This window comes from Falco biarmicus, chromosome 2 (assembly GCF_023638135.1).
Source record: "Falco biarmicus isolate bFalBia1 chromosome 2, bFalBia1.pri, whole genome shotgun sequence".
Classification (NCBI taxonomy): Eukaryota; Metazoa; Chordata; class Aves; order Falconiformes; family Falconidae; genus Falco; species Falco biarmicus.
In genome coordinates, this window is record NC_079289.1 from 65,401,597 (window position 1) to 65,538,174 (window position 136,578).

The 136,578-nt window shown below is 43.2% G+C and overlaps 2 protein-coding genes across 3 annotated transcripts; one reads left to right on the forward strand and one right to left on the reverse strand.

Annotated features, from left to right (window-relative positions):
- The first annotated feature begins 1,350 nt into the window (after nt 1-1,350).
- Nucleotides 1,351-77,571, forward strand: TMEM255B (transmembrane protein 255B). Of its 2 annotated transcripts, XM_056329931.1 has the most exons (9): nt 1,351-1,519; nt 9,042-9,184; nt 13,994-14,056; nt 32,067-32,156; nt 57,829-57,909; nt 61,823-61,908; nt 64,902-65,061; nt 70,503-70,646; nt 75,786-77,559. In XM_056329931.1, the coding sequence occupies exons 1-9, from the start codon at nt 1,459-1,461 to the stop codon at nt 75,951-75,953; spliced, it is 996 nt and encodes a 331-aa protein (XP_056185906.1). In that variant the 5' UTR covers nt 1,351-1,458; the 3' UTR covers nt 75,954-77,559. The 2 variants fall into 2 exon arrangements, with proteins under 2 accessions (XP_056185906.1, XP_056185907.1); XM_056329932.1 differs by lacking the exon at nt 32,067-32,156 and having other exon boundaries at nt 75,786-77,571.
- A 1,912-nt stretch (nt 77,572-79,483) lies between these two features.
- GAS6 (growth arrest specific 6) lies at nt 79,484-120,902 on the reverse strand. The gene is made up of 15 exons (XM_056328968.1): nt 120,614-120,902; nt 120,050-120,216; nt 106,152-106,176; nt 105,277-105,339; nt 100,043-100,165; nt 98,361-98,480; nt 96,199-96,324; nt 94,946-95,067; nt 94,036-94,154; nt 93,456-93,645; nt 87,826-87,990; nt 86,119-86,287; nt 84,232-84,404; nt 83,469-83,697; nt 79,484-80,076 (listed from the first exon to the last, which is right to left on the reverse strand). The coding sequence occupies exons 1-15, from the start codon at nt 120,681-120,683 to the stop codon at nt 79,925-79,927; spliced, it is 2,013 nt and encodes a 670-aa protein (XP_056184943.1). The 5' UTR covers nt 120,684-120,902; the 3' UTR covers nt 79,484-79,924.
- Nucleotides 120,903-136,578: the final 15,676 nt, after the last annotated feature.

Here is a 136,578-nt window from a genome sequence, read left to right on the forward strand (position 1 = left end):
GACATTGCCTGTCCTACACCTACCTTAATCTATGCATCTGAGGTGCCTGGGTTTGTTATTAATTTTATTAATATTTCTGGTCACTATAATATTTTTTTCTGCTTGATTTTTTTTTTAAAGGAAGAGGAAAGCTGAAAGGCAAGCTTGATAATTCTGATCTCCACCAGGTGACAAACTGGTCCCCTGCCATAGGCCAAGAACAAATCAAGCAGTGAAGCCAAGCCTGGAACACAGGTAGAACATATAACGAATTAAGTCACTGAGCACCGCACAGATGGTGACCTAGCCCATGCCACTCACTCCCCCTGCCAGGCTCAGGGGTCAGCCTGGAAATGAGCTGCTCATGGTGCGCAGGGGCAGTCGGGAAGAGCCACAACACAAGGAGAGCTGTGACTTGTAAAGGAGAATCAGAAGGCAGGGAGGGAACAGACCTGCACCCCGAGCTGACCTCTGGGACTTTGTGCCACATCTTTATGCACCTCTCACGTGAAGCCAGGCTGAGAGAGTTGGGGTTGTTCAGCCTGGGGAAGAGAAGGCTCCGGGGAGACCTTACAGCAGCCTGCCAGTACCTAAAGGAGCTTATGAGAAACATGGGGACAAACCTTGTAGCAGGGCCTGTTGTGATAGGATAAGGGGTAATAGTTGTAAACCAAAAGAAGGTAGATATAGATTAGATATTAAGAAGAAATTCTTTACTGTGAGGGTGGTGAGGGCCTGGCACAGGTTGCCCGGAGAAGCTGCGGATGCCCCATCCCCGGCAGTGTCCAAGGCCAGGCTGGATGGGGCTTTGAGCAGCCTGGTCTAGTGGAAGGTGTCCCTGCCCATGGTGGGGGGTTGGAACTACATGGTCTTGAAGGTCCCTTCCCGCCCAAACCATTCTGTGAATTGTGATACTTTGACCATACGTTTTGCCCAGTGTGGGTGAATTTTTACCCAAGGAAGGTGAAGTGTGCAGCAGCGGAGGGTCCTTGAGACACCTGGTGACCCCCTCCTGCCCTCAGGGGTCACAAGGCAGCTCCCCCTCTTCCAGGCCCCGGGACAGGAGGTACAGGCCCGCCCTGCTCTGTTCGACACGGGCCGTCGGGCGGCCGTTGGACGAGCCTCCGGCGCCCGCCCTGCCCGCTGCGGCTGCCCCGGGGGGCTGTGGGCAGGCGAGGCCGGGGGGGACGCACGGTGCCCGCCGGGCCGCCGCTGTGCCCGGACGACGCGGGACCAGTTCCCCCTGCCAGGCCGCGGGCACCGCCGCCGTTCCCCGCAGGGCGGGGCGGGGGCCGCGCCGGCTCGGCCTCGGGAAAGGACGGTCGCCGGGGGCAGCACCTCGCCCCGCCCCCGCCCCCCGCCGCACTCCCCCGCGGGGCGGGCCCACCGGGCCGCCCGCACCCCGCGGCCAGCACCGGCCGCATCGCATCGCATCGCATCGCGGCGAGGCGCGGAGCGGAGGGGAGGCGGCCGCGGAAGATGGTGCCGCCGCCGCCCGCCCCCGCGGTGTCCGGTCCGCTGGCCCTGCTGGACCCCGCAGGTGAGCCCCGGCACCTGCCCCGCCGCAACTTTCCCGCCCCGCCGAGTGCGTGAGCCGCGGGGAGGCGGCGGCGGCGCGGCGCGTTGCCCACCCCGGCGGCAGAGCGGGCGCCGGCAGGGGGGCCGGACGGCCGGGCGAGGCTGGGGGCGGCGGCGGGCTGCCCCGGGGGGGTCGGTGCGTCTGCCTCCGCGCGTCAGTCAGCGGCCCGGGAAGGCGCAAGCGGGGAGCCCCGCGGAGCGGGGGCACCGGGGCTTCGGGCTTCGGTGGCCGGGTGGGCGCTCACGCTGTCTCTTGCTCTCGCTCACTGGGGTGTTCACAAATACCAGTTCTTGTGAGCCTGCCGCCGTGCTTACCGAACCGCTGGTGGTTTGGCGTAGGAACGCATGGCGTTGTACGAGGCGCTGAGGTTAACGTGAGACCCCTTGCGCGCCCGGCGGTACGGGCGGGAGCGGGGCGGGCCGGGGCAGCGCCGCAGGAGCCAGGCGGCAGCGGGTTTCCCTCCTCCTGGGTCCGCTGTGTCGGTGGTTCTTTGCTGGAGTGGTGTGCTGCTTGTGCTTATTACCGCGTACGGCCCGAGAAATAAAGACGTGCAGAAAATAGGAAAATGGAGAAACAGGTCATTATTCCAGCGATACTCGTTAAAGTCGAGAAAACACAGAACTTAGTGCTAGGAGTTGCTCCGTGTAGTGTTTGAAAGGGTAAGCGGAGGCTTTGCTGTGTGCCCAAGGATCTTAACAGACAGTTTGAAAATGTATTAGATCTTAATTATTGTCTTGAACTTGGAAGAAGAATGATGATATCGGTGTTGAAAAGGTAGCGGTGGAAGATATGCTGTAACTTAGAAATATTTTCAGGTAATCACTGGAAAACGAAGAATCTGTATACTAGCTTTAAACTAGTGATTAGCTCCTCATTCAATTATTTATTAGTGAAACACTTGCTGCCAAAGCAATGAAGTCATAGTGATGCTGCATGGTATCACTTACTATAGCTACACTATATAGCATAGCAGGGTTTGTGTGTGTGTTTTTTGTTTTTCTTTGTGTGTGTGTGTGTAATAGAATTGTGAAAGAGCACAGCAGTGTTTCCTATGGTCTTGAATATGTAACACACTCATGGATTCTTCCTCAACAAATTCAAAATAAAGATAAGAAATGGGCCTGATAAAAGCTGCTATCTTGTGGCTTGAAATGAATGCTGTTGCATTTGGTTTAATTACTTCAGCACTCTGGACAAGTCAAGCATTTAATCAGAAGAGGGAAAGTAATCACCAGCAGCAGGTGTGAATATCTGATTTAAACATCTCAGTCCATCACATTTAATTTTGGGAGGCAATGTAGGATTAATTCAATTTGACTGGCATAAACCAGTTTTGAAAATAAACAATGAAAATTGTAGCCAAGAGAGAGATGGCACTGAAGTGAGAACTGCAGTAATTAAAAATTATTAATTTAGCTCCGAAGATCTTCCCTTAAATATTTTCTCGACAGCAGCAAAGCAGTGGATACCTTTGATACTATAATCCTCTGTCTATGGCAAATTTCTGGTTAAATTATCTTATTATATATGGTTGATGCCATTCTCTGAAACATGTCACGATTTCTAGTAGTATCCACTGGGTAATAAAAATGCACCATTCTTTTCTGCTGCAAAACTTTCCTCCCTTATCTTTTCTCATTTAGGCTGCTAATATACATTGGACTGGGGCATTACTTGAAATAAATGTTTCCACCTATCACCAGTGTTATCATAGATCACCTTAACTAGATCAAAAAGGAAAGTATGAAATGGTGTGGTGCTAATATTCAGCAAATGTTATTGTGATCCCGGAAAATTGCTACATCACGCACAATTCTTCCCTTCCAAAATTCATTCCACACTTTTTAATAGACTTTATGATGTCTGAAGCTGGATTGTAAAAGGGGTGGTGAAATTAGCAAAGTATAGTTACCTCGGTCTAAATGTAGACTTCTTTTTGAGTTAAATTGCAGATCGTATGCAAATTTTCCAAGGTTGAGAGATGCTATTGCATTTTATTCTTTCTTTCCCTTGACCATTGGACGCATTCCGTACTGTGGACAGGTTTCATTATTGATTTCTTCATTCTTCTTTTAAATTCACCTTTTGCTTCGTTCGAATCCAAACCCTGCCATTCATCATTAGACCCACCACTTTGCATTCTACCAGCAATCTGATCTATGTGTGTCCATCCCCCAACTATTAATTTTCTATAGTCTTCCTACAAATTGAATGTATCCCTCAGCCATCATGAACAGAGCACTGTAAACATAATTTTGTTTTCTGCAGCTGGTCAATGAACTAAAGATTTTGCTGAGTCCAGCAGAGCTTGGTCTTCAGCAGGCACTTTTTCTTTTTTACTTTCTGGAGGGTGATATCAAATTCTGTCCTCACGGGCCTTTCTCTGTCCGCAGCCCGGTGTCTCTCCTGCTTGTCCTGACAGCCTTCTCTTTCCTTCCATTGAAGCAGCAGCACGAGTGGTTCAAGCAGGTACTTTGCCTGACAGACATTTAGCAAACAAAGCAGGGAGTGTTTCTGGGACTGCTCCTTTTTGTGCACAATTTCAATCTATGCCAGGCAAAGCACAAGCCAGTGATGCGGAAGCAGCATTACCTCTCTAATTTATCACCCAGTTGTTACCGTAGTGCTCATTGCTGCAGTATCAAAACTCAGTTAATACTTTGCTGGCCAAAACTGCTGAGGAATATTGCTAATAGAAGGTAATAACATGTTTGCACCCTCTATTGACCCCATAGCCTCAAGCTAACGCTAATAAGGATATGACAAGAAGATTTTTTTCTACACGCTTGATTTTTGGTATGCTAGAGGTAAAAATTTGAAGCTATAACTAGCTTGGATTAAGGTCCAGACTAAGAGTTTATAATGTCCGTACTGGATCATTGTTAGAGAACTTAAAGAGGATAAATGTCAAAATTACTTTGAGAGTCACTTCAATATTAAAAAATTGGAAAGTCAATAGCTACATTAACTGCTTCCTGCACTATAGGAACGTTGGTGTTGGAAGAAAATTCAGCCTAACTATACTGACAGCAACATTTCCTCTGCTCTTAGTTTAACTGCTGTGCTTGTGTATGGTCGGCCTTCGGTCCAAGCCCTGCCACAGAGAGCATCAGGGAAGAAGGCTGGGCCAGCCCCGCTGTCTGTGCTGTAGACAGGGCTCCTGAGGGAACAGTTTGGCGTTGGGTTTTGGCTGGTAGGGACATTATACACAGATCCAAAAAACTGCATGGCAACTGCTACAAACAGCAGTAAACAAAGACTCGAACAATCCTGGGAGCCAACATGACTGAAATAGCAAAAGGGAACTAATAGTAGGAACCCTTTGCAGCTGTAGCCTTTTTAATCTGAAGATGTTATACTGCTCTACAAATATTACTTAGGCCTCACAATATGCTGGTAACTTTTGTACATGGAATTATACACCTTTTGATAGATACAGTGAAGATTTTTATTGATGTAACTAAGGAAAGCCAGACAGCCAGAGCAGAAACCAATTTAGACCTGATTTCTACCCATCATCTCTGAGTACATGGCAGTTTTTGAGAACAGGGTCTTGTGTGTGTGGTCTCTGCTCCAGAAGGGGCCTTTCTGTGCTCCTGTCTGTAAGTCATCTCTACTGAGGGCGGAGTTTGTAGCTAACTGCATGTAGTTACAAGAGTTTCCGAACTGGAGTATGAAAAAGAAGAGATATGATTGGATCTTTGCCTCTGATTTGAGATGCAGGTGGTAAAGATCAATGAATGTGAGGGCTGAAGGGTATCATGTATGCAAATGGCTTCTGGCATGTGTACATTTCAAAATGTAGTTCAGTCCAAAAATGAGCCTGCAGATAACGACATCCTTTTCTGTTTTATCTCACTAAATCCACATCCAATTTACTCCAATTACAAATAAGAGCATGCTTTTCCTAAGACATTTTCCAGCAAACTCAGTCTGGGCCATCAAACTGATCTCTTTCTTTTTTGCACATTGTTATTGACAACCAAAACTCTGGAGGGCAGGTTGTACCCTTCGTTTAACTCCATGTGATCTGGTTAACCTTTGCCAGTACAGGTGTTTTGGAAAAATGTGAAGGCTTGGCTCCTCAGGCATTCTTTATAAAGGCATTCAATAGTTTTAGAAGCACTTGGCTAAAGAGCATCTCTCCCACAGGGTTTCAGAGGTTTTGTGCTCCTGTGTCCCTTTAGAGTATGTCTACATTGCAGCTGCAGTTTTGTAACAGTGGATATGAGCACACATATTCAAGCCACCTTTAGTCTAGCTGTCTCAACTACCATAAAATCACAGAATAATTCAGGTGAGAAGGTACCTGGGGAAGTTTCTAGTCTAACCTCCTGCTCAAAGCAGGGTCAATTGTGAGGTCAGACCAGGTTACTCAATGCTTTTTCTGGTTAAATCTTGAAAACTTGCAAGGATGGAGACAGCATAACCTCTTTAAGCAACCTGTTCCAATGCTTGACTGTCCTAATGTTGAATTTTTTTCTCCTTATACCCAGACTGAAACAGTTCTTGTATTTCGGTTTAAGTCCACTATCTTTTGTCTTCCTGCTGTGCACCACTATGAAAAGCCTGAGTCTGTCCTACTGACAACCACCTCAGGCACTGGAAGACTTCTGCTAGCCCTGCCAAAAGCCAAAAGCAAGCCTTGTTCCCTCAGCCTCTTCTCACACAGTGAGTTTGCCAGCTCCTGACCTTCTTTCCCTGTTGAATCACTGCAGTTAATTTTATAAATTAATACAGTATTATAAATAAATACAGTATTTCCTGTACTGGAGCCTCAAAACTGGGTGTAATACTATATGTGATCTGAAAAGTGATGACTAGGGGGGCATAGTTACTGATCTACTAATGGTGCCTCTGTTAATACAGTCCAGGATGCTGTTCCCAGGGCACGCTGCTGGTTCATGTTCAGCTCGTCCTTTTCAGTGGAGCTGCTCCCCAGTCTGGCACTCCCTTACCTGTACCACTGCAAGGCATTGTTCCTTCCTTTGTTCAGGACTTTGCATCTGGCTGCTTGATTCTGCAAGGTTTCTGCTGGCCCGTTTTTCCAGCCTGCCTAGATCCCTCTGAATGGCAACCTTGCCCCCCAGGTTATTGACTGCCTGCCCCCAGTTTTGTGTTGTCTGACAGCTTGATGAGAGGGCATGCTACCACTTTTTCTAGGTCATTGATGAATACATTACATGGGACAGGTCCCAGGACAGAGGCCCACTATGGTACTCCACTTGTTACTGGCCTCCAGGTAGAGTACAATCCATTAACCACTCCCTCTGAACCCAACAATCCAGCTAATTTTTTAACCATCTGCTTGTCCACTCATCCAGGCCACAACATCCCAACTGAGTTATGAGAATGTTGCGGGATACCATGTTAAAAGCCTTGCTAGATTTAATGTAAAAGACATCCACTGCTCCACACACCCAGTCATTTTCTCATAGCAGGCAGCTGGGTTGGTCAGACATGATTTGGTTCTGGTAAATCCATGCTGACTGTTGCCAGTCACCTTTTCCTTATGTGCCCGGAAATGTCTTGCAAGAGGATTTGCTCCATATTTTTGGTCCTAGCCTCCCAGGAACGCAAGTGAGGTTGATTGGCTTGTAATTCCCTGAATCATCATTTTGGCCTTTTTTAAAGCTAGGTGGAGCATTTGCCTTTCTTCAGTTATTGGGGATTCCTCCATCTCCACAACTTTTCAAAGATGATAGCCTGCAGTAAGGTCGTCAGGTATTATTTAAAATCTGGTCAATATTTTGAATGAATCAGTTCAGTTTATGGGAAGAGCAACTGATTTGTGGAGTTACAAGTCTGAAGTCCTCTTTCCCCTCTTGGCCATGTGAGCTGGCCTCATTGAAAGAACTGCCTTTAACCCCATACAGCTGGTGAAGAACTTGTTGATAATGAAGAAGCTCTCCGTTTCCATGTCCCCAGTGACCCTCCATGGATTAACAGGGAATTGCAGAGGCAGACAGCTGGGGCACAGGCTGGAAGTGGAGATGTCAGGAGGGTCTTGTGAGTTATTTATTGATCTTTAGCAGGAAGACTTTGTACATGCAGGTGAAAGAGCCTTGCATAAGCTCAACAGAAGATGTTTGTCTTCAGTGAAGTTGCTTGCATTTCATACTAAAAGACTGGACTAATTTTGGCTGGTTGTTCTACTGGTGAAATGTCAGCAAACATACAGATTTTATTATAAATGCATTTATTCATTGAAATTATTTGACTTAGTTTGCAAACATCACTAATCTAGCCTGGCTTTTGAACTGTAAACATTTAACAGAGCTACCTGACTTTAAATTGGCCATGTCACTCAAGTGACTCATTGCAAATAGCTTCTGCTTGCTGTTTGACTTTCCCGCATTAGCCCTGTTTCTGCTTACAGCAGCACCCTCAGAACATGAGCCACACCAGGCTGCCTTCCCCTCTCACCTACCCCTCCCTGGCGCCAGTATCCAGTGCAACGCTACAGTCTCTGCCACGAGGCTGTGGAGGGGAGAGACACGGCCCCGTGCTGGGGACAGGTTGTGCTCTCGCTGGAGCTCCATGCTGCCCAGCTCCAGCCTAGGGTAGCATGGGGGGTAGCGTGAAATCGCATGGCCCAGGGTTTCAGGGCTAATCCTGCACACTCTTGCCTTGCCTTTCAAAGCAAAAACGCCAGAAAGGGGGACCACAGGTTGATTCATTTGGGTGCCTTTTGTTAGTTAGGGTCATGTATCAGCTGCTGGTTTTAAAGTCTTAACCGAAGTTTGTGCCATGGGCTAGGGCTCTGGTGAATAACCTGTGGTTGCAGCTCAGATATGCCACCACAACAAGGTTAAGTGACTTCAAGCAGGCTGAAAGCAGTAGATGAGCCTGCTTTTTTTCTACTTCTGAGTATCTGGAACCTAATTCCCAGTGAGACTTAATGCAGTTCACTGAGCAGCTACTGTTTAAAAAGGTAGTCCCATGTATCGCTACCTGATCAACTATGTTACAGCTTTGCTGCAGAGGTACAGGTTGCTTTCCTTACCTGTAAATACAAAGAACACATTCATTTTCATGATAGCATGCAGAGCTTCTGCTAATCTTGCTTAAAACATGAATTTTTATGTTCTGTCCCAGTAGAGTCAAATTGGTATTTCACATAGGTAAGCGTTTGGTGCCTGCAGGATCTGACTTACGGATGTGAGCAACACTTAATTATAAACATTACTGAAGACAAGGCATAATTATCATTGTCAGTGACTTTCAGTTCAGCTTAATAAAACCTCATCTCATGCATGTACTCAATGCGTGTGCATTTAGCTATGCTGAGCTCTAGCTAACTGGTTTTAATTCCTTCTGTTGTCTGCCAGCAATTTTCCTTAGTGGGAGAACAGCAGTGGGTTAACAACAGCAAGGATTAACAAAGTCTTCCATCATTTTGTATTTGTTTTGCCATGACTGCAATGAAAAGCTCTCTCTTTTTTTTTTTTTTTTTTTTTTTTCTTGCTCCCCCTCCCTACAGGACAATTTGCAAAAAGGAAGAAGACTTCTCTTTGGTTCACAGTCTCTCTGCTGGTAGTGTCTGTTTTCATACTGACCATAGGTCTGGCAGCTACCACAAGGACGGAAAATGTTACCGTGGGAGGCTACTACCCAGGCATCGTTGTGAGTAAAGAAACCTATTTTAGATTATTTGGTACATCCAAATAAATTATTATCAGCTGGATATGGGAAGCTTTGATTGATTAAAAAAAAACAACAAACAAAACAGGCTTGTTGCATTTCGCAGGAGAGAGATGCTCCTCTGTTTTGGTCTAATTCTAGTGTGTGATAAGGTAGGGGGGGTAAACTCTGTTTTTCTGAAGTGCCCCAAAGGGGAGGCTGTTCGGGGGCAGGAGGAGGCCAAGGTTGCACTGCACAGCAGCGTGTGGGGCTCAGGGGCCAATGTGGGAACCTGTGCTTGACTTCTGACTGATCTCTATTAAATGTGGGTGTGTAAGTGACTGGACAGTAGGCATGGGATAGATTTAAACAGCCTTTTAGAGGTTTACTACTTTGATGGCAGAAAGAGCCACTGCGCTCTCGTGTACATGTGCCAGGAATTCTGCTGGGTCCATTGCAGGGAAAGCCGTGCAGGTGGGCGCGTGGAAGCTTCTCCCGGGAGCCTGCCTAATGTCCTCTTGTGCAGTCTTGATGCCAGTCCGCTCGTATGAGATCCCCTTAAAAAATCCTTTTTTTTTTGCTGGAGAAACAAGGAAAAAAACTTGGTTTTGCCTTGGCAACAGGCTGCTTAAACATGTTCCTGCACTGGGCACAAGGTTCAAGTTGCATCTGCATTGCCCTGCGGTGCCTGTGACTTTTGGGGAAGGGTAGCCCTGCCAAGCTCTGCCTGGTTCAACCCCTGTGGCCCTTTCTGATCTCAGAAGAAGGGATCGGCCATATTCAGAAATGTGGAAACCCCTGTAGGCAAAAAAAAATTTCAAATGCCTGGACTGAGTTTTAAAAAAGAGGAACATGGGCAGCAGGTAGAGAAAGGCCCGTCTGCCCTACTTGGTGTCCCCGAGCCAGCCAGGATGAAGCAGAGGGTACAAGGGGAAGAAAGAAACTCATGTACTTGGAGTCAGGCACCTGGTTAGGTACATAGATCCACCACTACCAAAACATGTTGTAAAGTACCGTTATTTCTTGTTCTCCATGGAATCAAAGGCCCGGAGGAGAAGGATATGTGTCTTTAATACTGTGCATACATTTTGCATTGCCATTAATAATTTGTGAGTTAGAACTGTTCCTCCTAAGCAAGTCCTCTTGCATCTTAGTGTCATGCTGAGAAGAGGTCTTTCGGAAAGATAATTTTGGGATAATGATCTATAAGGAGTGTTGTTTTAAAAATAGAACAAGAAGTAGTTCCAAGAATAAAACCTTAAAAGATGAATTTTCCTTTCATTAAGCTAAAATAGATAGATTAATACTGATAAAAGTCTCTTCTTCTTCCGCAATTTGAATTAAAATCTTTTAGAAGACCATATTATCTGCACTCATTACCTAGAAAGAAGTTTTGTTTTTAAACTGTAGTCTTTAGTGAGTGTAACAGGTAATAAATCCATGTGCACAAAACAACTTATTTCATCATTTAGCTTCTTTTAGGAATAACACAATGTCTGTTCACTCATCTGAAAAATATAATCTACTAAAATGATTTTTAAATAAATACCTTTATTTTATTTTAAATAAATTTTAAATTAAAAAGGTAAATAAAATATTAAAATATAAATTTTAAAATAAATTTAAACTAATATTCTAAATTAACTTAAAAAAAATCTTGGAGTCATTAATAACCAGGTAGTATAGCTAGAATTTATCAGAACAGTCTAAAACCAAAACCTTTTACTAATAATATTCCCCCTCAAAAGATTGTGTAGACCAAATAGTTTTCATAAAATTCAGAATTTTATGAAACTATGAAAATTTCTTGCACGTGTTGGATTATTAAAGTAACAGAAAGACTGATGTGTAATCATCAGCGCCAGCTTCATTAATACGCTAAATATCACACGCATTTAAGATGATTTAAAGGTGCTGCGCAACCCCTGCGTGATACCTTGCCAAAAGCCCAGCCAGAGGTGGGTGACAGCGCCCTGTGCTCCTGCCCCATTTCCAGAGGTCACTGGCTCCAGCTCAGCCTGGCAGAGGGGCTGTGCCATGGCCTGTCCACCTCGGCACAGTCAGCCACCTCGTCCAGGATGAGCTGAACCACCCTCAGAAGGTGCTTCTCCTCAGAAGGTGCTTCTCCTCAGAAGGTGCTTCTCCTCAGAAGGCGCTTCTCCTCAGAAGGCGCTCAGAAGGTGCTTCTCTTCCCTGCTGACAGTAGAGGGAGCTTAGAAAACCAACATAGCACTGATCCCAGACTTCTAGATAGCTAAAGCTAGGGGAGTTATTTCAACACTACCTAATTAACTATTGGGCTCAAAGAAAAGAGAGATTATGTGGACAGACAGTGTTAATTACAATTAAAAATGAGGTCTAGTAGAATTCAGTAGTAAAACAATAACTTCAGAGCTGGTAGGTGAGATCCAAATCTCCATCAACCTTAGGGAAGGGATTTTGGTCTTAAAAACCACGCAGAATTAGGCCCTACCTTGCAAACACCTACAAAGGTGAGTAAGACCGTCCACTTGCATGGATTTACTTGCACCTAGAAGCATTTTCAGAGCATGGCTTCGGGGCTAGATCCATAATATAATTTGGGCTTCAAGAAGAGTTAGGTGCCTTAATTTCTCTAGATGTGGTGATTTCTCATTTGTTTTGGAAAAAGCTTTTTTCTAAATACATCTTTATAGTGCTAGGTGTTGCCTGCATTTATACATCCAACTGTGTGTAGACAAGTTAGTATAATGTTCCACTTTGGAACATGCCTGTATTTAGTAGATTACTGCTTGGTCATCGGTTTGGGTTTAGGGCTGTTTTTGTGGAATGGGCTGCAAAGTCAGAGTTGGACTTCCTTATGGATAGTTTATACTTAAATATTTAATGTCACTTCACTATGACTACTGCTTGTATTATTTTCATTTGCTATTTTTATACTCTTTCAACCAGGAGTCTACAGGGCCAAATTATCCAAGTCACCATACTGACCTGGACTCCCAGAGTTCCCAACCCAAATAGCCTATTGTCTAAACAGACAAAAAAAAAGCAGCACATATGACCCTAAACCAGTCTCAGCATTGCCGTGGCTTACGTTGTGATCTCTGTGGTTCTGCTTCTTCTGATTTAATTGCTGTTGTTCTGTATTTGCTCATTTTTACTTCACGTGGCTATTACTCTGCTGTGTGTCCCCTGCATCAGCCATAAATGGGGCTTTATGGATTGTTCCCATTGGGATGAAAAATGGGGCTTGGAACCAGGTGTCATTTTGATGTAGTTATCTTAATTTACAAAGTTGCTGTTCCCTGAACAGAGTGTCCTTGCTCACATTTCCAAGTCTCTCTCCTATTCAGCTGTCAGCATGAATGCACTTGTGCACTCTTCCTTTTTCAAAGTCTTTGCTTTTAGTCCCTGTGCCTCCCTTTCACATGAATCTTCCCACAGCACTCAAGAGCAAATCTCCTTTCCTTACATTTGCTTTCTTGAAAGAGAGTGACAGATTCCTGTTGTGATACCGCACAAATAAAGTGCTTGCAGGAGATTTGCTTTCTCTGTAACTTCTGTGAGCAGTTGTGCACAATGGCAGGGAGTTCACGGGCACTGCTCAAGCCCTTGGCTGGGACACATGGTCCTTAAAAACTTAACTTGTGCCTGGAGGAGAGGCCCTGAACCAGGTTCAGAGACCACATTCCAGAAAGGGGCTTAGATTCTTTAGCAGAAACATCATGCCCCGTCCATGGGGTGGGTTGTGTGGGAGCTGAGGGGGTGACTGGGGAGGGTGTCTGGGCAGGGAGGAGTGTCAGCCCTGGTGAAGAGGGGGGGAAGGAGCGTCTAAGTGATGGGAAATTGAGGTGGCCACAGGGCAGTGTGCGAGGAGGGAGCTCTCTGGAAAGAGTCTCTTGACACCTGCACTCCTGCTGTGGCTGCTTCTGAGGCTGTGGCCAGCTATGTCTCAGGTGTGTGGCACCAAGGAGAGCCCTTTTCTCCAAGCCCACGTGAGCCCAGCGGGAGTCCTGACTCCAGGAAGATCTGATGAAAGGCTGGTCTCACCTGTTGTTGCTTTACCTCCTGTTAAGCACGAATCCAAGGAGTTGTTACCTCTCCAAACCTCCGTGAACCCGTCATAAGGAGGGGGCTTTTCCTGCCAGCCTAGTGTTGAAGCAGCACTGGTAGGAACAGTCAGGCCAGCTTATTCCAGTGTCCTCTTCTCCTCTCTCTCCTGTGGCTGTTGGTGCTACAGCTGTCCCATGTTGAAACTAACTGTACTGGACCTTTTGGCATTTTAGCAAGGACTTTCTCTGGGAAGTGTGGTGGTGTTTAGAAATTAAAATCAAACAAATCCAACCCGAAGAGTTTGAACTTGGGTAAGCTGGATGGCAGCCACACCTCTGTTTTTTTCAGGAAAACTGTTTGTCTACAGTTGCCTAAATTTGTAATTTTCCAAAAATAATGATGTATGGGCTAAATGTGAGTGTTCCTTTCTCCTGCTTTGCTTGATTTTTGCTTTACAGTGTGTAAAACTGTATGTGACTATGGTAACAGTAGGCAGGTTGTAGAAGTGTATGTCTGTACAGGCTTCTGTTTACTACATGACAAGTTCTGCTCTGAAATAGCAAAGAGCTGCATTCCCTATTATATTATACAATTATATATGGTCATTCCCTATTATATTATACAATTTAAGTCCAGCAGTAACTTCTACCCTTTCCCCTGACCCACCCCAGTTAGCCCATCTATACAATATATGAGCTCAGATACCACTATAATGAGTTGCTATGTTGACCAAATAAGCTGACGTCATGCATTTCTGTTGGTTTTTGTTCTTTGCCTCAGCTTGGCTTTGGATCTTTCCTAGGGATTGTTGGCATCCACCTGGTAGAGAACAGAAGACAAATAGTAAGTAACAATCCTTTTTATTTTATCTTCTCAGAATGTCTTAAATACATGAAAAGCAGGGTTTTCCAGATAACTTGAAAATGCTGCATCTGCCTCAAAATGTTAGCCATTTGTTTGACTATTTCTAAGAAGTTTCAGAGAAGCATGAATTTGCCAGTGACTCCATCTGTACCAGGCAAGGGATGGTTTCAGTTCTGACAGAAGCAGCCTGTTTTTTTTACTGAATTACTTTCCTGCTGGTTTAGTGAGTTGAATTAACCCAGGGAAGGATCAGATGAGGGCCACACCCTGGCCAGGACCATGTAGCTGGGAAAAGGATGGAAAGAGAGACAAAATGATGGATCATGCCAGTTTGGGCAGCAGTAACCCACACGACCGGCTCAACTGTAACAAGTGATCTTGTTCTGCACAAGAAGTTTAAGTCAGGAATGCTTTCCTGAAACTATATGTGCTAAAAAGAAGAAAAAACCCCAGAGCTCTTGCTATCAGGATTACCTGCTAGGTAGGTCAGACAAGATCTGATGACACTGTGTGGGTTTTTTTCAGACTTAGCTTTGGCTTTGCAAACCCCTTGCTTTTATTTATATAAGGAAGTCACAGAAAGTCCTTGGGACATCTGGGTAAAGGAAGGTGTATAGGAGTGGGTTTGTGGAAAGTCTTACACTTCCCTTGCTCTTGGCAAAATTTAGCAGTGTCTTGGTTGAATAACAGCATGTCCAATGTGCACTTCACAGTAGACTGATTATAGCCAAGCATCATGAAATATGATTAATTTCATAATGCAGAGCCTTCACTGCTATAAATCAAAAGTGGTGTTAAACTCGGAGGACAAAAAGATGGATTTACCTTGCATTTTACTAACAATGACCTGCTTTACTTACAAGTAGTCTATTGTGATTTCCTGTTTTCTTCTTTGTAAATGCAGTCTTGTTCTCACTATTTGTAGGCAAATGTCTTCCATAATATGGGGGCTTTTTCTGCATTGCCTTTAAGTCTCAGTGATGTATTTGCAAGTATTCCCCTGCTTTTAGCTTGTGTTTCTAGCTGGAATTCCCAAAGGAGTGAAATTTATAAAGCCATGATGTTTGTCTGTGTCTTTCTCTGTACTCTATTCCATTTTTTGAACTTGTTGACCAATTTCAGATGAATTCAACAGGGAGATAGAGACTTCAAAGGTGTGCAGTTCCTTCAAGTTTCATGAAAATTCACAGATGGGTAGAGTAGAGGATTGTGAGTTAGTTCCCCCATGGTGGTAAAGGCTGCAGTGTCAGCTCACCTTTTGTTAAACACTAGAGAATCCAAATGGGACATGACCTGTGAGACAAAAATCTGTGGCAGGCCAGACCTCGTTAATTTTGCTACTAACAAAACAGTTTATTTGTTTTTAAGAACTATTGCCCTGGATTTCTATGTCAGAGACCAGGAGGAACAGCAGGTTCCAAGCTGCAAACTCAGCAGTGGGCAAATGAAAATAGCTTTGTCTTCCACAGCATTCATGATACTTTACTAACAGTCATAACATTTTAGGGTTGTTTTATCTTTCAGTTTTCCTCTAATCTGCCTCTTAGTTTTCTATTGCTTCTGTCCTTAGCATAAAGTAAAATGGCTGAAAAAGACATAAGGCGGGTGAGCAGTGGTTAAACCATGTAATACCCAACGTGTTGTGTCATTTACACAAAGACCGTGGAGAAATAAGTGTCCAGTATGTTTGGTGTTAGTGCCTGCTTGCATTTCCCAGCATGGAACAAGGAAAACTGCTTTCTGCTAATAACATTTAGTGATGATCTGGCTGTTGAAAGTCTGGGTTTCTGGGGAACAGACCAAGAAAATAACTTAAAAGTTTGATTATGCTTTTTGCCTTGAGTACCATCCACAGCCTTTTAACACTGTCTTTGCTAAGGCTGAGCTGCTTGTTTTCAAGTGTTGCGGAAATGAGACTGAAAGGGTTTATGTCATACTATGACTGAGGGCAGTAATTATTCCCTGGGCTGTAACTGAGTATATTTGATTGAAAGGGTTTAGGGCAGCCTAAAAAAAAGTTGCATTGATTAATAAGATTGTAAGGACTTACATAAGCATAGAAATGTAACCAAAATGTCGTATTCCTGTAACTAAAAAATCTATGCATTGCAGGAGGACAGAAGGGGGTGGGAAGGGAAAGAAATGTACTGAAAAGAAACTGAAAAGTACTCAGTTGCTTCGATTTTAACTGGACTTCCTCTGAGCAGTTACTGCAGTATAATTTAACCCAGTGTAGCTCTGACAATTGTCTGGCCCTTGTAATGACTCAATACTTCATTTTTGTTTTGTTTTGTTTTTAATTGAAAATTAATTCTAAACGAAATGAATTAACTAGGAAAAAATATCTATTTCAAACTGACCTTTTCTGTGTGTCTATTTCTCTTTTTGTCTTGAAGTTCTGTTTCCTTGTGACCTATCCTCTGTAAGTCCAGATTTATTCATGGTCGATGAAATACTAAGTGCAACATGAAATATGTAATGATTAGCAGAACTATTTGAGAAAGGACAAAAGCACATTTAGGGTGAATGGACAACGTTTTGTTCTTAAAACACAACATTAATAACGTTGCACCTCTTTGACCTCGTTCTTGGCATCCCAGGGCCCACAGTGGGAGTTCAATGTGCTGACCAAGGTATAACCCTTAATTCAAAGGAACTGGTGCTTGCACAAGCAGACTCTGCCTCATTGACTAGCATGATTTCACTTCAGCTCTTAGCGTTCGTGCTTGGCTGTGCTATGCAAAACTTGGCACCAGCAGAACAAAATTTCCCTTTGACTAAAGATTTGCACTGATATGGGATGTTTCTAACTGGCAAACAGCAGAAATTGAAGAATAATGTGTTGCTGTCCCTGTTTGTCTCTCTTGCCCCCTGCAACACACGTCAGGGACTGAAGAGCGGAGTATAGCTGTACGTTGTTTTGTTCCAAAGGCACACTTAATTCAGCTGGGTGGGTGGAAAATACGATATTGCTCAGATCAAATGGATTTGATTGTAAGACATGAAGTGTCCTTGGTTGCTTGTTTGCCATCTCCTCACATTACAGTACAAAGTATTTCCAGTTAGAAAATGAGATGCTGAAATTACATACAAGGATGGGGAAGGCTGGGTGTGCAGGGGGTTCAGTGCTGAGAGCAGTGAGTAGTGCTGAAGGAGTACTGTAAAAGGTTTCTCCTCAGATAAGATGTGGAGGTGGCATGAGCTAGCACCCAGAAATAAATCTGTCTCTAAATGTGCAATGTCGATGTGACACCATACATGCAGTTTTAGCTAACCTGATGGATAAACCAAGCACTCGCTCACAGTTTCCACTCACACGTCTTTCCAATGCCAGTCTCATCAAGCCATGCTGTTCCCAAGACAGAAAATGAGCATGATGGAACTGCGGTGCCTGCAAGACTGAGTGGTTGATGCAAGGGCACCATAATAACTGTCAGGGTTTTGCATATTTGCAGTATCACAGTGCTGCCTGCAAGAGCTCTCCATAGGGTTGTGGGAGTCACCCTGACAGCAGTGCAGCTACAGTAGAGAGAGGCAAAGGCAGGAGGGGGGTGGGAGGAGGTACAGGAGCATAAAGGACACAGAGAGGACGGGGATGGTCAGAGAAGCAGGAGTGACCCCTCAGGAGGTGTGATTTAGTGCAAACTGCAGTACTGCTTAGGATGAATGCAGTTGTCTGCAGCAGGTCTGAGGCCTGAATAGACCTGAATACATCCATTGATGAGTCTTGCTTGTTTTTTCTTCATGCTAACACAGAGTTAATTTTCTTGCTGACATGTCTAGGACATACTCAGATATGAATCTAATGGTCAGCTGGCTCAACCTGGCTCAACCTGATCTTGACTTGTTCAGAGATGGTTGTAGTGATTTTAGCTGAGGAGGCATTGCTTCTGACAAAAACAGGATTTGAAAACATGAGGGAGGTTAAAACAAGGAGCTCTGCACACAAACAGAAAAGGCAAAGCTATTTCTTCAGACTTCTCAAGGGATGCTAAGTTTAGGTGCCTTAATATGCTTGCATCCCCATCTCTGTCAACAATAATTAGATTTCAAATTAAGTGCTGAAAAGCAACTATAGCAGCAGTTGGAGAAACAAAGCAATACATTTCTCTTCTGTTTTTAGTTGATAGACTTCCCTGATAATGCATGCATTCCTACCCTGCATTGAGATGTATGTGAGGTAGTATTTCAATATTACCTCTGATTATTTTCTTGCCATTAGACTTTGCATCTGTTTCAGAAGCAAAGCTTTTTTAAAGGACTTACATGTGTGAACCAGTTTTCAGAAGAAACAAACCTCTTTTGCTTTTGAAAACCAATCTTTATCTTGTAAATATGTTATGTCCATCAGAAAATTCCCACTGGACGCTTTGTGTAAAGGTGGTAGTTATTAATATGTACACCAAAAAAGATACTGATATGTATACTTTGCTCGGTTCAAACATACCATGCTGCATCTACTTTTTCATGCAAATCAAACATTCTGGAAGAAACTGGTTTAGTGCAGATTTTGATCAAAGATGCTAATTGCTGATAAATTCCATATCACATATTAAGCTAATTAAAGCAGCTTGTTTACATAAAGAGAAAAAAAGTTGAAATTCTGTAGATCTCTTGAGACTATCTTTGATATTCCTTCACAAATAAATGTAAGAAGTCTTTACTGTCCTTCAGGGGAAATGCAGATAAAGGCAATCTTTGACATTACCAAGGTGGTATTTCTCCCCTGAACTCAAGCTTCTGAGAAAGTCAACAGCACTTCTTTTTTTCATTGATTATTTTTTGCACCCTCGTAGTTCACATAGTTCAGGGAAAAATAATTAATGCTGATATAAAAATTATAATAATGGAACAAATTAGCAATCATCCTTGTCTTGTTTAGGACTTTTAAAGATTAGAACTGAAAAGTCTTACTACTATCTTTTCAGTCATAGATGTGCTCTAGATTTTGTGGTGTGATCTAACTGCACGTTTCAGAAACAGACAAGGAGATTATATAAAGATAATCAGTATAGATTGACACTGACACTTGTATGAGCTCAGGTATCTGCATTCTTTTCAAAATATACCAGCATTGTATTAGCTGGTAAGATCAAGCAGCTTATTCTTTGAGAGCATCATCCTGCTCTCTTATGCCTAGCTCTGTAACAAGGTGCCCTTTGGAGGTGTCTCATTCTCTCCTTAGGTTCTAGAAGGAGCTTTGAAGGGTGATTTAGACTAGACTCTGGAGTTTTAGGCAGCTAAAGTGTGGTAAGAAGAATCCTGTGTTAAGTGACAATTATATTTATCTTCTATTATATTGAGGATATTACAGAAGAGATACTAATAACTATGCCCAGTTTTGAGTTTAGAGCAGAGCAGCCTATGTATAGACTGTCCAGTCTCCATTTGTGCTATAAACATGGTGCAGCCTTGGGTATGACCTACCTTATTTGGCAGGAATCAGCTTTGTAACCCCTTTTTAATCCTTTTTGAGAAGGATTTTGAATGTGGTCTATCCATGGTAAGTCTAGGAAATCTATGTTATTCCTTGTAATGCAGATAATATTCAGCAAAGTCATGGGTAGAAGTGAGATGAATAATGAGATGTTTTGAAGGCTCAGTTATTTCAGCTGAAGAGGAGGAGAACAGGTGTATGTCTGGGTATGAAAGCACCATCCAAAGTGAAGGCAAGTGAAATTAAAAGAAGAAAGTTTTATGGGCAATAAAATTGTAAATTGTAAATAGTTGAAAAGTTGTTTGTAATTTATTTTAGTTAGTACAGTATTATGAGGGACATTTTGCTGTTATTAGCATTATATATTCCAGGAATGAAGGGCTGAGTAAATATTTTGGAATTTTTTTTAGACAGTTCTTTGACCTTGTGCATTTAAAGTGAGGATTTCTGATTTGTGATAAATATGATTATACACTGACACAGAGAGGTCTTCCTTTCTCCTCTTCCCTCTTTCCCTCCTTCTACCTTGCCGATTCCTTCTTCTCCTCTTCCTTGCCCCAGCCAAAAATAGTTTCCACTGGATTAGTGAGCTAAAAGGTTCATAGCCAAACGAGCATCAGACATAGCAAAAGTAACCGGTGAGGCTGCATGGCTGAGAGTAGAGAGGAGTCTGTGGGAAGAGGGAACAAGAACTGTCCCTTTTTCTGGGATTAAGTGTTATGTCAACTCACTATGCTGTGAAACCATCGTCTAAGCATGCTGTCAGTGAGTTAAATACCTGAAGTTAGATAGTATAAATTTCTGCACAATGTATCGAGAACTTTGAAGTTCAGGGACTCGAAGACAAAAATAGATGCTCTCGTTGTGTGAGTACCAAAGGAAGTGTGTGGGATGTTTCAGCTCTTCTCTGCCTAGTGCCTTATGGATCAATGTTCCATGTCACATATCTGCAGGTCTATGCTTTCAGGTTCTACCGGTGCATAATCACAGAGTCATTTAGGTTGGAAAATACCTTTAAGATCAAGTCCAACCATTAACCCAGGACTCCTCAGCTAGTCAAGCAAATGTTTATTTATATGTAAATATTATAATACATAAATGTACTACTGTATTTTAACCATATAATTTATAACTTGTAATATATGTTCACACACATATATATGTATTTGCAGCTGAAATGCTGGTGAAGACCTGGCGGAATGACAAAAGAGCCTATGCGCTATGTCTTTATTGTTCAAAGTGCTTTTTGCACTCTTTATAGATGCCTGCCAGGATGGCTTAGCTAGTAAAGCTCTAACGGGAAGTACAGTCAGGTCTCTAGGGACCTCTCTGTTCCATCATCAGGGCTGTGTCTGTCTGAGGTACCTAGAGAGATGCCACCCAGTGTGTCCAGCTGCAGCCTAGCACAGTGTTCTTTCCCTCTCATAAAACTCTCTGCTGGTCTGTTGGTTGTACCAGTCCCAGGCCTTACCCACCCAGGTTCTCCAGCTTGTGACCCAACACAGCAGTAGCTCAGTCTCAGATAAGAAACTACCATATTTTTACTGTTACTGTTTGTAGAAAGAAATGGAAAATTTATTAGAAAAGGGAAAATTCAGGAAAGAGAGACATTGGCTTCTATTTGGAGAGCTTTCTTGGCAACCCAAATGGCTTCAGTTTCCTTCTGGAAGCTTCAATTCTATAGAAACAGAAGGGAGATACATACGTAACACACATGTATATACATATGTATGAAAATATGCATGCACCAGCTCAGCTTATTTTTGACACTTTTGACAGGTATTTAAAGGCTGGCACTGTTCTTTCAAGTCAGAGACAGCTACCGATGCAGTTTAGGTCCTCCATCTTATTTAGTGGAAGTCTTTTGGGATGTGGTTCCTTTAAGATCTGTGCTTGGAAACAGCACACAGAATTAAGTGCATAATAGGACATTTTTTAACTGCCAGTTTGTTTTCTTGTGCTGTTTATGTAATGAAAGCATTACTGTCACACAGCTGAAAACAAAAGTAAACTTTATGACCCATGAAATGTGTTTGTGGAACAATAAAGAAATCAATTACTCTCCCTAGCAAGTAGGAGCAAGGGATAAAAAGTCTCAGTAAGGAATCTAGGATAAGTGCTCATGTCTGCAAGGTGGGGAAGGTAAGGTGGGGTGTGCCCTGTCAAAAGGACAGGTGGTTTCTGATCCTCTTGTTGAAGAATTAGATTAAATTAAACAGATGAATATCCTTGTTGGCCAGATAAAATCTTCCAGACTGCAGATAGAACTTCACTACGTGTAAGCTTGTGATTTTATTGTAATACATTTCTGGTAAAGAGTGTGTGTGTCTTGAGAAACCAATGCAATCACTGTAACATGAAAGTGGATCTGTAAAGACACTAACAGACTTTTGTGTAAAAAAAAAAAAAAAAAGTGCCTGCTGCTAAAACAGTCAGCTGTTGCAGTCTTGATCTGTGTCAATTCACCATTTTTTACTAGGAAGCATAAACTTTTATGACACATGGTATGCTACTTATTTCTGGTTTATTGTTCTTGTACTGCTCTGAGCAGCTCCTTCTGTTTAAGTGATGAAATGAGGGTGTTCCATTTTAATCAATAAAAGAGCATCCATGAAAGGAAGTATGTGATGGATTCCTATAATGTCAGCACTGCTGATCACTGAATGCGAATTTATGCTTCATTCTTTGTCCTCTTTCCTTTTAATACTGTATTTAGGTTTTGCTTCTCGACTGTATTTGCTGTTCTTAAATCTGCAATTGTTTTTAACCATTCTTAGGTAAGTGATTTTGTTGATGTCTGCAAGGGGGAGTTTTTACCAGTTTGAAGTGCCTACTGCATTAAGGTTTGCTCTGGCTGCTTCCAAATCCATTAGCACTTCTCCAGCTGTGAAATCCAGCTGATTTCTTTTTTCTTTTCTATATAACATCAGTTCATCTTCTCAAATCCCAGACATCCTTCTCTCCTTCAGCGTTACTTCCCTCCCTCCCTTGCAAGTCCCAGGCAAATGACTGTTGGAGTGTTCTGGAGTGGAGAAGAGAAAGCACAAATGAGAGCAGCCAGCATCAAAGGAATGAAAGAAGTATTGACAAGACGTTGATTTTGGCAGCACAGATGCTTCCTCTCTGCAGCCAGCGGAAAAAAGAGATAGCGTCAGAAAGCAATTCATTGCATTGTACAGTAGGTGTAGAAGGTATCTGGAAGTGTTGGGCTTTCTGTTCATTTCAGAGGAGCACAGACAACCACCTGAGACAAATACTTACGCTTTAAGTAGCTAGAGTTGTAATGAAATCTACCCCTTAGGAGAATTTTCTTAGCAACTTCACCACATACAGAACACCACAATTGGTACCACCCAGCAGCCTGAATAAAAAGTACTGCTTCGCTTTGGGTGGAGCACCGCAACATTCCCATTTCAGAAATACATGCTGAGGCTTCACATCCTGTACTTCTACTGAGCAGAGCCTAGCTGATTCCTAAATGCAGGCCCATCTGCTTTGTGAAGGCATGCTGTTCCCGTTTTTGGTATCCCCCAGTCTATACTTACATCTGCACAAATCAATCAAGTAATGAGGATATAATGCAAAATGCTCCAGTAATTTTGGTCTCCAAAGTCATCTGGAACCAGTTCATGTGATTTGTCATAGAATACAGCAACACACCTCTATGAAATGAAAAGCTAAAAACCATACAGATATAAAAAGATGAAAATGAATGAAAAAGTACATTCTGAAAAAACAGGTCTTGAAACAAAGTTGTAATTTGGGGGTGCCAAGTCTGATGCTGAAAGTGAATTCAGAATAGGGAAACGAGGACTTGCAAAACCAGGAGAAGATGAGCAGAGAGCAGCATTGCCTATAAAAGCCCGCACCGTCTGAACTGCCCTGGGAAGCCTCAGTGCCCCTCTACCTAGCAGTAACAAGCTGAAATGGGGGGGAGTTATCATATAGTCGGCACCGTATGTAACCGACTGAAAGAAAAGAGCGGCTATTTAAACAATTCTCTTTAAAAGCAGCTAAAACATGGGTGGAACAGAGCATGTATACTGCACCTGCTTGAACTAGAGAGGGTGAATCATTAGGGTGGTTTTTATCAGCTCAGACAGAGGAGAAAATACAGCAGTGCTGTTTGAATGAGCTGAATGAAGCTAAGCTGCGCTACCACTAGGAGGAAACTGGTAGCTGTGGTTACTGGAATATAAACCCAGGTTCTCAGATGCTGTGGGGGCTTAAAAGACCACCAATAAAAAACCTAACCCTTCCCCAGGAATTTTAAAATATTACATTTTTAGGTTGCCTTCTGTTTCTTGTCTTGGAAAATGTGAGCCAAGTACAGCTCAGTCTTTCTTCCAACATTGTTTTAGTCATGTCTGCTGGACTCCTGTGGCTGGAACTCTTAAGACTCTCCCAGACTCTCAGGAGACCTAATAGTACGTCATCAGTGGTGACATTTTTAACTGAGTCAAGACAAGCGTTTACTCATCAGTGAATGAATTATATTGAATTTAATATGTGTTCATTTACACATATATCAAATTCATTCTTTGCTTGCAATGTAATGGTGACTCCAGTTTTGAAGTCTAAGTGCACAGAAACTGCTTGGTGTGTGTTATTTCATTTGGTAGATTGGTCATTCTGGTAAAGATTTGCTTGTAAAACAATTTGAAATAATTTTCTGGCTGTTTTAGGTCTGGTTTTGTAGCTGATATTAGATTATGAGAGAAGGAAGATGGTATTAATCAGGTAATCCTTCTCAATAACTTTGTTTCATGTTTCGTAATGGCTATTGATTTAGTTCTCGCCATTCTTCCGTTGTTCAAAGATAAAAATACAGGAAAATTCATCTTTATTTCATATAGCATCTTTCTCAGAAACTATATCTTCAATGCTTTAGCAGGTTAGAAGAAAAGATAAATTACTGAAGGAGTACTGCAAAGTGGATTGGTATAAATTGAGGATTAATGGTCAAGAGAACTTTTCTAGAAGGTGAAATCAATCAATACACTTAGGCTAAGAACTATGAGAGTTAACATACAAGGTTTTTATTTGGACAGTACAATGTTAAGGCAGAATGTTTCCATGCCACTTTTCTAGGTGGCTGGAGTTGCAAAAGAGTTAAGCTCAACACCTGTAAGAACAACACAGCTGCTGCTGACGGGGTGTGGGGGAAGGAGGACGGGAGGGATGGTCTGTGCGTGAATGGCTGGTGAAGCCCCCTGAGCAGCTTAATAACAAGGATACTAAGGGGTAGTTTTGAACCATGGGCTTTCATACTCTAAAGAGAAATGGGAAGTAAAGATGGCTGTGTGAGCCATCTCCTGTCATGGGACCCATCACACAACCCTGAGCATGTGTTGATGTGATCAGATGCTGATTTCCCCCACCTCCATAACTAATTGTTGCAGCAAATGGTGCAAGTGAAGTCCCCAATAACTATGGAAGTCTGTTTATCTGACTAGTAAAGAAACAGTCACTGTCCTAAAGATCTCTGTGTGTGCCTGGAGGAGCTGGAATAAGCAGATTGAGAACTTGTGCTCCCTTTCTTCTCTTAACTGTGCTGCATAAGCCCTCTTGGGCTGGGGGAGAGCTGGGACCATTAAGTCACCCTGTTGCACATTTCCTGTCCATGGGCACTTTTACAGTCCCTTGCCCTTGTGAGTAGCCTAATTGATGAATTATCTGCAAAAGTTGAGCATCAACACTGCTGGAAGAGAAAAAGAGAAAGCAATATGCATTAACTATGCCTGCATATGATATAAATTAACTGTGGGTATCTAAGGCATGACAGAAGATACTGTGAATTCTGCCTTTCAATATTTTGCCCTTCAGGATGTGGGGCAAGAAAAAAAGATAAATTTTCTGAATGAAAATGCCACCTTTATTTTGAAAGTGGATTTTGATCTTGTTTTTTCTCCCTGATACCTCTCATGTGGTTTCTGTATTCTTTCCCAGCATTTGTTTATCTAATTAATTTTGCCTTTTTATCCATGTGAGGTTACTTAAATTTCTCATGGGACCTCTCCCCTGCCTGTGTTACACCAACTGGCCTTTTCACATTGCTATTTTTCCTAATTATCCCTGACATGATATTGGAAAACAGCAGACTTCTTTACAGGCAGTAAAAGAGAAGTCTCCTTGACCACAGACAGCAAAATAAGCCCAGTCCTTAACATTTATTCATTATGGCTAAAACCTAGCTTCTACTTTGATAATCTCTAGGAGTACAAGTAACATGAAGTGAGACACCCTGATGGTTGCTGCCAGCACTTCTACCTCCTTCCCTTCTGTCTTGGCCACATGGTCTCACCCTCTCATTTGCACCGGATCTAGTGCTCCTCTCTCCTTACAGTTATCTGATGTAACTCGTTTGGGGGAGCAAATAGTTTTCTGCATAGTGAGTAAATTGCACTGGCTTGCTGTGTTTTTGGGCAAGCACAGGAGCTGACATGCAGGGATGGACCTTTTTGGGAGAGAGCAGGAGAGAGGGCTGGACATCAGGGAACCAAACTAAGGGCGGCAGAGTGAGATGCCATTTCAGATGGCAGTGGGCAGTCACATAGGCTCAGCTTTGTGCCCTGAGGTGCTATTACCAACAGCGAGAGGGAAGAAAATCAGAATCAAAGATTTGTGTTGTTGCTGATAATACTCAGCAGCATTATGACTGGACTTCCTGAATTCAATAGTGATGATACTGCGGAAAGGCTGTAGGTTTCCAACTTGGTCACCTGGACTAGACACAAAACTTGATGTAAACACCTGACAACACCATGTGTGTGACACCTCTGTCTGGAGGCCTTCCTGGTAATAAAGGTATCTGCTGTTATTAGGTATATTACAGTCAGAAGCAAGTTACGTGTTTATGCATGGGATCCCAGCCCCAGCCATTGTCTTCCTGAGCTGTATCAAAACTGGTGCTCTTGAAATTAAGGGACATTTTGTGTTTCTTTTTCTTCCTTCCTTCATCTGGAAGCCAGTCTAGGACATAGTTCTGCAGGCATAGGTTGGGCAGTCATAGAAGTCTTTCATCACTACGAATTCATGTCATTGTAACTACTGCTGTAACTGGAATTGGCATTAATGAATAACGAACATGACATAATCCTGTCTCCTGTAGTGTGACAACCCTCCAGCAGAGCCTCAATTACAGCAGTGCTATTACTGAAGAACCAACCTTTGGAAAGAATAAGTTGGCAGGCCATAAATTGTAAAGCACATTACCTGGTGTAGTAAGAAACCTCCTAATTAGCCTAGTTGTGAAAACCAGTGTGGTAGGAGCCTTGCTTGAGTTTAATTTGCATCACAGCAGCAAAACGTCTGTGCCAAAGGGCAGGGGAAAAAAAGTGGCCATTGGGGGGGAGAAGGGGCCACACAGGAGATGACTTTCTAAATTAGAGAAAATTAACTCATAATTAAAGGTACTTTTATACTGCCCACCTCACAGGACAGGCAGCGTTTAGTTGATAGCAGCATCCAAAATGCAATGCAATGAGTTTAATTGCCTTAGTTTTGCGGACTATTAATCTACAGCCCTGCCGAGGTGCCATGGTAACAGATGCAGCTCCTGGTTGATGTTGCACCAGGGGTGGAAAGTCTTTCTCTGTTTTGGATTTGTGATACAATTTTTGTAATCTGCTCTTGCCTCTTCATCCCCAGTGTACTAAAAAAGTGCAGGAGATCTATTTAAGCCTGTATTAAGTTCTGAGCTTGGAGACATATGGAAATCAAACCAGTAAAAAGGCCCACAGAATGAAACTGTATTTTGGCAAATGTAATATTAGGGGCAGTCTACAACAAACTGCCCTATGTATTTCTTTTCCGAATACGTTTGCTTGAACTGTGTGGGGATAAAAAGGGCTTTACAAACCTGTGGCATAACATTTACACAGCCTTTTGCAAAGCCTTCACTTTCCACAGCAAAGTGTATTAGATGGCAGTGCTTCTCAATTTACATTGATGAGGGTAATTGTGATTCTTCCTCTGCCTGGGAAAAATCCCAGAGAGATTTGATGAACAGCAGAATGCTTGGAGACACTGGAGGCTGTGCAATGCAAAACTAGCCATTTAGCATGAGCGAAGTGAGTCTGTTAGATATAATGTAACTTGCATCCAATACCGAGGTGATTTCAAAAACATAAATCCGTGCAATTTCCAGGTTTCCAATTCTCACATCTACTTAGTTTAAATCAAGAGAATGAGGCATCTCACACAGCACCTGGGGCTAGAAATGACTGTCATTATCTGGGCAGTTGTGCCTTTTGACTGAGAACAGGTAAGGGCTAAATTAGAGCCACGAGGAAACCAGTTACATGCAAGAATGGAGACCTAGAGCCCAGTGAGCCTCACAGAGGTGTTTCACAGGGATGTTGGAAACAGCCAGCGATGCACCAGCCTGTAGCAAGCAGGTGCTTCTTCTGGGGAGTGATGTGATTTTCTGTGTGTCTGCTGGCAAATGTTGGCTGCATATCTCCACGTGTCACACAGCAGGGACACAGTGCCAGCAGCATGTGATTCAGCACACCAAGTGCCTGGGGACCTGAGGTGTGGTGCTTACACGAGAGTGTGGCTGCAGCCAGGGTGGCCGCATCAAAGTCCCTGCTGGATCTGGTCCATTGCCATCTCTGAACTCCAAAACCATGCCTGGGAATCATTGTGGGAAACTGTTGGTTGCCAAGTATCTGTGCCAGGTGCATTTCGGACAGCTGAACAGTGTCTGTGACCAGCTTCTGTGGCCACAGGGTGTCCCCTGGCTCTGTTGCCTTCACTAGGCTGACTTGCACAGTGCAGCCAGTGGCGCTCTGTGCCTGCTGAAGGACCAGAGGTTGTCTAAGACAGGTGAATTCTGCAATAAAATGCATGACACTCCTGAAAGAAGGCAGCATGTAAGAATTTAGCAATCCAGCCTTTCACTAGTTTTGCATTTTTGAGTGTTTCCATATTTCTGTGACACGACTGAAGTTAAGTAACAGCTCTTCAGTTAACACTGTGTCCTAAAGTTCCTCATTCCAAGTGCTGTTTTGCTCTCCCTTTTGCTAAAACACCTCTGTTAAACAACTGGCTTTTGGGTTTGATTGTTAGGCCCACACAGTATAGCTTTCAGTGTTTAGTAACTGGCTTCATGGTTGCCTTCCAAGTAACCAAATTATTGTATGCTGTACCAGAACCAGGAGTAAACACATTCTGACAGTAACAGCTGCAGAGAAGCCTGGTTGCCCAGCAATGGAACAGCAAGAGCAAAACTGTTTCTTGAATAACTGTTAAAATATGTTGTTATAAATAATAGTTTTCCTGACAAAACCTACTGCTGTTAAAAATGGAGATGACATGATGTGATGGGTCAGTGTTTATTTTTTTAAAAGTGCTATTTCTTTTACCTGTCAAAAAGAATTCTCTATGTTTAAGTGAACTGCACTGCTTTTCTTTCTGGACACTGTTAGGCTCATGAACTCACAACTCTGGCAATCACATACCACTCAGGAAAATTAGCTTTTCAATTTACAACAGCTCTTCATTTGGCTTTCTTGGCTGCGATTTTTAGAAGTAATTAATTTTTTACTTTGTTTATGTTTCTCACATTCTTAATAAGCATTGGGAGGTTTGAAAGAGAATATAAATGTGTAATTTTAATTCTGCCACTTTGGCGTTGTTATTAGTATGTCTTCAGTCAAGAAATGGTCCTTTTCTATTTCAGAGGGACTACTCACTGAAGTAATTGCTAGTAGGCATGGATAAGAACAGCAGACTGGCTGACCACCTTGAACTTGCATGCAGCTCCTTGAATGGGTAGAGATAATCACTAACATGACTGGGGAGCGCAGAGCCAACTCCATAGCTCCTGTCTGTACTACAGTTTACTGTCCACCTTTATATGCAGTCTCTGACAGCTTATATGGCAATGCTGAAAGGCCAGCATACTCATTAGGTGATTTAAGCGATCTGCACGAGTGGAAAACGTTGGTTTGGGGATTGTAGTTCATCAATAAGTTGCTCATGTGTGAAATGAAAAGCCACCTTGAGGTCAGCTTCCAGTAAATTCACGTGGAGCTCAGGCAATTTGGAAACACCTGGCTAAGCCCACTAATTATTTGATTGACTGCTATGACTTGAAAAACAAGATAGAGGTATCAGATGCTAATGACTTAATCTGAACTTTTAAACACTGCTGCTTTTTGAGATAAAGAGATCAGAGTCTGTAGCAAATGCAGCTGCCACAGGGCAGCACAGCCCACTGGTCTGCAGTGATAATAGCTCTCTACGAGAGCCCACAGCCTTCTTGATCTGATGAGTTGCATGCCAAGATCTCGACAGCCAGATTCATAAGACATGACCTGCCATACCGGAGAGCCAAGGGATGGCAGAGATCGGAGGGTGATGCAGCCAACAGTGCTTTCTTAGGGTTTCCACCTCCTTACAGCAGGATGGAGCTGGCTGCAAGGGGAACGCTGCAGGTTCCCATGATCAGCTAGTACCATCAGCCTCAGGCACTTCTGTGTGCCCAGTTCCTCCCCACGCTGAGGATTCCAATTACGAAGCAATCCCTGTGGCAGTGCTGGCTCACCTCTGATTACATGATCTAAGAGCCATGAGCTAAAGAAAGATTTAAAGGACTGTATCAGAAAGCATTTGAAAGCTGTGATTCTTTGCTTTTAAGTTGTACTTTTTGCTGATTCACTGAGAGCTCTTATTCCCATATGTTTCTCTGACTGTGTCTACAGTGCTATGGGCTTATATGGCTGTAATTTCTTACTTGCCCTATATAAACTTTTTTAAGGAAATCACCAGTGCTGTGTCCCCTGCTGACACTATTGACATTGTACTGTTCTTAGCCTAACATAAGCTAAAGCGTCCATTTTTCAAGTGGGTTTGTGGTGCCTTACAGATTTTACACATGTGAAAACAGTATTTAGGTGATGCAGGTATGTATTTTGTATAGGCAAAGGGCATATGTGAACTGTATGGATGTTAATTTTGGGACCAGGACATTTTGGTAATCTATACCTGGGCATTTCTGAAATACATGTTGTGAAGGAGTAGTTAATGACTAGTAAATAGCAAAGAAGTTCCAAATTCTTAGCTGAAACCGTGGTCCATGCGCTCTATCAATTAAGGACACTCAGTTTTCAAGGAATTTTTTTAAGCTGTTGCAGTTATTAACTATAACTTAATAGTGTTGTAAATTGAAATTAACCTATCATATAGGTTGCTTCAAAGGGTTCCTCTTGTGTCTTTGCATGAGAAATGCCAGAGACGTGAGAGATGTACATTAAATTATATTAAAAACATAGCCAGAGAGTGCAGATTGGGTTCACCTTATGTCCTGCAGGTACCTACTCATCCAGACTCAAGGTATAGAGTCCTCAAAGTCACAAAACCCTCTAATCTGAGAGGGAGTGACAGCATCTCTCCCTCAAGTGATGGCATTGGGGCTAATGAGCCCAAAGGGAGTGCCTTGCCAGGTGTACATGGGGTTTCTTTTTCAGAATTTACTTCATCTTACCTTGCTCACAGTGCTACATCCTTTAGATCTGCCCTCAGAATAAGCCAGTGTTGTCTCAAGAGTGTATGGTAACAGCATGCTGACTGGTCTCTGATGGAGGCGCACACCAGTGCTCGGCCTTTCTGAGTTCTGTTGCTTCCTTCAGAGTGAACTGGGCAGTAAGCCTGCTCTGTCTGGGGCTGTGCTATCCCTGCAGTTGCTGCTAGAGCTGCAGCTGTGGTCATCCTCGGAGATAAAGTGAGCATGGCTAGCCAGGGGCTCAGCATGCCCAACCTGCACAGCCCTTCCCCCCGAGCCCTCTGCACCACCACCATTTATGCTAAAGCAGTGCTCTAGTCTTGTGCCATCTATAGTCCTGTTGGTAAAGAATTAGCATTTAATAAATGAAGTAGCTTGGGAGGCGGACTGAGCCTGAAGCTGTGGCTGGTAGGCTAATAAAGGCAGTGCGCTCCCTGTGCTGTGGCTGGGACATCTACTGAGCTCTGCTATGCCCACCTGGGACTGAGGTGCAGGCTGGGAGCCCCAGCAAGGGCAGGGACCGGCGCACAGCCCTTCCAGAGGTACCAGTCCTGTGAGTCTCTGATTTTGTTCTGGCGTTAAGTTACCATAAGCTTTGGTTTGGGATGATAAAAGCTTTCTGAGAGTTCATGGGCTAGTTAACTTACTACAATGTCTTTATGTGCATGTGTGAACTACTGCTATGGCAATACAGCTCTAGAGATTTATGTGAGCTAACAGTGATGTGGCTTTTTGCTGTGCTCCCTATGGATGCCACTGCTGTTTTATTTAACAAGTTGATTTAGAAGAAATCACCATTGAATTTAATAACTCTCGCAGCTGACCTCATTTTCTCTAGAAAGATTTAAGCTTTTCTAGTAACCTTGATGGTATGTCAACTCAGCATCAAGAATTTCTGGCTTTTTTACTAGTCTGTGACTGACATCTTGCCACACTGATCTAAAGTCAACTATAGCATTTAAGAATACTAGAAAAATTAGTGTAATTATTTTACTTAAAGTTTTGTATTGAAAACATTACTCAATCTGTTTTTCTCTTCTCAGTTGGTAGCCTCCATTGTGTTTATCAGCTTTGGCGTGGTGGCAGCATTCTGTTGTGCAGTAGTTGATGGAGTGTTTGCAGCACGACACATAGTAAGTACAGTGATTTTCTGTCATCTTTCATTTTTTATTACTTATGTCATTTCTAGCAGGAAAGCATTTTGTTTTGGTTTATGTCTAGCAGTATATTAGGTTTTTTGATAGTTCTGCTTGCTGGAGAAATGTCTTTTGGCAAAAAATCAGCGGGAAAGCCTGTCATGCCAATATCCAGAAACAGTGGCGATTGCTTATTCATCTCTCAGGGAGTTCCAAATACATAGATGATGTAAAATGATGTGATGACAGATGTGCTAAAATGCATACCTGCTTAGGAAAGGGAAGGCACTTGAACCACCACCAGCATTTTTTTCCTTTTGCACAAAGGTTTTGTGGGCACAGGAAGGATATGGAATACACCAGATGGTGATGAGCACCAGAAGGCCCCAAGGGATTTTTAGAAGGAGGTGGATTGCAACAGCACAAAGGGAACATTCTGCTGGAGCAAAGACAGTGGAGAAAGCGGCAGGCTTTGGTTAGATGTAACATGAAGGGGGAACCTACTGAATGACAAACAACCCAAATTCACCATCTGCCTGCTATCAAAGGGGTGGATGGGTCATTTAACCAGAGCAACTGGTATTTCCAGTGTGTCTTCAAAACCCAATCCTCCTTCTTCCCCCAAACCTATTGCTATCTCTGTTTCAAAAGGACATTTGTAGGTGTTCACAGTACTACAGTTGCGGTAGTGTTGCTAGTAGTTTGTGACTGTTTATAAGTCCCTAGGAGTCTTTCTCATGACCTTCTTGTGTAAGCACTAGACAAACAGAACATTTTTTTTTTAATTATTTTGGCTCACAAAGTTCAAATTAAAATATTAGACAGAAAGGATCAATAGAAGAACAAGACAGACTAGGTTGTGGGGTCATTTGAATATGCCAGTTTACCTGTTAGATATGTGTTGTTTGCTGTTCTGTCTTTTGTGATAGAATACCCAAAAATCAATCTAAACCCAATCTTCTAATTGAGCTTTGATTTCCAAAAGCATCAGGAAATAATTAGTTATATGTTTTAATAGATGTCTGAACTCACATGTAGTGTGCTACATAATACAGCAAGTATGATGGTATATAACCCCCCACTGCTATGAAATACCATGGGCCTGTTCATCTTTCTGCTTATGTTCATTGAGGGGCAGCATAACTCTGCTGGCATCAGTATAACTATTTTCTGTTAGCAGATTCATCAGAATCATTAGGCTTTGGATCATTTGGCACATAAACCTGTAAAGTGATTTCTTTTCTACTGTTATTGAAGAGGACTTTAAACCAAATGTGGGCTTCACAACTTCACGTGCATTGCACAAGAGAGGAGACATCTACTGGTATAAACAACTGAGTTGTGCAATGTGAGCATGAATAAACACTCTGGATTGTAATCATGGTTTGTGCTATACAGACCCTGCATGATGCTGAAGTGTCATGCTTTTACTTGGACTTGCCCTGCTGTTGCTCTGGATGACACCTGGTATAACTTTGTCTCTGATTAGTGTAAGGCCAGGGAGCCTTTCCATGGGAGCTGCTTAAAAGAGGAGGGGAGCAGATTTCTATTTAGGTTTCCTGCTCCTGAAAATTAAGTGGTTGTGCCCCAGAAAACCATTGTCACTTATTCAAATACTGGACCCGTCTCTTAATTTCCCAGGAACCAGACTTATTTTTATCCTGCTCTGATGTGATAATTAGGAGGTGTTCAGATGGCACTTGTACAGTCACACCTTTTAACTTCAATGCAACCATGCAGCCACAGCCCCGCACTGCTGAGGTTAGACATGGTGTCGCCTCCTCTGAGGTGAGCTGCGGTGTTGAAGGACAGTGTGTGGCCTGTTGTCTTTCTAGGCATCTTCTTTGTAAGTTTACGCTCTTTTGGCTTTAAGTTTCTTTCACATGTTAGTTAGCTATTCTAGAAATGACACTACTGGCTAGTTAAACAGTATCATAGTAGAATATTATTGTACTCTTGTATCTGAAGAAGCAACATCTCATGCGTAGTACCTAGAGTTTGTATTCGCTGCCTCTTTATTGTAGCATAAACAGCTGCGTGGCATTGCTTGCTGGGAAAGCATGCCTGTGATCTGTTGTTACGGACTAAAAGTTTCAGCTTATTGCAGTGCTCTCTGGGGAGAAAGTGGGCCAGCGAGTTGTCGAAGGAGAGCACCGAGGCATAAAGTCATTGCACTCACCCAAGAAGAAAGCATCTTGCTGTCTTGGGTGCAGTTCTGTGCCTGGTTAAGTCAGTGACTGGGCATGACTGCACTACCTGTGCAGAGCTGGAGACTGGAAGGAGCTGGTCACCATCCAGCTATCCCTTAGAGTGCTGGAGATGTACAATGAGATAACATGAACCTGCTTCAGTCATGGCATGACGTGCTTCATGGAAATCCATTTCCCACTCTTTACGTTTGGGCCGAGTTTTGTTTATCGCATCTGTCTCTTCTGGTCTCCTTCCCATATTACAGAAGAAAGAAGTACTTAATAGTGACGTTTGTTGGAAAACTAATTTATGTGTCAATGTGATCACACTCACTTCATCTCATTCTCCTCTGTCTGATAAGGAGCCTAATAGGATCAGGTGAAATAAAGAGGTACATCACCTACTTTCTCTTGACTAACACACCTAGGGAAATCTGTAGGGGCGGTAGTGTAAGCGCGCTCCCAATTTGAAATGGTGGGGGCTTATCAAAAGGTGCGTCGGGCAGACTATGGTGTCATTGCCACTGCATTATGTCCACTTTGTGTCACAGCTAATTTCCTTCAGGGAGAGCAGTAACACTGCGTTCAATCCACTCCCCACAGGCCAGCACCAGCCATTTTCTGACCTGTGTCGTGCTGTCACTACTTTGGCCACTTCCTATGAGGATTAACTGCTGGAGGATCTGACTAAACTGTCCTTCGTCCAGGGAAAGGACAGACTCCTCACATGTCAGAGCAGGTGCCCAGGTCTACACTAAAGCTATAAACTTTTCATGAAGAGGAGCTGGGCAGCGTTCACTTTTCTGTCTCCAGTATCAGGGTACTGATGCCAAGGCTCCAGGTCCCTTTTCTCCTGGAGGGAGAAGTACTAGCTGAAGCCAGGCGGGCTTCAGACTGCCAACAAACACACCATCCTTCACATCAATTTGGGATAAGAAATGTCACCTGTTTTTCATTTTATTTTTAACTTCATTCAAGATGGGAGGGGTGTGAAGAGGACAAATCACGTTATTATAGCTTTTCCTTAGTGTGTGCCTGCTGTGGAACGGTGACTAGTACTGTCTCCAAAATGTTGCATGTTTTCTCCTGCTTTTGTAAAAAAATAGAACTATAAAATACTTTCTCTGTTTTATGTTCTTCCCAAGAAGGCATAAAATTGACAAAAATTCTTCCAGGGAAGGGATGTATTTCAGAAAAGAGGTATTTAAATTATTTAAGATTATTTTAAAACACTTTGCTTAATAGAAAGCTCTGGAGCACAGCACCTGTAAAATTAAGAACACTGAAGAAAAAGTAGCTTGATTTAAAATAGCAGTAGCTTACTTAAAATATAATGCAGATGTAATTTACTGTGTAAAGTTAATTTCACCATTGGTCCCTTCAGCTGCACTTTTCACCTTAAAAAAAAAGAAGAATCCAGAACCAAATGAAACAAATCAAAGGTGGAGTTAATGTGCAGTGATGTTATTTCAGAAAAAATATGGTGATCACAGGAATCCATTAGTTTGCTTGAGACATTTTGTTATTTAGCAGATGCAAATAGCTCAGTTGTACAACAGCTAATGGAGATCATTGAGCAGCCTCCTCTCACCACACAGGGAACCCCCACATCCCACCTCACATACACATTCTCTGCAGTACCTGCTACCCTCCTATCCATGACTGCAAGCACTGACCATTGCCACATGATTCTTAGCTTTGCAGTTATCCCCCAGGCAGGACCTAAAATAGCCAACAGCAAGAAATCCAGTTAGGAAGTGAGGAAATTACCTGCAAGGCCTTCCTAGGAATGTTAGGAAGGTGGCAGGTAGCGAAAACATGGGCAGATATTTTAAGCTATGGAGACAAAGACTTTGCATCATCTTTTTGTTTGCTCAGCTGGGAATCATGGAACATCAGTACTGACACATGGCCAGTTGCATTTTCCTGAAGTATGGGATAAACTTGGATATACCTGAAAGCTCTAAGAGAAAGCAAGGGCCAGGGAAGTGTTCTCTGTTTGACTCTAAGAACTGGTTTTTGATCTTGTTGAGTGCAATTCATGGACCGTATCCAGACAGATTTATTGGAGGGGATCCACTAATAAAAGGAAAAAAATAAAAAAAGGCAAAAAAGCAGAGCTTGCAGAGCTTGGAGATCATACCAATAGAACACTGGAACATAGAACAGTGACATTGCAACTTGGGACTGTTGCCATTATCCTTTCTCTACATATCTCTTTGGCTTTGTCTTCTCTATAACAATTCTTCAGGTAGTTCAGTACAGCAATAAATATACCCTTAAGCCTTCCTTTCCCCTCAACAAATGCAGTTCCTTCAACCCATCCTGGTATATCATGTCCTTCAGTCTTCTGATCATTTAGTGGGCCTCCACTGGTCATACTGTAATTTGTCAAGGTCTTTCTTATATTGGAGAAGTATTAAAATTGGATGCTGTACTGAGATGTGGCCTCATGAGCGTTCAGCAAAGAGGAATAATCAATTCCTTGAGCCTACTGGTGATGGTTTGCTAATGCAGCCCATTATGCACTTGGCCATCACTTTTGCAAATGCACCCATATATTCAACTCGTCCACAAACACATCCCTTTTTTTTTTTTCTTTGCCAAGCTGCTACCTAGTCAGCTTGAACTGTTGCCCGGAGTTATTCCAGATGCAAGATTTTACATTGATGCTGTACAAAACCTAAAAGAGTACAATTAAAGAATTCATATTCAAGTTCAACTATTTTTAAAGTTGCACTAGATTTCTTTTCTAAATGTGTATCACCAACAGAAAAGAAAAAAAAACGTTTGGATGCTTTATTACTTGCCCTTTAATTACCATTTTTGGCTTTCTTTAAAGCATGAACTGGGCTGAATTTTCTGTGTTAATAAAGCCTAAGACTTTGATAATGATCCTTATGTACCTTATCATTGATTACTGCTACATCCTCTTAGCTGAAGTTCTGTTTTAATGCAGTTTATGGTCAGGCATGAACTTGCTTTAAAAGGAAGTGGTTTTTAAGAGACTGATTTTATGTTGTGCAATGGAAGGATCAGAACTGCTGCACATGTGCATTGTCCTGTCTGTCTGTCCCCGTGTGCTTGGAGCTGGGTTCCTCTGGAGAACCACCTGTAAGATCCAGTGAAAAGCTTAGCTTATTTGGTCTAACTGAAGTATCTTAGAAGTGCTTCCAGGATGTTCCTCTGAAATAGTTCATATTTCAGGGGCCTCCTAAAAGCAGTCTCCATGTTTTTTATCTGGGTGGGTTGAATGGACTCATCTTTGAATGAATGCTTGGATAGTGTAATGGATGGTGACCCTTCGAAAGATTATAACCTGCTTACAACTTCTGATTGTGAATGGTGAAGTGACAAATGGGCAGAATAATCAGATGTACTTCAGGTTAGCTTTTATGGGTAGCCAGCAACATGACGTACTTCATTATCACTAGCAATTTGAAAAAACAGTATGATAAGGTACTGTATTAGGAACTGAAACCTGAAATGAACTGTGCTAAGGGAAATCATGTTATAAAAGCCAGAGGAGAAGAGCATCTTGCTCAGTTATTTTGCAATTTCAAACCGCTAGTTTTGTACATACAGACCCTAATCCATTCAAGATTTTTCTTAAGTGTCCACAAATAAGAAACTGAGAAAGTGGTGAAATGTGAAATGTTTGGAAAACTGGTCCAGAGAAAGGAAAAAATCCATTTATCTGTAAGATTATCCTGCCCAAGATTAGTGGCAGTTTGCTCATCTTCTGTAGAAAGCACAAACACAAATGGTTGCCTACAGACTGCCTTGGATCATAGTAGTGAAATGGTGAAGTGAAATAAGAGACCATCTGTAGGTTTTTCGTGATATAAGATAATTCTGCAAACAGTAGTTATTCTGAAGGAGACTAGGTCCCAACTGTAGCTCCTCTGGGGTAAAAATGTGTGGCTTTGAAAGAATATATTATATATAAACATGATAAGTGATCTTGTCTAGTGGAGGCATTTTAATGTGACTGCATATGAATAGAGGAGAGGCTTCTTGGTGCCCTAGGCATGACATCACTCACTTTGAGCAAAGGTTCAAATCCCATCCTGCCTAAAAGCAGAGACAACACATTATATTCTGATTTACAATAGCAGATTTTTGCAATCTATTTTCAGCTCTTCAGCTGTGCAAGAATTGGAACAGAAAAAGAGTCAGGCTCCAGTCCTGGGGTCCCATTTTGCACTCCTTCTGACCTTATGTGCCAGCTTGACATTGATGACTGAAGTTATCAAAACTCATGTAGATGTTAGATGGAAATGTGTGTAAGGGAAAGGAGGGTGCTGTGGAAAAGCAGAGTTGCTTGTCCATCATGAGATCTAAAATGCACATCAAACCAGGCAGTGTTAAGTTGTTCCTTGGATTCCTCTCCTCTTCTGCAAAGCCACTTCTGTGACACATTGATTTAACTTCATTTTCAGATAATCTAGTTTCTTCCTCTTAATAGAGGTGGCTTAAGTAATTAATTAAAATAGAACATATCATCAGGCAATAAGCCCTGAAATGAACCTGTAGCTGAACAGGACCCACGTGGTTTAAGTGCAACTTGTAGACTGCTGGGTAACTACCTATAGATTTGGGAGTTCAGTTTCTAAACTTGAGATATTTGTCTTCTCTTTATGTATGTTTATACTGTTTAATAAGACAGGCATTATGTAAACTTACCTTCAGGGAAGCATAGAGACATGGCAATGGGAAAATGGAGCTTTTCATCTGGAGGATGCTGATGCAAATTGAGTTGGTAGAGCTCAAAAGCTGCTGTACTAAGTAATACTGAGATGGCAGCCCCCATCCAATGAACAAATAACTATAAAACTGCAGTCCCAGCCAATCCCAGCAGAAAATAATGTGAGTGGGTGTGGGTATTGGTTCCTTCAGCTTGTCCAAAAGGATTTAGTTCTGGTCTTCTTTCTGTGTTGTGCCTTTCTGGGCTGCAGAAACCAGATCAGGGAGCTGAGTGCCGCTTTTTTTCTCACAGAGACCACATGTGAAATACTCTTAGTTATGTAGTATTCTATGCCTTTAGACTGAAAAGCTGCAAAATCACATTGGCCACACAGTGCTCCTGAGAAGGGAAGCTCCTGAAGAGAGCAGGGAAGCTCCATTAGCACCCTGAGGTTTATCAGCCTTGGCAAACGTCAGCGCTTGGTGTTTTCTGGGTTACAGAGTACAGGCCAGCTGTCTGCAGTAAAAAAAGAATAGATTGTGGGATTTTAAATGTGGGTCAAAAAGTGGCACCCTCCTTCTCCTGGTTTCACTATTCTGCCTCACCTCTTGCCCTAAGCCATGGGAGCCTGCCTGAGGCAGAGCGAAGGGAAAACTCACCCCTGTGCTTCATCCCCGCTAAGCTGGCTCCCATGGAGTGCCCCATCCAGTTCATCTCCGGCAGGCAGTCACCTGTGGGTGCCAGCCCCAGGCGAGCGGTGGGGAGGCATGGCTGGGAGCAGAGGGAAGGCAGGAGCAGGTCTTGGGGCTGCAGCGCTGGCTTGGCTCGGCTTAAAGCCAGTGTTGGGCTGGGTTAGAGGCGGTGAGCCCGATGATGGCTGAAACAATGAAACAGCACGAGGTACCTCCGCTCGGGGCATCAGTCAGTCAGAGCAGCACGGCGTGAAATGCCGTGAAGACCTGATGATTCTGCCGCCAGCGCAGTGCTGCAGGCTGGGATGCCTGCCCGACAGCCGGCTGCGGGTTCCCGGCAGTGTCCCCGCGCCGCGGGTGGCGGTGGCAGGTGCTGCCTGTGCGCGATGCTTGAGCACCTCCAGCACTGCCTGAGCATCGCACACGCAGTGCCTGGGGACATCACTCCCCTGCCCTCCTTCGAAGCTCCTTCTGCAGATTGCAGGCAGGCAAGAGTCGCAGCAGCCCAGGAGCTTCGCTGACAACCACTGCATTTTACTATAGGGTGACTCCATAAGCCCATGGCATGTAACACAAACTTTCTGTCATGCCCCAAAGCCTTGTGTGCTTCGGGCCAGATCTCCTAAAAAGCCATTTGAAAATGTTCTGAGCAAGCCTGTTGGCCTTTCCTTTGAAGAAGAAGCCAAATAGTCATATTCCATGTCTAACGAAGTTGTTACCTTGACGACTGGTGGTAGAAAACACAACTCAGTAAGTAATTTCTCATTGCAATTAAGTTAGCTAGCTTCTCTGGAGAACAGTAAATGCATTTTAATTTCTCCATGGTGCTACATGAGATGAAATTACAGCTAATTACTTTTAATTCCACTTTCATCCTGTATGACTCATTAATATAATAGCATGGCATAGAATATTCCATAAAGAGTTTTGTTGGGTTGGTTTTTTTAAGCAGAATGAGCACTAAACATTTATAACTAAAAACTAGCGCTACTTCAGTAGTGATTTTTATAATGACAGTCCACCGAGGTGAAAAATGTTTTCTTGACAAACTTCTTAAACACAAAGTGCTTAAGTTTGTAAGCAGTACGTTTTGAAGCCAACGGTCAGCTATCCCACAGTGTTAATAGTAGTATTAGACCTTGCATCTGACACTGAGATGGGAAGCACAGACAGCATTTCTACAGTACCAATTAATTACAAGGGGGAATGAATTACTTTTTATGAACTTAATTTAAGGGTTGGAGCAAAGGAGGACTCTTGCAACCAGCTTAAGGCAATCTGCCAAGATTTCTCTTTTGTAATGCAAGATGACCGCGTTCGCTTAACAGTTATGTTCATGCATCCGAATGCAGTTGAGTACACTTTAAATCAAAGGATGAAAACTCTTCTTTGAACATTGCAATCCAGATGGTAGAGGAGCTCCTCATGCTGGACAGGTCTCCAGCCTAACTGAGAGCCCTGGAATGAGTTACAGATACCTACAGATGTCTGCTGCTTCCAGCCACATCAGAACCTGGAAGCTCTGCATTGCTGTCTGCTCTGGCACACAATCAAAATCACCTGCTTTCAGGTAAAGGTCTCCCTGACAGTAACCACAGTTACATTGGTGCTGTTGTATGTAATTGTGCTTTTGCCAGAAGAACCTTCCTGGACCAAAGGAGGGGGTTTTGGATGCCTTTTTGTCATGCTAGTATTTTCATCTGATGCATAAGCAGAGTAGAGAAGAAGGACATTGTAGCTCTAGGATGGAGCCACTGTGTTTTGGAAAGCAGCAAGTCTAAGGAGGGATGAAACATCAATGTGGTAAAAAATTCTGAACGTAAAGGAATCTTCCAGGGAGATACTGTAGCTAAGTGAGCTAACATAAGCCATGAATAACTGGACAGTAGTGACTACTAGCAAGACCAAGCTGAGTTACCTATAATGACAGGTATTTGGTAACATGTTAGTGGCCATGTCTACTCTGCTGCTGTGGAATATAAACTCAAACATCAGACCTCTGTCTAATGGTTAACTGCCACGTCAGCTCAGTTTCAGAGCACCCCCAGAAGCTCTCTTGAACAAATCTGAACTAGAGGGATAATGCTAAACTGTGCAGGTGTGAGCAGTGTGGATGGGACCATGTGGCCTCAGGTCCAGAGACTGGTCTGTGGCCTTTATTTGGCAGTGTAGATATAGCCTGTGAGACCATTGCTGGATTACTGACTCCAGCTATGGTTGGTGTTTCTTTGTGCTTTGCAAAGGGCATTATCGACTGGAAGGAGTTCAGAGAATAAAAACCTGAAATGTGGAGTGGCACCTATTAGCAATAGTACTCACAAGTTTTATTTATTTTGTTTATCAAAGAAAAGCTTGAGAGGCAAATTGATCTTGGCCCCTCTAAGGTATCTACATAATCAAAGGTTATCTGATAACAGAGGGCTTTTAATCTCTCACACAAAAGCACAAGTGCAGTGGGTTGAAGTCAATGTTAAACAGATTCAGACCATGAGGCAGACAGTTGTGACAATAATGAATTACAGGAACAGCTTTGTCAGGGTTATTGATGGTTCTCTGTCACTGAAGTATTTAAATACCAAGCTTCTTTTAACATGATCTTATGAAGCTTATCCAGAAGTTACGAACCTGATGCAGGTGTCTTGGGATGAAATTATTTAGCCTATGTTTTTCAGAAGATCATTCTAGAGAAGGGTCTTTGAAGAAGGGTCCTGTGAACTATTTTTATGGTCAGGTGAAAACTCTATTGCCTCTTGTCAGCAGGTCTCTCTGTGTGGTGCCAGGACCTGTCCTGCTAGAAAATGTCTAGGGGTTCACAGATTGAAATTGGTTGAAAACCATTTATCAAGATTTCTGATCCAGGTTTGCTGGTCTTCAAATCTGCAAAGGAACTACAATCTTTAACATGAACATAACTGAAATAATATCTTTAATAAAACCACTGTTCCTCAGATACTGGGTGACACTTAGGACAACCCAATAATAAATATATTAGATGCATCGAAGGGCTTGTCAGAAAAACTATCATCTCACTGGTGTTTTCTGGGCTAGAACGCAGAGGCAAGGGAGGGCTTCAGGGTATTTGTTCCCATGAATCTGCAGTCTGATATTCCTCTGTTTCCAGACAGGTAAGTACTATGCATACAGCCTGAATATATTGACATTACAGAGGAGCTGGTAGGATGCTTTAGTTTGGTTGCCAGATATTTTCCAGTAAGAAAAATAATGTCAGGCCTTTTTTATGGAGAACCTCTTGAGATTCTCCCTCCAGTTTGCAGAGCCTCTCACACGGGCAGGGATAAAAGCCCTTTGGTTATACAGCTCCTCTTTCTGCTTTGGTTTTTTTGGTGTTTTTTTTTTACTGAAATTCCTTTCAGGTTTAGCCGAATTGCAGATTCTTTAAAATCCCTTTATTCTTCCCTGCTGTGACTTGTTTCCCTGAGGGAAAAGGGCTGGTATTGTGCCAACCAAACAGAAATGCCTAAACCATTAAGACAGAACACATTGTGTTTAGATGCCAAAGAGCTATTTGCTTGTTGATGGGAAGGAAAAGGAGATTCCCAGTTCCTTTCCCAGCAGCATCTCTCTACATCTATCACATGGTCTCCTAGTGCTGTTCCGCAGCCCCGGGGGTGGGGGCAGAGATAAGGCTGTGTCAGACCCTCCTGGCTCTTCATCTGCACCACTGTGTAGGACAAAAGCCTTCACTGCTGGCAAAACCAAGGACTGGTCCAGCTTCCTCTAGCCCCGTGACGTGAACATGGGTCCATTGGCTTCCCACGTGGAGATGTAATAGCCCACATTGAGATTCCTCATTCATGTTAGTATTTTGGTCATTCAAGCTGCAGTAATGCAACTTTGAGGTAAAAATTCCTTGAAGGTGCAGTAAGGGACATCTTACTACAATTGCTTGCAATAGTGAGGGAGGAAGACTACTCTTTTATTTTAAATTAGGAGTTTGCACTCTCAGAAAACATTAAGGGAATGACCCACACATTTGAGTATATGAAAGCTAATGGTTAAATGCCACTGCCATTTGATTGCATGATCCCGTCTCAAAGAGACTGCAATGTCAATGCACAGCAGGGTAGAGTATTTAGTGCATTTGGGTAATAGCAAATTTGCCACTTTCAATTGCTTTGGCTCTGAAAATGGAATAATTTTCTTTTAGCTTTCCTTCCAGTGTAAATAGGTGGGTGTGAACTCCACTGAGTATGTTGTAAATAAACTCCAGAGATATGGAGGGAAATTCTACACATTTTACTCACATTAATAGTCATATTATGAATGTGAGAAATAATATGAGAGGTGAGAAAGGAAGCAGGATTTGACCCATCTTTAAAATAACACTGGTATTCTAGTTTCCATAGTATATAGTCTTCTGCATTTGTATGTAGATTATAGCCTTCTGTAATCTGCATCTGTTTCTATAGATTGTAGTCTTCTGCATGTGTGGCTCCTATACATCCAAAAATGAGTTGGGGGGTGGATTTTTTTTAGCAATGTAGAATAGCAGCTTGAGTCAGGAGGGATTTACTGTCTACTTCCATCTTTAACCTTTACTGTTCAAAGCACTAGCCATGATAGAATTTATGCAAAGCATACAAAGCAAGTTAATTACTATTTAGTCCTAAGAAAGGTGGGTGACTGGGGCAAAGGGCTTGCAGTGTGCTCTGAATAGTATAATCTACTGCCCTCTGATGTGCTGCCAGCAGAAGATAATTTCCTTCACTGTTTCCTGTTCTCAGACATGTTCCTAGACTGTCAACAGATGTTTCTGTTCTATGAAAAAAATCAAAGCTTTTACACAGATACATAGAGGGGAGAGGGAGTAACCACCTGCAGACTTCAGACAACAGTGAAAATACTTGGCATTTTTCCCCATCATTTGTCAAAGGAAAAACAATTCTTTGAGTTACACTATGCAGAAACTAGTGGAGTGAAAAAAAGGAAAAGGCTATTTATTCACATGGTTCTAAATCGGCAAAGCATGTAAAAGTCCTTGAATTCTACTGGAGTAAACATTTAGGGTATTAAGTATGCTGTGTTTTGCCCTAGCAAAAGGTTTCAAAAAGCCAGAGGTTTTATGTTTCATCTTAAGAAGAAACCATTATTACTATGAATAATAATAGCATGTAGCAGGAATTTCTGTTTCTCTGGGTGGATGATTAATCAGTTGCAAATTATGTCCATGAAAGGTATGTTCCCAGGTTTTCAATAAAGTTTTTTTCATGATTATTTATGGTCCTATTAAGAGTTTATTAAAAATATGTGTTGCACCAGGATTGACCGATTATGAAAGTTCTCTCTTTTATTATAATTATTTAGCCTTGGATGAGAAATTCCAAGTTTGAAAAGTATATTTTTTACATATCATTGTTAATTATTTTTTTTACCAAACTTGCCTAGAATTTCCTTGTGTGTATGCCTCAGTGCAGTTCTCTGCACTCCCAGCCAGTGGTATATCCAGTGACTTTTTTGCCTCTGGAGCACTGAATACATGTATCTGAACATCTCTGATCTTCTGAAATGCATGTGAGCTTCAAAATGACAAGCCGGTGGAGATAAGGAAAAGCTTATTGCACCTGAGCAATCAGGGTATGCATGAATCGTTTCTCTAATTGTTTAGACCACCATAATTTTCTAACTGGTGTCTTTCCATTCCTCCTGGGGTTTCTCTCATGGCTTTTTACTCTGCTACAATTTGGGGTCTACTTCTGCATTCCCTTCCATTTGGACAAGCCCTGTCAGCCTGGCCTGTGATGTGTGTCAGTGGGGTTCTTCCTTTTACAGGGATGATGGGGAGCTTTGATGGCAAATTGATGGGCATAAACACTTGCTTTCTGTGTATTTTCTGTCAATACCTAACACAGAAAAATCATACATAAAGTTGTTATTACATTGCTTAGATTATAATGAGAATATTTAAAGGTCCCTTTCAGTGGTGTGCCATGCCCTGAAAATTAAAATCAACACTGCAACATCAATTAAACCTCCAGCATTTTATTTGTATTTGTAGATATTCAAGATATATATTGCTCAACTAGATGCGTTTAATGCAGGCTCTTTTCTTTCTCTTTAGTGTAAAATAAATCCAAAAGAGCATTATAAATGTAAACCGCCTACATTTCAGTTAGCAGGGTATACAGTATTTCAGATGAGTGAACGTTAATGTCTTGCAAAATGACATTTCTTGCAGCGGTATACTCAAAGAGTTACATATTTCTTACATATTCTGATAGCATTAAGGTGAAAGGGGGGAGCTGGCTTGTATATAGTCTATTTGAGTTACATTACCAGAAACAGAATAAACAATTCATGCATTTTTGTGGAGAAGTTAATTACTCACATGGCACAACATCATTATAATCAAGACAGAGCAATCAGTTTGTATAACAAACCCTATAATCAAGGTAATGTAATCAATGTAAGTAATCAACGATAATAAGCAATTAAATATCTAACTGCATCAAGCAATAACTAAAATAACAGCTTTGAATAATATCAGCTAATTGCATCATTAGAAACTTGTGTAAAAGCCAATGGTAAATCTGAGTTTTTAACTCGGCAAAATAGCTGTTACAGGTATCACAGGAAGGTCTACAGCCCCATCCTGAGAGACATTAGCTAGCAAAACTTGACTAAAGAAAAGCAGTCATATGCCAGCGCAACGCTTGGATTGGCAGAGGTCTGAGTTATTAAGGCAGGAGTAGGCTTCCTCGCTGGAGTTTTGTGTGGCCCCAGCTCCCCAGTTCAGCCAGAGCAGCTGCCTCTGATGCCATACTGGTTTGCAGCATAGCAGACAGGCCACGGTGTCGCTCAGCAGCTCTGCATACACCTCTTTTCTTTCTGCTACTACCTACATCTGCATCAGCTAAAAACACTGGGGCTGCTGAACCTCCATGGGGATGTGCAGGGGAGTCAGCTTGTCCCACTGTACTACATATGCTGGTGGAGGCTGATGGACCTCTCCTCCCACCTTCATGCCAGGGAGAGTGTGGCCAAGAGTTGCTGAAAGAGAAAAACACAACTATTTGAAAAGGATTCAACCTCTCCTAATAGAGCTATATCCATCTGAGAACAGGCCTATCTGTGCACATCATCTAGCAATGGGGCAGCTCCAGCATCTGGAGTCTTTTCATTTGATTGTAGGAGTACTACCAGCCCACAAATCTCTCCAGGATAAAGGAGAGTGAGACTGAGGCTACCGTTACAAAATATTTTAAATAGAAGAAAAATCAAGGAGGAAATACAAACTGAGACAGATCCATGTATGTGTATTTTTCAGCCATGACACTCTACAGGTACTCTGAGTACTTGCTGGTTTGAAAGACCTGAAATGAGTATCTGCTGCTCCCAAGCATTAAGAGAAGAGGATTCTGTAGGATCTAGTCCTTCGAATCAGATAGAAATCCTAAAAAGAGCCCCTGGAAAGCACAGTCTGAAGTAAATCTGGTTTGTGAGAGTAAAGAAGTGTTTAAGCCACACCAGCTGCTTTTCCTATTTTCAGTAGTAGGGTTATTTCAGCACAGCAGATGAGACAGGCAGGGTCCCTAGGCTGGAGCCCAACATTTCTGGAAGAAGATTAGCTCTTAAGTTCATGCAGGGCAGATGGAGGAGCACGAGGAAAGGTAATCGCTGACTGCAGTCTAGAGTGAAACTCTCAGCACTGCTGTCATGGCATGACCTCACCCAAAGCATGTAAACAAATACTGTCATACCTGCCTCCTAAGTATTTAAACAAAATTGGGAATGTATTATTTGCACCAGGGGATCACTAATGTGTCGTCGTTATAGTAGGAGCATGGCATGGACAGGAGCATCCCATCTCTCTGTCTCACTCTACATCCCTTTGAAAGGATTGTTCAACTGTGCATTTGTGAACCTTTGACTTTTAAGGCAGGGGTAATAAATATAGAAACTGAGTCAAGACACACTAGCCAAGTCTGCAGCTTAGGTCAAAAGAACACGTGAAAACCTGATTCTTGGGCCTGTAGTTTTTTAATATAGATTGCTAATTGTCAGCTGAACTTTGACAAAATTGCAAAAAGTTTGAAAAAATTCTGTTTCTGATGGTCCAGTCCATTGCAGCCCTTGGCAGTAGCATGACCTCAGGGCTAGGCTGCTGCACAGACATAGAACTCTGGGAATCCAGAAATGGCAAATGGCTTAGTCCTTATTTATTTATTTATTTATTTATCTATCTATCTATTTATTTATTTATTTTTAGCATTCACCCTTCTAAATCCCAGCCAGCAGTTACTGTGCACTCCCTGACAGCCCAGGCCTTATTATGTTGCTAGTCAAGGTGATGCTTTCAAGAGGAAAAAACACGGAACAAACAAAAAGTAGGAAAAAACCACTAGTATCACAGAGGAGGAAAATTGCTGAAATGCAGAAATGGATAGACTTGGCGGCCCACTTGATGAAGTAAAACCAAACTGACATTTGGATTCAAAAGCTGATGATGAGCTGGGTGGCAATGTGGCAATGAGATAAAAGCTGTTAATAACTCTAGAAGAGTCTGTCTTGGTGCATTGTCAAAACGTGAAGCAGGTAGGGATTATCATAGAATCATTTAGGTTAGAAAAGACCTTTAAGATCAAGTCCAGCTGTAAAGTTAAACTGCCAAGTCCACCAGTGCAGTTCATTTTCTTCCCATAACTGTATTTTCGCAACTTCCTTAATTTTGAATAAAATTCAAATTCTTTTTGACAAATCCTGTCTTTCAGGCACCTCTTGAACAAGGTTCAAGTACCAGCCCCTTTAGCATCCCTAGCACTGACTGAAATAGCACATCTGCTCAACCTGGTGCATCAAAGGCCAGGAGTTGATGCCCAGCACTCCCATAAGAGCAGTCCCTGACACTGAAGGGATAGAAAAGCAGCCCAGTGAACCCTGTGGTGGTGGTGGACAGCCCCAGGGCACTGGCCTGTCCAAGGGGGCAACTTTTCCTGCGGGAACACATGCTCCATACTGCCCAGAGGCTCCTGCAGTTGAGCAGTGACCCCTCTCTTCCCAGCAGCTCTTTGAAATGCAAAGGTTCTGAAAATAATGCCATTACTTACAGGAAGAGTAGTATTTTAATAACTATCTGTAAAATATATGTACAAAAATGTAACAGCTCATGAATTAAGGGTAAGGCATTCTGGTTGGTCTACCAGGAGAAGATACAGGTCTGTAAGAAACCAGCCAGTTTGAAATGGTTATTGTAAGTAGTTTATTTTCTTTTCCATCAGTTGATGTAGGTTCAGTATTTGGAAATCTGGAATTGTAGAGTTTGGGGGGTTATTATTTCTGCTCTTTTCTTAAAATAGTGAAATATGCAATATAAATTGTTTTCTGAAAGGCTCTTCTGCTGCAGAAATTGTAAACTGAAAACTGAATTGCATGTTTAGCTGCCAACAAGTAAAAGCCCAAAACAATTGTCAAAAAACCCCACCCTTGTTCCTGATTCCAGAAGGTATAATCATGTGCTTTATGTGGGAGTTGCCAGGCTGGGGAGCAAACAGAAATATAGGATGTTTTGTTTCTTAAAGCTGATAACCCCTCACCACTGTGTTGAGGATACTGATCTGTACCTTAGCCTCAGATGTTCCTTAATACCCCTCTTGTCACAGCCAATATAGAAGCTATTCATAACATTTTAAAAATGAACAACTTGTTTGTTTGTTTGTTTATGAGTGAAAGCACAAAGATGTTTGTATTAATCACTCCGATGCATCCCTGGGATCCCCTCGCAGTGGTCTTCCTCAGGAGACACCCATCTCATTGAGAATATTGTTGAAAAAGACGGAGAAAAAGCTCTTCGTCAGAGAGAGGCAGTGACAAAAGATCTGTAATATTTCCTCTCGTTATTTGTATAGGGTGGGATCCAGTCAGTTTTAGCTCAGGTCCACAGACAGTGATCCTGTCCCCCTGCTTTCCCAGACTCCTAATATGTTGGCACCTTCTCTCATGAGATTCTTCTGTCCTTGGTCTGAAAGCTCTCGGGTCGCTACGCTCCCATCTACCATGTGCTCTCAGATAGTCAGTGTGAGGCAGGCACGGATACCTATGCTCCATCTAGCTCTCCAGAAAAGCATAAAAGCTAGTTGCTAATAATGTCTATTTTTTTCATATTCACATGCCTGCCTTCAGAAAGTTAGCAGAGAGCTGCATCTTGAAGGAAGTGATAATCTCCAGAACACCCAGCTGTTGGCACAGGGCTGAGCTGGCACTGAAGGGTTACGTTTCGGTTTGCTTTTAGGATTAAACTTGAGAAATCTTGGCAGCTCCCTCTCCTATTCATTGCTAGCTGAGCTGTAGATGAAAAGACCTACAAAAATGTTGTAGGAAGAAAACAGAAAATGAGAAACTTCAAGTTAATGAGCCACTAAAAACGTTAGTCTGGTTTTAGACTCCTCAATTTTATCTATATTTGTCTTTCACTTGTGCCCAGGACCGTTCTGTGGTCCTCAGGCCAACTGGCATGATGAAGTCCGTGTCCTTAAAGCCTCATAGAGTCACAGGCAGCACGGCAATGTCCAGATTACTTACTGGGAATGGTTCTTGGCCCATGCTAGTTTTCAATCCATGCCCAGAAATTGTTTTGGAAGAGTGACAGTTTGCCTACGCCAAAGCCATCACAGGCACAGTTCTAACAATTTAATGGGCTAGATGATTGAGTTTCAGACCTGGGAACATTCCCTGGCCCTGACTGAACTACACTTCTATCAGTGCAGCCATGGAAGCTAAGACTAAATAAATAACGTAATTGGAAAAAATAGCCCTCACTGTATAATTATTTCAATAGATTATTAGCCATGTTTTGTGTCTGTGAAGTATTGCATAAATTTCAGTCAATACAGTTTATGCTATATCTCAGTTTTCTGAAAGTGGACTTCGACATAAGGGAGATGGAATTTTCCCTGTGTTGTCCGAAATATATGTGTTCTCCAAGGAGACAAAAACTGGAATAGAAAAATCTACTTTCCATAACCTCAGTCAAGATCCATACAACCTCCTCCCCACAGACATTGTATCAAATCCACTAAAGATACTGTTCAAAGAATACTTCCCTTACACAAATAATGTATTGCAATGCTCCCACCATCAAAGAGAATGTGGATTTTTTATTGTATGCACTTAAAAGAAAGCAAGCAACCAAACCAAACCCATCTATATTTGGACCAAATCTCCTCTTCCTTGGCATAACGCCTTCCCTCTCAGCCATCTGTTCGTCACTCCCAGGTTCTAATACACATGCAAGAAAAATATTGAAATAAAAACTGTTCAAGAGCAGGGAGAGCTACAATTTGCTCTGTAGGGTTCAAGACTGAGCAGTTCTGATGTGCCTGAAATTCAAGGGAATTACTGGGTGTCTGGACACTTTTGGACATCTCTGAAAATTTTCTAAACTTAGCCTGATGGCAATCTGACTATCTGCCCATTATATACAAACACACTTATACATAATTAGCTAAGAAATCATCTCTTCCGGTGCCCAGAAGGGTTGAATAAAACCCATCCTTTTTTCCTTTACATCAATAAATAAACCCAATCATGCAACTACATTTTTATACAGAATTTTTCCTCTTTTTTGCCAGCCTACCCATGTTTGTCCTCTGTGCATATCAGCAAAGCAGTAACCAACAGATCTTTCCCACCTGCCCATTTCCAGTTGAAGAGTTATTCAAAGCAGCAGAGAAGGGGAATACATTATTCATTATATATTAATACATTAATATTACACATTAGTGGGAGGTATTGCATAGCTCTGTTCCAATAACAGTGGTTGAGGAAGTTACTGCTGTCAAAGGATATCAAGTTAGTTAAACAGAATATTGTTGCTATATACTTTAAAGCAAGCGTTAATAGTTGAAATATATGCATGTACTTCCATATATAGTATATAAAAGTAGGTCTGTATCTACTAGTATTGCTATAAGCAGTAAAATCAAGTAGAATCAATGATTGGCAGGTATCCTATATTCATACACAGTCTGCCATGAACAATATGAAAACACAGAAGTATTTTATGAGCAGTCTGTCAGGAATAGTTTTATAACGTTGAAGTATGTCTCATTTGCCTTCGTTATTAGGGAGGCCTATAAAATCCAAGGGGTGCTAATGCGGTGTGATGTACGGTTGGATAATTTTTAAACACTTTTTAATGTTTGTGTGGGCCTTATTCATATAAACGCCTTAGTAGACAGAGAGACCACAGCACCTCTGGGGCATGACAATCTAATTTAAAAAAAAGAAAGCTTTGACCAATGCATCCTTTCAGCATCCCTAGTGTACCTCTACTTAAAAGCTGCTTGCTTTAGGTGTTGAGTTCTGTGGGTGTCTGGATGGAGTCAATGTTACCTAATCTTTGTTATTTTTATACACTCAATCATCACTCATTTATTTTGATTTGGAGTTGCCAGACTGATTGCGCATACAGATGCATTTAGAAGAGCAGACTGAATGCAGAAAGCTGCCTTCAGTAGTGCAGCGGGCTTGCTTTTCAAACCCAGGTGCATGAAGGAAAGCACCATGATTGTGCACGCAAATGCGTTAACTGTATTCACAGTGGCCACTTCCATGTCACAGCTCTCACCTTTTGCTGCACAGCAATATGAAACGTTAATCACAGATTAATCAGTCACCTCTCTCCCCAGGAAACAGTGCTCCTTCCAGTCACAAGCACGCTTGGATGAAAAGCATCTTTGTCTTCTCCCTCAAAGATCAAATCAATAAAAGGACCAAGCTCTTTTTTAAGAGGAAGGAGGCGTAAAGGGTAGGAAAGCTGTGTGAGCCCAGAGATCAGGGCCAAGGTGAGGGTCTTCCTGTACTTGGAAGCAGATTAGACAACGCTCTCACTGCCTTTAACAAGATGTTGAGGTGTCTGAGGGGAGGATCTTAGCATTCAGGGCCAGACACAGCCTCACAGTGTGATGCAGTGGCATCACTCACCAGCAACCTGTAGCAAGAGCATGCATGCCCAGAAGGTAAGGTCAGGGAGCATCTGGCTCCAGGTGCTAAGGTATATTTGCTAAATCCATGACCTATGATAGTCTACTCTTATCCTGAGGTAGGCTCTGACCCTCTTCGCAAAATCACAGAGTTGCTGAGGCTGAGCAGCACCTCTGAAGATTGTCTAATCCAACCTTCTCTGCTCAGAGCAGTGCCCACTAGGGCAGGTTTCTCAGAACTGTGTCCAGTTGGGCTTTGGGTATCTCCAAGGACGGAGACACCACAACCACTCAGGGAAACCCATTCCAGTGTTTAATCACCCACAGAGTGAAAAGTTTCTTCATATATTTAAATGGATTTTCCTGTATTTCAGTTTGTGTCTATTGCCTCTTTTCCTGGGCACCACTGAGAAGAGTCTGGCTCCATCTTCTTTACTTCCCCCATGAGGTGTTGATACACATTGATAAGGTACACCTGAGCCTTCTCCTGTGTAGGCTGAACAGTCCCATCTCTCTCAGCTGCTTCTCTTAAGACACATGTTCCAGTCTGTTAATTATCTTCATGGTCCTTTTCTGCACTCATCTAATACATCCACATCCCTCTTATACTGGGGAGCCCAGCAATGGACCCAGCACTCCAGTATGTCTCACCAGTGCTGAGTACAGAGGAAGGATCACCTCCCTGGACCTGCTGGTGATATTCTTCCTAATGCAGACAAGGATACTGCTGGCCTTTTTTGTCACAAGGGCACACTGCTGGCTCATGTGTAACCTGCCGCCCACCAGGACCCCCAGGTCCTTTTCTGTAAAGCTGCTTTCCAGCCCGTCAGCCCCCAGCCTTTCCTGGTGCATGGGATTATTTCCCCCTGGGTGTAGGATCTGGCATTTCACTGTGCTGAACTTCTTGAGGTTCCTGTGGGCCATTTCTCCATCCCAGCCCTGAACAATAGCACAGTGCTCTGGTCTTTCAGCCACTCCTCCCAGTTTTGTATCATCTACAAGCTTGTGGAGGGTGCACTCTACACATCATCCAGCTCAGTAGTTAAGATGTTACACAGTATTGTCCCTAGTATTGACCCTGGGCTAGACCACTATTGAGTGGCCTCCAGCCGGACTTTATGTCACTGATCACAACACCATGACCCCAGCAGTTCTTCTAGCTTTCAGTCCACCTCACTGTCCACTTATTTAGGCTGTACTTCATCAGCTTGTCTATTGAGAGTGTTATGAGAGACTGCCAAAGGCCTTACTGAAGTGAAGATAAACAACATCCAGAAGCAGATGAGTGAGAAGCTCCAGTCATCCACCAAGCCAGTCACATCCTTGCAGAAGACTAACAGGTTGGTCAGACGTGATTCCCCCATTGTAAATCCATGTTGACTACTCCCAGTCACCTTCCTGTCCTTGAGATGTTTGGAAATGGTTTCCAAGGTTATTTGCTCCATCACCTTCCCACCAGTGTGTAGTTCCCTTTATTATCTTTCCTGCCATTCTTGAAGATGGGAGTGACATTTGCTTTCTGCAAGTCCTCAGAAATCTTCCCTGAGCATCATGACCTTTCAAAGGTAACAGAGAGCAGCTTTGCATTGACATCATTGAGACTTTCTCAATGCTCATGGGTGCATCCCATCAGGTCCCGTGGACTTGTGTATCTCCAGTCTGTTTAAACATTCCCTAACCTGATCCTCCTCCAGCAAGGGTAAGTCTTCCTTCCCCCAGTTTTCCCACTGGCCTCCACTGAAGACCAAGGCAAAGAAGACATTGAGTACCTTGGCCTTTACCATGTGTTTCGTCACCAGGTTGCCTGCCTCATTCAGTAGTGTGCCCATATTTTTCCTCATCTCTCTTTTGTTGCTAATACACTCAAAGAAGCCCTTCTTGTTGCCCTTCGCAGCCCTTGCTGGATTGAATTCCAGGTGGGCTTTGGCTTTCCTAACCCCATCCCTGCACGCTCATATAATTGTTCCGCTTTTCCTCCCTGGTGTTTTGCTCCTGATTGCTCTTCTTGTAGGCTTCCTTTTTATGTCTGAGTTATATCGGGAACTCCTTGTTCATCCACGCAGGCATCCTGCTGCCTTTGCTTGACTTCCTACTAGTTAGGGTGAACTGTTCTTAAGTTTGGAGGAGGTGATCCTTGAATATCAACCAGCTCTCCTGAACCTCACTGCTTCCCAGGACTGCATCCCGTAGGATTCTACCAAGCAGATCACTGAATAGGCCAAAGTCTCCTTTCCTGAAGTCTGGGGTTGGGATCCTGCTTTTTTCCCTGCTCCCTCCTCTCCAGATTGTGAACTCCACCATCACATTATCAGAGGCAAGGCTGCCCCTGACCTCCACATCCATGACCAGTCCTTCCTTGTTTGTATGAGGTCCAGCAGAGCTGTTCTCCTTGTCAGCTCCTTGATCACCCACAATAGGAAGTGGTTGTTAATGCACTCCAGAACCCTCCTGGATTACTTGTGCCCTGCTGTGTTCCCTTACAGAAGGTACATTGAGCATCCCCCAGATATTGGGGTAAAGTCCTTTACTACTTTGAAGTAGTAAAGTAGTTAAAGTACTCTGCGAGCACTGGAGCCTATGAGTGTGAGGCTTCTTCCAGTTCTATAAGAAGCCTCATCTGCTTTTTCCTGATCAGACAGTCTATAGCAGACACCCACCACGTTACCTGTCTTAGTCTGGCCTCTAATACTGACATATAAGCTCTCAGCTGGCTCCTCATCTGTTCCTAGGCAGAGCTCCATGAATTCTTGCTGCTTTCACTCATAGAGATCAATTCCCCTTTCCACCATCCTACATGTCCTTCCTGAAAAGCCTGTATCCATCCGTGGCAGCATTCCAGTCCTGTGAGCTATCTTACCATGTCTCTGTGATCCCAGTGAGATCCTTGCCTTGATCTGCACGCAAACCTCAAACTGTTCTCCAGGCTGTGTGTGTTAGTGTAGAGACACTTCAATGAGTGGTAAGCATCCCAAAAAACAGATGAAAGTTTCCCTTGTGCTGTCCGTTTAGCCCTGTTAAGTTGATGATGAGATTTGTCTTGTCCACATCACCTTGTTCAATTCACTTATTCATCCACTATTTCCTCACTTGATTGTTCCTCATGTCCCTCTCCTGTTGTCCCTAATTTAAAGCTGTCATCACCAGTTGACTACTGCAGCCAAAACTCTTATTTTCCCTAATTAGTCAGATGGATCCAATCTCTTTCAAGAAGTCCTCGATCATGAAAGATTCTCTTGTGGTCATAAAGGTCATAAAAGCCAAATTCCTGTTGCTGACACCGGATGCACAACCAGTTCTTAATCTGCTGGATCTGTCCAGCCCTCTTCAAGCCATTTCTCCTGACCAACAGGATTGAGAACATCACTTTGACTCTATGCACTTGACCATAACCGCCTTCCAGGATCTTCTGTATCCAATTGAAACTCATTATTGTTATGAATATGATGGACAGCACTTTCTCATGGATTTGCTGCTCATGGCAGAAAAAGCCATTTCTGCTGCTCACTGCCCTTCTCTCTCATTTCCTCCCCCTGCAACAGATGAACACAGGGTTGGAGTATGATACTCTATGAAAGAAGGGCAGCACAGCCTTTGGCTGGTACTGTGCTTGCTGTGCTAGCAGAGAAACTACATCCTGTTAGTCCTCTCAACCAGATCTGTCCTTGGAAATCATGGCTAAAGGCTAATGCTTTCCCAGACCTATGGGAGAATAGTGTCCTACTTCAAGACATGGCATACTGTTTGTGTGGTATTTGCTTTTCCTCTAGAGAAAAAGAGTTACTGAAGCATTTTTTTCTTAAACTTGTGTAATATAAATAAGTGTTTTTGGATGCAGGAAGCTAACCTTTCACTAACCCTTGGGAGTTGGTGTACAAACTTGGGTTTGCCAGAGTAATCAGAAAGGCAAACAAGCTGATGGATGAGCTTTATTCATGGACCAGTCTGCATTCCTGCCTAGCTCTGCATTTTAACTGATTATGTATTTTGGGTCAGCAGATTTATATGGTTCACACTTCATTATCCAACAAGCATAGAATACTCAGAAGTGATCTTAAATAGTGCAGATCTTTCTGCAGTTTCAGGGTTATTCCTGGATGGGTCATAAAGCTTTAAAGTGCAGTGAAAGTTACTCAGCATGGATTTCTGCTAACTACTTCAGTAATCCTTTGCTTATAAGTCAGCATGGAAAGAGAGGATGGCAGATAGTGAGTTTCCATCTTTCTTGGAAGTGGTCTGATTTACATATTGGGGAGAACTTAAATGCTTTTAAAGACACAGATCAGGCTAGGTAAGTGACAGAAGGTTGGAAAAGACTTCTTTTGCCAACATAAGTCATTCCCACACTTTGCTTTGGAATAGACATCTGATCACAGAGGACTCTCCAGTTGTTAAATCCTCTATAGGCACATATGTTCTAGTCCTGAAACTGACTGAAGTATGCATCCTCTAGCCTTCAAAGTGGCTATTTGGCAAGTTTGGCAACACACATCTTCCATCTGGCCAAGGATATTTCATTGTGTTCTTCCTTTATATCAGCTTGTGGGAACTGTGACAAGCAAAATAAGAAATATGAGCAGCTAATGTATTTTTTGCAATAAGCATAAATGGAAAATAAGGCAAAACCAAACAGTGCAAATTGCTTCCCCTTTATGCCTTCATTTCTTCATTTTCTTTGTTTTGCTTTTGGGGCTTGAAGTGTGTGTAGTAAGTGGAATGCTTAAAGTATTAGCTATTTTACTTCGTTTTCACTATGGACATTGTTGAAGTCCTTTAAAAAGGAAGTCACATACCTTGAAGACAAATACCAAAGTAATTCTTTGTGTACTAGCAAAAAGAGTGACTGGACCATTCTCATCGGGCAGTACGAGTTGACAGCAAGCAAGGAAGTGGCTAAATGCCAGGGATGATGTCTTCTTAAAAGAGGTGACTGGTATAGAGAAAAATAAATGATACTAACATAGCTTAGTGGCAGAGTGAGAAAGGAAAATGTAACCCTGAGGAGAGCCATTCTGGAAAGAAAGCCAATGTCGGGGGGTGTGAGCCGCTTACCCAAGTGTCTGCATTGGCTTCAGCTCCACAGAGCTGTAAGCATCTGGCATGGGGACATGGTGCCTTCACACTGCCTCCAGACTGAGTCTTTTTTGGCTGTTTTTCTCTTTGCAGGAACCCAGACCTTTGTATAACAAAAGGTGCCAGTTTTATTCAAGTGGAATTGGATTCCTCTATGATGCCTACCAGACAGAGGTAAACAAATCCACCTCATGAAATGCTTATTTCTGCTGTACTTCGAGGGGTTGGGGAGGAGGGAGGCAAGTGTTTGAGAGCATGTCTGTGCATGTAGGTCATGGGTTGATAGACCCTACTGTTCTTTTTCCAGCAAGTGACCCCTCTCTTGTCCAAGCCTCTGGTGATTGCAAATCATTACAATCAGCGAGGTTTTGAGTCATCGTCAGTGTTTCTATCCAGTACATTACTCCGGGACTGGAATGTTTCCTAGTCCCTCCATACTGTATAATAGCTGTCTGGAATGTATTTGTCACATTGGCATCTTTCTCTAAGGAGGTTTTTGTAGACTTCAAGTGGAATAGGAAATATCTAAATGAATCCATTTTCATTGTCCAGAAGACTTCAAATCTTCTCATGTATTTATCCAGAACAGGCCAAGAATGTCAGTGGTTTGAACGGCACTTTTTTTATTATCTCAATGACATTAACATGGTCGGAAAAGTGCCCATACCCAAATGGCTAGCCTCCTGAGAAGTCCAGTTTTAGTTTATTTTCTATTTTTCATTTCATTATTGTGGCAAATTCGTGGGAGTGCGAAGAAAATCAAGCAGAGCAGGAGTAAGAACAGTTAAACAGTGGTATAACTTACAAGAAGCCAGATGTCTTTCATCACCATTCCTCCCATGGTGAAGAAAAAGTATATGGGGAATGTTACCATTAATAATTCTAGGCAACTTAGCCAGGTTAAGCAGCTAATACCCCTTAAATCTTGCTGCTAGGGTACCTTGTTGTTGATTCCAGAAAATGTATGATGAAAATATTTCATTGACCTCCTTACCTAAAGACCTACCCAGATAAACTTATGACGTGTGACAACACCCTTTCCTATAAATTTTACTCCATCCTTTTCTAAAGTATGCATGCACACAGACACAGGCATAGCCTGAGAAATACCTCTGATTCCTGTAATAAGCATGTAGCTGGCCACAACTCCTTGCAGGTGACCCCAACTTCAGGCTTATGGCCACACAGGTTTCCCCAGCTCTGCAGATTCTGGGAATGTCTAAAGTTGGGCCACCCACAGCTCCTTGCTCTATTCTGGCAAAAAAACCTTATCTTTTAAAAGTGTAGCTAGGTTGTAATAACATTCTTGTCTGGTTGTCCATTAATCTAGAGTGCTAATTCAGAGTCAACAATCCGTGGCTTTTGAACTTGCCTTTTGCTTTTCCAAAGTTAGCCAGCTAGTGAGCAAGGGACATGCTCTGCGTGCCAGGCAAACACCTAACTAGGAAGGCAGATTGCATACTAAGTGCAAGTTTCATTTTGATTGCCGTCTCTAGCCTGTGAGTGATTCCAGCTCATGTAGTTTGCCTGTTTCAGTCCTTCTCTTTGCTCAAAGCAGAAAGAATTTGATTTTCTTGCAGTTACCATGAGGTGAGAACATCTCTTCAGTTGATGCTGACGGAATAGGCAGACACAAACAGCCAGAACATGAAAAAGCTAAAAGTCTGGTGGCTGAGATGAATAGGTCTTGACATGCGTAATACCCACAAATGGCCTGTTTCCACCACCCTTGCTCACACCACACAGTGATTTGTTTATTTTGCTTTATTCGCTGTTCTCCTAAAAAGGAGTGTCTTGCTCTTTGCGTGTTTTAAAAATGCAGTGATAAAAATAGACAAATACAGTAACTCCCTTGGCCAATAATATAATACGTCTTGTAGCCTAAAAGCAGATAAAAACATGTTTAAGATCTTTCCAATCTCCCCCTTTTGTACTTCTAGCCTTCTACAGTAAAAAGGGGCACCTGGCCCAATGAATAAGATGTTTAGAGAGGAATAAACTACTTTTATTTCCTATCAATCAGAAGTGGTCCCCAAAGCCATACATCAGAACAAACCATCTTTTTAGCAACCCACTCCATCTTAGAAAGCCCTTCAATCCCAACCATGCACATGTAATGGGAAAAAGGTATTTTAACTATGCCAGTCCTAGGCCATTTTGACTGCATACGGGGGGGGTCAACCCCAAAGTTTTAAGTTCCACTCAGTGCAAAAGCATTAGAGTGTCCCAACGAAATGGCTGTGGTAGCAGACTCATTGGCACGCTCTGCTCCAGGATCAGTTTTCAAACTGCTTTGAGAAGTAGCCAGGTGTGATGTTTCAGTCCCTTCTGAGCTGGATCTTAATTAAGCAGTTGTTGATGATAGTGTGCTCCTGTTACGCAGCAAATTGCAGCTCAGGCTGAGGATGGCTGCAGCTGAATGTGACTTCAGGCCAGCAAAGCCCTATGTTAAATTCCAGTAAGTTCTGGCACAACAGAATAAGGTGGATGAAACAAGGTCCTATCTCAGGGTGAGATATTCTTGTGACCAGTGGGATGTGTCTGTATCAAGCCGTGAGCTCCATTTCCAAGTTGCAACCTAGACTGAGACCATTCTTTTATAACCAAACTTCCATTTTGGGTTAGAAGAGGTGTTTTGTAAGAGATACTAACCACAGGTACAGCCTTGTCCCGGGCAGCAAGTCAAGCCCAAGACATCATTTTATTTTCCTTTTAACTTTAGCTTTGTCACCCAACTTCCACTGCTCAAGTAAATCCTGCTAAAGACAAGTGTGGCAAGTCTGAGACCAGCTGCAAGGCGAATGTTCTCTGGTGTGGAGTCTGTGTGTTTAAGGCTTTCCCCTTTTTGCTGGGAACAAACATGTGAGGAGTACAGACTCATCAACAGTGGTGGTTTTCACACTGAAAGAGATGCACAGATCCAGAACTCAGGAGCTGAGAAACATGGGGTTTCACAACTCCTGTGGAGACTGTCCCACAGACTAACACAGTCACAGCTAAGCAGAACTGTCTGACAGTTTCTGACTGTCTGACAGTTTGCTTTTCAAAAGCAGGCATGTGTTCCTAAGCATGTTCCTTCTACTTATTCATTATGAGGAATTTTCGGTGCAATAATACATTTTACTTGCACTTTGAAAACAAAATACTTCTCAGCGGTTACAGTACTTTTTTCTATCAAAATAAAAGCTATAGAAATAATGTATTTTCTGACCTGCTAGCTTTTAAAAGTGATAGTTCTCCAGGATTTCAAAATCAATAAGCTGAAATATCTCAGGGGAAAAAAAGCCTTTCATATAAAATATTTCAATGGGTCTGTAGTGCCATATAGAAGTGATTAATGCTTACCACACTGAAGAGGTGATTTCTTGTCTGGGCAGAGAGTGGCCTACATGTGCCTACCTTTATTGTTCTAACATCTGGCCACCCCTGCAATTCCTGCTCACACAAATAAACCTTTTCAGTTTTCTGTTCAAGAGCCTGCAGTGAATGGTACTTACTTGCTGGAGTGCTTGGATCTTTTCTGAGTGGTTTTGGTTTTGGGTTTAGAGATTGTTCTTCTTGTTGTTGTTCCTAATTATTTCCTTCCTCAGGAGGATGTTACTGAAAGGAGAGAGTTTCCATGTATTGAAATCTGTTCAGATAAATTGGCTGCTTTGCCCATTTCCCCACTATAATGGAGTGGTATTCTTATCCACTTCAGCGGCTTGCTGTGGTGCATCTCTCAAGACCCATAGTCCCAGTGTCAGCTGTAGGGATCCACATCTTGCAGCTGCAGACTCTGGGTCTCAGCAAAATAGCACCCAGCAGTGCAGCAAAGGGGTGGAAAACTGGCAGCCGTGGCTGCAGGTCGGCTCTGGGCTCCACAGTGCAAATGCCCCAGGACTCAGGGGCTGATGTCCCAAATGGAACTTCTGAGGGCTCAGGGATGTCTTTCTGCCCTGCAGTCGTGGAGTTTGGAATCTCAGGATCTTTCTCCACAACAGGTAATAAAACTTGACACTGCAGTAGCTGCTTCTTTGCAGTCAGTAGGATGGACTCAGAACACTGAAACACTGAGAATAAATGTCAGTCTGTTCTTTTTCGTCAGGTGACATGTTATACCTTAAACAACAAATGCCAGCTGAAAGTAAAGAGTAACACATGCTATTGCTGTGACCTGTACAACTGTGAGAAGTAAGTACCTGTGTGCAGTCAATGGTCTCCAAGAACTCCTTGTTTGGTTTTTGTTGCTGTTAAAATGATAGGGGAGTGCCTGTAGGCCTAGAGAAGCAACACAAGGGGCTTGTATGCTAAGCAATCCAGTTCCTCTGTGATTGAAGTCCCGATGCCAGCAGAGAAGAGGTCAGTGGTATTAGTGTTGGCATTATTTCAGTTTCTTTTTCTTTAAATATGTCCATAAGGTCTTTAGTGTGTGATCAAAATCGACCGCTCAGTCATAGCCCTGTCAAGATTTACTGTTGATCTTGCAATGCAGCTTTCCCATTAGATTTAATAAAGCCTTTCTTTTTTTTCTGCCAGACTTGGGGAAATAAAATGAATAGGAACACAGGTGTCCATGAGCAGAGATCAAGTTGTAGGCACAGGCAGAGCTCTTCTGTTAGCAATAGCTTCTGTAGGCATGAGATTTTGCTGAATTGTCAAAGGATAGATACAGAGTTTTGTGAGTGTTTTCTGAAGCTGTACATTTGAATTTGTCATTACCAAAGCATGAGATGTCAGAAGATAAGAAGGGAAATATCTGGATATGCTTACGAAGATCAGCTGAAGATTAGCACAGGGTTGCCATGGAGTGATTTAACAGGAGTAAAAAAGGTGATGAGGAACACTACATCACAGCAAAGTCCAAGAGTTTGTAATGTGCAAGACAGATGAAATGATATTGCAGAACTGACTGACCACCTGGCACATAGAGATTTCAACTGCAAGCAGCATCATGTCTTGCCACATACAAGAAACTGGGGAGGATTTCCCAGAGCAGATCTTCTGCCTGACTTACCCTCTGCACACCTCAGTTATCATCTTACCATGTATTCTCATGCATCTTCTGCAATCCTCTACAGTCTACCCACAGTCACTCTTCTTTCTTTCCTTCCGTGTATTTCTCATCTTCCTTTCTTTCTTCCTACATCTCCTGTTTTGTTTTGGTTTTCCTTCCTTTTCACATGCTAGCAGCCCTGATTAACCCCAGTCATCTTAAGCCAGACATGAACATTTTAGGTGTAAGGGAATAAGGCTGGCACAACAAGGCTTCTACATAAGGCTTCTGCATAGAAGAGTAGCTCTTGCCCAGATCCTGCCTCAACTAGAGAAGAAAAATGAAATTCGGGACTAGAGGGAAGTCATCTTTGCATGCGCATGTCTTGTGCACACAACAGTCACAAAGTGACTGCAGGTCTATGGAATGGATTAAAATCCGCTATGAATGTTATAGTCTTTTGCTTGTGTAAGAAGTGTTGAATCTGGGCATGATGGAGTTATACAACAAATGAAACGGGAAAGGTTGGGTATGCACAGCTTTGGTACCTTTCTATGATAGAAAAATGATGGACCATCATAGTTGCAATACAGTATGTTCACACTGAGAATGCTTTCTTCCATGGTACACAACTAACTGCTGCACGTTAACACCGAATCAAACAGCCCAACCCAGTACAGAAAAGAAGAGGGGTCTTAGAGGGGCGAAAGCATTCAGAGTTATCGAATAAAGTGACTGAAACTCTGTTGCTTAATGCATAAGCTGACAACAAGGAGTTATCTGGAATACTCCCCTTCCAGATGGAGATCCCCAGTGCCATTTTTCTAAGACACTGCGTTTGTCTGAAACATGTGGGACTGATCACTGCTGTGACAGTATTCAGTGATATAATTAAACATGTGTGTTCTGCCATTGTCAGCAATCCACAGTGGACAGCAAGATCTCACGGCACTGGCATGGACAAATCCAGAGCAAAGAAGCGGTTGTGCTGTTCCACAAACTTGGCAATTCCATTTCATAGGATGGCTAGAGAGAAGGAGGAGACACACTCATGTGGAGTGACGTGGTGTCAGCCATGCAGTAGACTGGTACGCAGGCAGGGTCGCAAGTGAGATTTCCTCAGCCTCATGCCAGCTGAAGCTATAGGTTTCTTTAGTTAAGCTGGGCTCATGGTAGGGCCCAAGTGAACTCAACAGTAGATGATCCACAGTGCCAGGAATTACTGTGCTTGGCTTAATTCTCCCCAGAAATGTGGGTTTCTCCACACTGCTACCATCTTCTGCAGAACTTTCCCTAACCGCCATCTCCACTGCTGCCTCATGTGCTGGGGATGGAGGAACAGAAGGGTGTGCACAAACTGCTCACTTCTGGTTTCTGCCATAATCTGATGGCAATTTCCTAACAGTGCAGAAACAGACTTGGTATTTGAAACATCTTCCCAACTCCAGTAGCTGCTCTAGGAGCTCATTAGTGGGCTAGCATTAAGGTAGGTACTGGAAAGAACTGCAGGAAACTGTGGTTTCAGATTTTGCAGTAGGGTATTTCTGACTCAGCAAGACAATGAGGATTAACTTCATAACATGCCTGATTTACAGTAACTGGTGCAGTGTAGAAATATAAACAAAGATTTCTGGATAGTACAATCCATAGTGTAAAGGCACATCTTCATGCTGTACTGTGTTGCATTTGTTAATATGGAACCACAGATATCATAAACAAATGTAGCCAGCTGGCAAAATCTCCCTTCCTGGGGTTGAATTAATGCTTAAGCAACTTGCCTTCCTCAGTTTCAGAGATGCCAGTAGATTTCCAGGTGAGATGGGAAAAAAAGCAATGCTAAGCATGCTTTAGCTGGCAGCTAAATGATAAGGCCAGCATCCATATGCCAGGGCTATGGCTGTGTTCAGAGACACTAAGCCGAAAAAAAAAAAAAAAAAAGACTCCTTGCTGGTGCACAACACTGCAGCCAAACTAGGGTTGGTATTAGTTGGACTAGATGTTGAATGTTGGCATTAGCAGAGCCAATTTGTGTCTACAATAGAGCTTTCTCCAGTTCATGTGAGCGGTGTTTGATGGGAGCATGCATGAAATACTTTGCCAAAGAGGAAAGTAAGCAGGAGGGATTCAGGTCATCTGGTGCTCTGTGCAAAACCATTCCCACCGCAGTGACATTGTCTGCGTTCTCTTCCAGTTCAGAACAGTCCTCCAGTTACTATGAATTTCTCGGCGTGAGCAGCTGTCAGGACGTGGTTCACCTGTATAGGCTGCTGTGGTCCTCCACAGTTCTCAACATCATCGGGTTGTTTCTGGGGATTATTACGGCAGCCATCCTTGGGGCATTTAAAGACATGGTAAGGCTCACAGCCTTTTGCTTTATGTGAGGACTTCTGTGCTTGTTGACATTATCAAATGGGTTAAAACCGCAGAAGTGTGAGCGTACAAAGGAGGCGCTTTATACATGTTTCCTGTGTGATCTGACCGTCTGGAGTCACATCTTTAGGCTAAGCTGTTGCCAGCTGCTCACAGCTAAGTAGGTCAAGCCTTGTCAAATACATGAAAGGACGGGAAAAAACAGGCGCCTGTGTGAACAGATGCTGGCAATTCACTTCATGGTATCTTTTTTTTTCCTTCTAATTCAGCACTGAACATGTGGGTCAGCACAGAGTTCCAGGATGCTAGCTTTTAGCTAACATGTAAAATTCAAGTCCTATAACCTTTCATAGTTCTTTTGCCAAGAAGGAGGATCAACGGATCAACTCTGAAGTACCAAGCTAGTTTTTATTTCAACAGGTGTGTTCAGGTCACCTTAACCTCCTCTCTTTTTTTTTTTTTTTTCCTAAGGAATGTCACCCTCTAACTGCTTCCGGTGCCACACCACTGTGCTGTGCTGATGCGCACCACTGCATTCAGAAGAGGCTGTGTGCTAGGAGGGATTCTGTAATACGGTGTCTCATCTGCCTAGATTTTCTGACATGTTAAAAGGGTGAAGTAGCTGTTCCTAGGGTTATCACTGTCAATGGTCATGTTTGCTAAAGCTCATGATTTACTAGGCACTCAGAAGAGTAGATGGTCCCAGAGCCCAAAGAGCTTCCAGACATGGGCAGAGGCATGGGGATGATGGTGAAATGCAGGAGCCAAAGGGAGGTATGATAGCAGTACAGGTCATCTTGGATCCATGATGTTTCTGGTGACTTTTCCAGAGGAGAAAACTAACTAGAAAGACAAGTGAAAGGAAAGAAGAGAGGGATGGAGCAGAGAAGGGAAAGTGAGAGACAGGTGAGCTGTACACCAGAGGGGCAAACCGGAGGGAAGGGGCTGCTCCGAGCTGGCAGCCCATGAGCCAAGGACCCAGTCAGACTGGAGGCCATCCAGGCCCTGCTCTGGCCACCCAGCATCCCTTAGCAAGCACGTCCAGGCTATCTACAACATGTGTAGGATGCTTAAAAATCATGTGACAGAGCAGACCTATATGAGCCACTTGACATTCACCTTTGTTAAGAGTTTCAAAATGTTTACTGGAAATACTCCTCTCTCTAGCTTAAGGCAGACAAGCATGCTGAGTCTTTGCATGTAAGAAATGTGCAGCTGAGCTGTCCTTTATGTGAGGGGCCTGTTGCAAGAAGCTGATAACAAATTGCAGGCAGCTGGTAAAGAGTTGCAGCAGCCCAATAAGAGAGAGTGGAAACAGTTTTCCCAGCTTAATGCATCCCCTGCCTGTAAGAGCAGCAATGGCAGAAGGGGAGCAAGAACAACTGTGGTGGGAAATGAGGGAAAAGCAGCTCCATGAGGAAGGGAAGGCAGGCAGGCTTCACCTACAGTAAGTCCTTGGCAGAGCACTGCAGCTTTCTAATGCTGCTAGTATTTTCCCCTGCCTAGCAAATGGGTGCGAGTGCCTCCACCAGAGCAGCTGTGGGAGTTGCTAGTGGTACCCTGAGATGGGGAAGGGAGCAGAGAGCCAGCCTGAGGCCACCTGTTCTGTCTCACACAAACTGAGGCTTGCAGGGGATTTGGGTTGATGCTTCATAGCAGGGCAAGCTCCAGCCCAGGCATGCTTCTGTGATGTGCAGGGGCCATACTGCACTGCTCATGAGGGATACCAAGCCAAGGAGATGTTCCTGGGAGAACTGGGGTCTCCATGATTTGGCAAGTTCCCTTACCAGGAGGCAGAGCTAAGGTCTGGGTCCTCTGACTGGGCGGTGTAAAGCCATGCAAGGAAATCGCAGCAGCAGTGCAGCTTCCCCCCAGGCATGGCTGGAGCAAGTCTGTCAGGGCTCCAGCTAAAAACCTGATCTGAATAAGCTGTTTAATGCCTCCTCTGCAGCATGAGTGGGGGAAAAAAAAACCAACAACCCTCACTAGTTTAAGGGAAGGATGAGTTTGTGTCAGTTACCTCAGCACAGGAGCCATGCTATGCTTATGAAAATCTTACTAAAGCAGCAATCCAAAATACAATGACTGCTCCTTGCTCCTGCCTGTGCTTTTTCAGGGTCCCTGCGAGTGATGTACCAGAGCTGGTTTGCTAATTGCTGCTTGCTTTTGTTATGAAAGGGGTAACTCTTGGGGGAAGACAGGGGCCAAGAAAACATCAAGGAGAAAAGGGAGAGAAAGGGGCATGGGACTGAAATAAGAAAAAAAACCCTTCAAAGTGTATGGGAGAACAATTTTCTTTCTTTCAGGACGTCACCTTCCCACAGAAATGCTCACTGGCATTTTGCAGGGAGAGCTGCAAAGCCTGCTGAAACACCTCAGGGCATTGCTCTGAGGTTGACTTCCAGAAAACACAAGGCCAGGCTGACTAGTCAAATAAAAAACATCATGTTTATCTCTGGGGAACCCTGGCAGGCAAAACATGTTACAAAGGGAAGGGTTTGCAAAACAGCATTGTTGCCTCTAAACCCATCACATTTCCTGGACAGAAAAAAAAGGAAGTGTTGTTTTGGTTGTTGCGGGTTTTCTTTCTTGTGACAAATTCCCTGCAGACTCTGGCACACTCCCTGTGGTTTTGCTGCCTGCCAGGGGGCTGTGCTGGCTCAGTGGGAAACGTTTCATTCTTTCCTGACCCCCAAGGTGTCAGCTCTTGGTGGCCCCTGTGTCACCCGGGGGGCCATCCTCTATGATCTGCCGGGTGCTGGGGGAGCTGCAGTGGTTATGACCGTGTCTTTTTCAGAACTGCACTGTGCTTGGATATAGGACACTGGGTAGGCAGTTACCTTAAAGTCACCTTTAACAAACAAGATACATAATGTAAATAGAAGTATGCACTTGAGGTATCCAAAATGGTAAAACACCCCGAATTTTTCTTACCAAAGACAGAGGTAAAGAAATGCATGGAAAACTTCACTTGTTGGTACTAAGACTTTATCTAGAAATTCCCTTCCCTGCCCCAGTATTCATCTGATGACTTGTAGATGTTTTCCTGACACACCTTGCCAAGGAATCTGCTTGCCCTGAGCTTAGGGTTGCAGTAATCAGAAGTACTGATGGTCCTAGGAGGGTTGCTGCCTGTTTGTTTGTGGGTTTTTTTTGTTTTTTTTCCAGTTAGTCTCCTTCTTGGAGTTCTCAAGGGAATGTGAAAAGATTAAATATCATGCCCTTATCCCCTATCCTCTTCCCTGACCCTGTTCTAAAAAGAAAGAAAATGAACCCCTAATTACTGAGCTACTTGCCATGCGTTCATGTCTCAGCACTTGCGCAACCAAAGGTGCAGTCTGACATTAAAAGAAGTCATAAAAAAGCTCAGAAATAAAGGCTTTGGCAGGTCTGTGTCAGATGGGTGAGCAGACCTGCTTCGCTGAGCAGCGGCGCAGCCCAGCACGCAGCCAGCAGCAGCTGGCACGGCCGGAGCAGGGCGGCCGCAGCCCCCGGCCACAGCCCGGTTTCCCCACACTCCCTGACCCGAAGTGCCTGCATGGCACTGGCAGTGCTCCCTGGCCAGTTCATAGCTCCTTATCTCTTTGACTTGGGTGGTAATTCAGTTTAAAATATAAGGGTAGGTTGGCAACATTCTAATGTGAGTAATTTAACATAGTGTCATTACTGGAATACTTGACCAAAGCATCAAACCAGCTTCAATACCTGCAAATTGTTGCTGGCTCCAGGCTGAGACCAGATGGCCTGATAATAGGGTGCTTTGATCAGTGAACTTGGGGTGGATGAATGCCCAGAACCATTGTGATGTTCATCCTTAGCAGTCGCAGAGTGTGGCTGCTATGGATGGAGACAATGTAAGAGGACTGAGAGAGGTTTCTGGGAGAAGGACAGCAGCACCCAAAGAGACCCATGCCAGAAAGTCGGTGGCAGATGCAGAACAGGCATCTGTGTTTCAAATTGGGCAAAACGAGGGTTTCTTGCCGTGTTCATGTCCATAGCCAGAAGGATCTGATCATGCCAGGACCTCCCTCCCCTGAGGAAGGGCATGCTCTGGGTGTGGGGTATGTCACTGGCCCCAGACCTTTGGGTCTGAGGCAAGCTAGCTGGTTGCTTCTCGCTATTCCTGTCTGAAAGGCACTGCTACTGTTTCTCCCCACCACATCCACCTGGCAGGGCAGGTAGAAAGGAGGTGTTTTGAGGAGGGTACCTTGGAGATGAGAGATCTGCCTTCTGCCTTTTGACCCCAGCTTTCTCTGCACCATCTCCTGGGGTGCTAAGTTTCTGCAGAGAGCTAAGGCTTAGATTGTCATGTAACCTCGTGGGGTACATCAGTGACCTAGGAGATGTTTTCCATGTACAAACACAATTAACATACCGCTTTCTCAATCACAGAGAGATCTCACACCATCTCCAGAGGATGCAGTGGTTTATGTGTCTCTCTGATAAATCTAGAAGGAAATGCCAAAAAAAAAAAAAAAAATCCAGACTGGTGCTTTGAACATTTGTCTAGCAACCACCATATTTTATTATTTCAGTAAAAATAAAATTCCATGCTCTCATGTAGAGGAATCTGCTAATGAAAACAAAGGAAAGAGAAGAAACCACTAGATTTGTCTCACTTTGCAAAGGAGAGGGACATGAAAATCTTTCACAGAGCTTTACTGTCCTCCACAAATGGTTGTACAGCACGGAGTTTTAGGGTTTAACACAAGCTCCCTTTCACATTTAGCTTTTGTTCTCTTTTTTTTTTCCCTTCCTTAGGTTGGATTAGCTGGTTTAATATGAACCATTACTTCTTCCTGCAGACCTTCGCTCACATTGCAGTTGAGGGACATGTCAATAAAGCCACGGGCTCTGATGAAAGATTTTATGCAGTAGGAATGAGATATGCCCCTGGGGGGTCAGTGGACAGTCAGCAGCAAACTCCATTTCACCAGCGTGAGCTGTGAAAGAAGAGCAAGCGGTCTGGAAAGGGAAACCTTTGTAGACCTACATAGGAAGGCAGAGAGAAAAGATGGTAGACCACTGGGTGGCTGCGCTTGGAAAGAGTCTGTAGCAAATTGTGAAGGACTGGGTGTTTGGTGCTGGAGTGAATAAGAAGAGGTGGTCAAAGCTGTATGCTGTGCTTTTCAGGGTGTCTCGGGTCTGGAGTCCTGCCAGTGCTTCTGTAACTGGTGCTAGAGAAGCACCAGCAGGTTTTTTCCAAGGGAAGAAGATTAAAATAGCTGTGTATTTCTGGTCAGAGAAATTCACTCCAGATACATCCTCCTCTCATTTTGTCTTCTCCTTGTTTTTTGTAGTACCAGTGTTGTGTTGGAAAACAGAAAGTTGTTAAATTACCTAGTTGCTTGTGTTAGGACTGGTTCCTGCTCCAGCCCCTTCTGCGCGATGCTGATGTTTTATTGTTTTCTGTGTTTAACAGGTACCTCTGTCCCAAATTGCTTTCAGTGCTGCACCTCCTCCTCAGATCCTGTACAATCCTGCCCAGCAGATCCTGACATACACTGGGTTCTGTCCTTCTGCAGCAACTATTTCTACATATCCATCCTACCCATTACCTCTTCAGGTACAGTACACAATGGTGTCCTTACTCCATCAGAAAAGCATAAGATGCTACTCAGTACCAACTCGGTGGTACCTGGGGGTTTGAAATGAGGCAAGGAAGCTGGATAACAGCTCACAGACTTGTCTCTGGGGTAACTTAGTCTTGACCCTAATTCTCAGACCTCAGGCTTTCTCTGGTTGGGCTCTGCTGACCAGGAATCCCATTGAGGGATTAGAGCTGCACTACAGTAGTCATTAAGATGAACATGGGCCCCATGTTGGGCACGATAAAGCAGCAGCCAAAGCATTGGGGAAGCCAACAAAAGCACCTGACAAACACAGGATTTGGCAGGAAAGTTTGCACACCTTAGCCCACCTTATTCTTAATACGGAGATAAGTAGATTAGGACTCATGAAATGGAAAGGAGACAAAAACCAGAAGGAAATAAGAGGTCCATGAAACTGAGTGATACGGAGAGGATTGTGGATCGTTATTAGTGATAACATCTATTCGCACAAAGTTTTGGTTGCCCCAGTAAAACTGTTATGTGGCAATATAAGCCAGAAATAGGAAGTGTTTTTACACACCAGAGAAGAGTCAAATGGCACAGGCTGTTGTGGAAGAGTATAAATGAGGGGTTAGGAACATCAGCTGCTGTTAAATACAGGGATTCAGGTGTCACTTGCAGCCCAGCAATTCCCCAAATGGCTGCCTGCCATAAGAACCGATGGGGGCTCATCAAAAGATCAAGCCCTTTTTCTTCTAGCTTTCTATAAGCATCTGCTACAGGCCACTGCTGGGAGACAGGTACAGAGCTGCTATAGGAGTTGGCAGAGGTTGGTGCCTGGAGGTAGGAGAGAAAGCTTCCAGAGATGCAGCTTTCTCCCCTTGTGGGAAGGGATACAATATGAGCTGAGTCAACACTGCTATGCCACCTTCAGAAGGATGAGGTGCAAGTCATGCCCCAAGCCTGTGCTGTGTCCAGCCAGAGCTAGCATGGAAAATGCAGGGAGTGGTGCTGAGGATGGTGTTTGCTTCCACCCCCCACCCCCCGGCCCACGACGTGAAGAACATGAGGTGAGCTGGGAAATAACTGGGTGTACTGAGACCCTGAAGCAATCACAGGAGTTTTTAGATCTTTTAAAGCACAGTAAAACTGTTTTGTTCCATCTAATGGCTTGTTATACGTTGGCTGTGTAGTGTTAGACCAGTGGGTACCACAAGTTTTGCAGTGCTTCTTAATTGAAAACGCTGCACGTTCAGCATGAACGTGCTGTGGACCAGCTCCCCACAGCCTCCTGAGCTACACCTGTTCAGGGCCCATAAGCTGCCAGGCACAAGTACTGGGACACAATGATCACCCACACCAGGGAATTGTTAGCATGCTCCTGGTATGGGGTTGGGCCAAACCACCTAACAGTCTTCCAGCAACGCTCGGGAAGGGGTCAGAAGATGGCAAGGGCAATGGACTGTTCCAAGTAGGCAGTGTGCATGCAGTCACACTCATTTGGCGTTAAGAGTTCAGCTGTGGGGATGTGATATGTGCTGTGCCAGTTGGCTTCACAGCCAGAGAACAGTCCTTGGCACATCATATTTATTAACATAAATGGGGCCAGGCACTTTGGGAGACCACAAGTTAAGAGAAAAACAAGAATGTCTCTTTTTGTTTGCTTTTAGCTGAAAAGCTGTGCTGTTCTGCAGAGTTCAGTTAGCATGTAGCCAAGAATAGAGAGAGAAGGGGATAAAAACAGATGAAAGAAAGCAATTAAGTTGAAAATATGCATGTAAGTAGTCATGGGGATCAATTGTAACTGCTCTGTCCTGTGCCCACTGAGAAACAGAAATACATCACATTTACCCCAAATTCTTAACTGCATTCCAAAATAATCACAGCTCTTTTTCTACTTTATCTAAGTGTGTTCATTTGTCTTCTCTCCCCTTCATAATGTCAGAGGCAGACACCACCAGCTGTTCCCAAGCCAGGAGAGGTTAGTGAGAAGCACTGGGCTCCAAAAGGGAGAGCACTTAATCCTTTCCCTGGGAAAAAAAAAACCAGAAAACAAGCCACCTTCCTCCTGTATGAGCTCATGAGGTTGTAGTTTGGAGAGAAGTAATTTCTGCATCAGTATATGAGTTAAAAAATCACAATAAACTTACTCAAAGCTAAAAATGGTGAATGTTAGAAGCAGGCCCAGTTAAGAACAGCCAGAAACTTAACTGTCATCCACTTCCATTAATTGAGAGCTGTGGGCTGAATCCATGGAGCTGGAGGTCTTCATGACCCATCTAGGTGCTCCAGGCAGTACCCCGCTGCTGTATTCAGGCTTTCACAAGCCCTGCTCAGCTGGTCCTAGTCCTTAAGCCAACTACAGGCCCTGGGGCTGGGATTCATCTGGCTAAACACAGGGGTTGTTGGCAGGTAGGGATCTAGTGCTGCCTGAAAATGAGGTCAGGTAGCCACCTGGCCCCTGCTGCCACTCTGGGAGGGTCCAGGTCCTGTAGTCCCTGCGTCCCATCTGTGTGGATGTCTGGGATATCCCACGGCATCCCAGAAGGGCTGGACACTTACATGTGGGCAACTGAATTCAGGTCTAGCTGTCCATAGTGCAGAAGACCCTGCCTGAGCCTGGAGTCCACAGAGGGAGCCACACATGGATTATTTCAGTCTACAGATGTATGATGTGAGTGCTACAAAAGACCCTGAAGGCCTTTCCACTGACTAGGGGTGGGATTCCATTGCTACGTGGCACTATGCTGTGTGCTTAGGTATCTGTGTTCTTGAGCCTTCAACCGAGACACTAAAATCTGAAGCTGAACCCTGTATCCTAGGGCTGCAGTTCAAGGTATGGCATCTGAGGTGGGCTAATGTTTGCAAAATATCCACACAGTGCTGGCTGCTGTGGCTCAAGGGCTGCATGAGACTCACACATATTTCTGGAGCAGCTGGCAAGAGGGTGCCCTTGGGCACTTCAAAAAGTGTAATTTTTTGCTTCCACGTCAACCAAGATCCACCTAAGAGCCCCAGGACGCACCTCTCTTCTCAGCATTCCCTTTGGCTCACCAAAGCTTTGGCTAAACACTGTTCCTAAGGCCCTGCATTTCACTTTGCCCTACACCTGCCCCTGGCTGGGGTAGGGTCATGTGGTGGTTCAGTGCAACAAAAGGAGCAAAACCTTCTTCAGCTAAGAGTTAGGGGTGGAAAAAAAAGTGAATTGATGCCAGTTAATGAAGTAAAGCAGTTAGCAATCAATTACCGACTAATAACTTTAGTTTGAACCCTCAGCTCAAGTGAGGAAATCCACAGCCCTAGTTCCACCTCCTGGGAACATAACCCACCTTGGATTACTCTGGCATGCAGCACACCTAGCCTAAGTGCTGCCCCCACTTGCATGGACTAAAGCTCCCTTAAGCCCACAGGCTATGAACCTGAGTTCACCTGTGGCTCCCACCATCGAGCAGATTCATTCATAGCCCTCTGTGGAATCTGGTATCTCACTGAATAAGTGCTTGCTGGAGAGGAAAACAAAGTCTTTAAAAAACCCACAACCTGAGCTGGCAGTAAACGCTCCTCAGTTCCCTCATACTTCCTTGTCCGCCAGCAGAAATCAGCCAAAAGCATAAAAGAAAGGGTGATAACAAGAATGCATTTTGAGAAGGGTTTCTTTTGTTTACTGTGGCATGTGCTAACAAAATCATTCATCCCTTACTGGTACAGTTCAGTCACAACTAGTCTTGGTAGCAGGCCTGCCAACTGGTCAGGTAAATGATTAGCTGTGCAGGGGCTGGTGGTGATGACAGCAGTGAAGGCTGTGCCAGTCATTCCTGCCAGAGGAGAGCTCATTACAGAAGCAATTCCAGGCAGACAGATGGAAACAGTGGCTGCAGTTTGAGGCGCGAGGGAAGCAACAACTCCAAAATAAATTACAAAAACAAACCACCCAAAACCACAACAACTGCAACAGTTTGGAGCTGATGTAGCTAGCAGGTCTGTCAGCGTACCTGCACTGCCTCCTGGAGAGCTGAAGGGCACAACCGACCTCCCTGTCAGGACATCCCCGTTCTCACTCACCAAGTCACCCTGTGGTACAAACGCAGGCCAACATTCTCCTCACCATGGGGCTTTGGCCCAGGGCAGCAGCCCCCGCTCACCTGGAGCCCCCCAGAGAAGCCAGGCACCATGGCATGGGGTCTGCCAGCCCTGGGCAGCTCTGAGGTGCCATTCGTTGTCCAAGTGCCAGCCCTGGCACTGGCTTTCTAGATGGCGACTATTAATTTTTTTAGCAGCAGGGAGCAGCGTTTACTTGCCCAGATTTTTCATTTCCCTTGGAAAACATCCATGATTACTATTTTTCGGTTTGTTTTGATTTTTAAATTCCAGGCACTTTAAGCCTGAACCTGAGGGGAGCTGCGCACAACTCTTCTGATGAAGCCCATGGATTGGCATGTGCTGGCATACGAGGGGAGGAGTGAAGTCCTGACCCCTCTGAAATCAATGGCAAAACTTGGTTTAAAGCAGTAGTAGGATTTTATCCAGAACATCAGTCCCTACATGCATTCTTTCGTTTTAACAAACTCTGCTTGTTCCTGAACATGAGCTGCTTCATAAGCTCTGTTTTTCATGACCCTTTCAGCTGAACCTCATTATAGCTGAGACAGCCAAAGTGAAAAGATCCACAAGGGATACACATGCCTACCTGTAAAATTTTCTCTTAAGAGTCATCTGCATTTGGCACAGGAATAAGACCCTGCACTCACGCAAGCATTATAACTGAGGTTAATTACATCTGAGATAATTCACATCTCACAGTGATGCTTGGAAAAAAGCAGCTACACGTAACCTAATTGGCCAGTCAGGTGCAGTGCCTCACCCAGGAAGCCAGAGCATCTTTTCCTGCAGAAATTCCTGTTCTGCTCTATTGCCTAGCTGTATGCGCAATGTCTGTTAAAAATGGCTTGGGTTACAGGTGGAATCTGTCTTGTTTCACTAGACACCGTCATTGCTATACTTAAGGACGTGCTTTAAAACTGAGTGTTGTGCTGCAATGCATAAGAAATTTAATCATGGGGCTTATTGTATAACACTTACATGGCAAACAACGGAGAGCTGCAAATGGGGTTGTAATCCTTTACTGAAGGTTATTTTTCTTTGTCTATATACAGCCTGCCAGCAATTTTCCAGGAACATCATCTACTGACATTTCTTTATCAGAAGAAACTCAGCCTCCATCCCAGTCCAGCTCCAGCTATGGGCTTGCTCCCAATGCTCCAGCTCTCTATACACCGACTTACTTCTTGCCTGGAGAAAAGCCTCCACCATATGCACCATAGAACAAAGTATTTATTTTAGGTAGCTGGTAGGATTTTATTTTAATAACCTCTAAAAACTGTGCTGTGCAGGCACTAGAATTCCTAAGAAACCCACTGTGGATGCTGTTATGGCCACTCTGCTTTTACCCGCATCGCACTGTGAGCAGAGCAGAACCCTGGCAGTGTAAGGGCAGACATGTCACCAGTGGCATGACCAGTCACCACTCAGTTTGCCTGCAGTCAAATGCAGTGTTGCTTTCCAGCTACAATAAGCGTGAGATGTTTCCTTCTCAGTACACTGCAGAATAAATTCTCTTCAAGAGGAAAAAATGAAGAAAACACTCAACACTCTGGATACGTGTTCTGCTTGCATAAACCAATGTAGCGGGGTTTTAGCCTGTGTTGTCTGAGTGGGTAGTCAGGAGCTCTCCAGGTCAGTCATTTTTGGTAGAAAAAAAGACCAGGTGTTTGTTTGTTTGTAGTATTTAATTTAATAACCCTTTTTGGTGATAGTGTTGTACCAATAAAAAAAGTGTGGCAATTATTTTACAATAAAATTGTCTGTGTATATTTATACTGTACCAAAGACTGTGTACATTTGTAAGGACAGGAAAACAAAAGAACAGAGGAAAAAGTACCTTACTGAATAGTTCCCTCTTTCAGGTTTCAAACAGAAAGGTTAATTTTATTGGGACTATTTTGTCTGAACTTTGTGCCAGTCTAGTCTGCGTAGTAAAATGTCATGTCAGTGGGCTAAAGATGCAATTTCCAGACACCTATCTTAAGCTGCACTTAAGCATTCAAATTAATTCCTTTCTAGTCAAAAAGAGGACCACGACCAAAACCAATGTTAAACCCCAGTGATTTATTTTTAAAGTGATCAAGACCCGATCCAGGCATTTTGCAATGACTGAAACAGAATGGTGAAGGGTCAGAATTCCTTCATACTTTTATTTTATTTTCTCCTATTGTATAAAGACAAAATTATGTTGACAAGGCTAAGCAGCAATACCTGTAGCAGTGCCACTGGCAAGAACAAAGTCTTGTCCCTGTCGTGTGCACCCATTTAATTTGATGCACTGCATCAAATTAACTGGGATCCCCCTTAGCAAAGGGCTGCCGTATTTCGGGGCAGGAGTGGCTACACCAGCATGAATAGCCATCAGCCTGCTGCATCCCTTCACAGAATTTTGCTCCTGCAGGAAGGGTGGTGGTGCTCCTTGCTCTTACAGTCCAGACAGCAATGAAGCTACAGAAATTTCCTGAAAGGCCAAAGAGCAAGGCAGGGAAAGGAAGGTATTTCTCATTAATTTTTTGAGCAGCTGCTTCATATTATGATAATATTAAAAAAACCTATATAAACAAAACCAGCTTACTTGACAGTTTCCTTTAAAAGGAAGTGACACCATCAGACTAGCTGAAAATAAAACAAAGAATGATCATCCTTTTTCATAATACTTTCCACCTTTCAAGAAATTTCTGTTTATTCATGTGTTGTACCTCTATGTACAAAAAGGGGATTCAGTACTAATAGACATAAGATCAGAGGTTAATTTATATGGACCGTAAAAGCTGCATTTTGTTCAATTAAAAAGGTTTTTCTGAGATGCAAAGTCTGGGGCCAGTGATGTTAACATCAGTGACAAGGTACCTTACATGTATTGTTGACAAGGCGAGTTATATGCACCTGGTTGAGAAAAGCCAGACTCCATCACACGTAACGGTGACTTGGGAAGGCAAACACCATCATGCCAAATGTCCCCCCCTTCCTTCTTCTTCCCTGAGCTTTATACGCTGAACATGACACCATGTGGTATGGGATACCCCTTGGGTCAGCTGGGGCCAGCTGTCCCGGCTGTGTCCCCTCCCAGCTCCTTGTGCCCCCCCAGCCTCTCGCTGGTGGGGTTAGTGAGGAGTTGGAAGGGCCTTGATGCTGTGTAAGCGCCGCTCAGCGATAGTGAAAACATCCCTGTGTTAGCAACACTATTTCCAGCACAAATCCAAGACACAGCCCATGGTAGCTACTATGAAGAAAGTTAACTCTACACCAGCCAAAACCAGCACAGAGACGTATTTTGGTAAAGGACCAAAATAACCATTGAAAAACACACAGAAAACAACACTGCGGTGTGGGAGTGCTATTAACCAGAGTATCTTCAGGATTCCCGGCTCTCACAGGAGATACTGATGTTTCTTGGGTTCACCATCATATCACAAGTTGATCCAGAATAATCAACTCCAAGAGAGAGCACTCTCAGGAATGATGTTGTTTCCCTTGCTCAATAAAAGAAAGCAAATACATAGAGCTACCTCTGTGTTTTCCTATCGATGCACACTCCACCAATAGGTTATTACTGTCTAGTGAGCAACTGTCTGCTCAAACTTGCATCTGGTCATACCTGAGTGTAAAGAGTCTTCTGAGATGTCTAATGTCAGTCTGAACGAGTAGGTTGGTTGAAAGTGATAAAGCTCTGGTCTTTTCTTCCCTTCTCCATTACTGCTGACTGATTTGGTCACGACGCAGAGCTATGATGTCATGCCGTCTAATGGCTAATAGAGTACCTTCCTCTGCTCTGCTAAATAAAGCAGGGATCCTTACCAGGAAACATGTTTGGGATAGTCTTCCCCCTCTTCCATCCTTTCCTCTGGGACAGTTGTATCTCCACAGCTTGGTCACAGTTGTCACATATGTGGTTTATTAGGCTAATCTGTCATCTCCGTGTCTGATTAGGCAAAACATGATGTAGAATGACCAAGAACAATTCATAAAAGACCTTGTAGAATTAGACCTTTTCCACATTAACCGTCTGAAGCACAGGGTAACCTTAGCTACCCATTATTCGGATTTCCACCACAGCATATACCTGCCCTTCTCAGCTCATTAATCTGATGCAAGACAAGGACCAAATAAAGCAAGATTTAAGTGACTCCAAGGAGGCTAGGAAAGCCCACCCCAACTTCACGAGGAATGCTTAAAAGTTGAATGCATTTTATGGCTCTACAACCTCGCCAGAGTAAACCCACACACATATTCTCACCACACTGCAATTTGGCCTGGCTAACTCCCAGATTCTCAAGCCTCTCTGCTCCCACTGGGCTCACAGTGAATGAGCCAGCCTAAAAATTAAGCAGCAAAAACATGTCATTGCCAGATAATATTCCCCAATTCTTGACACCTCATCAGTTGCTTCAGTGGTTATTGACTTGAAAGCCATGTGGCTTTCAACTTATTGAGTCTTTTCTTCTAATTGTTTCCTGCTGACCCAACTTCGTTTTCCATTTTTGTTGACCAAGAGTTTTTCTAAAGGTCACAACTGAGTCTTCTATCTGTGGTACCATAAAGAGAAACTCTAGCAATAAGAATAGCAGCAACCATTTGCTCTGCAGCCCAGGAGATCTATAACACTGACATAAGCACATAAAACCCTCCACCTCCAAACAAAACCCCAAACCAAACAACCAACCCCCCACCCAAGCAGTGTCATCTCCACATCAGGTGTATCTGAGTCATTATCTCCAAATAACAGAATAAAGAATACTCTCAGTACAGGTAAATTAAAAACTTGTATGTAAATATTTTATTCTCTCATATTTTGCAAATCAGAAAGCAGTGTTTGGTAATAAAAAATAATACAGAATTATTATTTTTTCTTCCAGTCCACACTCATATATTACCAGGTTTTCCACATTACAGATAAAACTGTCTCTTACAGTCTAAAGATAACATTCACTTTTGGTATATTCTGCACTTTCGGCTTATTTACTATTAGTCTTCTGAACTATTTACAAATATATTACAACCTTTAAACTTCAAAGCAAAGGAATATTTCAATAATCAATCTGACATAAGGATCAGTAGCTCCTACATAACTTCAGTGTTTAAGAGAAACTATACACGCAGTGCGGTAGGTCTGAATAATTTATATCTTTAAAAAAAAAAAAAAAAAGCATTGAAAGTTTCTGACTATAAAACTTTCGCATTGCAGTGGTACCTACTGACCCGCCTGGACTGGAGGACAGGAATGTGAGGTGATGTCACTGTGCTTGTGAAGAGCCTCATCTAAGTCCAGTGCCTTGTTGCTCAGCTTGACAGTCATGCAGCCATGGTAGGATGCGGTGACGGGAGTGGAAGTGACAGGAACGTCTGTGTGAAAGTGGAGATAAACATCTCTGATGGCTGGTTCTGAATAAATACCTGCCCTACCTATGATTAGATGACTATCACTTCAATGAATTCAAGCTCTCCTCTCTGCTTCAGGATTTCTACCTGCCCCCTGCCCCTCTTGCTGGAAGGCGACAGCACAATCCCAGACATGGGGAAAACGCCATCTGCTCTCATGCCCAAAAGCCCTTCTCCCAGGCTGAACTCTTCCTCAGCTTCTCTGTGTCTCTGCAAGGCCTCCAGTCCTGATGAAACTATACCCTGCACAGCAGCAAGGCTTCACTCCAGTTCCACAGTGTTCACACTCCTTTCCGTCTCAATGTTTTCCTGCCCTCCATCTCTGGATCCTCTACTTTGTTACGAGTGTAGTTGTTACACCCTCATCTAACGCTCTTTCTTGCTCTCTCACTCCAAAATATCTGCCAAAAGATTATACAAAGGACTTCATGACAGCAAAGCTCCTCCTATATGCAGCCTCTAACACTTGCCAGACTCACCTTTACCATAACTATGCTATGTATCAGCACAAGGAGGTTGCTGGCATTCATCAGAAAGGTGCTGGAATACATCAACTGAGTTAGTAAGACTAATGAAACTATTTTTTTCTATGGCAATCCGTTGGTGACATGCTTTTAATCAGTTTACCAGAGGCAGAAAACAAATAGCAAGGAAGAAGACACAAAGTACAATCCAACAGACTAGAGGAAGTTAGTAAATTTTATTACTAACTTCTGTAATGTCATCTCCACACTGATTTTAAAAACAACCAACACCCCACACAGTAACATAGTAACATGACAATTATGTGAACTGTGTCCTCTACCCTTCAAACCAATCAAGCTGGTTGTGCAATGGCAAGCAATGAACATCTCAAAGCTTATTTAACTTCACAGTGATGCAGGTAGCTAAGTAACCCCCTTATCTTTACACTGAAGCAAGGACAACTTGAACAATAGGTTGTCCTGTTGACCTGAGATTATATGCAATTTAAAGGGTTCTGCCTGCAGGGCCAAATTTGAAGCTGATGTGATCAAACACTTCTCAGACAGACTCTAGGACTGCATGAGAAAAGGAACATTTGTGTGGGATCTGTAAGCCATGAAGAGTTACTACAAATTTTTCAGCTTCCTGGCTGAAAAGTACGATTGCTTGCTAGCTGCTTAAACTAATAATGTTGGCTATTTCCTATTCCTCCCGGTTTACCAAATTCTATCTGTGAAGTCTGCTTAAAAGAAGGGGGCATCTGTGCTGTAGTACCTCACATGAATGTAAACTAAATTTTGACTCAGAAGAAGTTGAAGCGTGAACATGCATCTAAGGAAACATGCAGATTGCGTTTATGCGTGCCGCAGGGCTGACTGACAGACAGTGTCGACTTTCAGGTGGATTTGTAAAAGACACTACCTAAAATTTTTTTTTTTTTTTTTTTTTGTGTGTTGTAATTGCAAATCAGGCCAAATATTTAATTTTCTGTTCTGACTAGAAACGGATCTGTCTGAAACGTGCTCCTGTAAAAACTCTGAAGTCTTATCTAAAGGCTCCTTCACCTGGTGGTATACACATTGCCTGGAAAAACACCTATGCATCATATAAATTACATAATCAAGAATTTACCAGAACTGAAAGTACCACAGAAAAGGTAGTAAATGCCTGTATGTTCCCACATATCTCTTGAAACTCTAAATAATATTTCTTCCACACCTGCAATATTAACCATACTTAGGTTGGAACATATTTTGACCCAGAGTTCTTTATTTGTGGCAAATGGAATAAAGACATTAAGTGTGACCACTATGCTTTGTTCTTTCCACAGGGTATGGAAGCGGGGAACAACCAAAAACGACGTAATGTTTTCAAAATTTGAATGAGCCAAACTCTCTTCGAACTGACCATTTGGTATAGTTATTTAGCCCAGAGTGCTGAAATATTTATTCGTTTGGCAAATGACAAGGTTTCTTGATGCAAGTGCTGTTTCCTCTCAATAGCAAAAGCAGATCACAGGCTTTGTGATCACAGATACCCATTGCTAAGCAGAACAGATCTAAGGGGTAAAGTAGCTGAACCTACAGAAGTCAGCTGGGTCTAAACAGCCACAGCTATGATATCTCACACTTAGTTCTGGCTAATTAAAAACTGTGCTTCATCCAGCATGGTTAGTCTAAGCCAACCACAGAGCACTTGGGACAGTGACAGAATGGGATGGTTTTCTGAGCTGTGAAAGTCTCTGCTGTGCATTTGAAAGCTACCTGAAAGAAAGCAGGTGACCTCTGCGCAATGGCCAGCTCAGACAATTCAGTCTGACACTAGAAAATGCCACATTTGGGGATTCTGCCTTGCTCCTGTCAGTGTGTGAATGTCCCGGAGTGTGTGGCCTCTCCCTTGTCGCTGTGACTAGAAGCCATTAACATCATTGGTGTAAATACTCTGTAAACTCTTATTCATGGTGGGAACAGTGATGCCATGTGTCCTAGCACACGTGGCACCTCAGCCACACTGTTCCAGCCTGACTGCTTCAGTGCCTACCAAGAGGCCAACATTGCTGCCTCTCCCTTGCTTGGGCAAGTAAGGGCAAGATTTTGTTTAACTGCTGACAACAAAATAGGATGTACTGCTGTGCACTGGAAACCTAAATGTTTCCTTAATTACATTCCTCAGCAGTAGGGACTGATAAACCAGTTCAGCCAGAACAAGAAACAAACTCCCAAACTTGGCCGAAATTCGTGATTCAGAGGAAAGTTTGATCTTCCAGGTCCCAAACAGAGGAGCAAACTGACCTTGCACAAGAATCCCTGTTGTTGCCAAAAAGCCAGCAAAACTATAAATGGTGGGACGCCCTTGGTTGTGCCCTGTGTACCCTCTTCTGGGAAGAAATCTCTTAATTGTCTAGTGCTGTGATCAGTTCACAGAGAACATCAGCCAGGGAGAATCACCACACTGAGCTTTCCCAAGGTTCAGTCAAAACAATGTGAGGCCCTGGTGGTCCCCCCAAGGAGTGCTCACACACATCCCTTAAATTAATGAAGCACTGCTGGAGCAGGTCTAGCTCCTATGCATTTTTGCAGGTTTAAGATACTGACCCTGCTTACACCTATCCTTCAGAAATCATTCCTATTGCTGACCAAGCAAAATCTCCTCTTTCTATTGTTGTTTCCAGCTGTCCTCAGAAGGACGCAATCATTCAAGAAAAAAAAATAACTGTCAAGCACCCCCTCACATCTGCTAAGACCACACACTTGCATTGCAGACAAAGCCTGTTCAAGCAGAAACACAGAAGGAGGCTCCCATCTTGCATGAATGGAGACAGTTTTCCTGACCACCTGCTCAGCAAGGTGAGTTGGGAGTCTGCAGTCCATGCTACAAAACTGGATGCTCACCTGGCAACCCTCCCACGTATGTCTTCACTGTTGACTGCAAAGAGCTCTCCAAGATGGACAGACTGTCTTCTAACTCAGAGATGCTTAGTTCACTCTCTCCCACTATCCCATCTACTCTCAGGGATAAGTGATCTTTCTTGAGGAGGATGTCCACAGAGTGTTCCTTCTTATCGCAGAAATTTATTGCCAATCTGGACACAACTGTGTTCTCCAAGGCCACGATGATAAACTGGACAGCAAGAGAAAAGAAAAAAAGAGGCAGTGAGCAGAAATACACCCAGCCATGCTTATCCGAGACCAGGAAGACCCCACTGTGGTCTTGTTTACAAAGCTTTTGCAAAGCCACTAGAGAATTAGCCTTATTGCTATTGCTAGCTGTGTTCTGAGGTCATTCGCACAGATGAAAAACCAATGAACCAGTGGGACTAATCGTTAGTCGTAACCACTGTCTTCTCAGCGGGTCTTACAGAGGTTGTTGTATTGCACTGGAACCAAACAGACTAGAGCTGCTGTACTGTAAATGAAAGGTTGGCTCATGGGTTTTAGTGAAATCATTCCTGATTTACACTAATATAATGCCAGAATCTAGCCTTTTATTATGAATACTATTAAATCAGTAGCTTCAGCACTTCATCATAACTACCGCGTTCTGAACTGGTGGGAGTAAATAAGCAGGCAGGCAGAAAACCTGACAACTGTTTTTTGAAAACAGTTCCCAGGAAATAGCAAGGAACCTTCTCTAGAAAAATGCTTAAGTCTGTACCTGTTGTTTCAGTTTCTTTGTGGAGTGATAGTCAATCAGAGACAGTGATAAAGGGACAGATGCTTCTTCTGTAACTAGAGCGAAAAGCACACCAGTATCTGTTGCTGGTTGAATTGCAGCATTTACTTCTATTTCCCAACTTGTCTTGGTTTCATTTCCAGAAGAAGGTTGCACTGCAAAAAAAGAAATGTGTAGCATGACATAGGACTAACAGATCAAATCGGGAGGCTGTGCAATTTCTGTCTGGAGAAGAGGATAGATGGATGAGCATATGGAGGGACTGCCACATTTCTTTTCCTAAAAAAACCCCTAAAAATTCCAAAGCACCTGAACATAAAATCAGAGAAGAAAAAGGCACGAGTTTCCTCTTGTTACCTTCTGCATTCTGCTGTCTTTCAGAATATCAAAGAACAAAGTTAAGCTTTTTTATCACAGAGATTCAAACTCCCATGGCTGTCAATCCAACACATTCAAAGAATTACTGCAAGCTTAGGCACCCTATTTTTGAATCATTCTTGACTGTCTGAAGATCATTGAGGAATCTAAGTCCATATCTGACATATAGGAAACATTTCTATGAAAGCCTATGTTAAACTGAAAAAGGATATAAGCATGCTACACTGATAACCTACCTAATCACTTCCTTATCACCACCCTCTCAGAAGCATGGGAGGTTTTACCTCACCTGCTGAACTCTAAACTAAACTCTCTAGCATCTTTCTTACTGCCCCAGTGCCCTTGTAATTTAACAGGTGATGCTGGTTACAAAGAAAGATTTCAATCCTGCTTCTGCAACCTCCCTTGATAGCAGTATTACCTTTGCTGGTTCACCACATCTTAAAATACAGTCAGTTCTTTATAAAGCTTACCATTACAAAGCTGCTGCCTGCCTGGCCCCTCCCCCCCCCCAAAAAAAAAACCCACCAAAACAACCCACAACCAACAACACCCCAAACCCAAACACCAAACACACCCAAAACACCCCAAAAAAAACCCCAAACCAAGCAATTATTGTTTGCAGGAAAAAAAAAAATGCAGGTTCCATGGCCTCATCTCTGCTGAGTGCTGCCACCTGCACTTCCAATGCTGCCTTGTCTTTCCATTACAGCTTTGGAATCCGTGTGGTGAATGAGACAACATACACCTGATACTCCCTAATTTACAATGACAGAGTATAAAAATCCACATAATGGTGCACAGAGAGCTTTTGCAGAGGACTTACACACCAAACCAAAATAGACGGTTGGCACTTGTATGGGTTTAAAAATACTGTCAGTTGATTGGACATGTAAACAAACAGAAATCTAGAACAAAGAAAAAGTGCCTTTTTGAGCGCTAAATTAGTATAGCCAAATTTGGTTTGAAACTTGTTATTACTGTATCTAGGCCAAGTTCACTCAGCATGTATTAGGGATATGCTTAGTCTGTTTGTCCCAAGTGTAACTAATACCACCCAGTGATTAGAAGTGAATCCAATCTTGGACATTTAGTTACAGACAACATTGATTTCTGTGCATCAACAACTCCAGACACAGCACTGTCTTGCAGCTCTCCCTATTTAGCAGAAAGCAGCGGATAGGGCTGGAACCACCTACACTGCTGTCAGAGATGTGAAGCCCCTAATGCTGAGGATGAGCTGGAACCAGCCTGGATGTGAAATGCATATCACATATGAGCATATTCGTACTGGCTCTAACCATCACACACAGGCCTGCCTTTGCTATGAACCACAGGTTTAGCTATTCCCTCTCCATCCACAGCTGCCAGTCTTTTCTGCATCAATCAACACTGAGTATGGCACACCTGTAAGATTTAAACTGTTCATTAACCAAGCATGGTTACTGGCAGGACAAGAGGTCAGAAATAAAAAAAAATAAAAGTACTTACCATAAGTAAGATTAAACACAGCAAAACCCCGGCCAGGATAGAAAGACCCTCGTCCCGCTACAGCAAAGCACTGCATCTTTTCATTCATCTTTATGGTCTCTTGGATGGTGGTGTCCTCTCCATTCAGCCAGTTCCATGCCCGCATGCAACCATCCAGCCGAGCGTTCAGCTAGGAAGATAAAACAGCATCTCACGCCTCAAACTAGTGTTCAGTGAAGAATAACTGATTTTGTGTGCAGAGGAACACTGAGTTATATTGTGATACCAAACAGGAGCAAACATTTTTTACGTGTTATGCGCATGCAAACCAATTGGCGGCAGCCCCAGTCCTGCAATCCCAATCAAGTAAGTGGTCAGTACTCCCCTGGAAGCTCTCCTGAGCTCAGCTTGTCTCCACAGGGCAGGAGGGCATTAGCTAATGCAGGTGCTGATTTGGTTGTATTGATTCTGCTAGCTCCTTTACAGGCTGCACATCATTAGTGCAATTTACCTCTAAAGCTCTGTAGCCAAAGTGATGTAACTCCTGTAATTCTGCACTGCAAATGCTGGAGGGTAACTTGAAGTTGAAAAACCAGTCCTTTGTGTCACTGCAAACAGCCTTCATGACACACAAGATGCTGGACCTGATCATGGTGTAAGTTGTTGGGTTCTGGCTAAAGGCAGCAGTGCCTGAGCCACAGGACGGGCACACTACTCTGTACACACCTTGTTCCTTCCAGCCTCTAGTTATGTTATCCTGTACCAAATGTCAGCATTAAAATGTGAGGCAGCATGGAAAGAGAAGGCTCCTTGCAAAGTGTCTAGATCAGCACCATTACCCCCAGTTCACTGAAGCAGAGAGAGAATTAAGTATCTGAGCCAGGATAAAAACCTCAGGAGCTTTTGGCTCTCAATCCTATATTCAGACCACACCCCGAGCTTAATGTTTCAGACAAGCAGTGGCCCTGAATGACTTCTTGTGAGGAACAGGAGCCTTCCTCAGCTGCTGCGCTCCCAGTCACAGAGCCGCAAGCTTGTCACCTCATTTAGAAATAAAGAGATGCCAATTTGGGTTTCAAGGTGCCAACTCTGTGTGTGGTGGACATTCAAAACGGCCTGAGCAGCAGCTATTTCAGAAACACAGCAACCACCCAATCATCTCATGCAAAGAGTGCCTCAGCTTTTATTCATATGCCCTATCTACTTGTATTAGGAGGAAACAGAAAAATAAGCTTCTGTTTTTACTTGTGTCTTACTAAACTGAAACAGCAAACCCAAGCAGCAAAACTGTGATACAATATACGTGTAGCACAAACTTTGGTCACAACACAAAATGTGCCCCCAATGGTTCCCAACCTCATGGGCCCAGTGGTACCTCACACAGCAGGGTGTCCACTGACTCCCCAGAGCCACACATGGTCTCCAAGCCAGCATGACCACCATTAATTTTGTCATGGGCTCCAGTTTTGCTGTGTCCTAATTCTGCAGGCTAAGGATGGGTTACATCTCACCCAAACTTAACAATCAAAAAATCAGGAGTCTCACCTTTGCTGCTGGCTTAGGCTCCCTCTATAGTTAATAAAGAGAAAGCCATATCTAGAAGGTGATTATTTCACCTGTTTCAGGGCAGGCTGAACTGCTCTCAGGAAGGAGTTACACTACCCCAAGAGAACATGAAATCAAGCCTTTCAGGCATGCAAAGTAACATGAGCGATCCATAGTGCTTACCGGTAGAATAAGGTCCTTTGTTTTGAAAGGAATGCCTCCTACTGTCAAATTCAGCTGATACAGTCCTTTGTCTAGAGTAAACAGATCCCCTGAGACAGCTATTTTCATAACTGCATCCCTGTTGACCTTTATAACCAAACTTCTTTCGAGTTCTTCAACAGAGATCTGAAAAAGTAAAATTGCAAATAGAATAATTCAGTATAAAAAGAACTTACCTGAAGCCTCAACTAAAGGACAGACACCACCAGTGAAATCCCCAAGACGGAGAAATATTTTTTGTCCTCAAGCCTCTTTGTCTAATTTTTAAGTTACATTCCACCTTGATATTTAAATCTTTACTCTAGAAAGCAACCCGTTAGGTTACCCTAACAGTGAAGACAGCCCAGGTACTTCAAAATAGCTACACAAAAATACAAGTGGATTAACTACATGACACTTGCAGGTTGCTCTACGCAAAATATAAATGCAATATTGTTACTAATGAGAAACTTCCTATTACAACTGCATGTTAAAGGAAAAGCTGGAAACAGATGTCTTTTGTTGGACCAGTGAAAGATAATGCAGGAGCTTTCCAGCCACAGTCCTTGAATACTAACCCCTGGAAAAAGAACAATAGATGTGATTTTTGAGAGTGTAATAAAAAATGTGTAATTGTTTTGGGTTTTTTTCCTCTCAAAAGGTCTGCACGTTTTACCTCCATGTCTATGAAGAGATACTTCCTAGTAGCCCTTAGCATCTTAGGAAGATTCTATTGCCACTGAAATTTCAAAAAACCCTATCATTTTAATTGTGACCAGGCTGCACAGAGAAGCACTATAAAGCAGCTAGCTCTGCAGAGGGAGAGGAGAAGGCAAAGCACAAAGCTGACACGCAGAAGGCTGCTGAACAGCAATAAGGATTCTGCTGCCTTGGGACCTGGGTCCTGCTACCAGCGGGGCATTCTGTGGCAGTAGCAGAACACAACCCCTTTCTTCCCCTATAGAGGAAAGGAGCGTACCTCCACTATTTCATAATATTCAGCATAGCACTCTTTCCCACTCTATGACAGATACCCCACCCACCCACTTTTCATCCATAAAGCTTCCCTGGAACACCCAGATGTGTCTTCATCAGTGAGCTGCTATACGTATAGAAGCAAAAATCTATTTCAGTGGCTGTTTAGACTTATGCTTCCTTCTCCCTGCTAATAGCCCAGGTCATGAGCATCTTTCCCTTGGCATTTCAAGAATAGCTGTCCTAAAATTGTTTCCATCAGCTATGCTGAGATCTCGCTCAGTGCTGTAGCATAAAGGATGATAGGGTTGAGCATGTTTATACCTGGACACTCCCTTTGGATTGCAGTCTTCAAAAGTGAAGATTAAGTGGATTTGATAGTAGAAAAGATTATTCACCGACTATCAAATTTTTTTCTTCTCCTGCAGATACCAGTACCGCCTGGTTTATATTGCTAAAACACTATTTACACCTAGTGTGTTGCTCTGTGCTGTATCCTATGGGACATGAATTTATTTGTCTTAACTTGGCTTGACCTGCTTGTTTAAAGTGGCATCTACACCTCCTGACTGCATTCCATGGAGACACACAAGCCAGTTTCAAACAGGCTTTTTTGGGCATCGGCAGGCTGTGAAGTCCACTCAGTGGGTGGGAGCATAAGCCCACAGGTCCTGGTAGCCACAGCCCAACTGCCTTAGCTACACTGGCTATCTAGCTAAAAACTCACTCTCGGACACCTCTGCTTGGTGTCACGTTCACCACTGCCCTAAGGCACTGGGGTGTGGAGTGCCAGAGGGAACTGGCACAGGCCATCTCCCTGCTCCTAGCACAGATCATGGGCAGCGATGGAGCAAACAGGAATGGGGAAAAGCCAGCTGCAGCAATGTCTATACTGTGCTTCTCCTGTGAAGAAATCCTGCAATTTGCAGGGCCACCCAAATTCAAGGCCTTCTAAAATTTTATTAGATTGTATAGAAAGTAAAAACATAGAAATGTAAAAGAAAATAGTCTGAGTTCTTAGCTGCTTCTGATCATTAATATCAACAAACGCAAAGCAGTGGAAACTTCCATAGGAGACGGGGTTAATCCCTGTGGAAACTCAACAAATTCCAGTTTAGGAAGTTACATTCTCCCTGCTTCACATTGCCCTCTGGCACTTTCAGCTTGGGTTCCTCATATTCAAAACTTAACTGCTGGTGCACGACCATCACCTACAAACCACAAGGGGAAACATTTTGGTGGCCAGCAGGCTGCTCTAATTCCCTCCTTTTGTTGCAAGGAGAAGCTAGCTGCTGACTGCCACAGCATGCCTAGGGACATTCACATGGGGAGTTCTCCTAGCGAAGGGCTCCCATATGGTTAGCCATAAGGGTAGTCAGCTTTGTGTTTTGGATTCACGCCCTGGATAACTCATAGCACACAGCTAGCCTGTCCCCTCTTTGCTGAAAAGCAAGTGGACAGCTCTGAAAAGGGATGGGTGTAGAAGCAGCCGCAGGGTTAAAGCCAAACATGAATCTGCTTGTGATTGCTTAACCTTCAGTTCTGACATTTAACGGTGCAGGTAGGTTATTATTTTTGCTAACCATACTGTCCTCAGAGTGGTACTAAACTAAACATCGAAAATAAGACAAAATGATGACTTTTTTTGGAAATGCAAAACAAACAGAAAGCAAGTGCATTCTCTGCTACCATCAGTTCATACATGCCACTTCATCCAGCTGTATTACACACAAATAACTACATTAGAAGTTCTTCCTGAGGATTGCTTGTTTGTGTTTTCAATGCTGGGAATGATCTTTTAAAAACAGATTAAGAGGGATCAAGATCAGAGAAAACAACCAGGTAGAAATATTGAAAATGCCTTCATATTTCCATAAAAGTATGCAACTTTTGCTCAAGAGACCAAAAGATATACACTACTGGTGCTCTTTCTCATGTTTTTGTTTTAAATAGCCATTGTTTTTTCCTCTGCTGAAAGTTAAATAGTAAAATTACTATTTTCTCACAACCCCTATAAAGCTCTCCCATGTATCCAAACTCCACTGGTCTAGGTTTAACCAAAACTAAGGGCTTGATCCTGTGTATATTGAAGTTCAGACTCAGACTAAAGCTCCCAAACTGCATTTGAGTCTGGACTGTGACCTCTAAAGGTTGTTGGGGTTCTGTTTCACAGAAGGTGAAGCTGGAAAGTACACACAAGCCCATACTTGAAATGTGGCTACATGTCTTATAAAAAGAGACAGATAAAAATGAATAACCCCTCCTCAATGGGATTTTCTAATTAAAAACCATGCTGGACAGAGGAAAAAGGAGAAATGAAAGAGGGGATAAAATGGAGGAACCGATTTAAGAGTTGTATTGCTCAGCCATACAGATTAAATGCTATTCAGAGACAGGGGTGACACTGGATGTTAAGCAGAAGAGAACGAAGTGCCAATAGGGTGGAGGCAAGGGATAAGAAAACAGAGCAGAGAAAGGAGAAATCAACAGCACTCCAGCAATGCAAGCAGCATTCCAAGACTTAGAGGCGAGTCAACCATAAATTCAAGAGACTAAAGGCTCCTTCTTCCTGCAGCCACTCATCTGCGGGTAAATCCTTCTGCCGTTGGCCAGTATCACACACAGCATTAACAGTTTCACTTTGGGAGATTGTCAACAAAGCTATGGCCATTGATTTGCTCCAGGCAAGCACTCCTCTGCCAACACCGCATGGTGCTCTCTCCCACCTGATCCCATACTCTATCTTTGGCAGCTGCCAGGCCCTGCTCAGCCCATGTGCAAGGCAGCACTGGTGGCTGCAGGGCCACCTCTGCTCCTCCTTTGGCATGGGTCCTGTCCACCTGCACTGCACCCACAGCTTGGTCTGCACTGTCCCAAAAAGTCTTGGGGAAAGGTTTCCAGAGGATTTATACACTCTCAAAAAATGTGCAAAGAGTGCACTGCTGCAGCAAGTCAGCCAAGCAATTTCATGTTTATGATGGTACCTGGGGGTAAGAGCCCTGACACTGATGGCTGGCCAGAGACCAGTACTTCTTGCCTAGAAATGATACTTACTTTTATCACACTGCCTTCTCTCCCTGCAGAAAGCAAGCACAGCCTTTGTTTACCCCATAACTCCCACGTGTTTGAGCATTTTTGTATTACTTGAACAAAGAAAATACATTTTAGCTGTCTCCCCCAAAACTAACATGGGAAAGTTTGTAATTACTTCATAATGAAGTTTGCACTTAGCAAGTATGTTATGCTCCCATGTTAAACAGTTTAGCATGGTAATGGCTGTTTTTTGTGATTCCCAAGCCACCCCAGTGGCATCAGCTCTGCTTTACATCTTCTGTCACCATCTTCTCTGCGCAGGCAACTACAATTGCCATATTTCAAATTAGCAGAACAAATCTTACAACACATTTAGTAAGAACTGGCTTGAGGCTACTCCTACCTGTAAAGATACACAGCATGTCATACATTTTATCTACAGCTTTGCTAAACCTCTACCGCTCTCCATTTGGAATCTAAAATTGTTTCACTGACAGCAAAGCAACTGACTTAAACATCACCTCATCCACTGGAAACATTACCAAATGTCAGTAGTTGACACTGAATGCACTCAAGGGCTTCTTTATTTATTCAATAGCAACAATTTTTTTCCCACCTTGCTTTTTTCTTTAATGTATAGTTCTGATATTTTTTATACTCAAAACTTAAATCAGAAAATTATTCATAGATACTAGCATCTGTCTCATGTGCAAGTTAGCAGAGAACTTCTCACCCACTCTCCAAGAGACACGTCAACTTAAAAGTCGAAAGATGTAATTAAGTAATAAAAAATGAAAGGAGAGGAAAAGGCAGAAGTGAGAAGGCACATACAAACTGCTAATCTACTGTAGATCATACTACAGGATGCTTTTCATGATCCTGTCACAAATAGTAACACCCATGATGCTTCCAGAGTCACCAGGAGATGTTCTGTGAGAGTGTCAAGAGCATGAATCCTTAGAAGCTCCAAGATGCAGTGCATCATCCGGGGAGATTGCTGGGATTATGTTAACGAAGAGGTTAGTAAGCACAGAGGTTCTAATAGACCCCAGTATCTTTACAAGGGAAATGGTCTACTGTATATAGCAAAAAGCCTGAAGACTTTTAAAAAAGGATACTGTAGCATAAGAGATTTGTCAAGGGCTCAGAAAATTTAAACCCTGTGACTAAACAAACAAACAAATGAATAAATAAAAGCAACAACACACACACCCCATACGCCAAATACCCTTAGAAACATCCTTAAAAGAGCAGCTACAGAGTTCCTTCCCCCTTGTGCCCTTTCAGCCCTCACCCAGGGGCCATCTTCTCGAACTGACGTGAAGTCAGCTTAGCACTGCTGCATCTCAAAGGCACTGTCTCTGCTCTGGTTGTGCAAATTAGCGATGCAGTCTAGTGTACAATGGATATGAAGTATAATGCAATTTGTTAGAATATTTTTCCTTCTCTCCTTCAAATGTATAATGTACTGGCATGCATTGATTGGATAGACGGATAGAAAAGCATCTTCTCAAGAATGCACAAAGTCTAGCTGCACGTGACAGAGCCCGTCAGGAACAAGCCAAGGAACTACCGGTAAGACGTCAGCCATCGTCTGGACTCACCGTTTGCCACATGCCGTGGTTGATAAGTGGTCCACTGCTGGTCACGCGGCCTATTCCATTGTATTTCAGCTGCAGCTCTAGCCGTCCTTTGCGCAAAGCCAAGACTACCCATGTGCTGTCTTGATGGCCTCCAGCAAAGAAAAGGATACCTTCAGGATCAAAGGTTCTAAAGTCGAACTCAGCCACAAGTCTGACCGCACAGGTGCCAAGAAATAAATTAGTTATGCAGAGTTCAAAAACCACAGAGTACTTTCCATACAGATACCATCAATTCTAGCAGTTACAAAGCTCTGTTAAAACATACTAGCTTTTAATGCACTCCTGAAAGACTTAAGCTGTGAAGACGGGTTTTAAAATAGCACCTAGAATACATTACTGCACTTCAGCAACTATCCTAGGAGCCCTGCGGTCAAGGCTGCCTCTCTCAATTACTGGTTTGGATAACGTTTCACCTTACAGGACTCCATAATTCAAACAAATAATGATGATCATAGGACTAATTGTTATTGTAATGACTTAACTCCATTGCATGCATTAAAGCCAGACAGTGCATTCGACTCTCATTCTAAATTGTCCTCACCTTGTCAGCTGTTTCCTTTTGAAGCGCAGCCTGATAACAGGAGTGCCACTGAACATCCTCCCCAGGTACAAGGATTTAATACTTTTTCCAACAGCAAAAGGCACACATGGTATTATGTCCTATAATCAAAACACATTTTTGAGTGGTTATTCTCACACAGAAGAAAGAGAATCAGAGAGTATGCCTCCTTTTCTCATTCAGTTGCTGTACACACAGTAGGTTAGGGCACTTTAATGTCCATACTCTCAAAATACAGTTGTTTTGGTACTGAGAACATTTCCTCTTTCCTTCCCTCCTCCTTCCTATCTGCCTTGGGGGAATGTTTTCCTATTGCAGAATGAAATCATACTCATAAGATACAGGTTTTCTGCTGCAGTATTATGCCTGCAACAAAAGATGTGCTAAGAACTTGCTGTTGGTTGGTTTCTGCAGAAGCAGCCCGTGCCACTGAAGCCCATCAACCTCAAATGCCTGGAGGATAAAAGCGTCAAGTGCAAGTGTCAGTCTGTAACTTAAACCATACACCCTGAGACCTTTGCACCATCCCACTGGGTCTAACTCAGAAAAGCTTGTGCAGCCAGAGGTAACTCGTGAGTCTAACTCAGAAAAGCTTGTGCAGCCAGAGGTAACTCGTAGCCAAATGAGACAGCTCTGCCAGAGGGCTGGCAGGGCTATCACTGGTATATTCTTTTTGGAATGGGGACAGGAGGAGCCCAAGAAGAGAGCCTTTAAGGAGAAATTTTCTTTTCAAGAGAGCTACTGTTCCCAGCTTATGTGACTTTGCTAATATGATTCCCTCATGCTGGTCACTCAACTCAAGTGGCTTTGGTCCAGAGCTTCACCGGTTATTCTTAACTGCAATGTAAAATAAAGGTCTGTTCTGCAGTTATGGCAAGGAAGACTAACATACCTCACACGTATTCATGTCCCGGGAAAGTTTTACTCCCCCTCTGCCATCGCAATGACAAGTATAACTCCCTGGCGAGTTGACACAGGTCTGTTCACAGAGCTTTTCTTCACATTCATTTATATCTACACAAAGAAGAGGGGAGAAAACAGCAACTGAGTTTGTTTAAACATGAATCACTTGGGGGAAAAAACCCGTATCAGTGCTGTTTTGTAGCACCTTTCATTTGAGCATGCCCAAGTGCTCTGTAGCCAGTACTTACCCTACGCCACATCTTTACGGGAGGGAAGAGTTAGAATTAGCATCTGCACAAATCTATTTTCAGAGATTCCAGCTGCCCAAAGGTACACAGCAAGTCAGTGGGAAGGCTGGAAGCAGAGCTCAACTCCTGGTCTGCTGGTGCAGAGCTCTGTGCTTTAACTTCTAGACAAGACTTGCTCCCTTCAGGCCCCTTCTGCTACGCCTGTGCTGACTGGCTCTGGCTCCTTCAACTCACGTTCAACTCAGGGACTGCTTGCTTCATCATTGCTACTCAGCAGGTGGATCCTCAACAGACAAGTAAAAGCTCAGTTTCTCATTCATTATTTTCTTTTTTTTTTTTTTTTTTTTTTTTTTCCCTTTGGCTTGTTTTTTATCCGCTTCACAAATGAATGCAGGAAAACAAACGGCAATGGCCCACAGGGATCTCTTCAGGCAGACATAAACACTTAGAGCCCGGTAGGGCTGATTGGCGTGCAGTTCAAGTCATTATATTAACTTAGACAAAAGGCAGGGAACAATGCTAGTTTTGGAATACTTTCAAAACTTACTCCGTTGAGAAAGCTTGCAGGCAGTGTAGCCAGCAGAACTGTGCATGGTTCCAATGCATATTAAGCTCCTAGTTCAGAGTAATATCACAAGACAGGTTTTGAAAGAACAACAGCTAGTGCTCTGTAACTTTTCTTGTCCTACAAAGAGAGACAGCAACATGCACAGATGCTTCTGAGCTTCCACCAGATCTTACACTTGTCATAAATTCAAGAAACCTCAGTACTCTGGCTCGTGCAGCTTGATTCAAGTCATCAAAGATGAGTGCAAACTCAATGAACTCGAAGATGACTGCAAACTCCAAACCCACGACCAGGAAAAGGGAACAGAAGTCCACAGTGCAAGCAAGATTACAGAAGCTTTTACCGAAGCCTGAAATTAAATTTCTGGTTGTTTATAGCTTTAAATCATGTAATAAATGCTAACATGATGTTATTTCATGAGCTTACCCTGACAAGTCTTTCTCGTGTCATCGTACTTGTAGCCTGCACCACAAATACATTCGTATGAGCTTATTAAATTTTTACAATGAGCTTCTCCACAGATGTCTGCTGATGCTGTGCACTCATCTATGTCTGTAAAACAAGCAATTAAACAACACAACTTCAGAGGAGTATAATCACTACACTGTTCACATACTGGAGTGGGCTCAGGGTCAAGAGATCCCTACATTACTTTGGTAACTGAAAAACAGTATCTTTAAGAATCTGCTTCCAAGGTTAGCTAGCTATAAGTGACTTCAGGCTTTCAAAACCAGTTTGTCTTTCTTTCTTTAAGCCATTAACCACTACTGGAAAAAACAATGCAAAGTGAGCCAGGAGAAAAACTGTAAAACAAAAAAACTCCCACAAAACCAAAAAGCCCTGCTTCATTCAGGGGGCTAAAACTCTGGGTTAAAAAAGCAGCAAGCAGGAACTGAGGAACAGCAGTATGAATTTTACCAAAACACAGAAGGAACACTCAGCCTGTAGACATCATAGATTTTTGTCCTCCTTCCTCAGCCAGGCTAACAATAATTTTTCATGCATTCACGAAATTAAGATCTAAATCTGTTGATCTGTAGTGGCAAAGGGAAACTGAAGCTGCCCAATTTGTCACAGAGCAGAAGTCATGTCTGAGAGATGTCGTGGGGTTTCACCATGAAGGCAGGCAATGGACTGGAACTGGAGGTCCATAAAAACAATCAAGTGGGTTTTTAAAAGTTAACTAATAACCAGGAAAATCCTGGTGTTGACAAAACATTTGCAGTATACTGAGAGTGCGATATTTACTTTTGCTTTCTAGTACATGTTAAAACTATGATTACATGTTACACCTTGTGATTTTCCCACGTATGGGTAAACTGGTCGATGGTAGTCTATGTAGTATGCTATGTAGCCTACAAATGAACAGACAAAACCTAACTTTTTAGTGTGTGAACATGATGACAGGAATAAATGTGAAAGAAAATTGAAATGCAATGATAAATGTCAGGTGGCATTAACCACAGTTGACAGTAACCTCAGCAATCAGGAGGGTCACAAGCTGAAGCTACAGAATGCTTACAAGCTATGTTCACAGTGCTCTAATAGAGAGTACTAGGGTATTACACAAATATACATAAATACAGAATCAAACATAATTGCAAGCCTACTTGCCGTCTACCTGTCCATGTCAACTGGCACCAGAGGACAATTCAAAAGTGATGCTGGCTCTTCTAAGCAGCTGTTCCCATTAGAAAGCCCATGTAATCTATACAGCCATGACTTTTTTACAGTGGAAATGACACAGAAATAAAATGTCACTGTTTTTTTGCTGGTAGCATTAATATGTTGTTCAGATCAGGTACACAAACTGTTTAGAAGTATGTCCTCACATCCATCTGTAAGAGTTGCATACACAGACTTACCTGTTTTTTCATGAGATACTCAAAACTTTAAGAGCCACTTGTGATCATTAATAAGTCTGTGTCTCAGCCTGAAGTTTCTTAACACTTTTAAAATCTCAGTTGCTTAAGTTTGGGTTATGTAAATTCATTCTGCAGTTTCAATCAAGTACGCCAGATCCCTGCTTTCTGTTCTCAGCTGCTACGTAAAATAGCTACCGACCTTCACTAGGGCCTTTCTACAGCTATTAATATTCAGTTGCAGTGAATTCATCCACCTGTATCTACCTGAATTCAATAGCTGCCACACATACCCAAATTCAGGAAAAAATTAAATAAGAAGCACACAAAAGAAAAACAAATGGCTGATATACTATGACACCGTGAGACTGGAAAGACTCCTAATGATGCAACTGGCCAGCCCTTCCTCCTCTCAATGTCAGGATATGAGGACTGATCAGCTAAACCAATTTAGCATAACCCAAGTCGCAAATCCTCTCAGAATCATGCCTGTGTTATGATATTGGAGAGCAGCATGGTGTGACTGCTGACAAGCCCAGGCATGCCGTTCTGGCTGGAGCACCCAGTACCGCCCCAGCAGAGCACAGCTAACAGGAGCTACCAGCAAGTCTCTGCTGAGCTAGGGAGTAGACCAGGGCAGCTCAGGGCAGCCTAGCTCTCAGAAATACAGTCACAAGACACTAAGCACCCACTGAAGTAGCAAAGTGAGCAGCCCACAAAGCTTACCTTCACATGTTTTGCTGTCTTTAAGAGTGTAACCACTGTAACACGAGCAACGGTAGCTGCCTATCTTGTTGAGGCACAGCTGGTTACAGCCACCATTCTGTGTTCTGCATTCATCAATATCTATGTCAGAAGAAAGTGTTACAGTCAGTTTTTCACCTCTAAATAATCTGGAGGGTGAGTGTGGGATAGGCATTGGGAAGGAGAAAGACCAAACAAGAAACTCTATTACAGCTGCAACACAACGATTACAAAAAGCACAAAGACTTAATTCAGACACATCAAGTACATTAGCTCAAGTTCATTTAATAAAACCCAAAAAGACAGAGAAGGAACTGCTGAGTCTCTCCTTCATAGCTCTGAGAACACAGAAGAGTATCTTTAGTCACTGTGGAGGTGAAGAAGTTTGTTTGCAGAAGCCAACTAATTATAACCGATGTGTTTTATACCATAACTAACTTTTAAAATTATACTATGACCAGTAAGTTCAGGATAAAAGCTTTAAATAAACCAAGAACTACATATCCTTACTACTACAGAACACATAAGAACACAAGAAGTTTTAAGTTCACAGCTACTGAGCACTATGAGCTAAACCGTGCTTCACTGAGTTGGCAGCCAAAGCCTGTTAAATCCAGCAGAGCCCAGATTTCACCCTCATTCTGCCCTACTGCTCATTATATCCCATTTGTATATGGGACTCTAGAGTTAGCTGATGGGCAGAACAGCACATTTCATGGCATTTCATAAGAAAAAGAGGACATACGCTTCAGACCGATCAGTTGCTGAGCTCTCAAAGCTGATTGCACACTGATCACTCAACTGTCTCAAATGCTTAAATAAGCTGCTTGTGAGTGATCCTATAATCTCCCCACAATATTTACATCAGAGGGAAGGGCTTTGGATCTCCTGCTGTCTTGGTTGCCACAATTCTGGACTGGCTGAATGCGATTTCTGGCAATTACTTAATATTGGCAGGCAAAAAAGCAGTGGCCCTGACAGGAAGCCTTGCAGGCAGCAGCAAGAAACATAAACCAGAGAACAAGAGGAGGGAAGATAACTTTGGTACTTCATAAAAGAATAAATAAAGCACTTGGGGGGCTTGGAACTTCTTGCACAAATCATTTCTGCCTAAATATTCTCTTCAGAGGTGGATGGAAATACACAGTGGGATTAAGCAGTATGGAATAAGGTCCTACTAGCAAGGAGGCTTTAACAGAAGAATTTAATCAGTTTGTGCATCATCACACTCAGACCCCAACTTGCCTGCTGGCAGTAACTGTTCCCATTGAGGGATGTTAGAAAGGAAGATGGGCCAGCTTCTCTGGCTCTGCAGTCTGTGATCTGTTTCACCAGGGTTCACAGCAGCAGCCGCAGCAGTTCTGCTTGAAAAGTCACTACAACTCTGCTTCCGCTGCCCCTTTCAGAGGGGTGGGACAAAATGTTGGAGCATAACTTCTTAGATTACCTTGCCAAGATCAAGCTGAGATCCATTAAAATCATATGAAAATGTTGACGTGAAAGAGTTACCTGAGCCACAGAAGGGTAAAAACATGAGCAGTGTGTGTGGTGTGGTTCAATCCTGTGACTTGAATTGTGCAGCACAGTATCAGTGACCATTTGAGAATACAGCAAAACCCAACACATCTCCATTACAAGTATAAAAGATAATGAAAGCCAATTACCTTTTTCACATGTTTTTCCCTGCCAGCCATGCTTGCATTCACAATAGAAGTCCCCCTTGAGATCTTCACATTTGACAGTCCCCTCTTTGTGACAAGGATCAGGAGAACACTGGTTTGGCAAATCTGATTTATGTAAGGAATAAAAACCCCAAAACAAAACAGAACGATACATTGAAGTCACTGAACAATCAGGTGTTTCATTCTCATTAAAAGTCAAGAAGCGTAAACAGCAATGGGGAATCACTATCAGAAATACTCACACCTGGCAAAACTGGAAGCTAATTCGTAGGGCTTACATGCCAAACAAGCTGTGCCAGGAATTTTGCAGAGCACGTGCAGTGGAATTCATTTCATTGCAAAAGGGAGTGAGCTACCACTCCCGTATCTGAAGGGCACATCCTGAAAGAAACAGCTCGAAGTAGCTCATTTTGAAGAAAGTTAATTCTACTCTCCCTGGTTTTGGAGAAAATAGAAAGCAGGTAGTAACTAAAGTACTCAAGGAAGGACAGGTACTCTTTTTCAATTACTTTTGGTAGTTCAGCTGAGGATTTACCAGGGCTTATAGATTTGTGGCTAGCAAAGGTTTATATCTGAATTTTTTGTCAGAGCTGTCCAACTCAGGCTTTTCTGTTACACAGAATAAGAATAAAAAAGAAATAGCAATGTGTTAACAGCGTAAGGATAGCAAACCAGTAATCCAGTTCACAGACAGCACAATGTTCCTATGGGGTCAGCACAGAGTAAAGTCTGCCACTGATTTTTACGCCAAGTTCCAATAGTTGGCAAATGGATTTTGTCCATAGGAAAGCACCAAGAGATTAGTCACTATACTTTGGGGAGGACTGGGGAAACAAATATCAAACTATTCTGTAACTGCTCAATGAATGGAAGTCACCTGTCCAAATTCACCCTACCCATCTACCTGCAAAACACCCAGGGACAGTGCTTTGCACAGATAGCTAAAGGAAGGATGAAAGAAAACCCTTGCCCTTGCAAAAAATTAGTTAGTCGCTATCATGTAGTAGTAACCTGTTAGACCAGTGTTCTAGATCAGTGATCTTTGAAAAACATGAATGTGTTAAGTGTCCACACAACCTTAACCAGAAGGAGCAGTGCAGAAGCTCGTTCTGTAGACTGCAAAGCTCACCCAGTCAAAGCGCCTTTCTGTTTACATACCCCTTCCAGCAGTGGGGTTCAGGAGGGACAGGCCTTCTGCAGCCTTTCTGCCCTTGGGTGAACTTTAATCACAGTCCAGTCTGCCATGGATGCCACCTTCTACAGAGAATGTCTGAACCTGACCATAGCCTTAGCAAACCTGAATGAATGTATATTCACCATGGGACTGACCTTCTACACTGGGGCAGTTAAACAGTCCCGCTGTCCTCCGGACTCACCAGCAAATGGAATGTATTGGAAAAGGAAATCCTATGACTTGAATGCATGATGCCCACGCTTCTCTTCTGATGAACATGCATGGCAGCTTCTCCTGCCTGACCAGCTGTGTCCCCACAGTGGGGGTGACATAGCTGCAAAGCAATGATTCTGCCCAGTTCTTTGGGTGCATGATACAGGAACTGTTGGCAGCTGCTGCAGCCAGCAGCCTTTAAAGGAAGAACTACTATCATTAGCAATGGCTTCTGCAATCCTACAATTTTGGCAGCACATGCTTACAACTCAGCAGAAACCTGGTTCAGTGCAGACAAAAGGAAAAGTTTATGAAAAGTGGACCAGACAGGAACATTTCCAGCACCTGATCAGCAACAGCCCTCTGCAGACCAAGTTTGGTCTGTGATACTAGATTTGCAGTGCAAAAAGTGCTCAGTGGGTACACATTAAGCAAGCAGCAGCCCCTGTTTCATACAGTGGTTCTACCGAGACCGATGCTCACCAACGTCCAGTTCAGACTCTTCATAATATTCTGAAACATTATTTGTGAATTGATGGGCATATGCGGTGGCAGGGAGTCACGTAGGGAGAGAAGCTGTTTGTAGATTAGTAGCCCCGTCAGACTTCTCAAATTGAGAGAAGAATTGGATTAACATCTACTTTAGTCAGGGTTATACTGCTTCTGCATGTCTCTTCTTAACTTCCTCTGTGTGACCCTGAAATTTACTTTCATGACAGGCTGCTTTGAAAAAACTTTAACATTTATGTGAGTGCAGGCAAAAGCAACTCCTTTTGATGTCTTATAAAGCACTGAACAACATTTTTGTTTGCAGCGGGCGCCTTAGATTTGAATCACAGTAACGGTTGTGTTGGCAGGTGCCTCTGGAGGTCACTTGTCCAACCCCCCACTGCTCAAGCAAGCAGGGCCACTGAAAGCCAGTTCCCCAGGACACTGTCTAAACAGGTTCTGAGTATCTCCAGAGATGGAGACTCCACAACCTCCCTGGGCAACTTGTGCTAGTGCTGGTTCAACCTCACAGTGAAAAAGTGTATCCTGATGTTCAGGCAGAACCTCCTGTGTTTCAGTCTGCTTCACCGCCTTTTGAACCTTTGGTTTGCCTTGCGGACAGCCATTAAGATTAAAAATAAGGTTAGAGCATAGGCTCAAATGTTGGATAGCATTTGTGTTAATAGTTATCAAGAAAAAATGGTCAGATTCTTGGGCTGCAATGCACACCAAGTTACCTGAAGACTGAACTTGGATGAACAGAGTGTTGCAGTTTATTCAGATTACCATGGAATAATAATTTCATATTTCTTTATGTTCATCACATTATACAATATACAAGTTTTCACCGCCCGTTTCTCTGTAGGGTATTTGAGTTGGACATAAGGACTGTCTACTGCAAGTTCAAAAACTATAACAAATGCACCTGTCCACTAGGTACGTGTTTATAATAAAGATTCCACTGTTCTTCTGAAGAAGACTAACAGATGCCAGAAATCAGCAGATGATTGGCAATGGCTGTCATTAATACAGTCCATTTTTGAAGTCTATATGGAAACAAGACTTAAGTACACTGACTGCTGCTTCCCATTCATTCTCTGCACTGTGAATTCATGTTTTAATATTCACAAAATAGCGCAAATAAAACTTCACCAGGAAAATGGTAGGTGGCAAAGATTATGACACTCACAGTTAAAAAGCAGGCACGCATGACCTAACAAAAATCCCATTGTGTTTTTTAAGGCCACATGCAGCTTCATTTCAAAAAAACCCTGTAGAGTTTTCCAAACTCTTGCAGAACGAAATCCCTAATTCCTAGCTGACCTACAGGATCTCTTTTAGAAAAAGTTCCAGATCTGCCGACCAAAGTACAGGTCTCTGTGTGTAAGGTGAGCATCTATCTGCAAAGCAATTGCCTTAAATTCTTATTGCAGTCAGTGGAGATCTAGTCAGTGCAATAAACAGTCCAGAGTGATTTAGCTCTCCCCCCAGAGCAGACACAGTTTGGTCAGTGGAATCCCTCTAGAACTACTGGCTGCAGATAAACTCTCTGCTGACTGTGATGGGAATACTGCTCGTGTAAGCACCTGTGCTGGAAACACCTGCATCTACCTCTCTGAATCTGGAGCTGAATCTTCCCTGTAACCCTGATCTAAAGATCTTATGAAATGGAGAATCCTCAAATACTCTGCTAAGCTGTCTAAATCACTGTCGCAGCTAAAATTTGTACCTTATTTCTAGAATAAACTAGTCTAGTTAATCCCCCTGCAGCCCTTAGGTTGTGCAATGTCTTTGTATGCCAGATTAAAAGAGCCTTCCACTACCTTGTTTTGAGAAGAGAAAGGTTGTTAAGAAACAAAATTTAAATGTATCTTGCAGGCACAACCCCACAGAGCTACATAGTCTTTTGGCAGCATCTGTGAAAAATTAAGAGGCATGCTGGAATTGGCCAAGCACAAAGCCTGTCGTTCTTCCAAGTGTTTCAGGCTCCTTCTCCATTACTTCTCCTGTGAATTGACAATGGCTAGCCAAAACTCAACCATTTAAAAATATTTTAATATTTTAATGGGGGAAAATATTATCATTTTATTTCCAAACCACTGCATCTGCAATGGGCAAAAATCCCTAAAAACAATCATTCAGCTTTTATTTTTTCAGATTTTTTCATCACTACTCTTTAGACTGGCATTTCTAAAACACTGATTAGCTGTTTAGAACAAGCGTTCCCAGTTGATGCCACCATTTTCAGCAGAAACTCCCATCTCTTTGCTGTGCCACACACATGAGCAAAAAGAAGTATCCAGCCTCACATCCCACTTCCAACTAGCTGACATACCGCAGCCGACACGGGCACCACGGGCCTGAGCATTCCCAGTCAAAGGACTCACATTTGTAAGTGCTACTGCTGCATTATATGAGGGCAAGTCTTCACATGCCACTTAGTAACCTTGGAATTCACTCTTCAAAAAATGTTGCTGTAATGCAGTTTATAAACATGAAAGGTCGACTAAATCCTGAGCCTGCTTTGGTAGCACTGGTATAAACACATGACTAATCAAACTTGATCACACTAAGGAAGAAACTGAACCACAGGGGCAAAAATGAAAATAAATATGCATACATGCGATTTTCTCCACATTTGAACTGATGTTCTCCCAGAACATATTTAGAATATTTATGCAGCTTTATACCTTTAGCACAGCTAAGCTTCAAGAGGGAACTGGAAAGGTATTAGAAGAGTTCATTAAATTCTGGTTTCTAATGTTAGTAATGAACAAATACCCCTTCCCTCCCCTACACAGTTACCAGTTTGGCTTCCAAATTGATTTGAACTTTTAAAGGTTGTAGTATTTAAAGCACAGTCACATGATGCGTGAAACTGATCTCTTTTATGTAAAGAAGTCCGACACAGGCCTGGGTTTGACTTCAAGCTTTTTTTAAAGTCTTTTAAAGATTCCTTAATAGCAGGGAGCCAAAGCTGACATTCAAGAAAAAGGAAAATGAAAGGCCAAGCACAGTGTACAACCTTATGGCAAATCCTATTTCTCACCCCTCTTGCTTCTCAGACTATTCAGACCTTAGGAAACTGGTGGGAAAGAAATGTCTTGCATCATAAAATACCAAAGCACTGAAACATGACAGCTAGATGGTAATAGGTTATAGAAGGGAAAAGGTCTTGTTTTGCTGCTCAGACAGGACCAGCGATAGGGAGTTTCAAGCCTAAAGAACAGGAAGACCAGTACTAAAATACTATCGAAAATAGAGATGGCTGAGCTGGTCCCACTTCTTCAGGTATTATGAGAAAATATTTAACTACAGTATACAAACCAAAAATGCTTACTATGAACGCATGTAAGGAAATCTGGACTTCTTGTATAGGGCGACCCATATTTCTGAATACAAGCTGAAGAACAGAAAATGAAATTGTTATTATTATAATGATGACATGGCAACTGTTCAAAGCATACAAAATGATACCTGGCCTGCAAGAATTTGCAGGGGTGCAAAATCTGTGCAATATTATAATCCCCCAGATGTCTTAAAATTCTTCAGTTCATTAACATTTTTTAGCTCTGATGTACAGTAGTTATAAGCCATCTGAAGAGGGTGATCACTTAACCAGATGCTACTATGATTTTAAAAGCATGTTAATAGCTACTGAAATTTGACGTACTAAAACTCTTTTAAAAAAATCTAAAAAGCACATGGAGTTTTCTCAAACTGTTGGCATTTGTGATATGTAATACTACATATTAAACACAAATGTTTATCTTATATAAAAAAAGAAAACAATATAATGCCATGACTATGATACATTCAATAGAATAAGCCAGTGGTTCAATCAGTAAAGGCACTATTTTTATTTTTTTTAAATTAAAGACATTAGTTAATAGCTAAGTTAATTAATGCAGGGAAAAGATGTAAGACGTTACATTATCTACTAATGCTGCAAGCTACAGATACAACTGCAACATCAACGCTTTAACATGCAGAAAACACATAAAGGATCTCTCTATGCAAATCTATACCTAAGTAAAGAACACACCTCAAAATCACATAAGGAACGTAAAGTCTATCTTAAAAGTTAGCAATGCGTGTTTATTGCAATGAGATTTCCATTACTTTCCTTAGCAGAGACTTCAGCTGTGACAATCTCCAGTGTTAGGTACCACATACCAGCACTGTCACAAAATGAAAGTAAAAGCTGCAACTCACCCAAGTATTTCGGGTAAAAATATTCCTGTAGAAGGAAGAAAAAAAAAGCAAAGATTTATTGAATAATATTTGCTTCTATTGTCATACCATTGAAGAGCTACGGTTAGTTTGGTGGTCTTGCATGGCAATCATTTAACATGGTCCAGCATCCTAATTTCTTTATATCCAGAGCCAGAAGCAACACAGTATCATATATGCATTTTGTCTTTTGAAAAGGAAAGAAACATTAGCTCCAGTCTCAAGATATTTTTTGGCAACAGCTGACTTGGTAAGTGGTAGTGGCTGAGCATGAAGCCACTTACCCACTGTCCAAGAGGAAAAGGTCCTGACGGCATGAGGTAAGGGAAGGAAGAGGAATCTAGAGACAAAACTCCCGAGGGAAAGTACAGGATCATCTAGTCACTCAGTGCCTCCTCGGAGGCCCTCTGCTTCATGCAGAACATGGGCAGCACCCTAACATCACTAAAATAAAAAAGGTACCTTTTGCTTTTACAATGAGCACCCTACAACTTTAACAGCAACCATTGCCATACCGCCCACTCCATCACATCATGGAGATGTTCTGCTCAAAGAAAGGAATAATGATAATTTGCAAGTGAGGGGAAAACTGACATTCATTAATCTAAAACCAGACTGCAAAAGGCATTCCCATTCCTCTAATGGTACATGGCCACACATTACTGTTCTCTATCTTGTGTCAACAAAGTGTAGCCATACAGTGGGAGCAGCAGTTTGCTGATGTGATGTGGATCTAACCTTGCACATTAGAAAAACGATCAGCATAGTGAAGCCTTGCCAGGCACAAGAGTGCCTGTGCCAATGCAGAGAAGCAGCAGGAAAATGCAGCGGTGCTACCTGCAAGTGTGAGAGATTGGCCTAAGCTATCATTAAACCACATTCTTAAAAAAATTACAAAAATGCATGGCCAGGAAAAAGCATTTTTTTCCAATTTCACTTCATACTGGATTTCATAACGTGTAAGTCACTAGTTAAGCACTGTTAAAATTGTCATTGAGGCATGCAATGAGGGAAAACTTGTGGATTTTACCAGTGCTTAATTATTTTATTTTTAAACAAAGCGTTTCTCAGCTAATTAAGAAAGCATACGCATAGCATAATTCTCTTTCATACAACGTGAGCAATTTTCATATAGCACTATCAGCAGTGAGACTGGGACAGTAAATATCCTGTATTCTACAAAATTACTTTGGTCTGTCCAATGTGCAAAATAAGGAACTATTTTATCTTCTCCTTTTATTACAGATGTTTGGATAAGCTTATGCATATATACAGGCATGTGCATACAACAGAGACAGGCACACACTTTGAGTCTTTTGTTTAAGGTTTAGTTTTGGAAAAGACAAGTCAAAAAAATACAGTCAAAATAAAAGTAAATCTAAGCAGTCTAAGTATTCAGATGAGTGCACAGCTGTGCTATAACCACAAACTGAACTTCAGCCAGCACTTGAGGAGAAAAAGATAGCGGCATGTGATGAAATATTACAAATATTTTTTTTCATTATTTCCCCTTTATTCAATACGCATCACAAGAATGTGCAGATGTGTTTAACCACCAACAGGACAATCCAGACACTGGCAAGAACAACTTTTTCTGCACTCACAGAACAAGAAATAGGTGCTTTTGTATTCATGGCCACCAGCCTAATTGCTCCAAGTCAATGATGGCAAAGGCATAAAACTTCATTTTCTCCTTGACCTTTGATGAATGAATTGAGTGCTAGAAAAGTTGTATAGAGTTTAATTTTGAAGGAAGGATTAAGGTAACTAGTTATTTTCATTGCACAAATAACTTTCCAAATGCAAACTGACTGTATATTGATTCGATGCCGATTGAACAGTAGAAGAGTGAAACTCCAAGACACTGTACCACACAAGCTTCCTTTCACGAGGTACATAACAGAGGTAAGTGATTTAAACAGGAGGCTATTAATAGAATTAATTTAACCCTTCTTTCCCTGTATTCCTCATTTGCTTATCTTATACAAAAGTACTTGCTCATCAGTAGCACTTCTCCAGGCATACAGGACTTGCTGATAATACCATTCAAAAATAAAGCAACATGATCACAGGTTCTAACATTACTCATTCTTGTATAATGAACTTTTAATACTTCTCCGTAATCATTTTTCCTTACAACAGGCTTCTGGAAATACAATGACAAGAGGTTTCCATTCAGCCAAAAGATTAATAAAGGATGAAGGACAAATTATCTTCCACCTTGAGAAAAGGAACCTGCCTAAACTGAAAATAGCAATCCCTTTTCAAAAACACTGATGACAAGTTTTCCCAGTTAAAAATTGAAGTTGTGCCTAACCTGCACAGAAAGACAGCCAGACGTGCATTATTTCTTGTGTGAGCACTCAGCTCCATGATGCCCTAGTCTTAATGACTCACAGATGTCAGGGAAGAGTCAGGTCTTTGCAGAGTCAGGTCCCTGTTAAAAGTCTGAGACTCATCTTCCCTTCATCAGCAGTCTCCAGCTGTATTTTCAGGATCCATCAAAAATGCCAAGAGAAATGCTTTGAGGCTTGCTAAGGAGGAGTTAGCAAAGATTCTGTGTTACTACTTTGCTAATTTATCAACATTTCTCAGTTTTAGCCTCACCAAACATCTCACCATTCAGAAAGCCACCCAGTATTCACAGGATCAAAACGCAGGAGGTTGTTTTACTGTGACCACCGTGGCAGTAAAAGTCACCATGGAAATACACTAAGTGTTAAGTTTTCAGCTTGGACTCTAGTAAAAGAAGTCAACATTCAAATGTTGTCAGCCCTTCTCCTTTGGATCTTCTTGCCTAATTACTGCTGAAAATAAAAGCAGGAGCAATGGGCTTTTAAAATATAAAGCTATAAACAAAACAATGCTGGACATAAACATCCTCTGGATAGGCTGCTGTAGAGATGCTAACCTTACCAAGCTTTCTAACCGCTCTGTCCGGTAGTAATCCATCCCAGTGGATGCATGAGCAAGACAATATCTTGCAGAAGCACCACCCTCCACAGAAGACCAACCTTCATGAATGTAGTTGCAATAATTCCAGCCTCCGTGCCTGCTCCTACCAAGAAAACCTTCATGTATTTCCACCCCTCCTTTCTGTAACCCAACACAACTTCTGGCTGGCTGGCTCCCACATACCAACCAGTATGACTGGGACACCAGGAGCTTCAATAGTCAAGGGCCTGGCACCAGGACACCCACAGCCTGCAGACCAGCATGTGGTATGAGTTACACACCACACATCGCGTGCCACCATATAGCTCAGCAGAGTACAGCTCAGCAGAGATCTCAGGTAAAGAGGGAGAAATAGGAGAGACTGGGAAGTGCCTCACATCTACAAGTCTCCACCCTGTCAGTGAAACGGAAAGGATGGCATGGGGCCGGTCCCTCCAGGCAGGTCCTGGCTTGCTTATTTCAGCTCAGTTCAAGAGACTGTCCAGGAGACAGAGCTATGATTTGACAGAAAAGAGTTTAGCTCTACAGCCCCAACCCCTTTCACATGAACATGTGTACATGCTAGAAGCAAGTCTTTCAATGCATTATAAACAAGTACTGGTTTCCACAACAGTAGTGCAAGACCTAGGAGTGCATGCTTTTATTTCAGGGTCGAGTGACACCAAACACTTTTTCATGGGGTTAAGAAGTTCCTCTCCCACCTACATCCAGAGTTTTTTCCTACCCTTATAACACAGCCACTACAACAGTTAGTGTCGATATCTAAAATGAAAAGAGAGCGCAAGTTTAAGTGTCCTCAAAAAAACCAAGCCAAACAAACACACCCCAAAACTCCAGGTTGTTCTTTTTTGTATTTGTTTCTTCTTCCAGACATTCATGGTTGCAGTGAAACAGTTAAGAACAGTTTCTGTGGAGCCACCCCCACAATAACCTGCATTGAAACAACTGAGGAGAACAGCACCATGAAGGTAAGAATTCATAGCAGGGCTGTGGAGTCAAAGGGGCAGAAGTACCTTCATCAGCTTCCCCACCAAAGGAAACCTACAGTGTGACTGGGGTCACCACCTGTTTTCAACTCTATGGCCAAACTCTCCCTTAGTGGTAAAATCCAGAAGTTACACAAATTATACTGGGTATGCATCAGTCCTGCTGCATTTTTAGAGAAGATGGAAGAACACCAAATCAGAACAGGCATCAACATGAGTCACTGTATAAAAATAGCCCTTCTGAAAACATAACAATGACCCTGTCTACACCAGGAAAATGTTCTCACTGTTGCTTGAAGTAATTGGCAACACTGGAAACCTCAGCCAAAAGGGCCTGCCAACGGCTTCTGTTTATTTTGCTTGAGTCAGGTAAGCTTGATCAGCACTGAATCCGATCAAAATCACGTTTGAGCTGCAGTGGCAGCAGACAAAAGATGTAGTTGACAGAAGGACTGCTCATGTTCCTGGAAAACTGGCTCTCGGTGGCCCTGCATGGGAGTTGGACCAGATGACCTCCAGAGGTGGCTGCCAGCCGCAACCACCCTGCGATTCTGTGACTGCAGCACTGCTAACACTAAGGGATCTCACAGACTTGTGTTAGCAGTGGTAATTTCTAAAAAGCACTTTCTTAGTTACCTAGTTACCTCTCAGAGAGCAGCGCCAACTCCCACATCATGCACTTTTCTCATTTCCATACAATGACTCTCCCTTTTCCTCTTTCCTTCAGGACTGAATATTTGTCTTGGGCATGGCTCGACCTCCTCCTTTATAAATGTACTTCATGTTTCCACACTGCAGGCCTGCACTACCCTTGCAAAGCAATGGCCGCTAGCAACCATAATTTGCTATAATTTAGTGTTTGGCAATTGTTAACTGGTATAACCTGAGAATGCAAATCTCATTAATGTTCAAGAGCCCTCTCCATTTTTTGAAACCCAGGCTTAGGCTTTTGATGCATAGCAAATCTCATGCTGAATTATTAGGCCTTCCTCCCATACAATGTAATTAAACCGTCCTGTAATTCAGAATTTTAAATATGTAGAACCTATAGGTATAGAAGTTATGCTCAAATCAATGCCATGTTGCTTCCACAAGCTTTCCCTCCCATTGTGAGGAACCCTACACTCAGCCAGGTTAGTTTGCTTCCTACTTTGGGGCGATCTCCATTTTCCATGCAAGAAGCAAGGAGAACTCTCCACAACTTGGCACGTAAGGCTTTAGAGAAACAAGCAGGTCACGTTACAATCCAAAAGCAGCCTCCACGTCTCATCTCATACCACCAAAGTTACAGCTGTTTAGGGTAGCTTTGAGATTTTGTGTCCATTCGCAAAGCGTCCACTTCACACTGACCAGCTATTCTGGTGCACAGACTGTGACTGCCCCTTCCACTGAGTTGTTGATCTTTACAAACAAGAAGCACTCATGACCACCCTCTCCAGCATCACCCATTTCATAGAGACTAGGTATCTCTGCAGAATCCTGAAGACTGGAAATGACGTCTGCTGTCATAGCTTCACTTGCCCTCTTCTGAGGGGCAAGGCTATTTCCCAACAGCTTACTGAGGTGCCACTTCAGCAAAAGACATTGCTCTGCAATGAGAAAAACCTCACCAATGACTAGAATGTACAATTACTGGGAAAAAAAAATCATGAAAGGAAAGAAAAGAAGAAAAAAAAAATGTTTCTGTGTGTCACAGCCAAGCAAAACGCACACTTACATTTGTGAAGATGTAGGGGGCACAGAGAGATGGTTTCTATATGCAGCCTGAGGCAGGGTTTGATTGGACGGTAATGGTGTGAAATAGATGTAACTGGTGCCAAGGGCCAACTGAGAACATTTGTGGAGTGATTCCAGTGCTGTATGTGCTTTTGAGTTATTCTTAATGCACTGCAGTCACGAGTGCCTTGAGGTTTCCTCCGCTGCTTCAGGCTTCAAAGGCTACTTTCCTTCCAGCTGTATTAATGTGCAATTTGAAAAGAGGATCTCAATTTGATAACAGATCTTCACTCGGTCGGTGTTGCTTGCTTGAATCCTTACTCATTGCATTAGTTAAAATATTTGTACGTGTGGTTAAATTAACACTCAGAAATTTTCAGTCAAATTAAGCAAACCAGGATCTGACAAAACACCTAGTGTAAGTAAAAGGGGTCTCCCTTCAGCATCCTATATTCTGTCACTACTCTGCAATTACTTAAACTGTATTTAAAATAGAACAGATTCTATATCTCATCCAACATGATTTAAATGTCTGTGATCTCTCCTGCAGCTCTGTTAACATTTTACCCACTGAAGTAGAATACTACATTTTTTTCCCCTTCCTGTAATCTAGTGATACTGTTTCTTAGGATTTTGCTTACCTGCAGAGGTTGCAGCAGCTCACACTAACAGTGTTCAGCCACTCTGAGGCTGGATTTGGCCTCAGAGGGGACGGGCAAGCGAGGAATAGGGAAGTGACATATGAGACAACACTAAGTCCTTTCGACAGAATCTGATCTCATACTTCCCTGTTCATTATTTTAATAACTAAGTAACTTTTGCTTTTCTCTTCCTGTCCTAAATGTTTTCTGGAATTGAATTAGGACTCCCTGTTCTTGGAACTGGCCGAATGTGGTAGCTCTCCAGATGCACATGATTTTGTACAGTGCAAGCATGACCCATTTGCCTTTTACCTCTTCATTCATGCACCCCTCTGTCCTGCCAGGTGTGCAGAGTGAAAACAACACCAACATTTGTCCCCACTCCCTGGGTACCCTCCTTACTTTCCAACTTTGCCCTTCCTCTGGGTCCCACTGCTGATGCTCAAAGGAACAGGAAGAAAATCCAAAATAATAAATAAGGAAACTTCCCCACAGATGTGTACATGTGTGGACAGCCTCCAGAACAGCAGGTCATAACAGAACAGTGGTGAAGGTAGAGATATGGAAGGGAGACCTGCTGAAAAACTTCAATCAGATTCTCCAAGACTTCATTGTTCACTCACCTCTTTGACAGCATGACCTGTGATAATCCTTTCTGCTTCTCCCCTGGCACCTGGCCTTCCCAGCCTAAACTCAACACTGTCCTTTCCAACATGTTGGTGCAACCCTTTGCGAAGTTGCATGGTGAACTGGACCTGGGAACTGGACCAGCTGCAAAATGATCCTTTTTCTCTCCAGACTACTTTTCTTTAGATTGGTTACTTAAATCAGTCCATGCAGTTACAGAAATTGCTGTGCAGGAAGGGTGAACAGAATAGGCAAGGGAGTTGCTGATTCCAACTAGATCAGCTGAGCTCCCAAATGTGAAACCAAAGCCTGAAAAGTAATGGGAATGGAGGAGATGCAAACCTCCCTGCTATGCCCTGTCTCAGTTTCTTCTAGATCTCCGATGGTGATTCCATCCTTGTTCTTTATACTTACTGGAAAGTAAATGCTTGTAATTTGTTAAGTTCACTTGGAGTTTAGAGCACACATGAACCACAACTGCCAATTTACACAGAATCAATGTTTATCTTACCTGATTCTTATGCAGCTGCACTAACAAACTGTATTAATTCCCAGTAGGCTGCTCCACTTTTTTTTTTCTCTGTGTTTTAAATTTAAAAATAAAATTAAATGAGCCCATGGCCACAAAACTGTTTTCTTCATTTTTTAATTGGCTTTTTCCCCTCTCATGTATTTATTAACACTTATTCTATTCCTCTAAAAAAAATTACTTACCCTAACTTTATCTGCTTTTTCCATTATCTTCTTTCTTGACCCAAACCTGTAAAATGTCCCTGCTTAAATTTATCCCTCTTAGCATCTTTTTCCATCCTAACTTCAAACAGCCCCTCAGTGTAATATTAGCCTCTTTTGTCTTCTCTTGTGCCTTCCCTCCTGCTGCACAGGAGGATTAGCATGTAGTACTTTCACGATGTGGTGTTTCAGTATTTCCAGGTCTATTCTGAATTTCTGGGCTAAACTCACATGACTGCAAACAGATAAAGATCAGGTAGGCATGAGTCCAGCAGAGCTGATGGAGCTGTGCCTGCTTCCACCAACAGCAAACCTTGCTCACCCTTCTCAGTAACTTTTGATGAAGCAGCATTTAGCTAAGAAATGTATGACCTGCCTTCTAAGGCAGGCAGGAGTATTTTTGTCACCCTCCTGCTACTGAACTCCACCACCACAAAAAAATGCTGTGTCTGTACCGCCAACTAGGTAGATGCATCCTGCTGCACAATGCCAATCTGTTTGCCTTTCAGATCAGTTAGACCCAAGGGATTTTGGTACACCACTCTCCCATCCTGTGTTTCCTTTATATGAAACTACAGGGAGAAGGAAGAAAGGAAAGGGAGAACACCTGGCGGACACCAGGATCTCATCCCAGCAGAGAGGGGATGCCACTGTGGCACACAGCTAGGCACTCAAACTTTTCTACTTTCTTCTTCTCTCCTTCAATCCATTCCTGGACAAAAGTCTAAATCTCCCCATATTTTCTTTCTCAAAATCTGTTAAGCAGGTACCACTGTGCCTGGAAATCCATTCTTCCATATTCTTCCATGCTTGAGTCCAAGCAGGTAAAACCATCAGCACAGAATTTTCCGGTAACTCTTTCCCTCTCTCAGATGAATTCTGCACCAACAAGAAGAGATAGAGAAAGTTATACCAGCTATAAATCTAGCCCTTCTTCCACACTGCCAAAATGCCGTAACAAATCAGGATATTGAGAAGAATTTTCACTCCCTGGGTACTCAGATTTTTGCCTGGATCTAGAAAGGAATATTCTATACAGGGACGATGACATCTGTATTTAAAGATGGTATCAGTATTTTTTGTGTCTAGATTACACAACATTTGCTAAATTACTCAAAGAAATTTTACACTGCTTTACTCTCCCAGTAACTCCTTTCCTCTGCTACGTGCCTTCATAGTTTTCTGACTAGTATTTACAAAAGTGTACCTACCTTGCTACTCGAAGTAAGACCTAAATGTTGCCTGCCAAGCACCCCTCCTAAAAGATCAGAGTAAAATTTGGATTACTCTAGTCTGTGCATGCAGCTCATCTGTGTTATCGTGACCACGTCACATAACAGAACAAATAAAGAAAAAAACCCCAATGAGCCTGTAACACTATGAAAACAAATTAAACTGACCATTATCACACCCTATACATTGCTTCATCTGCATTTCAGCCTCTCAATAAATGCAGCCTAGCAGAAAAACTGCTGACATTGCTGGACATTTTGTTAAGATCAGTAATTTTCAAAATGTGACTGTAAGAAGTCCCCAAAAGCCTGATCTGGCCTCACTGCTGCCCTTGCCACAACTGGGAAACTGGACTAGATGAGTGGACTGGAGACCTCCTCAGTGCCCTTCAGCCCACGTCACCCTGTGATTCTCTGCCAGTGTTTTGTGTATCTGACAAGCCATAGATTTTAACAGCAGTTTGGATGCAAGTGCCTCAAAAAGCAGGAGAACTTTTCATGTGCCTGCCTGTGAATCAGATGTTCATTCTGCACGCATATGAAAACCAGCTGGCTTTCCAAGGTACTTCATAGAGGGACAAATTCATGAAGAGTAAACACAGGTGGCCAGCGTTTCTGGTGGGCCTAACACCTTTCACAGTATTCAGCATGGCAATTCCAATGGTGACCTGCAGGAAGACCAGTAATTCTTCAACAGTAACAACAGCAAGCAAGATGTGCAGTGACAGATGCTGCACTGATAAACTGGTATCAAATTATAAGAGGCTGCATTCAATCACCTTCCCTATGCTGAGCCTTTCAGAACAGAGAAATTCCCTCCACAAGGACACTTTTTGGTCTATTTATTCTTCAGAGAAATCCAACATTTCCAAGAACACCAGCAACTACGCTCCCTTCTGCCCTTTGTTTTACATGCTTGGATGACCACATTTTTAGAACAGGTCAACCAAATTCCAGAGCAGTTTATCAGTTAGTTAACAAGCTGTAATACCTTGACTGCATACCAAGGTCAAATATTTCTGCAGTACTGCTTTTTATAAGGCCTCATCAACATTTTAAGTAAGCTAACATTCTTATCTCTATATCCAAGATGTTTTGCAACTTCATCACATCTATCACACCCAGCATATCTTTTTAATAGATACCATTTAGAAACAGTCCTCATACCTCCCATGAGCATGTTTTCTATCTCATATTATCTTTTCATTTTTCTGTTTGGTACCTCTAGCATAAATGAAATTATAAACCAGGAACCATCCCAGAATTCTGCAGTAATATCTAAGTATGTTATAATCAGCTTCATGAAAAAGATAGGCTGCAAGACTCATTAACCCAGGCTCACACTTGTTTTTACCATGTATAGTCATACAAATGGCACAGACTGAGTTTTGTTCTGCCTCCTAAAAAAACCCACAATCTAAAAACGTTTCAATTGATCTTCCTTCCTCCAGTCTGGGCAAGCTGATATTTATATTTTCCGTAACATAAAAGACAAAAGCTGCACTGGCCTACAAATGAATGGCCATTTGGCCCCGCCTAATACACTATTCTTAGCAGCTGAAGTAAGTAATCACACATGTGGCAACACCCACATTCAGGTTTCAGAAAACGTGTATCTGCTGCTGACTGCCTGCAGATGTTGCTCTGGAAAGCTGATCACTGAAACAATGAAGGCGCAGAGAAAGAGTGCTCTGCTATAGGTACGTGATGTTTCATTTCTATTTACTGGTCTGTCCTGTAAACAGGCATCTTTCTGTAAAATGTTTTTCTTGGCTAGATGTTATAATTGGCTGGATCAAGCTATGGTTTTACCTGGGAAGCATCACGCAAGCTACGCTACAGCCTTGCTTCATCTTGCCTGAACTTCTGGAGCTGTCTGATTGAATCAGTTTATGCAATTTCCTAACACATATTTAAGTCATAGGTCTTGAAATTAGACCTTGAAATTCTCTTTACACAACCACAGGAGAGTTAAGAATGGCACGATTTGTAAGGACTCATACATTTCATTACATCACCTGATGGGGGGGGGCGAGGCAGAAGGGGGCGACAGGGAAGAGAGACAACACTTGTGCTCACATCACAACACTTTCTTGAGGTCGAACAGAGAAGCAGCAAGCTATATAGTCTCAAACTAACCTTCAGTTGTCAAGGCTGCAAGACCGTTTCTCTCACGGGACAGTAAAAACAGCTAAATACCTACATTCACGCTCATCCGACGCTTTAAAGCATAAAACCTGGGAGACACAACAGCACAGATCAGCAGTGCACTGATGTGTTCCTCACGGCTTGCCTACTACGAGGTTAGCCACAGGGCTCAGCGCAGGGCAAGAAGTGTTTCTGCCATGACTTAAGTAGTTAGCCCCGGTGACCAGGTTCAGCAGGCAAAGACTAAAATTTCAGCCTTCCTAAACTACAAGGAATCAGCAGCAGCTGTCAACAGCAATCTGTACATTTCCCTGGTCAATAAGAAGTCCTCACCTTACCAGCATGGATCAGCTACAGCCTGACAATATGCTTAAGTATGACTGCAGTTACTGTAATTCCTCAACTGCTAGGTGTTGTTTATCAACAGTATTCACCTTTCCTGAGTCAAGTCTGTCTCAGCTAGCTTCCCTCTCCTGTCAGCCAACAGGACAGGACGTACAACACAGCATCAGTGAAATGACAGCATAACTTCCTAGCCTTTAAGAGACACTTCCATTACCTCAGGTATGTATTAATAGTCTGTCCATCAAATCCACAAATACTGCCGGAGGAGTAGTCACCTATGCCTTACAAAGCACTGAAGGCATCCAATGTGTAGAATAGTAACAACCTGCACACATGAACTCTGCCACCATGCATTAGAAAACTACTACTCAACCATGGCTGCTGCCTTCATGTCACATACCGATTGCAAAATGGATAGGAAAGGCCATAAATCCCCTGATAGGTGGTGGCTCACTTGCTTCCCAGTCAAACTGAAGCAAAATAACAGGAAGGAGTAGGACATGCTGCACGTAACAAGTTCACAGCTCTTTGGAAGTGTATGTCTCAGAAAAGCTAGAATCTTATGTCACTGCAGGCCTAGAAGTATTACAAGATACAGTACTTTGGTAGAAGTGTGTGCAAAATAAGCTAGGGGGCACAGACACTCGAAGATCCTCTAGCCTAAGTGATATTTCTTCAGAGGTTTTCAGAACTAGAGAGACCTAGCAGAAGTAACAAAGAAAATGCAACAAAAAAATCAAAATCATTTGCAATGACAGAAACTTTGCATTGTCCTGCAAAACACACTTAAACGGCATGACTGGATCTTATATTTATGTATTTACACTTACTTACATATTTAACTATCATATTATACATGGTAAGATTTAAACCAATTTTATTTCACTATTTCCATTACAGCTGGAGAGCTGTATATTTTGTCCAATACACAAAATAAGTACTGACTATTGTTAAAAACTCCTGACACATTTACACAGTTTACCACCCTCTAAACTGATCTGTCAATGCATCATCGCCTTTGGCTACTTTCTTGGCCAGAAGCCAGTCAGCAAAACTGGTGACCTCAGATCACCTTTTTTCCAGAATGCTACAAAATCACATTTGGGTTATTTTTTCCTGCATTTGCTGCTATACGGTGAGTATTCACACCGAGCTAAAGTTATGTTATTCAACATGAATTTGGGAAGAGTTGTGCCTGCCATTCTCGCCACATTACAGTTATGCATATTATGTATTGGCTCACTTTTACAGGACAGAAGCAAACATTGCTGCATGCAGATATGACTACACGTACACAAAGAGGTGTACCGTTAAATGCTGCCTGGGCAAGTGCTCCTTAAGCTTTAAATTAAAAACTGTCAAAAAGAAAAGCCAGCATCACAATGTTTTTGCCATACTTGCTACTGCCTTGTGACAACAAGCTACAGCACTTTATATCCAGCGCTGAGCCTGCTAATGAAGCACACATGTCAAGACTTGTCTGACTGAAGCATAAAACATCTCCTCAGATGAGTCCCTCCCTTGCCTGTGGGGTGTGTGTGTCTGTGTACACACACACACACACACGCTCACTCTCACTCTCTCGTGCTCTGTCCTATCTTCTCCCTAGAGCATCATATTATTAACAGGAACACGCTGTGCAGCATCAAGCTTCAGTTTGAACACCAAGAAAATCCACTTCCCACTGCTAAATCAAAGCCAGATAATCCCCGAGATGAGAACAGCCGATCCGAAACAGCGTAGAGAGGTGTCAAGTAATTGGAAGAGTAAGCCAAGCTTAGTAAAGCAACACAACTGCATCCACATGCTGTCCAAAGTGAGAAGAAGACTGAAGAGAAAAAGTCAGCCTTGAGAAGGCTGGAAAAGTCCGCTACGCCGGTGGTGTGTGGGCTGTGACTGCCTGCGGGACTCCACACTCAGGGTTAGAAGCACGGCAGGACCACCCTCCCCTACACACACTGTCCTGCTGCTGTAGTGGCAGGTCCTGAACCTACTGATTCCAGAATGCTGACCAAGCTCAACATGGCCCAAGAGGATTAAAGTGTGTTTACGACACACTTCTTCTGAGAAACCCCTATTCTGACACACACCACAACATTAAGGGGTTTTTAAATACAGCTGGGATGGGAGGCTGAAGGGAAGAGGGACAGTAAGGTGTCCAGACAGGGCACCCACCGCATTGTATCGCACTGGTCTTGCTCCACGGTATCACACCAGGGGTGAGGAGGGCCCTTCCCCCCGGGGGCAGCAGGCCCGGGCTGGGCTGCTCACCCCCACCACCCCCGCCCCGGTGTTTCTAACCGGGCAGCACCCGCTATGCCATGTGGCTTTCAGTCATGCACCTAATGGTTCTGATTCTTCCTCCTCATCATCCTCCCCCCCCCGCCCCCAACCGCCTTCCCCAGCTGTGCATGCAGCTGGCACCCAGCCGCAGATGGCCGGGGGCGGGCAGCGCCGGGCAGCCCACCCGCACCCCCGCGGCGGCTCCGTGCCCTCACCGTCTCGGGGTCGTTCTCGAACACCTCGCGGGCCTCCTCCTTGCTGCAGTGCTCCTCCACGCACTCCCTCTCCAGGTGCCCTTGCCTGGTCTCCTCGAAGATCTGGTAGGCTCGCCGCTGCCTCTGCCGCAGGAACTGGGCAGCCTCCGGGGCACGCAGCAGCACGGCTGGGCCGCCGGTGGCCGGGCCGGCAGGATGGGGGGGGAGAGGAGGAGGAGGAGGAGGAGGAGGAGGAGAGGAGCGGGAGGAAGGAGAGGCAGCGGTGAACAGCGGAGCCCGCCTGGCCGCGCCGTAGCCCCCCTCCCCGCACACCGAGCCGCCCCGCCCGGGGAGCACCGTGCGCCCTCCCCGCCCGTGGGTCCCCGCGGCCTCGGCGCGGCCCCTCACGCCGCCAGCCCCGCGGCCGCCGCCGCCCACCGGCAGCCCCCGCCGGCACCGCCGCCGCGAAGCCGCGCATCCCCCCCGCCGCCTCGGCAGCTCCCCCGGCCCGCACCTACACGCGCGGGGCGGTGGGGGATGCTCGGCGGCGTGTGCGGCGGGGACGGGCCGCCCTGCGGTACTCACTCTGCGAGGAGTCCGCCGCCAGCAGGACGAGCAGCAGGGCGGCCCCGAGGGGCGCCGCGGGATGCGGCATGATGCGGCGGCGGCGGCCGGGCCGGGCGCTGGCGGAGCGGGCCGGGCGGCGGCGGCGGCGCGGGCGGGGAGCGCGCTGCTACTGCGGGAGCGCGGCGCCGGGGAGCCCAGCAGGGGAGCCGGGGAGCCGCTCGCCCGTCCTACCCAATCGCTCGCCAAGTCCCCGCCGAGCCGCGGCACAGGGACACACCTCGCGGCGGGCAGCGGCCCGGCCCCGCGTACCTGCCCCGGCGCTGGGGAGAGGCCGTGCCCAGCTGCGGGGGAGTGTTTACCGGGAGCCGGGCCGATGGGCGGGCGGCGGCTGCGCCCTCACCCCCGGCCACTTCTTTTTAATGGCTCCGGGCCCATCACTGGAGGGGCAGAAGCTGGCACCAAACCTACCAGCGCCGCCTTATGCTGGGAACTCGGGTTCTCCCCACACCCCGATACCTCTTCCCTTCACGGCTAGATTTTCAGTTTATCCCACTGTTTTAGGATAAACTCCTGGGGGAAGAGGTGGATGTGGTTTATACCAACACACTGCAAGCCGTCCCGTACTGTCCCGTGTCCAGCCGTAGTTACGTGGGACACGTCCCCCGTTAGCCGTACCCTGGAGCTGTGGGGTGGGAGCTCAGAGCTGCCCTAACCCTGGCCATTGCCACCGCTTTACAGCCACCCCAGTTACCTGCGCTGCCCTGCAGGTGGGCGAGTGGCACAGGTGACATGAGTAACACCGAAGCTATACATTCTTCAAGAAAACTGTGATGTGAAAAAAGTGTAATTTTAGTATTTAGGTATACCTAAGACAGGCTTTTTGACTCCGCAATAAATTACTGAAAATGTAATGTAACAAATGTAAACAACATATTTATATTACATACAGTTGAAGTACATGAAAACCTAAGAGCCAGCCTACTCATTCACAGCAACCATTCCTAGGCTGGCATCTTCTGCCCAAAAACGGCCAGTGGTAAACACACAGGTAAGAGGTATGAAAACATACAAATCACCGTGGAGTGGTCTTTCTGTTTTCAGCTTCTGAAGTGCATTGGAAGAGCTTTCTTAGGTCAAAACCGTGCCCACTGTCACACTAACAGCCACAAATGCACCTCTTCTCCATTAATATGTCAAACAGCTTTTTGATCTGTTGGTACTTCTGGCCTTCAGGAGTGGCAGTAAGGTCCCAAGTACGCCCAAAGACTAGACAGGAACTTCTCCCCACCAGTTTTAAATCCAGTGCTTAATAATTTTATAGGGTACTTGAATTTTCATCATCTAAAAAACTGAATTACCATGCCTGTTTGTATTCACCATGAAATTCTATAGACCTCTTTTATATGCTTTCAGAACCATCCCTTTTCCTGAACCATGGAGCCCTGGTCTGTTCTTTGTTTCCAACCCCCTTTGAGCTGGCATTGCTTGAAGCAGCAGTCCCACCAGTCCCCGTTGCTTGTTCCTGTCCTTCGGTCACATCCGCTTCTTGTGCTGGCATGCAGCGAACCTGATCAGCAAAAATGATTAATTTTAACTCAGAACAGTTCTCCCACCCAGCTGCACAAACACCAAAAGGAAGAGCCTTTCAGGGGTGGCAGTGAGTAGCCGCAAGTGGAGGGAATGTGGGCCTGCTGATTTCAGCAGCAGAGCTGGCCAAAATGGCTTGTGAAGCTACAGATGCAGGCAGAGGCTTCCTAGGACTGGCTGCCACCTTGCTCCCTCCGTTGTGTGTCCCCCTGCCCACATCTGGAGTTGTGGCTGTGCCGTTTCAGCTTGCTCACCTGGCAGGAAACTCCTCCTTTTTCATAGTGTGCATATGTTTTCTACCAGGTTACTGGGCTGAACCAGCTCAGTGATGGCAGAGAAGCGTGGAGTGGGATTGCAGCAGTAAATCCATTGGCGGCCATGGAACTGCAGCCTGTGCCCCTCATACAGACCCTACTCCCCGTCTTTGTTTTCATCCTTCTCCCTGTCTTTTCTATTTATACCTTTTTTTTCAGACTAAGTGGACAAAACTACATGTGATATTCAAGATGTGGGTTTGCAGCGGCACTGTCCTGCTTTTGTCTTACTTTTGTTTTTTCTTAATATTTCCAAACATCGTGCAGGTTCTTTTTCACTTCCTGACCTGTTCTTTCCAAAGAGCTATGAACAAAAGGTCTGAAACCTCTTCCCTGAGTGGAGTTGCTGTTTTACCAGTGGACACATATGGCAAGGGTTGCCTTCCATGGGTGCATCACTTTGTTTATCCGTGTATTAAATGTCACTTGTCATTTATCACCGTCATATCAAAATTGCTATCAAGCAATACAGTTAAGCTAATCTAACAGCTTCGTGTTACCAAAACAGGTTGTTTCTCCCTTCCCTCTATGCTTCTGCCGTGTATCTAGATGCTCAGTTCTCCCTGCCCGATCTTTGTATGCTTTTGTCACTGATGCGACCTCTCAGCAAATTGAGACAGCTCACTAAGCCGGCAGAAAAAAATTATTTTCTCTAATGTCTTCTGAAATTCTTGATTGCCAGTTTCAGATTGCAAATGAATTTTGTATTATCTGCCAACTGTCTTCATGACGTTAAAATTCTCCATAAAATTTCTGAAGGTGTCAAACAGCAGAGATTTTTGTGGGTTCTGGAAAATACTTTATATTGTGTAATCTTATGATGAGTTTCCTTTCTTTTAGACTTTTTTTATCCTTTTCCTTTTATGCCATATGAATACGCTTTGAGAGCCTATGGAGAAAGACCAGGTCAAAAACTTTTTGGAAATCCAGGTATGTAATTTTATCTTAACCAGCCTTATCTACATAAAAATCACTCCTTGAACCTCTAATGGGTTTGCAAAACATGACATCCCACTTGATATGCAATGCTGATTCTTCTCCAGCATGTCATTCAATTTACTATTTCTATTCTTTATTATAGTTTCCAGTAAGTTGCCTGGCACAGACATCAAACACTGATTTGGGTGAGCCCAGAAATCCTTCTTAACAGTCACATTTTCCACCTTCTATTATTCTGGCACTGTAGAATTTAAGGTAGATTTAAGCAATGAGTTGCATAAAGCAACAGTTTAATTTTCTTCAGAATTCATGGCTTTATACCATCTGATCTCAGCTATCCCAGTGAGGTCTTAGGGAAAATAAAAAACAGGATAGAAAAAATAATTCAGAAAATAGTAAAACAGCACTATATGAACTGCTTGTGCTCTCAGCATGTCCTGTTTTAGACTCCCTTTTGACTTTAAAGTAGTCTAGGCACAGAAATTTCCAGATGTAAATCTGAAACTGTAGGATTAGATTCCATTGGTTTCTAGACACTAACCAAAAATATGCACCAAAATTAACAAATGTTGAGAGAAGTGATTAAAAATACCACTAGACGGCGTTTGTTAAAGACCAAAAATTGAAAAATTACTTGCCAGGTAACAGAACTTGAGTCAGTTATTCCAAATTCTGATGATTATCATTTGCTTTGTCTTTCTTACCTACCTAACCCCAAAACAAAATCCAAGGTAGCATTTACGTTCCAGTGAAAACCAGTGCGTAGTATGTAGCCATGCTGAGGAAGTGTAACTGAGCAACGTTCCTTTAGGTTCCTGCAACTGATTACATTTGTAGGTACCAAACTGTAGAATGAAACTAAAATGTCCTAAAAAGAGTAAACAGGCCTCACAATTTTAGAGTCAAAGACATTGAGTTATGTAGAAGAGGAAGGTATTCCCAAGTGTGCCCTTCCTTCCTTCCATCCGTCATTCCTTGAGGCAGGGGCACCATGGGGAGGGGTGGTGGTGGTTCTTGTTGACTTCTGAAGGACCAGCATTTCCATGTGATGTACTTGTTTGACCTCAAGGAAAACTTGATTAGATCTATGTCCTATGGTTGTCTCACACTGCCAAAGTACCTCAGATTTTAGGGACAAGTGACTGTTTCACATACTCGTTCCACATTCACTTCTTGTTCTTTTCCCTTCAAAAGTGCTCCAAAGATGACATTCCTACATTTTTTTTCTATCCTATGAGGAGGGAGGAGTAAAAGGGTGTGAGACTACATCAGAATATTAAAAAAATCAAATTATTGTGGAAGGCAGGATACTTAACCAGAAAATCCCTGTGAGAGTAAGCAAGCTAATTCCACGATCCTTGACCTGAATACACTACGGGCTGGGCACATGCCAAACAAGCTCAGCACATTAAGATCTGGAACTTGCCGCTTAGTTGTGTGAACTACAATTCGCAGCCTGATGCCAGGAAATAAACTGGAGGTTTCAAGAATAGGAATCTCTCAACTGTTGTTGTCCCCTCTGTAGCTGTCTTGGTTCCAGGTCAATGGGATTTTCTTTTATTAAAGGTCAAAATGGTGACTGAAAATGGCTTTAGATAGCAGCACCAGCAAAAAATTGATCATCTGGGCAGTGGCATTCCCTCTGCAGCAGGCGAGGCAATGTGCAAACTCCTGGGCAGAACATGCCACCATCCTCCATGGGTGATCTGTCAGCCTAAGTGGCACTGAGCAAAAGCATCAGGACTACTGACCCAGCCTACAGTACTTCACAGCTCCTGGTTCATTAAACACCGCTGCAGGTCATGGAAAGGATGAGGTGAGGATGGGGGACCAGCAGGTCTGTTTTCTGTGCAATCTGTGTCACCGTAGTGCGGTTAGCACTGTGGAGAAGGGTGTTAAGAAGAAGTCTTCCACTGGGAGACGGGAAGCCTAACAGGGCTGTTGTATTTGTCATGACAGGAGGTTGCAGAGAAGGAGAAACTGGAAGAGGCCCTTATGTAACTTTTCACTTCGTATTCCCTTTGAAAAGGATACCTTTGCTTTCCTCCATTCTGGAAAAGACCTCCGGATCCCTGGGATCCAAGCGTTAGATAGGGGTGTTAACTGCTTTGTCAAGGAAGCCCAGTTCCTTTGCCATGCACCTACCTTTGCATGTCTGTTATGCAGTTAAGGATATTACATTGAGGTGTAATAGATTTCTGGCTTGAAGATAAAGCACCCATCATTCCATCACTTAATATTTCTATCATATCTCCTTATGTTGGTATTTGGCATTAAAATTCTGTAGAGGTTGAAAAAATCTTGATTTTCACCCACATCTGAGCAGACAAAGAAAGGAACGCACAAACTGGAACCACTGTGGGCAGACAGACTATAATTAAAAAAAAATTGTAAAGGGTTTTTATTAATGAGAAGAGAAAGGTGGAAGGGTAAGAAAATAGGATGCAAACCTTCTAAGAAGATTTCAAGGCACAGCTAAGGACGCATGGTCATGCAGCTCCACTGAAAAATGTTACTAAAGAATGTGTGAAACCTTATTCAAAGATACGAATTGATGTAGAATGAGAATGGCAATAAAAATGGATCTGTCAGAAAGGTGAGTAACTGCAACTAAAACCAATTAGAAGTGATGCTTTGATGCAGGCTATTTTCAGATCCCTGGATACATATAAAAATTACTCTCCCCTCCCCTCTTCCAAATATAAAACTTTCCTGGACCCACACAAACATGTGTCTTTGTTTAGATCAGGCCAAAGTTTTTCTGGGAGGATGTGAAATTTCATCAAGAAGTCGCCAATAACGCTAATGGCATAAAGTTCCTCCTATTCAGTGTGTTGGAATCAAATATTTTCTAATAAAAACAAATAGAGAAAAGGTCTCATTATAATGCTTAACTCTTTTGAGCGACTAGCATATATTGACTCAAGAAGAAAAGGGTCAACTTCCAAAATATGCTTAAATTTAGTGGAGGAAGAAATTGGTGAGAAGAATAGGCAAATGTAGATTAGAGAAAGACAGACGTGGATAAAGAAATGGAGCTAGGTGCACGGAGAGAGCTGTAGAAGAAAGGTCATTCATCTTTCACACATCATTTGCTCAAAAATAATTTTTATAGAAGACTTCCTAATTAGTGTCTTCAATAAGGGATCCAAACCCAGTTTTCTGACAGTGATGCATTGTGCTGGAGGAGAAAAAAAGAAAGGCTCCTTTTCCTGCAGGTGCTAGTCAAGCCCGTGTCCATACACTGGACTGAATGACCAGAGGAATAACTTTTGCAAGGGACCAATCTCTCTTCAGGGCCATTGGTTTGCCTTCTGAATGCTCCTTTGCAGCCCAGGCAGTTGAATCTTGCATTGAAGCACTGCACCAACATCGAAGGATCTGTTTCTCCTTCACATCTGTCTTCTGTTGCCATCCCGCTGGAAGTGTGCTGAGCTAAAACATGGGGCATCCAGGTGATGAAGAAACTACAGTGAACTGTCTGGTTGTCAGGAAAACATCAAGAGAAAAGGCAGTGTCAACATACGGAGCCCATTTCAGACTTACACTGAGGGCAAGAGTTCAACAAACCTGAATCCCAAAGCAGACTCTCTGAGTATGAATGAACTTATGAGTGATGCAAGGTTTTTCAGAAATATTGCTAGTGGATGTGATTTGTGTTTTATTAGGTCAGCTATATATTAATATACTATGTATGAGGTCATCATGGTTTTTATTCCTATGCATTCCACATGTGCTTGTTTCCTAGGGGATTTTCAGTTGTTTGAATAAAGCCTAAAATAAATATAAATAAATTCAAGGGTGACATGAGGAGTAAAAGAACATTGCAGCAAAATGGTAAGAACAAATATAGGACCACACAGTGTGTTATGCCCTACAAAACTGCACCAGGGATAACATAAACACTGAGCTGGCAAGTGGACTTGCTGAGAGATTACGAGTGTGAGCTGTCTCTCAGAGGCAGGAGGGATTGTGCCGATACCCGTGGCTGCCTTTGAAATGGGCTTCTTGGCAGAAGACCGTGATGTATTTATTGTGCTTGTTAATTCAAAGCAATAAACACATAACTTAAGGATTGATTGTATATAGAAAAAAATGGGCTTATTGGAAGTTAGTGGGTGAACTCCCAGCTATATAACACAATATAATGGGATGGCGAGAGACGAAACCATAGCTTTAATGAGATGTATCTCTTGCAAATGCTCTGAGCTCTTAGAGGGGACCCCACGCTGAAGCAGCCTCTGTCCATCAATCTGGGTTTGAAAGAAAGGAGAAGAGCTGTCACTGCAGAGCAGCTCCCAAACCCTGGTCCCTGGGGCAGCTGCTGGTTGTTGGGGAGAATTGCCTGGTAACAAGGAGCTGCCGCCTTCTCATTTCCAGCTGTTACATTGAAAGAAGCCAAATAACACCAGAATAGAAACTTACTTAGCATTTGTCAGGTTTAATATAACAAAATAGGAGCCATTTAATGGCATCTCTAAATCGTTTACCAAGATAACATAGTTCCTTACCGGCAAAGTAACCAAAAACGTTTCAACCTTTTGCCGCAAGAACCATTTCTCCTGTGGATGCATTTGATTTTAGGCAGGTGGAAAAGCTGGTAATTCATCAGTAAGCGCTTGCGCTGATCAGGGCAGCAGCACTTTGATTTTGTCACCTGCCTTTTTCCTATTAGCAGCAGGAAACACTGACCTCCTTGCCAAAGCCGAGTGCATCCATTCTTTTATTGTCCCTAATTAAAAGGCAAACAAAACAGGTAACGTAAGTAAAAATTCCACAAATGTGAAGAACCTTAAACAGAAGCCAGTCACTATTTCCATATTATGTGCACACACACCCCTGGCCTCCTGTTTGTGTGTATGTTTAGACATATAGATTCAGTGGCTGAAAATATGTTTACTAGATATGGTGAAGACCGTGTTTTGCCCTCTGGACTGCAACTTAATTATTTTTTATTTGAAGGAGATGAGTTTTTGCAGCAGATTTCTAGCAGGTCCATGTTGCAAAATGAAAACAGGGCTTTCTGTAATCTTTTATTGATTAGCTCCTTGTTCCAACAAGGTATGTCAGTGGGATGCTGTAACCTCTGGTGTGTGTGAAGGATGGGAAAAAGGTAACAGCAGAGAGGGTTGTACCACAGCAGGACAAGAAATAGACATAACTGAGGAACTGAAAAGTAGTTTTTGGAAAGTGCATGCAAAGATACGTATTAAAATACCAAAATTTAGATTTACTTTTTGAATGGAAAATAGAACAGCTGATGTGCTGGTTTCTCCATCCAAATAGAAATTAGCATATTTATATTTCCTTGTTAATAATAACAGTAATAATAAAAGCAAGGGTTCTGAGTTTATTTCTAAAACAGAAGGTGTTCTGTTTTGGTTTTGCTTTTTTCTGGAAGGGAAATTCTAGCTGTTTGGTTTGGGAGGGAGTGAGAAGTGAATGAGGCCTGTTGACATCTTTGTGGGAGACAAAGAAAAATGGTCGTGGTGGTCAGGCCAGAGCAGATGGTTATCCTGCTGTAAGCCTGCCATCCCCGAGGGAAGGAGGTTCCAGATGTCATGCTGTTGAGCAGCCTGTGTGATTGGCTGCCATAAAATTTCCATATCCCAAAGCTGCAAAATCCCAAAGCAGCAAACCAAAAGGAGATAGGAGGTACAGAGAACGGCTTACAAGTCCTGGGAACAAAATTGATGTGGGCTTGGGAGTGGTAGGCAGCCCAACAAAGAGCTGCTCCTGGAGCCTGGATCCACTCTTTTGGAGGGTGCTGTCAACAGAAAGAAAAGAAGATCTGTTCTGGTTTAAATTAAAAGAATCATAGTTCTGTGTGCTGGTTTTGGGTAGGAAAGAGTTAATTTTCATCATAGTAGCTAGTATGGGGCTATGCTTTGGATTTGTGCTAGAAACACTGTTGGTAATTGGGGATGTTTCCATTATCGCTGAGCGGTGCTTACACAGCTTCAAGGCCTCTTCTGCTCCTCACCAACCCCACCAGCGAGCAGGCTGGGGGGGCACAAGGAGCTGGGAGGGGACACAGCCGGGACAGCTGGCCCCAGCTGACCCAAGGGGTATCCCATACCACATGGTGTCATGTTCAGCGTATAAAGCTCAGGGAAGAAGAAGGAAGGGGGGGACGTCCAGAGGTATGGCATTTGCCTTCCCAAGCTACCACTATGCATGATGGAGCCCGGCTTTCCTGGAGATGGCCGAAAACCTGCCTGCCCATGGGAAGTGGTGAATGAAGCCCTTGTTTTGCTTTACTTGCATGCGTGGCTTTTGCTTTACCTGTTAAACTGTCTTTATCTCAGCCCACGAGTGTTCTCCCTTTACTGTTCCAATTCTCTCCTCCATCCCACCTGGGGGTAGTGAGTGAGCAGCTGTGTGGGGATTAGTTGCCAACTGGGATTAAACCACGACATTCAGCAACATGTTATTTTAACCAGGAAAATTAGGGAGGGAGAGGGATATCTAGGTGAAGTATTGCTTCCCTTTTGAATTACAGATCACTCTGAAAGATATGGTAATGTGACAAGACATTGTAGTGAGAACTGTTTTTGAGCATGTTGTGCTGCATTTATCAAATACCAAAACTTTCTAATATTGATACTTACAATGATGCAAGAAGTATACATCAAGAAAACCCTTTTCATTTGTGTGCGAGCTGGTCTTCAGGTAAACTTATTGACGCTCTCTGCTCTGTAAGAAATCTTTGTGGTTTAGGAAGACAGTGATATTATGAAAACAAAAACCAGGATGCATACACAAAAATAAAACCAGTCTGTACCTCCATCCATAGATAAATACAAATATGCACATATATGTATCCCCATAGCCACATACGTATTGCCATGTCTCAGCATCCTACAAACTCGAATCAGTTAAGCTTCTTACAGCACTTCTTTGAGACAGGAAGGTATTATTCCTGTTTACAGACTAGAAAGCTGAAGCCTGGAGGTGAGGAAGTTCAAACGTAAAACCCAGGAAGAACTGGAACTGACTATTTTTTTTAAGTTCAAGGTGTTTTTTTTATGTCCAAGGTTTACAATACCATCTTCTCTTTCCAGTACTTAACTTGATTTCAAAACTTCTATGGCAAAGAGAGAAAAATTATGGGATAGAATAGCATTGAAACAAAAGGAGAGAATTATTGTTTCCTTTTAAGTTGAGAGAGAGAAAACCTTTTCTCCATCTTAGTTTGTACCAGAGCAGTTATTTAAGAATGAAGGTCTGATTCTTCAAAAAACAACGTATTTTTGATATCATTGATGACATCTGGGTCTGCAAGCTCTACCACAGGAAGAAGTGAATAAGTGGTTGGGAAAGCCTCTGAATGAGTTACACTCAGACCACAATAATTAAAGGTCTTCTTGGATCTTAAGGACTGGAACCAGAAAAACAATGGTCCAAAAGACCCATTTCAGCACCACTGTATTTTGGTGTGGGCAGACCAGTGTGCCATATAAAACCCAGCAGCAACACCCCTTTAAAAGGAATAAACAGGGCAAAGCAGGCCTGGAGGGGCAGCAACCCCTTTTACAGACTCGTGCAAGGGGCAGATTAATCCATTCCCACTGCAGGACACGGTCTGGGGCTTTCTTCAGCCTGAGGTGCTGACCCCTTGTCCCTGAGGAATGCACCCTCGCTTCCTGAAAGCACCACTGTGAAGCAGTGGAGGTGATAGAGAGGGGAACTGGGATACTGTGGCATATGGAAAGGACACTTAGAAGGGAATAAGGTATCTCCTATGTTAGCTTTTTTCAGTATTTTATCTTTTGACTGTATATTATATACAGGACCCAGCCTAACACTGGATACTGAGCTCATAAATGATTTACTCATAAATGACTTGTACTGACTCTCTCCAAAGGAAACCCAGTCACCCAGTGGTTGCCCTTTGTCTATAATCACTTTGCTTTCATCTATGGTTTGGCACCAGCTGCATCAGAAAAAGGCACATAATTACAGTTTGCTTCTAAGTTATTTAACCAGAGATTCAAATTTTAAGCCCCAGAAATTACACGTTGGTTATAACAAAGAAAAAAATCCAAGTACCTCTTTAAGGAGCCAGTGTTAAGCAGAATACTCTTGGGTAGGTCAAACCTATCGCAAGAAAAACACCTTATATCTGGGAAAAAAACACCTTCAGTCATTATCTGGCTAGAAAATTAAGGTCAGCTGTTTTCTTGCTAAAGTTTTCCAGTTCTTATTTTTATTAAGTGTGCATTGTTTATACATTGTGCTCTAGAAATATTTTATTACATAAATGTTTGTATTGAGGGAGGGAGGAAAGGGTGGGAAAAAACCAACAGATAAATCCAGCCTATTTAGGGCTTTCAGTCTGTACATATGCTTCAGGAAGGATCCTCATGGCATGACTCACTATACGCCAGGTGCATTTTCTGCCTGGAAATGTAGCTCAGCTTTCCATACCACTGGCAACACTGTCAAAACTAGAAATCTTTGGTATGTCCATCACTTGCACAGACACCCACTCTTAGGGCAGGTGCAGTAAATGCACAGCCAATGCACATTTTTGGGGTGAAGTCCACTAAATCGCGCATGCAATATCCCCCCAAAAGCAGGGGACTCACTGAGCATGGGCTGTATGAGCTACACGCCATCAGCAGAGGAGCTGCCCTCACCGTGCAGGGGGGCTGTAGTAAGGCCAATCAGAGCTTTTCAAGGTGTTTGGTGGGAGATGAAGGGGAATGGTGATGTACCTGCTGCATTGCTGCTGCTCTGTGTCTCCCATGAGTAGTGCCATGCTCTAGCCTTCAGGCAAAAAAGGGCTCATGAGATCAAAGCTTTGTGTTAGGTGCAAAACATAAAGTTAAGAGGCTGTGGCAATGCCGCTGGTGTGAGTCCTGCATGCCAGTTAACCCATAACAGACACGAGTTCATGTGTCGTCCCATGTGCATACATCCTGCATAGCTATATGTATGTTCATTGCACAGGGTGAAGATAACTGCCTTCTGCGGTGTGTCAGGTTTCTTGACTCAAGGCTCAGCTGTGGCCACATCCAGAGCACCACACAGGGAGTGATAAAACCTGACCCCAGAACCACCCCAAGCTTACCCATGCACATGCCTACCCAGGGGGCAGAGGCATCCAGCCTCCAGCAGCCTTCTCCTTCCCTCTCTCCTCATGTGCTGAAATATCTCCTGAGTGACCCCTGCAGCCTGATACCCACCAATGGGAGCCACAGAGAAGCTGTAGCACAAGCCATTCCCATGGGACAATCCCTGCACGCTGATCCTCTCTCCCCATCCCTCACTGTGCGGGGAGCAGTGCCCCTGTCCCACTCCTGAGGGGCATGGGCGACTCCTCTGATGCCCTCCAGTTGCAAGGGAGATGCTCAGCTCCTCCTACTGTGCCTGGGAATGCTGCCTCCCCCCGAAAAAGGCTGCCTGCAGCTGCTCTCCCTTATTCATCCCCTTTGCCCAACTTAAATATATATCACTATAATATTGTGCAGCTTCCAATAGGGGCTGGTAAGCAGATTGCAAAGGCTCATTTTTTTCTGGAAAGGCAGAAAACTAATGCAAACGACATTCACTGTGGTTTTTGATTTGTGCAGCTTGATGCTTATCAGCCCAATTGTACGCCAGGGAAAGAAATGACAGGATTGTTCTCCTTGTCCTACATGGAGTTTAACAAGAAAACCTGTGAAACTCTTTGTTACAGTCAAGTGTAACTGAGGCCTTCACATTTCCAGAAGTAAAGCGGGTTCTCTAGCCAAATTAAAGAAAGTGGAGAATTGCCAAAGAAAACATTTTTGTCCAGCTTAGCTTATCTGATGTTACCAGCATGCAGTGATACTTTATCGTAGTGAGTTATTTCCTCTGTTAAACATAGAAGCAAGAGCAAGTATGGATAAACAATGCATGCAACCAAACCCCAAGCGTTTAACTATTTTAGCTTACCGTGGCAGGAAGCAGGGGTGGAGGGGGAACAGATAAAACTAAGCATTCCTCAAAGAGCCCAGCTACTGATTTCTGTGCTGGAATTGTCTCCATTGGAGAAGAAAGCCTAAAGCACAGAGCAAGTGGCTGTCCAGCAGCCAAAAGCTCTCGCAGAGCCCGGGTTAGTTGTGAAATACAGGCGCTCTGTGCAGGGTTGGGTTGGATGACTTGGGAAGACATATCTGAGATCTCATGGTTTGGAAAATGCACAGGAGGAAGCAAAAGTCTCACCCACCTTTAGACGTGTCTGGAACAGATGTTTGGTTCTGATCCACTCACCCCAGGCTTTCCTCATGGCAAGCAAAGGAATGTAGACACCTTGAGGGGCACAATTCATCTGAGCTATTTCAAGTGTCTGCTTTGGTATTAAATGATTCACACCCTGAATACATTCTTATCAGTTTAAAAGAGATTACTCCATAGTGGATGTCTGCGTTATAAACATCGGTATTTCGTCAAAAGAGCCCATAGGTCAGCACAAGACTTCCTTGTGGCATTGCCATCATCTTTGGCCATTTGGAGCTGTACAGTTTTTGCCCACCTGGGTGGCAAAGGGAGGAACAGGAAACCAGAAACCTCACTTCCTAGAAATAAGATCCTAACCCTCCAAAGCAAATGTGTAAAGCTGCACTGGGACAAGGAGGACTGGCAGGGATTATCTCCCCAGATAATGCAGTTTCACAGTTTTCCCTCCATCCTTGAGTCCTACAGTTGTATTTAGAAAATTCCAGTGCGTTCCAGGCCAGGAGCTTCAGAGCAAAATGGACCTACAGAAAAATTTAGAAGAGTATACAGTACAGTGTTACTCATTACCACTATAAACCAGTCTTTAGCACAACGGTTTTACTGCACAACTGTTTCTTAAGAGCATAAAATTTTATGCTGCCAAGATAATATACAAAGGACCAAAGGGATTTTCCAGGACGAAGGGCTGAAATAGGTTTGTGTGGCTGAGACAGGGTTTTTGCACAGTAAGCACCCCAGTATCTCTGTGGCTGGAAGACAACGAGCAGAGCCAAGTTCCCTTAGCACATGGGAGGTGATGCACACTCCAGCACAAGGAGGGTGGGCAGAGTCTGATCCTACCCACCTCAGAGGCCATGGGCATTCTCATTTGATTTACAGCTGCTTGAAATTCTTGTTGATTAACTATGATTTAGTATGAGGTGTGCATGGTGAATTAAGCGAGGTTATGAAAGGAAAGCTTTGGCTGAATGTCCAGAACAAGGTCTAGGTTGTGAAATCTCTGTGTGGTGGAGCAATGACGACTCCAGGGATGCCTCAGGTTGTGTCAGCACCCCGCCAGCCATCCCATTGCCTGGACAGTAAGCCATGACCTGGGATGCCATTTCCTCACTGATAATTTCTATGCCAATGGGCCTTCTGTGCACATGAAAATGTACTTTGACATGTTAAGTTCTAGCTCCTGCCTATACCTTTTCAGTTACTCTGGGTAGGGTGAGACACAGCCTTTTCCAATAGCATATACTCATTCATAAGCTAGGATGTTCATCGCCACTGCAGCAAAAAATGTGTTTGCTAACCCTTATGCGCATCAAACAGGTGCTGATGGCAAAAACATGTTCTGCAGTAGGTCCCAAGGAACCTCAAGGCTGAACAGAGCACCATAGAGTCATCTCATTCCCTGCCAGCAGTCCTTGGACATCATCCAAAATTGCCTGTGGCTTCTTGAGTTTGGTTCAGTTGGAACTGAAAATTAACAAGAGAAGCATGTGTAAACTTCTGTGCATGTAGAGGTGGAAAAAGCAACATATAGAAGACTATATCTCAGTAGCCTACATGTAAGTCTAAGGGAATAGTGTAAAAAATATACGTATTTAAGCATTTATATGCTTCCCAGTGGATACTTCAGAGCCACAGTAACTAAAACTGTGTCTTGTGAACAGCAACAACTCTGTGAGTGTGAGCAGAAAAGAAACAAAACTAAACCAAACAAGCCGACAGATGGATTGCATTGTGCAGGAGAAGCTGCTCACCATTTCTGTGGGGACACAGCAGTTGTACCCACACAGAAAAAGCTCATCCCCACGTACCATGCTCCTCCACCTGCCAGGTGCAGTGTCCTGAGTGGCACATCAGTTCAGAACATCGGTTCAGAGCTCACGTGGAGCTAGAAGAGCAGCTTGGAGAATCATCTGCTTTAAATGTATTTTTACATTGGCACAGTCAACTTTAACAGGTTGTTTTATGGATCCAGTTATAATACATGCAAGAAATCTCAGGATCAGAGCACCTGGGCTTGGTCAGCCAGCACTGCTGTGCCCAGCAGCTTGACTGCTCTCATCCATTGGCCTAACAGTGACACGGGCAGTAACAGTAGGAAACCCAAATTGGGGCAGTCTTTGCTTTTGTTTCTTCATCTGTGGGAAGTGTACAGAGGACTATAATTGGAATCAAAGAGTTTGCAGTAAGGAAAATAAAAAACCCCAAGGGATGCTGACTGGTTTGAAAGACTTCAAGTTTGTTTACATCTCCTCCTTTTTATTTTTTCCTCATTATCTGGGAGTTTGGGAGCACTGTAGCATAGAAACATCTTAAAGTGGAAAGGCTAGGGCACTCATGGAAAGGTACATGCTGACAGAGGTTCCAGTATCAAATGGAGTTCTTCTTACAACCAGTAGTAGTAGTGTGCTCAGGATTTCTTTCATTTGTGGGCTTCACACTTATGCAGCCTATTTGACTCAAAGGGCCTTATGGCTCCCTGCAATTATAAATGGGACTGACTGAACTTTTTGCCAGCCCTGTTTATACTTACACATTCTTATCTGGTTAATATTTTGGTTTGGTTTGGTTTTGTGGGTCTGTTGCGTTTTGTGTCTGTGACCGCAACATATTTGAAAAAAGTCCTGAAATGTCAACTATATCAAGAGTACAAGGGTGACTGTCTGGGATTACTCTAAGCACTTTCTCTCCTGCGAGAGAAGAATGATAAATTTACATCTTCTTTTGTACATAAGGGGATTTCTTGAGTCTTCCAGGAGTTCTCTACTGTTTAGACAATTTTTGTTGTCATTGAGAGAAACAGCAAAGTTTGGTACATTGCTAAGAGGTGCTTGTATCTTCAGAGTCTTCTGAAGATTCATAGGCAGTAACTGATCTCCCAGCTCCTCCTTCCATCACAGCCACATGATCCTTCCCTTCAAGGCTTTACTTTGGTAT

Excerpts from the sequence above, each read along its gene's own strand:
- TMEM255B (XM_056329931.1), top strand. The coding sequence starts at position 1,459 with ATGGTGCCGCCGCCGCCCGCCCCCGCGGTGTCCGGTCCGCTGGCCCTG. Across the intron at positions 9,185-13,993 it reads GCTACTACCCAGGCATCGTT|CTTGGCTTTGGATCTTTCCT; the intron begins GTGAGTAAAGAA and ends TCTTTGCCTCAG. Across the intron at positions 57,910-61,822 it reads ATGATGCCTACCAGACAGAG|GTGACATGTTATACCTTAAA; the intron begins GTAAACAAATCC and ends CTTTTTCGTCAG.
- GAS6 (XM_056328968.1), bottom strand. The coding sequence starts at position 120,683 with ATGCCGCATCCCGCGGCGCCCCTCGGGGCCGCCCTGCTGCTCGTCCTG. Across the intron at positions 100,166-105,276 it reads TTTCCTTACATGCGTTCATA|ATTTGCCAAACCAGTGTTCT; the intron begins GTAAGCATTTTT and ends TACATAAATCAG. Across the intron at positions 94,155-94,945 it reads GGGACATGAATACGTGTGAG|GACATAATACCATGTGTGCC; the intron begins GTATGTTAGTCT and ends TTTTGATTATAG.